Source organism: Arachis hypogaea, chromosome 10, assembly GCF_003086295.3.
Source record: "Arachis hypogaea cultivar Tifrunner chromosome 10, arahy.Tifrunner.gnm2.J5K5, whole genome shotgun sequence".
Taxonomy (NCBI): domain Eukaryota; kingdom Viridiplantae; phylum Streptophyta; class Magnoliopsida; order Fabales; family Fabaceae; genus Arachis; species Arachis hypogaea.
In genome coordinates, this window is record NC_092045.1 from 113,600,573 (window position 1) to 113,717,510 (window position 116,938).

The 116,938-nt window shown below is 32.8% G+C and overlaps 9 protein-coding genes across 15 annotated transcripts; 2 read left to right on the forward strand and 7 right to left on the reverse strand.

Moving 5' to 3' along the window:
• Positions 1-14,558: 14,558 nt before the first annotated feature.
• LOC112716778 (valine--tRNA ligase, mitochondrial 1) lies at positions 14,559-21,919 on the reverse strand. Of its 3 annotated transcripts, none has more exons than XM_025768774.2 (20): positions 21,600-21,919; positions 21,217-21,267; positions 20,887-21,059; positions 20,733-20,805; positions 20,317-20,382; positions 20,157-20,240; positions 19,853-19,930; positions 19,488-19,571; positions 19,125-19,204; positions 18,732-18,789; positions 18,356-18,658; positions 18,090-18,260; positions 17,657-17,856; positions 16,873-17,275; positions 16,542-16,793; positions 15,949-16,449; positions 15,608-15,699; positions 15,259-15,358; positions 15,009-15,151; positions 14,559-14,909 (listed from the first exon to the last, which is right to left on the reverse strand). In XM_025768774.2, exons 1-20 carry the CDS (start codon positions 21,672-21,674, stop codon positions 14,756-14,758), a joined length of 3,141 nt encoding a protein of 1,046 aa, XP_025624559.1. In that variant the 5' UTR covers positions 21,675-21,919; the 3' UTR covers positions 14,559-14,755. The 3 variants fall into 3 exon arrangements, with proteins under 3 accessions (XP_025624559.1, XP_025624558.1, XP_072061623.1); XM_025768773.2 differs by having other exon boundaries at positions 20,887-21,062; positions 21,600-21,908; XM_072205522.1 differs by having other exon boundaries at positions 20,887-21,085; positions 21,600-21,814.
• Positions 21,920-37,231: 15,312 nt separating this feature from the next.
• LOC112716780 (COBRA-like protein 1) lies at positions 37,232-39,382 on the reverse strand. The gene is made up of 5 exons (XM_072204332.1): positions 39,304-39,382; positions 39,130-39,209; positions 38,375-38,837; positions 37,800-38,201; positions 37,232-37,660 (listed from the first exon to the last, which is right to left on the reverse strand). The coding sequence occupies exons 1-5, from the start codon at positions 39,380-39,382 to the stop codon at positions 37,356-37,358; spliced, it is 1,329 nt and encodes a 442-aa protein (XP_072060433.1). The 3' UTR covers positions 37,232-37,355.
• Positions 39,383-40,268: 886 nt separating this feature from the next.
• LOC112716779 (small ribosomal subunit protein bS21c) lies at positions 40,269-41,507 on the reverse strand. The gene is made up of 2 exons (XM_025768775.3): positions 40,938-41,507; positions 40,269-40,595 (listed from the first exon to the last, which is right to left on the reverse strand). Exons 1-2 carry the CDS (start codon positions 41,369-41,371, stop codon positions 40,472-40,474), a joined length of 558 nt encoding a protein of 185 aa, XP_025624560.1. The 5' UTR covers positions 41,372-41,507; the 3' UTR covers positions 40,269-40,471.
• Positions 41,508-76,310: 34,803 nt separating this feature from the next.
• LOC112716781 (F-box/kelch-repeat protein At3g27150) lies at positions 76,311-78,418 on the forward strand. Its single transcript, XM_025768777.3, has 2 exons — positions 76,311-76,766; positions 77,021-78,418. The coding sequence occupies exon 2, from the start codon at positions 77,065-77,067 to the stop codon at positions 78,286-78,288; it is 1,224 nt and encodes a 407-aa protein (XP_025624562.1). The 5' UTR covers positions 76,311-76,766; positions 77,021-77,064; the 3' UTR covers positions 78,289-78,418.
• Positions 78,419-80,311: 1,893 nt separating this feature from the next.
• On the forward strand, positions 80,312-83,061 carry LOC112716782 (SWI/SNF complex component SNF12 homolog). 3 transcript variants are annotated; one of them, XM_025768780.2, is made up of 3 exons: positions 80,312-80,586; positions 80,766-82,380; positions 82,771-83,061. In XM_025768780.2, the coding sequence occupies exons 2-3, from the start codon at positions 80,819-80,821 to the stop codon at positions 82,841-82,843; spliced, it is 1,635 nt and encodes a 544-aa protein (XP_025624565.1). In that variant the 5' UTR covers positions 80,312-80,586; positions 80,766-80,818; the 3' UTR covers positions 82,844-83,061. The 3 variants fall into 3 exon arrangements, with proteins under 3 accessions (XP_025624565.1, XP_025624563.1, XP_025624564.1); XM_025768779.3 differs by having other exon boundaries at positions 80,318-80,586; positions 80,793-82,380; XM_025768778.3 differs by having other exon boundaries at positions 80,317-82,380.
• Positions 83,062-84,057: 996 nt separating this feature from the next.
• Positions 84,058-87,178, reverse strand: LOC112716784 (uncharacterized). 2 transcript variants are annotated; one of them, XR_011866958.1, is made up of 6 exons: positions 86,879-87,176; positions 85,917-86,052; positions 85,573-85,657; positions 85,417-85,464; positions 84,530-85,309; positions 84,058-84,448 (listed from the first exon to the last, which is right to left on the reverse strand). XR_011866958.1 is itself a non-coding variant. In XM_025768781.3 (6 exons), the coding sequence occupies exons 1-6, from the start codon at positions 87,018-87,020 to the stop codon at positions 84,310-84,312; spliced, it is 651 nt and encodes a 216-aa protein (XP_025624566.1). In that variant the 5' UTR covers positions 87,021-87,178; the 3' UTR covers positions 84,058-84,309. The 2 variants fall into 2 exon arrangements, 1 of the variants encoding a protein (XP_025624566.1); XM_025768781.3 differs by having other exon boundaries at positions 84,530-84,630; positions 86,879-87,178.
• A 1,070-nt stretch (positions 87,179-88,248) lies between these two features.
• LOC112716785 (uncharacterized) lies at positions 88,249-94,689 on the reverse strand. Of its 2 annotated transcripts, XM_025768783.3 has the most exons (11): positions 94,418-94,676; positions 93,763-94,016; positions 92,800-92,982; positions 92,384-92,566; positions 91,801-92,106; positions 91,457-91,707; positions 91,118-91,330; positions 90,940-91,032; positions 90,760-90,861; positions 90,319-90,675; positions 88,249-88,811 (listed from the first exon to the last, which is right to left on the reverse strand). In XM_025768783.3, exons 2-11 carry the CDS (start codon positions 93,860-93,862, stop codon positions 88,713-88,715), a joined length of 1,887 nt encoding a protein of 628 aa, XP_025624568.1. In that variant the 5' UTR covers positions 93,863-94,016; positions 94,418-94,676; the 3' UTR covers positions 88,249-88,712. The 2 variants fall into 2 exon arrangements, with proteins under 2 accessions (XP_025624568.1, XP_072061624.1); XM_072205523.1 differs by lacking the exon at positions 93,763-94,016 and having other exon boundaries at positions 94,418-94,689.
• A 3,970-nt stretch (positions 94,690-98,659) lies between these two features.
• On the reverse strand, positions 98,660-101,242 carry LOC112718372 (uncharacterized). The gene is made up of 3 exons (XM_072204037.1): positions 100,468-101,242; positions 100,265-100,352; positions 98,660-100,172 (listed from the first exon to the last, which is right to left on the reverse strand). The coding sequence occupies exon 3, from the start codon at positions 100,161-100,163 to the stop codon at positions 99,204-99,206; it is 960 nt and encodes a 319-aa protein (XP_072060138.1). The 5' UTR covers positions 100,164-100,172; positions 100,265-100,352; positions 100,468-101,242; the 3' UTR covers positions 98,660-99,203.
• A 1,473-nt stretch (positions 101,243-102,715) lies between these two features.
• On the reverse strand, positions 102,716-106,477 carry LOC112716787 (mitochondrial import receptor subunit TOM20). Its single transcript, XM_025768785.3, has 6 exons — positions 106,216-106,477; positions 105,956-106,034; positions 105,587-105,756; positions 105,443-105,490; positions 104,315-104,410; positions 102,716-103,085 (listed from the first exon to the last, which is right to left on the reverse strand). Exons 1-6 carry the CDS (start codon positions 106,312-106,314, stop codon positions 102,951-102,953), a joined length of 627 nt encoding a protein of 208 aa, XP_025624570.1. The 5' UTR covers positions 106,315-106,477; the 3' UTR covers positions 102,716-102,950.
• Positions 106,478-116,938: the final 10,461 nt, after the last annotated feature.

The window sequence follows — 116,938 nt, forward strand, 5'->3', positions numbered from 1 at the left end:
CTACATTTATCAAGATCGAATTTTAAATCTAAATACATATTACTCATCTTTTTTTATGGTCATTAAGAAAATTATCACTGATTTAGATTTTTTTTTCTTAACTGAAATCTTGGATATTTATCTGGTATGTGATTTTAGATCATCAGATGTTTATTTGAATGTTAATATGAATTAAAATAATTAAAAAAATCGTCCAATCTTGATTAATTAATAAATAGTTAATTTTTTTGTTAAATTCTTATTTGTAATTTTTTTTTTGTAAATATAAACGAAAAACATATATAATGGGAATGCCAACCTATTATGGCACTAATTAACTTGGAGTGAAAGGTTAACTTAAGAATTCTAAGCCGCTAATTAACTTGCACTTCTTTAAAATAAAAGATGAAAATTTATAATTCTTGCTGGATAAATTAAAGATTAATGTTCCCTAAATACATATGATGAAAAGACATACATATTTGGTTATTATATATCTAAGATTTTTTGCTTGTGTTTATCTAATTATGGACCTCCCACCCCCAAATAATGGCACATGGTGGGCATAAAATTTATGGTATAATTGAGGATAAAATTTAGGGAGTAGGGACCAAATGAAATTGTCACACAAAGTTAATTGAGACGTGAAATTGACACCTAAGTTTGAATAATATTCGTCTTAAACTCTTTCTTGAGTAAAATAAAATCAAATTATTAAACCTACTCCACACTTGATGGACTTACTTTGCCTTATTTTATAAGGTGTGTACTAATCATATAATAATATTATATTATCCACGTGACAATGATTGAGAGGAATAGATGACTTTGTAATTTCTATATATTTTATCACCGATGTAATTTATACATTAACTGTAGATTATTATAATATAGTAGATAATGTTATATTTATATCAAAATCAATCACAAAAAATAATTATTAATATAAAATATATATTAAAATATAAATATATATTAAAAATAAATTAAATTATATATATTTATATATAAATATATTAATGACTAATTTTAACGATTAATTTTAATAGACAAATAATATTGTTGAATATATTGCTAATGAAATATCAATTGGATTGGTCAAATGCGTTTTTTCCAAGTTGTAAGATTGTGTCCGAATTTGATGGCTATTGGGTTTTATTTATTTATTCACTAATGTCAGTTCCAGCTAAAAATCAGCTAAATTTTTATGTGTGAATTCAAAATTTTTATATAGATAATGTTTATGTTAGGTATTAGAATATATTTTTTTTTGTAAATTAGATGATTCTGAATCTATTTTTTAATTTATTATGTTTTAGGCATTTAAAAAAAGAAAGAGGATGAAGAGACGGAAACTAATTGAATTATTTTTCGTGATTCACGTTGCAATGATACTGAACGTATAATATCTCCTCCTAATTTAAATATGATAAAACATTTAATAACCAATATTTTAAATTATAAATAAATAAAATTAATTACTATATTTATAATTAACTAAGTTGTTCATTATTGGTTGATTTGAAGATGGTTTATATGCTTTTCTTTATTTATTATGATAATATCACAATATGAGATTAAAATAAATATTTGTTTGAGTGCATGATGACACCACTTGATCATATAAAACTCTTAAAGAATTTAAGACATTGCTTAGCAATTTGTATAAACTAGGAGCTTCACAAACACTGCCGTGTTCGTATCGCCACTTTTCTATAATTTTTTTCAAAGTTTAATTATTATATATTAATAATTAAAAATTACATTATACTTTGTTAAATGCTTAAAGTAATAGATAATATACTTGAGTGATGATTAGAATTAGATATAAAAATAGGATAAGAAAAGAAAAGACAAAAAAAAGAAAGCAACATAAAGGTATGAACTAAAAAGTGCATAGTAGGAGTATTAATATAGGAGAATTGATTGGAGAATTTTCACTGTTTTAATCCTATTTACTAATAAAATTCTAAATTTGACATTATACCAAAAAGGGAAGAAAGGATTGAATTACAAAGCTAGGTGGTTATAAAATTATGAAAATAAAGCAACTATCTGGAGGATATTTCACTATTTCTGGGAAATTTTTTGTCTTTTACGGCAACAAATGCTATCCGTTTTTTGAAACGAACAATTGTTACTTGAGCTAGCTAAGAGCTGCAAATATGGAAAAAAAAAATTGAACTGTGAATCATGTTATAAGAATTGAATTAGTTTAATTTAGAAATTAAACTTATATAGACTGATAGTTATATTGGTTTGAATTTAATCCACCACCAAACCTTCTCGCTCTCTTTATACTAATATCAAAAAGGCAAATTAGTTTTGTTTTTTTTTTTAACTCAAATCAATTCAACGAGCTATGAACTATGATCAAGTCTCTTATTACAAAAATGATAATTTTTTAGAAAAGAAACAAATAATACAAATCCATAAAAATTTTATATCAAATAAATTCTCATTTTTTTTCTCTAATTCCAATTAAGAGTATCTTTTTTTCTTGGAAAATTTAAACTGCTATCTTACCTTTAACTATAACATGGTTGAAAAGTAAAAACTGTATATACAAGAAATATATCTCACTAGGAAGAAGAAGAGGAAGTAGACAATGCTTTTAAGAAAACCTTTTGCATGCACATGACTAAATTTGAATCTTTGAGACTTGATTAAGCCAACAAATGAAATGATCACTCGACTAACTCAAATTGATTACCAACGTAAATAGTTGATCTTGGGAATAACCACATCTAATAATTCTTCTTTGTAGTGTATATATCTTTCTTCTCTATGTTACTTATTGAGTCTCTCTTGATTTTGGAAAAAACTATCATTTTTTATTCAGTTGATGAAGCTGTAGACTTTGGTGGATATTCAATGCAAGAAAGAGGAAGAAGACACAAGACTAGAAGAGTCATGTGTGGATTCGATTCCATATATATGCGAGGAAGTAAATGTATAGGGCATGCATTTCTTTCTTTTTTTTTTCATTATTTTGATTTAGTCAATATGATCATACTCGTAAATATTAAAAATTAATTATTGGTATAAAATATATATTAAAATAAAAAATACATATTAAAATTATATAACATAATATATATATATATATATATTAATAAATCTAATGGCTGATTTTTTATATATTTTTATTTCCTTCTTACTTTTTATTAATCAACATAATATTCTATAAATACAAAAAAAAACTCAATTAGGAAGCTAATTTTTCAATGAACATCAGTTATTTTTTTAATTTTAAATTCTAATTTTAAACCTTAAATTCTCAAAAAAATAATGTTAAAAAAGTAATTTTACAATAAAGTTAAAAAATTAACTTATTTAGTATTTTTCTTTTACAAAAATGATATAGTTGGAAACATGGGATGATTTTCTTGATAAAAAAGAGGGAAGAAATTAAAGGTGATGTGAGTAGAGGTGGTCCACTCCACTAGTAATTAATTTAAGTATTTTGCAATGCATGATGCTTCACAATTTGGCAACACCTATGTCCCGTCCTTCTTTTCCATTGGATCATACCAACTTCAATTCTTTTTTGTGTGTTTATGCTTCCTTCACAACTTACAAATGATCAAATTCTTCAATACTTTAAGCACATTTGTTTCTCCACAGTTGGTGATAGTTAAAAGAGCAATGCTAGGGGCCAGCAATTTTTGTGATTGTTAGCCATTAACTAGCCATCAATGATGATTTGATGGTGTGAGATTTCATCCAATAACTCACTTTTTCTGCTGGTTACATGCTGGCCAAAATTCAATAAAACTGCTGGCCCCCTAGACTTTTCCTAGTTAAAATTCCTTAGCTTGCAACAAATATTACTTCCCCAAAGGGGAATTTTATGCTTTAGTTTTGTGGTTAGCAATAGAGAAAATATTGCAAACTAATATTAATTGTGTACAATGTGTAAAATAGATTAAAAAAAATAATATTATATTTAAAAATTAGATTATTAATTAATTATTTAATTTTAAATTTTAAAATTTAAAAAATTAAGATTAGCATTTAAATCCATTCACATTACGTACGGTTATTTCTAATCTTACTATAACCTCCAATACACGTCCAAAATTCACCGTCATTTTTTCCGATCCTCACCTCGCATCCCTGAATTCCTCGTCGACCATACCAACGCCACCGCCGCATCCTCCAACCGATACCGTCCTCACCTCCGCCGGTCAGTCCGACGCGCCTCGCCTTTTGACGCTCAGCCTAACGTTGCTACCGTTGTTTTCGCATCTCTCTTCCGAACCGGCTTCGTTTTCTCCCATTCCTTCAAGCCTCTTCTCACTTCCTCTTCGGATTCAAGCATGATTAGCTTCTTTCATGATTTGAGTCATATGCTTCATAACAGTACCACTTTCGTCATACCTAATCCTTCAAAATTATGTTTTACCATAATAGTTGTTTCTTCTATTTATTCATCTTCTTCTTTTATTTTAATGGTGGTCAATTTAGGATGGTCATTTTAGTAGGTATGCGGATGGTTATTTTAATTTTTATGTAGATGATTATTTTGATTGGATTGTGTTTAGTTATAAATAATTAAAATATGTTAGATGTTCAATTCATTAATTCATTAGGTATGCAGATGATTATTTTTATCCTTAAGTAGATGGTTAATTTTTTTCTAAGGGTGAGTGGCGTGTGCCAAGCCAAGTAGCGACGGTAAAATGGGATGGTTATTGATGAAGGTGAGGTGGCTGTCGGTTAAAAAGTAGAGAGTATTGGAGTGAAATGCTTTAGTAAATTAAAATTTCATATGGTTATTTTTTTAAAATAATTAACAAAATTTTTTAAAAGTTTAAAATTTAAAATGGAGAGATTTAAAATTTAAAATTTGATGTAAAATAACCAAAGAAGAGTTTTTAAATTTATTATTTATTTCTATTAAGTTAAATAATTAATTCATTCTATACATTGTTAAGATTCTTTATTGACTCCCTTGTGGAATTCCAATAATAATATTGTAGCTACCAAAGAAATTAAAACTTGATCCTACGCACGTTCAAGATTTGGTTCGATTTAAAACACAATCTAATCTTGATACATATTTTACCGAGCTTAAATTTATCATTTTTATCTAATTTTATTTTTAAATTGATGCTGTTTTGTGGTTAAAATATATATATATATATATATATATATATATATATATATATATATATTAGGATTAAATTAATAATAAGATATTATATTTTATATTTTAATTAATATTTTTTATATTATATAATATTATTTTAATATTAAAATAAGTTATTTTAATATAAATATAATATAATATTTGTTAAATTTAATTTTAAAAAATAAAATTTTATTAATTTATATAAAATTTATAAATTTATATATATTAATTTTATATAGGATTAAGCCAGTTTAATTTGATGTATAGCGAGTTAATTTTAAGTCGACAATTTTAATCCAATAAGATATTAAAATTGAGTCTAAATATAATTAAATCCGATTGAACCCAACTCATATGTACAGTGGCCTTGTATATTCACTTGTATATATTTTATTTGTATGTAATTTACACTATATTTGTTTGAAAAGAAAATTGAAAGAAAGAAAAAGAAAGAAAGAAAAGAGGAAGAAAAATGATTATTTTTTATTGTTTGGTTATGAAGAGAAATTGGAGAGGAAAGAAAATGGATGAAAATAAATTTGTGGGACCTATCAATTTTTTTTCTCTCTAATATTAAAAAGAAAAGGAAAAAAACTTATTTTTTTTCACAATTTCTAATATTATCTCTTCACTTTTTTTAATATATTTTATAATACAATGATAAAGTTATCTTTTTATAACATTTCTTTTCTTCTTATTTTCTTTTCATCCAAACACATTTAAAAAAAAATAAAAATTCACTCAATTTCTTTCATTTTTTTTCTTTCTTTTCTATTTCTTTCTTTTCAACCAAACATAGCGTTAGTGATTACTTAGTAGCTTCTTATATATTTCATTTGTTTGTATGTAATATGTCACTTCAATTCTAACTCTTCATTGTAACATCGGTCTAAAATAATTTCTAATTTCTAATTTCTAATTTCTAATTTCAAACCTCTTTGATTAAAAAAAAGGAGAATTAATGAAAGGTTTGTAATTAAATAATTTTTATAAAGAGACAATGCATCAAACAATTAGCACAAGTCATAAGATGCTTATGGCGTCTTCATCTTTATTCTTTTGAACTTAGTAATATACGACACGTGATTGGTCCTGTTTCAATTATTATTATGCAAGTGAACCGATCCTTGTTATTTGTTTATCATTTATAGGTCATATCATACCACATTAATTAACTGTATATCATACCATATAATAATATGAATTATTCATTCATACATTTAGATATGAATTCGGCAAATATTGAGCCACCCCACCTGTTTGATTGAATTTCTTGTCACAGTATTGTCTTGACAGATAAGCATCAATCTCGTTGCCACTGCCCAAATGCCAAGTGGACGGTTCTGATGAAACAATCAGCAATGATCAACGGTCTAAAATCAAACGGCTTTTGGCTACCTCGGAAGGTCACACACCTTATCAACTTATATAAGAATACTTGTATTATTAATAGTTTCCACGAGCAAATCCAAAATCTTCATATATATTATAACAATATTTTCATATTTCATATTATATATGACTAACAAGGGACACCTTAAATTTGGTTTGGTTAATGTGTGGTGCACTTGTCATGCAATGGTGGTGGCAAGATCCAGAGACAACTCATCTTTAGTCCTTCTTCATTATCCGATCCATCAAGCCATTCCTTAACCACTAGGCGCCACATCTTTCATATTATTACTAATTCTATTATTGTCCCTTCTATATATCTTTTATTATTTAATTAATAAAATATAGGCACCAACTTTAATTTAATTAATTAATATTAATCAATTTTAGAGTTTAGATTTATCTGTTAAGATTTAAAATTAAAAGGATATAATTTGAGATTTAGAATTTAAAATAATTTTAAAAAATTAATTGATATTTTTTTTTCTTACGATATTTCTTAATTTAGTAAGAAATAATTCGTCATGAATTTAAAATTTATTTAAAAATTTGTTGCTAGTCAATATTTAGAGTTAACTGATATTGATTAAAAATAATTGATTATCTAATATTATTCTTTAATTAGTTTACTAATGATTATATACTATATACACATAAAAATTTTATACTAAAATAGTCACTGTATATACGAATAAATTCTCGTAATGGTCTCTGAGATTTATACGATTATCCAATGTAATCTTCGAGATCCCAATTTTACCATTATAATCTCTCAGATAGAGTCCTGAATACTATAGTAGTCCCTAGACATCTTTTCAGTGACAAGTCAGTTGTCGCAACATTGACGTGGTATCACTTTGCCACGCTGGAGCATCTTCTTCCTTCTGTCCTTTTCGCACCAAAACTCCACAGCAACAGCCTCCTACCTTGACCTTCTTTATGCTTCGACAACTCATACTTCAATTTCGACAATAGCAGCCACCTTTTGCTAACAACAAAACCAACATTGACATTGCTAATAATGAGAGCATCATCCACACCCTACGCCTCCTACTTCCGCTTTCTCCACCTAAAATGTTACCTTTTTAACCGTCGTAGTCGCAGAGTGACAACTCAAGTCTTCATTAGCATCTCCCTCACTGTTCTTCACCTCAACAACAACTTCAGCAGCAGAAATACTGGAATTGTCATTTTTGCCCTCTTCTTCTTCAGCTTTTCAAAACAAACCCTGGAACTCGTTATGGATCGCATGGTAGAGATGTCCTATCCGGAGTTCGGACGTCTCAGAGCCGTTGAAACTGTCGTAAATCCCAATGAACAACCAACCCTGCTCCTCCGACACCGCCATGTGTACCTTTTCCTCATTAGCCTTCCCCAGGGTTCATTGCACATTGCTCTTCTCTCCACCATGTCAATCGCTTCTACCGTAGTCAGCTTTTCTTCACAAGTCTGAACTTCCTTCCGCTCGAAAAAGTTCAACACTAGCACCACCCACGATCCCTTATTCTCCGACATGCTCCTCTGAAATGCTTTTCTGAATTTAGACACATCATTTTATATTTTTTTCTTCCCGTACACCCTTTCCAGCGACACCAAAAACGAGACTTCGGCAGTGGTAGAAGCGCCAAAACTAAGCAACTCGGAGAAGGAAAGATCAAATTGGGCCAATGTGGCAAAATGATGCCACGTCAGCGTTGTGATAGCTGAGTCATCGCTGGAAATATGTTCAAAGACTACTATGGTACTAAACTCTATTAAAAAGACTATAATAATAAAATTGAAATCTCGAAAATTGCATTAAAATAATCGTGTAAATCTAAAAAGTCACTATAGAGATTTATTCTTGTATATGTTGTATTAAAATATAAAATATATATTAAAAATAATTAAAATTTTAATATATATTTATATATAAATACATGATAACTAATCTAATAGTTAATTTTTAGGATATACATAATTTTTTATTAAGATTTAAAATTACAAGGATATGATTTAAAATTTAAAATTTAAAATAATTTAAAAAAAATTTACTAATATTTTTTTCGTTTCTCACAATATCTCTTAGTCTAACAAGATAAAAATTAATCCATCACGAATCTGAGATTTATTTAAGGATTTATTGCTGATCAATATTAAAAGTTGACTGATGTTGATTAAAAACTATTGATTACTTAATATTACTCTTTAATTAATTAACTAGTGATTATATACTACATATACATAAAAATTTTATACTAAATTAGTCATTTTATATACGAGTAATTTCTCATAGTGGTATCTGAGATTCACACAATTATCCAATGTAGTCTTTCAGATAAAGTTTCAAACACAATAGTGATTTTTGAATATCTTTCTAGTAATGAGTTCATTGTTGCAACGCTGATATGACATCACTTTGCCACACGAGAGCACCTCTTCTCACTATTCTTCTTCATCATCCTTCCCTTCTCACTATTCTCACTATTCTTCTCACTATTCTTAACTGCTACAGTCGCAGAATGAGAGATTGAGTCTTCATTTACATCTCCCTCAGTGTTCTTCACCTCAACAGCAACTTCAATAGTAAAAATACTGGAACTGTCTTTTCTACCCTCTCCTTTTTTAATTTCCCAAAACAGACCTTAAAGCTCATTGTGGACCGCAAGTAGATATGTCCCATTAGAAACTCCGGCACGTCAAGGCCGTTGAAACCGTTGTAAATTCCAATGAACAACCAACCCTGCTCCTCCGACACCACTACGTATACCCTATCCTCGCCAACCTTCCCCAGTGCTTATTGCACATTGCTCTCCTCTCCACCATGTCAATTGCCCCTACCATCGCTGGCTTTTCCTCACAAGCCTAAACTTCCTTCCTCCCGACGAAGTTTAGCACTAGCACCACCCATGATCATTTATTCTCTGGCATGCTCTTCTGAAACGTTTTTTTGAATCTGAACACACCATTCTTTTCTTCTTTCTCCTGTACATCCTTCCCAACAGCGCCAAAAACGGGACTTCGACGGTAGTAACAGCGCCAAAACTAAGCGACTCGGAGAAGGAGGAATCAAATTGGGTCCAGTGGGATAAAGTGATGCCATGTCAGTAATGTAATAGCTGATTCATTGCTAAAAATATGCTCAGGAACTACTATGGTCTCCTGAATTCTATCAAAAAGACTACAATAATAAAATTGGAATCTCAAGAATCACATTGAGATAGTCGCGTGAATCTTAAAAATTACTATAAAGATTTACTCTTGTATATAATGTATTAAAATATAAAATATATATTAAAAATAATTAAAATTTTAATATATATTTATATATAAATACATCACAATTAATATAATAGTTAATTTTTAGGATATACATAATAATTTTTTTTAACCAATCTCTCATCACTGCTTATAGTTCGTTTTTTTTTTCTTTAATTAAGGAAAGATGAATTAGAGTCTAACAGTAGTCATCAGAGTTAATTTGGGAGATTATTTTGGTATAATTGAAAATTGAGAGACTAATATGATACACAGACAGGCAGAATTTAAACGATTAATTCATTTGAGACTTTCGTAATTTTGGTGTCCTTTGTAATTGTTATTTGGTCCTTTTAAATTGAAAATACTTGCTTCAATTATTTTTTTAATAAAAATTTGGCGTGAGGATGATATGAGAGATTAAACATTCTGTCCCTCATTTTGCATATCATCAAATTACTTATATTATGTCAATCTTTCCGCTAATACAGTATGGACCAAATCAAATAATTTACTAACCAAGTGATTAATAGTCTCAATATTATTTTATATATTAAGAAAATATATATAACCAACAAATGATTTATTTACCAAGTCCTAATTAGTGAGTCTCTAATTATTATTTTGATTCTACTTGTGTCATGCGCAAAAAAGCTCCCAAACTTGTACATTTTATAAATAAAAAATGAGTCTTATTTAGGTATTTTACAAAAAAAATCATTTTTAAAATTCAATTTTGATATTCTGATAATTATCTTACATTTTTTTTGGATGATTATAAGACAGTGAATATAAAAAATAATTATTTTTACTGATGTGTCAATACTAATTAGATACATTTGTAAAATTTTATTTACACTTAATAGTGTATTAAAGTTAAATTTAAATATTATTAATTTAGAAAATTAATAAAAAATTATATTGGTATGGGATAAATTAAATTTATAAATAAATCAAATAATATTTAATGCATAAACATATGTGTTTAATTAATTATTATTTTGATCACTACAATGAAATTCATTAAAAGTTATATGAGTAATAAACTGATATATTAATGATCTTTTAATTTAATTTTATTTTGGAAATGAATAGCCATCCATCTCTAAATATATATACAGGTAAAGAGATATTGAAATTTTAATCTTTTATGTTAATAGAAAAAAAAAGAAACATAGTAATAACTAATAAAAACGAAACAAAAGGAAGGAAGACGCAAAACAATGCATTATTCAAAATACTACTATTTCGAGGCGCCACTAATAATTATTAATATTATGATGAGAAGGAACGAAGATTTGTAGTCCCCACTTCATCAATACATGAAATTTGTTTGAATATATAATATAAGTTTTTTGGTGGGACCTTACACCTTTCTCATGTTTCATGTGCCTATTATTTGTATGATTAGCTAAATGGAAAACCAATTATGTTCCTTTTATTCTAAATTGGTGCCTTTTTCCTTCAACATTGGAAAAAACTATTTCATGACTTTTTGTAACAATTAAGTGGATTTTCTTTCCTAAAACAGTTGTAGTTGATGAAAACCATCCAATAATTATTGATAATTATTCAATATTGTGTGTATATATGTGATAGTAGTGTTATAAGACTAGGAAGTTTTATAATTTTGAACCATCAGTTAATTACTATTAATATTTTTGTACACAAATAAAAAAAATCCAAATGCAACATAATATTAAAAACTAAATGTTGATCAAATATTGGTAAAAAAAATTTGTTAAAATTTTGTTCAACTTATAAAAATTAAGCTTGAGTTGGTCTATAATTTGACTCATGAATATTTAAACTTAATTAATTGTATAACTCAAATTTAACTCACTAAAAACTCTTAAGTTAATTCAAATAGCATAAACGTGATTCGTAAAAGTTCTAAGTTATATATAAAAAACCTTCAATCAAAAAATAATTATGTATATTTTCTTTGGTTACCAAATATTTTCAATATATAGAATATAAACTAAATTTACAAGATAGAACTAAACTTCTTTAAATTTAAGTTCAATTTATTTAATATATAAGCTTAAATCTAAACTTAATCTTATATCATATGCTTTCCTTATTGATGAGTTAACTAGTTGAGTTTAAATTCAGCTGGATTGGCTTTTAAGTTTCAACTCTACCTAATATATATATATACCTTTCATTTGATCTGAATTGAAGTTTTAGATATTTGACAAAACATGATAAAAATGAACAAATTTTAAATATTTTAAATATAAGACTTAATTAGTAATTACTATAATATGATTATGTAAAATAATTATTTTTAGTTAAATAATAAAAAATTAAAATATTATAAATACTTATTATTTTTTGAACATTTATTAATTATCTGGTATAAATTATTTTATCAAAATTACTTTATATACACTGAAAGTCAATTATTAGATCAGCTAATATATATTTATGTATATTATATATATATATATATATATATATATATATTAATTTATATATTTTTCTAACTAAATAATCAATCACCAGAAAATTAAATTTGTCATAATAGCATAATCAAATCTACTTTATATATATTCTCTTAAATAAAATATATCTTTTACTTCCTTTTTAGTCTCTTCTTTTTTATTCACGATTGTAATTTTCAAGGTCGATGAAAATGATAATTAATTTTTCATTAGCTTATAGTTTTCTTGATATAAAATTATAAATACAACCCACTATAACCACATGTATTTTTTTATTGGAAAAAGAACATCAAGAATAATAATTTATAATGTTACAATTTGAATGGTGTATATATACAAATTGAAAAGCAGGACGTGAATACTGTGACGATTGACGAGTGTGGTTGATGAATGTGTGGACCTCTAAAATCAGTGTCAATTTATGGAACTGTATTGCTGGCTTCTTAGGGTTCAATAAATTTATTTATTTATTTAGTTTTTAAATGTTTGGTATCAATAATTATTGAATTTGATTTGTCAAAAGCTAAAACTCAAAAGGGGAGTGGTATGAATATGATTGCTTTCGGTCACTCGCTACCAAGATTTACAATTTTTTATTTCTTCATTTTGTTCTTGTGTTTTGAGTGGTTCTCTCCCATTCATGATTAATTATTATTTTTTTATTCATGCTTCACACGATTCAATTAATATTTTTTTCTTAAAAGCTAACTAACTGAATTTTATGCAATGTATATATATTTTGATGATTAAATCTCTGTAGTAATTTTTCATAATCTTGGTTTTTATCAATTTAGTGACGTTTCATTTGACGCCCAATAAAATATGAAAAACGTTGTTTCATACTAGTTCGTCGTTTTGGCTTTCATCGAGTGCCAAACGAAAAACATTATTATTTAGAGAAAGTTTAGGGGTCAGTAGATTTTGTGATTTTTAGCCATTAATTAGCTATCAATGATATTTTTAATAGTGTGAAATTACATTTAATAGTATAAAATCATTCAATTTTTTTTAATAATTAAATGTTGACCAGAATTTAACAAAAATACTAGCCCTAACACTCCTCATTTATTTAATAGTAGTTCAAGATAGCAAAGGAATGCCAGCTCATTATTGCATTTGTTGAGTCAACTCCAGATAGGGGTCGAACGACTACTATGGTGTCCGGAATTTATTCTCAAAACTACAACTGTACAATTGAAATTTGATGAACAAAATTAGTAAAAATCGTAAATTTAAAAGATTACTATAGAAATTTTGGGATTTTTTTAAAATAAATAATTTAATTGTTTTAATTATCTATCGATAAATACGTTACAAATTATTTATTTTGATAATTAAAATAATTAAATTATTTATTTAAAAAACAATCCAGAAATTTTGTCTATCTTGTTCTTTACGCAATATTTGTTTTTGTGTAGTCAAAACTTGGAAGTTTTATTTTGGACAACATTGCTCGGCCCACATAGGGCCCAAATATACAACAGCTAAAGAAAAGAAACAAATTAAGCAAACCAGGAACAAATCTTTGTTTGGGCATAGATAGAATTATAAAACTCCGGGCTAAGTGTCCAATTCATCAACCTTTCTAATTGCCAACAAAATAATTAACAATCCCTCTGCATCTCAGCATCTATATCTTTATAATGACATCATTTTAATACCATCATTTTTTTAACAACTAATTTGCAGTTTTTCTCTTTTAATAAAAAAATAATTTAACTACATGCTAAACCAAAATCCACGCTTGATTGCTTTAACGCTTTGCTTCTGATCTACTTGTCTACTTAAATAAGTATCAAAAGTTTAAATTCCACCTTGTATATATAACAACTCATTAGCAAATAATAGATCATCGAATAAAATTCAGATCTAGCAAATTAGTCTTTGTTTTGCTGAATTAGAAAATAGGTTTAATTACTTTGTTGGTCCCTATAGTTTCGCAAAATTTTCAGTTTGGTCCCTATATTTTTTTTCTTTTTAATTGAATCCTTACACCAAAAATTTTTTTTAATTGAGTCTCTACACTTTTTTTCCTTTTTATTTAGGTCCCTATACCAATTCTTTTTTTTTAGTTGAATCCCTATAACATTAAGCCAATTACTACTAAGAAGGACTTAATTGAAAAAAAAAATAGTGAAAGGACCTAATTAAAAAAAAATAAAAACCTAATTAAAAATTTCACAAAACTATAAGAACCAACAAAGTAATTAAACCTAAAAAATACCATGGAAAAAACAAACTAATCTACCAACATTGAAACTGAAACTTGCAGTTTTTTCTAAATTGTAGGTTCTTGTTCTTGTAGTGTTCTTTATTTGTTTTGTTTCTTTTGTTGGATACCAGAGATAAAAAGGGTAGGAGGTGTATGAAAGCTAAGTTACAATCTCGTGTTCAATTGCTGATTTTGCTGGTAAGTTACAACACATGCACAAAATAACTGCTCAAAATTTCTTGCCAAAGGATTACCAAAACAAAAGAGAAGGTGTATAAATAACAGCCAAAAAGTTAGGCTATACTAATCAAATGAAACCGAAAAAAAATACTAATGATCAATCAAGATCCACTATTTTGAAGCTATAGTAAGTCCAGCCGTTTCCTCGAGCAGCAGCCGCTCCTTTAGCGAGTCGAGCTTCTCCTGGTTCTTAGCTCTGACTTGAGGCAAAACCTTCTCTTCATAACCTGGAGCACTCATAATCTTCTCTAGTTTTTCTATTTGCCTGTGTTTTCAATGTGTTAGAATTTGGAAGCAGTGAATTTGCATTTATAACTTGGCTATGCTAAAATAAGTTTTCAGCAGCAGTTAGGTATAAACTTACTTCTTAAGCTCCTCTATCTTCTTCATCTTTCCTTGCTCTGCTTCTGCAGAACTTGTCCCTTGAAGCTCTAAGTAAACAGAAAGGGTTTCGTTTACAACTGTATTCGCGTACCCAGAAGGAACAGCATCGTTTTCATTGATCACCTGTGAATCATACCATTGGTGTTAAAAGTGAAGAATATGTTGTTGATATGCGCTGTGATATCGAAAAAAAATTAAAATAAAACCATTTATAAACTTGTCCAACTTACGGTTAAAGAGGACAGATTTGCTAGCGTTACAATCTCCAGTTGACGGCTTGATATAATCTCCTCAACCGCCCGTGTTAAGCAAAGAACAAAAGCCGGTCGCCTAGAAACAAGCACCGGTTATGGAATCAGCAAAGTATGTTAAGATTGAAATGCAATCGCAATCTGGTCAGTAGAGAAGGCAGTCATGATATGACAGAATAAAAACAGAGGCCATAGCTTCGCCAGAACTTTTCATCGTCTTGTGGTTACTTTCAGAGGATCTCAAATCATCACTTGCGCAATTCACACAGTTCCTTTTTCTTTTCAATGACATATATTCACATAAAATAGAAAGCAGAAAAACCAATACCTATCGCGACTCTCTTTTGCAAGTGACCTGAGAGATTTAACAGTCGACTCGACAAGATCCATATCATTCTCCACTGTTTCATTATTCCAGCCCTGGGATGGAAAATACAATATTAAAGACATACTACAACAACTAAATCTTTTCAGTGGGCTCGGTTATTAATAAGAAATATAATTGTACAAAAGAAGTATCTATTGCTTAATAGCCAAAGATTTTTAATAAATCGGAATATCATTATCCTTTTCTTCTAGACGGAATAATTCTCGATTTATCAAACATAAAAAGACTAGATATTATCTGAAAGTAGACAAGGATGTAGTTTATCCTCCGAAAAAACTAACCTCTGTAGGTGATGGATAAGGACATATCATGATAGAATCTGCTCTTTTACATTCCTTGGGTGAAGGAAGCCGCTGCCACAATTCTTCCGTAACAAACGGCATAAATGGATGAAGCAATCGAAGGCCATTATCAAGACAGAACCACAAGGTATCCTGTGCATGGCGTCTTTCAGAAGCAAACTTGGGATCATTACCAGCAAAGTAAGGTTTAATCACTTCAATAAAGACATCACACAATTGATACTGCCACCAAGAATACACAGCAGTGGTAGCATGTGAGAACTCAAATGATTCTAGAGACTTTATTGTTTTAGTTATGATTTTGTTTAACACCGAGAGAATCCACTGGCAGCTAAATGGAAGAACATCTGGACCCAAATTTGCAGGAGGAATATAATCATCTCCAAGCTTGCTCATGGCAAATCGTATAGCATTCCACAATTTATTACACCATTGACGATACCCAACCACCCTTTGAATATCAAGGTTGATTTTATCAGACTGAAATGAAAGAAAATAACACAATTAATAATGAATTCAATGAATTGATGAGAAAAAGAAATGCCGTATAAACATTGGTAGAATATTGACACCTGAGCTGTGTATGAAACCAGTGCAAAACGGAGAGCATCTGCACCACATTCCTCAATGCCATTTGGAAAGTCCTTCTTCTGACCCTCTATCGCAACAGCTAGTTCTTTAGGGTCTAGGTTACCACCCTCTAACCTCTTATGTAGACCTTCCAGCGATATCCCATTTATCACTTCGATTGGATCAATAACATTTCCTAATGACTTGGACATTTTGCGCCCATGTGCATCACGAATCATGGGATGTAAATAAATCTGCAAAGAATGGAAATCACACATGCATAAACAAGAATTAAACCCTCCCTAAATGATCATCATAAGACAGCAAAGTCACCTGTCTAAAAGGCACATCACCGCCCAACTTCATTCCTAACATCACCATACGTGCAACCCAGAAGAATAAGATATCATGACCGGTTTCCAAAACAGAAGTTGGATAGAATGTCTTTAGGTCTTTTGTGTCATCAGGCCAGCCCAACACAGATAATGGGAACAGACCAGAAGAAAACCATGTATCAAGAACGTCGGGGTCGCGGATCAAATGGAACTTCTTTCCACTATACCTTTGGCTAGCCTCAGCTTGGGCCTCCTCCTCATTTCTTGCCACTACCCAATGATCATTGTAAACACCAAACTCCTTCAGTTGGTCATCTTCCAAAGTGACATACCATGCAGGTATTTGGTGACCCCACCACAACTGCCGTGAAATGCACCAATCGCGTATGTTTTCTAGCCATCTGTAAACTTGAAATCTTAGATTAAGACATTGTAATATAAAAACGTGCACAAAGGCAAAATAAAATCCAATTTTAAAAAACATGCCACCCAAATACTTAGTTGAGCTGAAAACCTAAAAGCAAAGCAGCTCAGTAAACTAAGATTGATTGTATTATTCAAGATTTTATCTGCCTCTATTTCAGTCTTGAGCTGTACCAAGCATAGCAAAACTCAATTCTTAACCTTTTTCCCTAATAAAAAGAGAATGATACTATTATTCTTTATATGATAAGATTAGCTTCCAGTGTAGTATAAAAGCATAAACTACAATTCAGAAAACTACGAAGAGTCAATTTTATAATAGATCATTATGAAAAAAGTGCAAAGAAATATATAAGCACCTCTTCCAATCAGCCAAATATTGTTTTGGAACAATTTCTAGCTTTATGTTTTCCTCATCCACAGCAGCATTAAGACCTTCCTTTGCCATATCTCCACAACTAACATACCACTGGGGCTTTATCATAGGCTCGATAACATCATTGCTTCTTGAACATACACCAAGGCGCATTTCATTGTTTTCAGAACCCCTATAAAGTCCCTATAAGGAAGGAGAGGAGAAATAAGCACCACCCAAACTTGATTCTTTCAACACATTCTCACCAAAGATTGAAACAAATACAAGTAATATGGCCACCCAGTCACCAAAAGATGCATTCATTAGTCAGATTGCACATAGATACTTGTGCAAATTCCGACAAGAGTAACAATAACTATTGATCTTATCCGAGGGACAAAAGATATCATATGCAACAATCAATTTTATAACAATACCTTCTTTTGTAATGCTTCTGCTATTGCTTCTCGAGCTTTAAATCGTGGCATGCCCAAAAATTCAGAGCCACCATTGGAATTTATTTTTCCATCATCAGTGAAAACATTAATGAATTCAAGGTTGTGACGTTTTCCCACCTCAAAATCATTTGGATCATGGGCAGGTGTGATCTGCAAGGACAAGGGAAGTAACATAATGCATACAAAATCACTTCAAAAAGAACTTCAACACACACAGAGCTTTTAATCATACATATAGAGAATACCTTGACGGCACCTGTACCAAATGCTGGATCAACAAGAATAGCATCACAAACTATAGGAAGTTTTCTTCCACTGAATGGATGAATAACACATTTTCCATGAAATTGGCTGTATCTTTGATCATCAGGATGTACGGCAATAGCAGTGTCACCAAGCATGGTTTCAATCCTAGTTGTGGCAACAATAATTTCACCTAGGTTCCCTTCCAAGGGGTATGCAAATTTGGTTAGAACTCCAAACTCTACTGGTTTGTCATACCCGGGGACCTTTAGCAGGGTCCTTTCTTTTACATCAATATAATCCACCTGCATGCAGAAAAGCAAATTACATTACACAGAATTCATTAGAGGAACAACAGAGAAGCAATGCATTGCATACCTCAATATCAGATATAGCAGTTCGTAATACACAATCCCAGTTCACCAAACGAAGGTCCCTACAACAGTGACCAAAACAGAGAAATTAGAATTGCATACTGTGCACTGGCAACAGAAAAAACTGAAATATAAACCATACTATAGAAATTGAGAACTTATAGAACACACAAAGTTTGATAAACAGAATTATCAGCTTTAGATTTCAAATTAATTCACAAAGATACATTAGATATGAATATATGATTTTACCATGGCGCATTTATTAAACTAAATAAACAATTCAGGTTTAAGTGAACATTTCAAGTTTTAAACAAGAATTAATAAAGTATCTATGATTCTTAAGAACTGAAAAAAAAAAAAAAAACTTAATAATTGTTGCCAACAACCATCACACCTATAAATAAGGCCTTGCTTGTAAAGCATCACAAATGCCTCTGTCACAGCTTTAGATCTTTGATCATCCATTGTGAAGCACTGGAAAGAGAAAGACACGAATATGTTGAAACAAATTACCATGTTATAAAAGTGAAATGGCATAAAACAAATGAACTTTTAGTGGACAGGCATGTGTTCAGCTATCTATGCTTCATTGCTAGGTTGGTTGGATGTTATAAAAATGCTTTTGGGTTGGCCATGCAAAAGAACAAAGATCGTACTTTCAGCTCAAGTATTTATTTTCTTTTGATTAACAACAAAAAAATGAAGGAAAAATGAGTCATTAACATTAGACTACACAACAAAGAAGTTAGATATTTACCTCACGTGTCCAATCTAGAGAGGCTCCTAATCGACGTAACTGTTGTAATATTGTGCCTCCATACTTGTCTTTCCACTCCCACACCTATTTTTGTCAACATTCACCAGTAGGTCTAAGCATCAAACTTGAAAAATAAGGCAGACAGGAGCAAAGCATCTTGCATCAGGGTCTAGAAAAGGACTGCACCCAAAAGGGTGTAACATAGGCAGTCTAACCAGATGCAAGCATCAGTAGTTAATTTCACAGCTTAAACCCATGACATTAAGGTCATAATGAGAAAATTGAAACTTTTCTCCAAGGCTCCCAAAATAGAAGGTATTGAAATATTCAAAACAAGGCATAAAATACTTCAATGGAAAACATACCTCAGAAACGAATTTCTCACGGCCCAGATCATGCCTAGTTAGTTTTCGTTCACGCATTATCTTTTTCTCCACAACCACCTGCAACATAGTAGTCAAATTTAAACATAATTCCAAATTATCTCACACATAAATTGATCAAAAATTGATCTAAACTACCATTAAAGACAATAAAAGTATGACACAACACAATTTGTAGCAATTTGTTTCTAGCCACAAATTTATAATAGAAGGCACAATACACAATACCCCCACAGAATGAGCAAAATAGAACCAATATATAAACTTAAATATTTAGAAAATGAACCTGTGTGGCAATCCCAGCATGGTCCATCCCAGGCACCCACAAAGCATTGTATCCAGACATCCTTCGCCAACGAATCATGGTGTCCTGCAAGCAATAAATCACATTGAGATTAATAGTTATCAACAGCTAAACTGAATAAGGGAATTTAATTATAAGATACCTCAATTGCAGCTGTTAGAGCATGACCAATGTGAAGAGCTCCAGTCACATTTGGTGGGGGTAAAACCTAAAAATAAAGCACAGTTAGGCACTCAATGGATATAAATAAACAATTGTTCCTTGCTCTAACTCATTTGAAATTTTTAGCTACCTTACATGTACCTCAAAAGCAATGCAAAGGGAAACAAAGACTAAAACTTCTCAAAATTAAACCAAGATCATAACAACATATATCTTTTCAAATTAAAAAATTCACCCATTTATCAATACCAATTTGAGAAAAATCACTTCCACCATACAGTGAAAGTACTACAGTCACACTACATAAATAACATGCGAGTTCTCACCACACAAATATTAAGTTACATCCGAATTGCCACCAGGAACAAGCATATATGAGTTCAGCAAAACACTCACAATAACAAAAGGTGGTTTGGAGCTGCTTGAGTCTGCCACAAAATACTTTGATTTCTCCCACCACTCATACCACCTAAATTTTATCAACACAAACAATGAGCATTTCATACAAGGAAACAGCAATAATGAACATAACAACAGGATTGGCACCCACGATTTCTCGACGGCAGTTGGACTGTACTGCTTTGCCATTTGACGAGACATACGTTTCTTGTCACCAGAAGTGGTCTCAGGATCAATGAAGTCTTCAGGATTCTCATCCTCCGCGCCACGTCTGGCAGCTTTCTTTTCACTCTTTTTTGGGGCATTGGATTGCTGAGCTTGTTGCTGCTGAAACCAACAAGGAGAAAAAGCTGAAAAATTCAAGCATAATTTGCAATGTCAAATGCTCAAACTGAGACAGAACACAAACAGGTTCACATTATATTAAACAAAATCAGGCATTGCTATTGCACAGCATGAGAAATCTGTGAATTGTAGTCACCTGAGCTTGCTTTTGGAGGAATTTCTCTTTCTTCAATTGCTTTTCTCTTGCCTGCCCACAAAATCCACAAAATCCACAAACTTGTCACATGAAAATTAAAAACAAAACAAAAAAAAAAAGTTGCCATTCAATAGTACTATTATTACGCTAGTCTAAAAGAATAGATTCAAATCAAAAGTTGAAAGCTTTTCAGCTAGTTTACAACACTATTTGAATTCCTCCCATAACTATCATAAAGGAATTCATTTCAGCAAAAAGGGTGTCGAAAACCCCATTAATGGAAATCCCATGGAAGTGTCAAAAACCCAGAAAGCTGAAAACTTGAATCAATAAATGAATGAGCAAGTAGGGATCTTAAAAGATTGCGATGAAGATGGAGAAACCTTCTCCTCCTTCTTCTTCTTCTTCTCTGGATCTTCGATTACTTGCTCCTTGTTGTTCTGCGAGGAATTGTCCATTGGAAGATGAGAGTGAGAGTTGCGGGAATTGAGTGTGCGAAGTGGAATCCAATGGCGGCCCTTTCCACGAGTCTATGGCAATGGAAAGGAAGGAGTCGCAATGTCAGATAGAGTGACTCAAGCAAGACAAACACTAACCTAGCCACCTAGGTGTTTTGTTCAAATTTAAAACTTCTAATTGAAAATAAGGGTAAGTTTAGAAATTACATTGTCCCAAAGACAAGATTTTTTTCTAGTAAGGTTCTGAAGTGTAATTACCGATTTATTGATTTATTAGACCAACTATTATAAGGTTTGAATTGATTCTTAGACATAAGACACAAAGAATGAAAGAATATCGATATAAAATTAATATTTTTATAAAAAAATTAGAAGAAATATATAATAATAAAAAATATAATTATAAAATTTGATAAAAATAATTAAAAAAATAAAAATAAATCATATCTTTTATTAATATTTCAATATTTTTTATAAAATATATTCATTCGTTATTTTTAAATACAATATTTTTGTCTGTATTTTATTTGCCAAATATAATTAAACACTATTAATTATTTATTTTAATAAATTATACACCATATATAGAGCATCCTAGTAAACACCTAAACACTTTATTTTTAAAAGGTATTCAATTTCAACCAAAGAGAACGCAATAAATTTTCTTATTTTACTGCTTCAACAAGAATAAAAATATTATCCAAACGTACAAATTTGTTATCAAATTAGTTGTTATATATTTAAATATACTTATTATTTAATTTATTTTTAATATATATTTTATATTTTAACAAATATTTTATATGTATAATTATTTTAATAAATAATTTTTTATCCACAACAAAAAATCAAGAATTGTCAATTGGTTTTGACTTTTGATTAATCAACCAACCATGAAAGTTTTATATTATGGTTTGAGTTCAAAAAGCCAATAATTAATTGGTAAAAAGTTAATTTTTTAAAGTGGAGAATTATACTTATTAGTGATATAATCTACATAATTTTCAAGGTTCCGAAAACCGGACCGGTTATCGAACTGCTTTAATCATTAATTTACTGATTTATTGATCCAACCAGTTCAACCGTAATTCAACTAGAAAAATCGTTTTAAAACAAAATAATAAATAAATTATAAATAGACATCCTAAAATATAACTCAACCCACTTTTTGTCTCATGACAACACTGCCATTCAGACAACAATATCTCTTTCATCTCTGTCCTAATGCAAAGAATTAAAAAAAATCAAAAAAATTGAATAAAACTTCTAATATTAATGGTGAATCCATCTCTTTAATATTACAAATAACAGGAATTCATCACATAAATACATTAATATTACAAAATATACTAATATACTTGACAAATAGGTAAGACATGATACAACAGTGTCTTTTGATCGATTTTAGAATACGTCAAGCAACATGTAGAGATGAATTAATAGCACAAAAATAGATAAGAAGACAACACTGAAGGTTCAAATAATCATTGAATACAATGCAAAGCTACTTATTCATTGAGATCTCACATTATACAAACAACTTTCATGACTTAAGTTTGCACATTTTCAACAAACGATTGTAACCAGTGTTATAGATATGAGGTTGGATGCATGATTATATAGTGTAGTGAGGTGAATTTTTGTCTCTGTTGTTAACACGAGACTATACAATGCTCCTCATGTGGATTTGTCTCCAAGATGAATTCACAAAATGTTTACTCTAGGAACCAAAGAGCATACATACTGGACTACGCAAGTAATGCTTAACTACTTTGAATAAATTTGCATGGCCTTGACCATCACCACGAGAAAATCCAGTTGTAAATTTGTCCCTGCCCCGAAACGAGTGGCATAAGATGCTAAGAGGCTGCAAGCACAGAGGAATTGAATGACCCTTTGAAACTTTAATAATTTTCATTATAACAATAATCTTAGCAAATTTCCTAACACATAAAACCCTTGAAACAAAGGAAATTTTGTCAGCCCAAAGCTTTGTACCGACATTATTAATTGTATTCCAATTCCTCCCTTAATAATTTGTAAAGAATTAAAAAACAAATAAATTTACTATTTATATTGAATTAGCTAGAGGTAGATGCATGTTTACCAAGTGATGCAGGATTGTTTATCATTCCACTGGTAATTGAATATGTGTCTCCAAAGGAGAACTTAAATTCAGGGAACTTTATGAGTTCAAATCTAGCAGCATATAATACAATTCATAGTTGAAGAGTTCAGCAATGAAAATGTACAAATATCCATTGAAAATGTACAAAATTTCAATAAACATTACTAAACAGAGGCAAGAAAGAACAACCATCATTCAGCAACAAACATTACAAAACAGCAACAAGTAATCACACTATTATTACCAAATTCGAAAAGAATGAAAACCAGATAAACCCAATCATAAATACCATTACTAAATTAAATAAAAAATCAACCAAAAATCACCTTGCAAATCCAATTAAAAACAACTTTTCACTTTGTACCCTAAACACCAATTAAATCACATGAACCAAAATTAATTTGAGGGAAAACGCCACAGTTCAATGCTTATGAGTTTACTGAGAAAAAAACGGCAACAGCAGCAAATCAAATCAGTTATCATTTATCACAAATTTCATATTCAAAATACAAATCAATAATCAAGTAATCAGAGACATTCAAAATCACAAATCACTAATTCAGACTTCAGAGACATTCGGATTCAATAATGCAAGTACAACAGAAATCAGTGCCACTAACCTTCCACTACAGCAGGACGTCAACGGCGAGACGATGGCGCAGCAGCTGGAAGCCTCGAACAGCGACTTCACCGGCGGAATGGATGACGTGCCGAGCTAGAAGAGAAGCTCTGGCCGTATGCCTTTGGGACAGGGGAAGGAGGAGGCCGCGAAGACGCCGACAACTACGGACGATGGCGGCGGTTCCAACGGGCCAGTTCAATCGTTTTTTAACAGTTCGAGTATCAGTGATTTTAGGGGAAAGATCGGACTGTTTTGCACGTCGAATGGGTAAGAATTGAGTCGAGTTAAGTCAAGCTAGACCAAGTTTAAGCTTAGCTTACGAAAATTAAGTTTAGCTCATCATTCGACTCACTAACAATCGAGTCTATTTCGTAACCTCAAACTTGACTTAACGAAAGCTTACGAGCTAAACATAATCTATAATTCTCTATTAATAAATTATAATTTATATATATTAAAAAATATTTAAAAAAGATAAATTTTATATATTGTTTATCTATCAATTATAAATTTTTTATTTATATCCTACATCAAAATTATATATAAAAAATGACTATAAAATTTTAAATAATTAAGAACACTAATATATATGTAAAATTATATATATTCAATTATTAATACGCATATCCTATATGTATTTAATCTATACTCTTAATATTATATATACAATCGAGCCAGCTCACGCCCTAATGAGTTGAGCTTATCCAAAATTAAGTTCGGCTCATTTAATTTATGAGCTCAATTTCAAGTTCAAACTCAGCTCATGTGTTCAGCTTTTATCGAGTTATTAATGAGTCGAGTTCAAGCTGACTTGACTCACTTCCGCCCTATATGCCGGTTTTCGGTTAAACCGAATTGACCGACCGATCCAGTCCAATTTTTATAACATTGATAATTTTTATACTATATAATTTTTTAAATTTACTTATTTAGTTTATTTATCGTTATTTATATGCTATCTTTAAAGTCCTTAAGATTTTTTTTTCTATTTATTTTATTATTGAACTCGATTTAAACTATATTGTAAATATTATTTTTTTAGTTATCCAATAATATAATCTTGTTATTATTGTAAAGGAGATATATTTATACATATTTTATTTATATTTTAAATGAAATAAGTGTAAATATAATTTTGCATATATATTGCAATTCAGATATATAAAAATAGAAGTGATAAATTGTGTGAGTAAATTATATGTTTACCTTTATCTGGTTTACATATACAAATGTAAATATAAATTTTAATTCATTGATTTGAAAAAATTCCAATATGTTCCTAATATTCAAATATTATATTTTTATGACAGTTTTAAATATAATAAGATTAATTTATCAACGTATTGCCATTTTTCGAATTTATTATTAAAACATATCTTTTTTAAAATTACTCACTAATATGTCACCTTTTTTAATTATGTTATTCATTTTATAAATTGAAGGTTGTGGTAGGCTTAGAGAAGGGGGGTTGAATCTATGCCTTCCTTTTAATTGTTGTTATTACCCTTTTGAAATACTTTTGCAATTTTGATTCTGTTTGAACTCAGCAGCGGAAATTTATGAGACAATTTATTTTTGTCTCATGAATATCAGAAAACAGAACTTAGCAGAGAAGAGAACAGCGAACACCAGCATGTATCCTGGTTCGGTTGCCTTGTGCTATGCAACCTACATCCAGTCTCCTCCACAATTATGGAGGAATTTCACTATAGTTAACAGAATTACATACACCAATTTCACACTCAATTTCTATCCTAACTTGACATTGGTTATGCTAACTCCTAACTATTCACTCTTAGTGCTAACCCAACTAAGAAAGGGATACCAAACAGGTACAATATACAAGACACTTAGCTAACCTAAAGAAATCAGAAAACAACTCTAGGCTTTTCTCTTAAGTGTATCTCTCAGCCTTTTTCAACTCTTGGCTTTTTCTCAAGTTTTCTCACAATGCCTTTTTCTCTCAAGAAATTACAGAAAGATAAGCTTAGAAAAGTATATCACAATCAGTAAAACATGAAGGAGATTGACTTCATCTACAGCCTCTTTGCTATGTGCAAAACCAGAATCGCAAACCTCAGATGCAGTTCTTCAGTGTTGGCCGAATGCTTCTTTGAAAGTAAGCATTATCCAAGTAGAGGAACTTCTTTACAGAACACTGTTCTCACACTCTGGTTTTCTCTCCTTACTTTCTGAATGAACAGACAGCTTCTTTTATCTCCTTGCATGTTGCTTGGTTCTTCTTCCAAGGTCAATACCTTGAGCCTTGAGCTTCACCAACCCACAAGCTCACTTTTTCTTCTCAAACATCAAAGTAGGATCTTTGCTTCTGACTTCTCCAACTTGACCGAAAGCCAGGAAGGAGTAACCGAAATTGTCTTCCAATGGTCAACCAAATCTGAACCATAGAGATGCAACTTGGTCCCCAAGAATCTCTTGTGACCGTGGATTTGTAGCCGTGAAGAACAGAGATCAACTTTCCTTTGTATCCCATTTTGGATAGAGCATAGAGTTGGGAAGAAGAGAAGAAGATCTTATGCATGTAAGAGGAAATGGGTTACCTTTAACCTAAGCTGGATTTGGTTTGGATTTTCTGATTAGACTCTTGTCTTTCAAGCTTAATCTCTCTCTTTCTTTCTTCTTCGGTGAGTAGCGTGTGGAAGAAGCTCTCTCTCTTTCTTCTGTGTTTCTCTGACCAAAGGAAAAAAGTGTACGTTGAGTTGGGAAAAGCAAGTGAGAGAGAATTGCTTGCTGAGTACAAATCGGGCTTGAGTATTGATATGGTTTGCTTGGCCCGTTTTGATTTTTCAGCTTTAATTCCTTTTGGGCTTTGTTTATTTCATTAACCCATTAGCCTTGCTTTATTTTCCATTCTATTTGGGCTGTAATTCAGATTTTGGCCTGCAGTATTTTTATAAATAATTAGTAATATGCAATTATGATTAATCAACACTAATTATTTATTTGTCCAAAAATAATGTTTGTCATCACTAATTAATTTAGTTAATTTCTTAACTCAACAATCTCCCCCTTGATGACAAACATGATTTAAGCAATAATCAAAAGGAAGTGAATTTGAGTAGGGTTTAGAAACTCCCTTTGATTTTTGTCATTTGCTTTTATGTTGCTCCCCCTTTCCTTTTCAAGATTAGCTCCCCCTGGATTTATGCTTTCCTCTTTGTTCCTGTTATGCATTGTACTTAAAGAAGGCACAATAAAGAGCTATGCACATTTATCTTGTATAGGAGATATCAAATGAGCTACATCACATAATCAGCCCAACATCAAGCTAATATCAGTAGCAAAAGGATTCAGCATGTGAAATCAAATTTTAGTGCAGCAATTAAAAATTCGAAATAAATTACTAGTAGCTGCATCAACACCAAAAAAAATACCATCATTCATTCTAGTGCTCTAGTGCGATTACTCCCCCTTTTGTCATCAAGGGTGGAAAATAAACAAGATCAACAAAAACATCAATACAAATCCTGCAAGAAAAGGTTAAATCACAATCCAAAGTTCTAACTAAACCAACAAAAGTGCAGCAGTATTTAGAGTTATTACAGTCATCCAAAATAAAAACAGTTCAACAGTTGCAAAATAAGTAGAATTTATGAGATAAAAAGAGAGCAGCAGCAGCAGTTTTCATGAGACAAAACTTAGGCATCAGAACCATCCCCCTCCGAAGCAGCTTCCTCTTCAGCATCAGTGGCAATGTCTTCATCATTTTGAAGGTTATCAATGAAGGTCATGAGCACAGCCACCCTATCCCTCGATTTCTTCAGAAAGTTCTCATGCTTGCTGGCTAGTTTCCTTTGTTCCTTGCTCATGGCAATCAAGTGATTTGATTGGGAGACAAACTCTTGAGCAACATCCTTAACCACATTTAGCAGAGCAGATTTCTTTCCAGTGGAGATGGATGTTCCCTCAGTGGAAGGATCAGGAGAATCTTCGGGAACAAAATCATCATCTTCATCATCTAGGACAACTCTTTCAGATCTAGTGGGTCCTTTGTTCTGTTTCACTGAACCACCTCCCTTTAGATATGAATGTCTATTTTCATATTTCTCATTGGTCAAGTCAACACCAAAATACTCAAAAATACAAGTTAGAAACATGCCATAAGGAAGAGATTTGTCCTTTTCACTTCTAACAGAATCAAACATGTATCTAACCATCAAATATGCAAATGAGATTTCAGTTTTGGTGAGAATGGCATATAAAACAAGAGTGTCAGTGTATGAAACCCTTTGATATGAACCACTTTGGGGAAGTATAATGTGGTTGACCATTCGGTGCAACTGAGCACGTTCATATCCTAGGGCTTTGTGTGTGGGTGTAATGTCATCTATTAAGGAGACATGTTCACAAATACTAGCCAGGACATCATTGTAAGAAACACCAACTCCATCATCCCACTTAACTGACGTGTAGGCACAAGGCCCAACATCAGTATACTTCAAAGCTTCACTGATGGTCTCATTGTTTAAAACGATATCTCGGCCCTTGACATACGAATGAGCAGTGCCTTCATGATAAGTCATGTTTGCATAAAACTCTTTGACCAACAAGGGATAAACAGGTTTTTTGATTTCAAAAAGGTGATTCCAGTCCAAAAAAATTAAGTTGTCAACAAAAGGAAAACCTTTTCTTTTCAAAGATGGCAAATCAGCGAGAAATGAAGAGCACAGGGTACGATACTGGATGACTCCCTCATAAAAATCATTATTCATGGCAGATTTGAATCTATAGGGGTTATAGTTTGAATGAGAGGTCAGAAAATGAGCTTTGTGATCAAAAGGTCCTATTTCTGGTTCTTTAACATCTTTGAGAGGGACTCGAGTGTTACCTCGTTGAGAGCGCATTGGAACCGACCTGGATTTTGGTTGTGTTGGTTCGGGAATGGGTTCCTCAGTCGCCTGACGTTTGCCTTTGGAGGAGCTAGGCTTTGCTGAACTCGGTTTTGAAGAGCTAGGCTTGGAAGGTGTGGCCTTTGGTGGTGGCGTCGGCTTGGCAGAGGTAGGAAACCTTGGAGTGTTTTTGGTCTGAGCCATGGGGTCACAGCGAGGAGGAGAGGTAGGAGGAGAAGGAGAAGGGGTAAAGGTCCGGTCTTGAGAGCGAGTGGAAGGCTTTGTGGGTAGCTTGTAAATCTTCTCACGAGGAGCCCTTTTTGCAATAACTTTCTTCCTCATTTGGTTAGATTCAATCTTTTGAGGGAAGAGAAATAGTGGTGTGAGAGGGAAGAAACCGAAGGGTTGAGGAGAAGTTATGGAGGGAAGAGAGGGAGTGTTGGTACCGTACCCAAAAAGTGGATTTCTAAAACCATGCAACTGCATCACCATTTGAAAAGACTTTAAAAGACATGACCTCATAAAAGAAAGATTTTATTGGATTTTGAATTTAAAACAGGAAATTAATTTTAAATTTTGAAAGACAACAAAAATTAAACTTAACCAAAAAAATTAAGTTGGATTAAAAACCATTTCAGGCCACACAAAAAAAACTTAAAAAAAAACTTAAACTCACAAGTCATAAACAAAATAAGCAAGCAAGAATGTAACATTCATATTGGGCCCAGATGTGGTTTGAATTAATGAAACACATAAGACTACCCAAATCTGAATTGAGATTGGCCCAGATTGATTTTTCACTTGTAATAAGTCCAAAACACGCTGACTTGAAGGAAACATTCATCATCTGCCCAGAATTGTCTCATACCTGTTTATGAGACAAAAAGCTCCGGCAAATACATCAGCACTTTTCAAACAAGGAATCATAACTCAAAATTCCTAAATAAGTCCTAAGCTTGCAAAATCTATCCTCAGCTAATGGTTTTGTAAAAATATCGGCTAATTGCTCCTCTGATTTAACAAATTGAATGTAAATATCCCCCTTTTGGACATGTTCTCTTATTGAGTGAAATTTCACTTCAATATGCTTAGTCCTAGAGTGCAAAACTGGATTTTTAGAAATATTAGTGGCACTCAAATTATCATACATCAGGGGTATATTTTCAGCCTTCAATTTGTAATCAGCAAGCTGTGTTTTTAACCATAAAAGCTGAGAACAACAAGAAGAAGCAGCTATATACTCAGCCTCTGCAGTGGATAAGGCCACTGTTGGTTGCTTCTTACTTGACCAAACATTTAATGACTTTTCAAGGAAGCAACATAAACCAGAAGTGCTCCTTCTATCAACTCTATCACCAGCAAAATCTGCATCACAATAACCAACTGCAGAAAAATCATCAATCTTAGGATACCAAAGACCAAAATTGGATGTGCCGTGAATATATCTAATGATCCTTTTAACTGCAGAAAGATGTGACTCTTTAGGTTTGGATTGGAACCTAGAACACAATCCAACACTTTGCACAATATCGGGTCTAGAGGAAGTTAAGTACATAAGAGAACCGATCATCCCTCTATACCTAGTCTCATCAATATCTTTCTCAGTTTCTCCCTTATCTAATTTAGAACTAGGATGCATGGGAGTTCCCATGGGTTTGGCATTTTCCATACCAAATTTCTTAACTAATTCCTTGGCATACTTTTCTTGATGAATGAAAATACCATTTTCAGTTTGTTTAATTTGCAGCCCAAGGAAAAAATTAAGTTCACCCATCATACTTATGTCGAATTCGCTTGTCATGAGTTTTCCAAATTCAGAACAAAGGGATTCATTGGCTGATCCAAAAATAATGTCATCAACATATATTTGGACTAGAATAAAAGAATCATTAGAGTTCTTGATGAATAGAGTTGTGTCTGTGGTGTCTCTTTGAAAACCATTTTTGAAAAGGAAAGAGCTAAGTCTCTCATACCAAGCTCTAGGAGCTTGTCTTAAACCATAGAGAGCTTTAGATAGTTTAAAAACATGATTAAAATGCTCTTTATTTTCAAAACCAGGGGGCTGCTCCACATACACTTCTCTATCTATCACTCCATTTAAGAATGCACATTTCACATCCATTTGGTATAATTTAAAACCACGATATGCAGCATAAGCTAAGAGAAGTCTTATGGCTTCCATTCGGGCAACAGGGGCAAATGATTCATCAAAGTCTATTCCTTCTTCTTGGTCATATCCTTGTGCCACTAGCCTTGCCTTGTTTCTTGCAATGCTACCATCTTCTCCTAACTTATTACGAAATATCCATTTGGTGCCTGTCACTTTCTTTCCACTTGGCCTTGGAACCAACGTCCACACTTGGTTCTTTTCAAACTCAAGAAGCTCATCCTCCATAGCCTTAATCCAAGAGGGGTCACTAAGGGCTTCCTTGACGTTTTGAGGCTCAGTTTGTGAAAGAAGGGCAATGTTTGAACCTTCATTTGCTTTTCTAGTGGAAGACCTAGTTTGCACTCCATGAGAGACGTCCCCAATGACAAATTCCTCAGGATAATTCTTCAAGAATCTCCATTCAAGAGGTCTGGTGGACTTGGAGGCAGATTCAGTCACCAAGGGATTGTGTGTGCTGTTGTCTGCAGAATTTCCTTCAGATTCATGAGACAAAATGGAATTGTCTCTTGAATTTTCAACAATTGCAGTTTCTGGTTCAACTTGTCCAAAATTTTCTTTTCCATGATTTTGAGCAGCTTCATCATCCTTTTGAGTTTGATTTCCTGCATCACAATCTTCCAAAATGCTTTGTACCAAGTTAGTATCACAAAATGTAACATGTATGGATTCTTCAATAATTCTAGCATCTTGATGATAAACCCTATATGCCTTACTAGTTGTGGAATATCCTACAAACAAACACTCATAAGTCTTTGGATCAAATTTTCCCAAGTTTTCTTTGTTATTTAAAACAAAACATTTGCATCCAAAGATGTGCAAGTAATCTAAGTTTGGTGGGTAGCCTTTCCAAAGTTCATAAGGAGTTTTCTTCAAAAATTTCCTTACGATTGTTCTATTTAAAATGTGGCAAGCTGTGTTAACCGCTTCAGCCCAAAGGAATTTTGGAGCATTATTCTCACAAAGAATAGCTCTTGTCATCTCTTGTATGCTTCTATTTCTTCTTTCCATAACACCATTTTGTTGTGGTGTTCTTGGACAAGAGAAGTTGTGAGATATTCCAAATTCCTCACAAAAGGATTCAAATAAATTATTTTCAAATTCAGTTCCATGATCACTTCTTATAGAAGAGATTTTCAAATCCTTTTCATTTTGAATTTTCTTGCAAAAAGGTTTAAAGACTGAAAAGGCTTCATTTTTGTGTGCAAGAAATAAAACCCAACCAAACCTATTGTAGTCATCCATAATTACTAAACCATAATGTTTACCACCTAGGCTTTGAGTTCTTGTTAGACCAAATAAATCAATGTGTAGCAACTCAAGTGGTCTTTTAGTAGAAATGTCTTCCTTTAGTTTAAAAGAACTTTTTGTTTGTTTTTCCATTTGGCAAGCATCACAAGTGATGTCTTTGTCAAACTTTATCAAAGGAAGACCTCTTACTAATTCTTTCTTTACAAGTTTGTTTATTTGAAACATACTTGCATGTCCCAATCTCTTGTGCCATAACCACTTTTCAGATTCTTTAGAGTGAAGACAAGCTACATTTTGATCCTTTAGTTCATCAAGAGTAAGTCCATACATATTATTGAAACGCTTGGCAACAAACATCACTTCATTTGTTTTTTTATTAACAACACAGCATTCAAGCTTTTTGAAAACAACTAAATATCCTAAATCACACAATTGACTTATACTCAAAAGATTGTGCTTTAAACCACATACTAAAAGCACATCATCAATGAAAGTAGATTGCTCATTACCTACTTTCCCAATAGCAATGATTTTACCTTTACCATCATCTCCAAAGGTCACAAAACCTCCATCATACTTATTTAGTTTGATGAAGTAGGTTGATTTTCCAGTCATGTGCCTTGAACATCCACTATCTATGTACCACATGTCCTTTTTGTTCTTGGATGCTAGGCAAATTTGCATGATGAGTTTCAAGTAGCCTTAGGTATCCAAATTAATTTGGATCCTTTGAAGTTAATCCATCTTGGTTGCCCAAGTGCAGTGAAATCACAAACAACATTGTAGACTTTGTTTCCTACAACTCTCTTTTCAATGAAGCATTGTGCATATGAGTGACCAGATTTCTTGCAATTTACACAATGATTTTTTTGTGTGTGTTGTTGAAATTGATATGAGTTATATTGCTTGAAATTATTAAAGTTTTGAAATTTTCTGGTTTTTGGAGGAGATGTATTTCTTTTGGCAAACTGATTTTTATTAGAGTTATTCCTCTTTGTGAAAGCATTTTCTCCAGAATTTCTTTGATCATTTTTACCTTTCGAAAATGAGGTTTCATTGTAAAAAAGTGGTTTCTTGAAAGCAACCTCATTTTTCGAAATGTAACCCAAACCTGGCCGGTTTGAACTCGGACCAGTTCTTGGTGAGGGCTCAGCTTCATTTGTGTATTCTTCATCAGATTTTTCACTTGTTGAATCATATCCGATACCTGATTTGTTTGGTATGGATTTGGTATTTGATGAAGAGGCCACAAATTTTATAGAGGAAGTGTTAGACACTACATCTTCCTTGGCTATGTAGCCTAAACCAGATTTTTCAAACAATGGCCTTTGACTTGCAAGTAATTTATCCAAGTTGCTAGACCCTTGAGCAAATTTTGCTAAGTCACCATTCAGCCTTTCGATCATTTTATTTAGTCTTTCATTTTCAGCAATTAACTCATGAGAATGATCCACAATGTGCTTTCCTTTTAATTTTTCAAGTTCAGATTTTAGAAATCTGTTTTCTTCAATAATATCCAAAGCACATTCAGTTTTCTTCACTTTTTCTTTTAAAAATTCATTTTCAGCTTTTAATATATCTCTTTCAGATCTACACTCATTATATTTGTCAAGCAATTTTGAGGTGTTTAAGGTCAAATCATCAATAACAGCATGCAAGTCCTCAATGGTCAAATCATAATAATTTACCTCATCAAGATTGTTGTTTCCAGCCATGAAGCAGTCTTTGTCATCTCCTTCAGATTCTTCTTCTTCATTTGAGTCATTCTCAAGATCCTCCCAAGCTGCCATGAGTACTCTCTTCCTTTCCTTCTTTCCTTTGTCCTCCTTTTTGAGCTTTGGACAGTTTAACTTGAAGTGTCCAGCCTCCTTGCAATGATGACACGTCACCTTGCTCAAGTCTATCTTGTGCTCCTTTGAACTTGAACCCTTGTATTTGCCCTTGCTCTTCATCATCCTTCTAAATCTCCTAGCAAAAAACAAAAGCTCGTCATCTGAAATACCATCACTAGACTTACTCTCTTTCGGTTCTATTTGTGACTTGAGGGCTATTTCCTTTTTCTTTGAGTCTGTGTTTGTGTGTGTGGCTTCATAGGCAAGGAGTTTTCCTCTCAGCTCATCATAGGTTATGGGACTTATATTGTTACTCTCGGTTAGGACAGTGGCAGTGTTTTCCCACTCTTTTGTGAGGCTTCTAAGGAGTTTTCTCACCAAGGTTTGTTCTGCATAGTTTGTACCCATAGCATCAAGGTTGTTGATTATGATTGAGAATCTCTCAAATGCTTCATCAATGCTTTCTCCATCCTTCATGCTAAACATCTCGTACTCTTTTCGCAGCATATCAATCCTTGTTTCTTTGACTTGTTTGGTGCCTTCATGTGTAACCTGGAGTTTTTCCCAGATTCTTTGGCTGTCTTGCATCTAGACACCTTCCGGTATTCTTCAAAGCTGATAGCACAGTGAAGAAGGTTGATTGCTTTAGCGTTCTACTCTATCTTCTTCTTGTTATCTTCATTCCATTCAGCTTCTTCTTTCGGAGTCACCACTCCATCAGCACTTGGTTTTGTTGGGATCTTGGGACCACTCACAACGATCTTCCATAGGTTGTAGTCAATGGATTGTATGAAGATTCTTATCATTTCTTCCCAGTAGGAGTAGTTCTTTCCGTTAAAGAAAGGTGGCCGGTTGTTTGACTGGCCTTCAGTGAGGGTGTAGGCAACTGTGGTTGTGCCCAGGTTGTTCGCCATTGGATCTTTACTCCAAGCGGTTAAGCTTGATTCTTGAGATCTTGGCTCTTGATACAAATTGAAGGTTGTGGTAGGCTTAGAGAAGGGGGGTTGAATCTATGCCTTCCTTTTAATTGCTGTTATTACCCTTTTGAAATACCTTTGCAATTTTGATTCTGTTTGAACTCAGCAGCGGAAATTTATGAGACAATTTATTTTTGTCCCATGAATATCAGAAAACAGAACTTAGCAGAGAAGAGAACAGCGAACACCAGCATGTATCCTGGTTCGGTTGCCTTATGCTATGCAACCTACATCCAGTCTCCTCCACAATTATGGAGGAATTTCACTATAGTTAACAGAATTACATACACCAATTTCACACTCAATTTCTATCCTAACTTGACATTGGTTATGCTAACTCCTAACTATTCACTCTTAGTGCTAACCCAACTAAGAAAGGGATACCAAACAGGTACAAGATACAAGACACTTAGCTAACCTAAAGAAATCAGAAAACAACTCTAGGCTTTTCTCTCAAGTGTATCTCTCAGCCTTTTTCAACTCTTGGCTTTTTCTCAAGCTTTCTCACAATGCCTTTTCTCTCAAGAAATTACAGAAAGATAAGCTTAGAAAAGTACATCACAATCAGTAAAACATGAAGGAGATTGACTTCATCTACAGCCTCTTTGCTATGTGCAAAACCAGATTCGCAAACCTCACATGCAGTTCTTCAGTGTTGGCCGAATGCTTCTTTGAAAGTAAGCATTATCCAAGTAGAGGAACTTCTTTATAGAACACTGTTCTCACACTCTGATTTTCTCTCCTTACTTTCTGAATGAACAGACAGCTTCTTTTATCTCCTTGCATGTTGCTTGGTTCTTCTTCTAAGGTCAATACCTTGAGCCTTGAGCTTCACCAACCCACAAGCTCACTTTTTCTTCTCAAACATCAAAGTAGGATCTTTGCTTCTGACTTCTCCAACTTGACCGAAAGCCAGGAAGGAGTAACCGAAATTGTCTTCCAATGGTCAACCAAATCTGAACCATAGAGATGCAACTTGGTCCCCAAGAATCTCTTGTGACCGTGGATTTGTAGCCGTGAAGAACAGAGATCAACTTTCCTTTGTATCCCATTTTGGATAGAGCATAGAGTTGGGAAGAAGAGAAGAAGATCTTATGCATGTAAGAGGAAATGGGTTACCTTTAACCTAAGCTGGATTTGGTTTGGATTTTCTGATTAGACTCTTGTCTTTCAAGCTTAATCTCTCTCTTTCTTTCTTCTTCGGTGAGTAGCGTGTGGAAGAAGCTCTCTCTCTTTCTTCTGTGTTTCTCTGACCAAAGGAAAAAAGTGTACATTGAGTTGGGGAAAGCAAGTAAGAGAGAATTGCTTGCTGAGTACAAATCGGGCTTGAGTATTGATATGATTTGCTTGGCCCGTTTTGATTTTTCAGCCTTAATTCCTTTTAGGCTTTGTTTATTTCATTAACCCATTAGCCTTGCTTTATTTTCCATTCTATTTGGGCTGTAATTCAAATTTTGGCCTGCAGTATTTTTATAAATAATTAGTAATATGCAATTATGATTAATCAACACTAATTATTTATTTGCCCAAAAATAATGTTTGTCATCACTAATTAATTTAGTTAATTTCTTAACTCAACATAAATTATTATACGAATTTCCATATTAAATTATTATTTTATTCATTTTCTAGTTTTTGACAATTAATTATAATTTTTACAATTAACAATTAAAATGATTTCACAAGAATTAATAATTTCAAAAAATAGTAGCACATTAGTAAAATACTCATATAATAACAATCAGGTTGCTTTTCCTATATTTCAACAAATCAACCATATAGCATTTTTTCAAATCAAATGAATCCTAAGATTGGGAAGATACATGCAAATGCTAGATAGGAGTGAAGTAATCACTACTGAAAATGAAAGGAAGCTTTGGTCCAGAAACAGAATAAAGAGATGATGAGTAAAATAATATTGGGAGGTCTCAAAGTGTTGGTATGATTTGGAAGCATAGGGAATGTGTCAGGTAAGGGCATTTCACAGTTCTCTCCATTGAAATAGACCCTCCTAGGAAAAGCCCATCCATTACTCAATGTAAAAGATTTTGGATCTTTCTCTAATAGTATCTCTGTTGACACAAAACCTTGTTGATCCTTATCCGAATGAACTAGTTCGGTGTTGTAATAATCAATCCCCCAAAACAGAGAAACTCCATCTGCATTCATGAATCACATATAACAGTTTTAAAGTTGCATACAGATGATAGTTGAGAATCGTTAAAAATAAAAAAGTATATTTGACTAAACTGCTTAATATTATCTTTACATAAAGATATCTACGTCACCGTATTTTACCTTGAAAGGCAAGGGGAAGTTTGGCAGTGTTGAAACTATAAGAAGTTGCATTCTGGGAGAAGGCAGGATGTTGGAGAAGCACATTCCAGTTAGAGTAGTTGCTCCTATAATTGTAGTTAGAAATGGTAAGCTTCACCCTCCAGTGAGTTACATAGTTGTTCTTAACATGCCAATGAACTCGAATTGGGCACATGTGCTTAGTGCATGCTATTATGTTCTCCTCTGATAAGGTATTACCCAACCTTATGCAAGACTTAGAAGCTTTGTCTGCTTCACTGCATCCACAGCTGCAATCAGGGCATGGTGTGATCATAGGGTTGTAAAATGTTGAGAGCGATACACAGCATATTGGTGACTTATTTGCCATAAAGTTGGAGTATGTACATGCTGACTTCCACGTTCCTTCAGTACAAAAATATAAATGTTACTACTATAATAATAATTTAGTATATGTTTATAAAATGTTAGACACATATTATGTTAATAATTTAGTCAAATATGTCAGATTATTTAACAGTTTCAGCGTAGCGCTGTGATAATTATTAATTTGCAAGAGAAAATGAGAATGTGATTACTGAGAGCAGGAACTTGTCTTTGTCCATTAAAAGAGGAGATGACAGTGGGATCAGTCTGAAGAAGAGGGGAACAAGTATAGCCAGGACCAGGGGCCAAGAGTGTGAGGTTATTAGGTGCTTGTCCTAGAGGGTATTGCCCTAAGTTGCGTACTTCAAGCTCAAACAAGGTGAATGAGCTCAAAGGATTGATGGCTCGAGCCGAGAGGATGCCGCCATTGCAGCAGTGTTCTGACCTGCTCTCTGGTGACACATCGGCCGGAAGATCAACTATGAGAGGATCTTTCTTGCAAGAATGTGGTAACTGAGATGTGTAAGAAGAACAGTTGCCTTGATCTGTTGCAACTGCACCATTTATTGACCATATAACTTCATCATTAGCCCATTGCCATCCAAGTTGCCAACCTGGTTTGTCTACATGCCGGTACTGGTAGTAGTTCTCAAGTGTCACCCTTGCCTGCAAAATCTATTATTATTATTCTCAGAGGAATGTTAGAAGACCAACAGAATTTATTATTTTTAGTCAGCAGTTAATTATCAATATTCAAAAGCGTAGGCTAAAAATATGTTGTTGGATTATTCGACATTGAAATATATATATTTTGGGATACATTTCAAGTTTTCCAAGAACCTAGGTGTTTCGGTGATTTTAGTCATTGACTTCAATCATAAAATATGTATAAAGTTGAGATCAATGACTAAAATCAATGAAATACCTGAATTTCTAGAACATTTTTAGAAGGTTAAGGTAAAGTGACCAAATATCCATCTTGTGTGCGTTGGTAAATGTCAAAAGTAACTGAAATGTTGCCATTTGGATCCAAAGGGTCGTAACAATCTGCAGAGACAGAGCGCAAGTAAATAAATAAGACAACCTTAAAATTACTTGCTCAAAGAGAAAAAGGGGACAAGCTAATTAGTTAAGTGCCTACCTGATAAAGTGCAGAGGACAACCAATATTAAAAATAGGATGAAGTTGAGTAGTACACAGGGAAGATGAAGATGAACCATTAGTACCATGAACATCTTTTTCCTTTTAACTTATAAGATCAGATTGAGTTCCATTCTCTAGAAATTAACTAACATTACTTCTCTTATTATTATATTACAGTAGCTTGGATAAAACAAGGAGTCATCATTGGAAATATCAGCTAATTAAATTAAATTCCATAAGTAGGTAGTCACTATAGATATTTGCCAAGTGACAAGTACATGCTACACTAAGACACTTGCTAGTTGCTACAAGTCAAGGGCACAGTTATTGCTTACTTATAACTTATAAACCGCTCAAGAGCCCGTATTATATATTGTTTTTACTAGTGACTTCTTTTCATGTGATTACCGGTCAAACATGATGTAACAATCCAAATTTTTAACCCTTTCTAATTTATAATGTAAGTTTTGATACTAAATTTAAAACAATCCTCCTAGAGAACCAACAAGAGGTATAGTAAACTGCAGCTAGTAAGCGATGTCCAATTCATTTGACAAAAAAAGAGCTTTGCTCCCTGAAGCTTGCCGGTCGCCACCACTTGCCTGAAGATCGCCACCTGAAGCTCTGTTGTGCTCTGCTCTGTTCAAGTTCTCGCTTTCTGGTTTGCTACATATAAATATATGTTTTGATTGTTTATGTGATTGTTAATAGCTTTTGAATGTTAATAAGCAAATGCAATCTATTAGGGTTATTGTTAATAGATCAAAAGCTAGGACTAAAGAGCCTGTTGATTATTGTTATGCGATTTGGTAATAGACTAATTGGTGTTTTGAGATGGAAAGTATGTCTTCAATTGAAGGAGATGTTGCTGGTAATGGCACGCTTCCAACTCAATGCCCTTTTGAGTTATTACAATATGATATAACTATAATATTTGTGCTTTTCTTTTGTTACTATATGATATTGGTGATTATTTTTTCTATTTTTGCCATAATAATTTCTATTCATATTAATACAACTATTTCTTATAGCATGTACCTCTATTCAAGACTTAAGACTATACATTCCTACAAGTATATATACACGTATACATAATTGCGATTTTTCACAAAGATTAGTAGGTCCGTCCCTGCTAATAGAATTTACAAAAAAGTGTGTAGTCCTCTTTAGAAGTGGTCAATATATGCATTGTCTTCAGGTAGATCCCAGTTATCATCGTCATCATCGTCTTTCTTTTTGGTTTCTTTGATAGCCTGCTTGTTTTCTGCTAATGATTTTAACTGTGGACGCCTGAAATTAAAATTAAAGATACAACTGTGAATCAAATTGTTACTTCCATTTGAAATAACATTTTCCTTAGTTTATTTATATATCTTTTTGGTTACTAAACATTTACCTTAGTTTATTATGTATATTAGAAGAATCCAAATATAGCACTCTTTTACAAATATAATGTGTGATCAACGGTTCAATCTGATCCATCTATCTAAGCAGAGCCTAAACCTAATCCTCCTCTAAGGAATTCGAATTCATATCAAATAGTTATCAGATTTTTCCAATTAAGCAAAAATCATGTTTCTACTAGAGGGAAAAAAAAGGATCTAAGCAAACACAAGAGAAAAAGGATCTAACCTTCTGCGGTTACGCTTAGCAGCCTCACGTGACTTGCGCTTCCGCTTGTCCTGTGTGTCTTCGTGGTACCTCCTCCTCCTGCACTCTTGGATGACGCCAGCCTTCATCACTTCTCTTCGGAACCGGTTCAGCAGCCTCTCCTCCGGCTCGTTCTCCTCCACCGCCACCTCCACGTTGTACGTTGATTTGAACCACATCGTGTTCGCCTGCGCCAGCGACGGGCACACCACCGACGACAGCGACGACGGAGACGATGAGCAAGAATAAGGTGGATCTTGATCGGAGTGATCCAGTGGCGTCACGTGGTGTAAGGGTTTGCGGATGGTGAGGTTTGGCGGTGGTGGTAGTGGTGGTAATGGTGGTGGTGGTGGTGGTTGTGATTTTGGCGGGAATAAGAAAGTGAGGAAGTTGGAGAAGGTGGATAGGGAAGCCATGATTGATGAGTAGGAAGTAGGAACGATGGAAGTTGGTAGAAGCGAGTATTCTCACTATTTTGTATTCCTATGTGCCCAAACTTGGGGATTTTCCCACAGCTTTTTCTTTTAAAAAAAAATTAATTAGAAATAGGGTGAATTCAATCCAACGTGGCTGAATTTCAACGAAGAGTGTAGAGTGTAGACTTTAGAGGTTTTTCACAAAAAAAAATCAATTAATTAATACTAGTTAATTTCTTATTATGAAATGATTTTTTAGTTTTTTTAAGAATTACGATTTAGTATTAGGATTTACAATTTAAAATATTTAAATTTAAAACACTGATCATATGATTGAAAAAGAAAAATATTAACTTCTTATTAAGATAGTTATTTTTTTTGGGGGTTAAATTTTAGGCTATTAAAGATTATTTTCTGGTTCTCTATAAATCCCATTTTTCCTTGTAAAAGATTACTTAATTAAATCTGCTCTGTGGAAAACTAGAAATTGTCTCTAAAAAATTAATCCCCAAAACAAGATAATTAGTTAATTACTACTTTCTCTTGGACCGGAAGATAATTACTCATAAAATCAATATCATATTGGTGTTGGGCTTTTTTAAATTTATGGGAAGCAATGGTGGTCAATATAAGCCCATTTCTTTTTTAATTTTTATCAAACGAAAAGGAGGCTAGGGTGGCAATGGGGCGGGTAGGAGCGGGTTTTTGCTCTATTCGATTCCGACCCGTCTTGTCGTACAACAATCCGCATAGAGTTTGTCCTGCTTTTATCCGCGAATAGTAAAACGTTGAACCCTAACCCGCCCCTGCGGGTACCCGCCCCGCCCGTACCGCTCCTATAATTATTAAAATCCAATAAATAAAATTAAATTTCAAAATTTATATAACCATCATCACATACATAACATAAATTAAAGTAAAAATTTAAATATGATATAACATTATTAATCATTTACTAATTATTTTATATATTATATATATTATATATTAAAATTATATATTATATATATAGCGGGACGGATAGGGGCGGGTATTACTTAAACCCGACCCCGCCCGTCCCTCCCAAGAATCCGTCCCGCTAAAAACCCACCCTAATGTAGGGCGGGTAATTACCCGTTCCGAATAGGTAGGGGAGGAGTGGGTACCCGCGAATTCAGGTGGTATTGCTATTCCTAGAAGAGGCCTAACTAGGCTATATAGCCATCGAACGGAAAACAGAAAGGGCTACTAAACAACGCTATCTAATAATTAATAGGTATTTTAGATTAACTATTTTGGATTGATCGAGTGGTCAGCTCACTCATTTATTTAAGTAAATATCGGATGTTTGAATTCTGCCTTGTGCTAATAAATTTATGAACTAAGTTAAACACTTAAACCTTATTTTTAGTTTTTAGTAAGTGTGCAACATTTATATATGTACTTACTTTTATAGTTATTGATTTAATTTACATTTTTATGGTTAAAATTGTTTATGCTAAAATATTTTATAGCTGAAAAAAGAAGTGATCCGTCACCTTATAACTCAGTCTTTATTATGCATTATGAGTTATAACTCGGTGTTAACTATCATTCATTCTTTTGTTTGTAACTGACACCTTCATTACCGACTTAATGACCATCATTTCTATCTTAATGACCAAACGGTCATAACATCAATTTTATGCTTATAAAAAGAACCTTCTATATCTAATCTCAAGAATACATTCTATATTCAATTATTCATAGAATTATTATAAACACAACATAACACATGATAACTTTCATTTCATGTCTTACATTCTATATTCATAGAATTATTATATACCTCTTAAACATTTACTGACTTGAGCGTCGGAGTGTCTTTTGCAGGTACCCACCCCCTTGTTCTCTCCTTGCCGACGTATAACTCATCCCGACGAGAAGTTTGAAGACATTCATCGACGGACGAGCTATACACCGGCTAAACTCAGCAAGAACAATTGGCGCCGTCTGTGGGGACGAGTAAAATCATTCCCACTCCCCTTAGGTTCATAAAACTTGATTTACATTTAAATTTTTGAACCAATCTCAACAATCTTATTTAAGATTTTAATACCTCTTATCAAATTTTAATCTATCGTAACTTTTTATAACGTATTTACTTTATACATTCAAATTGCTTCATTTTTACGTATCATAATATTCCACATCTCATAATCGATTAATGAACCAATCCGAGAATAAACTCGGCTTTCAATTAATCTGAAACGAACTCGGTTTTCAATCAATCCGAGCACAAATTCACTTATCAAATTTGCTTATTTTTTTTCAAAGTTCTCTATTTACACAAGTAAAATTATATATTTTATTCAACATACTTTTATATTTATACTTTGAGTAACTAATACTTACTGATTTATTAGTTATATTCAAACCTCACTATATGTTCTATACAATAATGACATATAACAACCATGTCAATTGCATTTTTATTTCTTATGTATTATATTCTTACTGCTTAATGATTTCATTTATACAATTAAATGACAGTAATGATGAGTTTAAATATTAAAATTGGATTCCATCAAAAATTAATTATATATCAATTGTATATAACTGTTACACTATTCATTTTATACTATTAAATTTTATGTTACTATTTGTTTAATGTAGAAAATTAAACAGACAATTTACTATTATTACACGAGAAATATCCCTCGTCATACTGTAACTGCTAGAAACATTATACTAAAAACATTATACTAAATGTATAATTCATCAATAACTGTTATCTTACTGCTTTATTATCAAATTAAAGCATGTCCTACAAAACAAAATTCAGATATTCACATTTGGCATGTATGACATTCATATATGTCGTCTTCTTCTCTATAATTATCAACTTTAAGGTATATTTTTTTTTACTTTGAACTATTTTACTTTTACAATATATATTACTCAATATATGTTACGACTTTATACCTATTCATTTTCTCAATTTATGTTATTCATATCAGACCTTTACTGTAAATTGTAAATATTCAATAAATAATTGCTTTGAGAGAGAAATTTATCAATAAGTTGTTGTGGGTCGGAAAAATTTCCAAGACAATTAACCATTATATCCTCGGATCATACAATCGATTCCGTCAATGGATATCTATCTCAGAACTTTTCAGTTCATATACAATCAAATGCTAAAATTGTTCTTAAGTGGAAAAGTATCCCCACACAACTATCTGGATTGAATGACTCTTATCACTCAATTATTTTTTTGAATAAGTGCCGACATAATAACCCGACTAAGTTTGGGGGCTCACCATATCATTATTCACTCATCTTTTAATCGAGTTATAACTCATTTTATTTTCTAAGCTTAGCCTGGATCATATGATCGGCAGACAAAGCTTGGGGGCTGTGATCCGTCACCTTATAACTCAGTCTTTATTATGCATTATGAGTTATAACTCGGTGTTAACTATCATTCATTCTTTTGTTTGTAACTGACACCTTCATTACCGACTTAATGACCATCATTTCTATCTTAATGACCAAACGGTCATAACATCAATTTTATGCTTATAAAAAGAACCTTCTATATCTAATCTCAAGAATACATTCTATATTCAATTATTCATAGAATTATTATAAACACAACATAACACATGATAACTTTCATTTCATGTCTTACATTCTATATTCATAGAATTATTATATACCTCTTAAACATTTACTGACTTGAGCGTTGGAGTGTCTTTTGCAGGTACCCACCCCCTTGTTCTCTCCTTGCCGACGTATAACTCATCCCGACGAGAAGCTTGAAAACATTCATCGACGGACGAGCTATACACCAGCTAAACTCAGCAAGAACAAGAAGTTTATTCGGTATATATTTATTATTTAATATTATTTTTTATTCTTATAAAATAGGACAATGTCAATATTAATATTTTGATAGAGAATTAAATGAACTATAATTGATAAATATAGATAATAAATATGTATAACAATACAATAATACTAGAGAGACAAAAAATGTCAAAATTTATTTTATTTTATATTTATTAATTATTGTAATAATTAATAAATATTAAATAAGATAAATTTTAACTAATTTTTTTATTATCAAATATTTTCGTAACAATAATACTTGAGCTTTACAAGTAAATTCAATTATTAATGAACTAATATTAAATTTAGTCTAACTCGACTCTATTCGTCTCACTTTTACTTCTAATGACATTGTCATTATCAAATTTGACCTATCACCTTTAAATACATTATTTGATCCGAGTTCTTTTCCTCATCTTTAACACCCACATAAAATTTTAGCTAAATTCAGAAGTAGTTTTGTATTAAAAACAAATTAAACAATACATATATTTATATATGTTAATTTATTTAATGATTAATTTTTTTGTGTACATATAAATTTTTTTAATATAAATATACCATTTTTCAATTAATTTTTATTTTTATTTTTCTTAATTTTTTTGAAATAAAAAGCTCAACACAACAAGGTGGAGCATCAACGTTTCAACAGAAAAGTACTAAACAGATAAGATAAACTAATTCCTAATTATCTTCGACAAAAACCATCAACAACCCAAAAGATCAAATATCACTCCATTCTTTGTAACAACTCCTGCAACACCTGATTCTTGATTCCTGAAAATTCTGTCATTTCTTTTCAGCCAAGTGTTCCAAATGATAACAAGGAAACCAAACTCACCAATATTCTATTAATTTGATTGCACGATTGACCCCCTAACCACGTAAACTTACGGTCATTCAACTCTATATCCACTTGTTCGATAATGCTGTTAACACACTAGCACATTTTCTTTCTTCCAACTGCAAACCTCGTTGAAGACACCCATGTAGCAAAAAGGAACCTGACATATTTCCGATAAAAAAGTCAACTCTTCCCACACAGCAAGCTTCTCTTCCCTTGTATGCGCACCATACACCAAGCAAACAACACAAATAAAAATTATTGTTTATTAATTTCCCTTCTATACACAACCATCTCTCTCCTTTGTAACAATTTCTCAACCTAAACATCATAATATCCCACATTATTAATAAAACTCTAGAAGCACCTTCCGATCCCACAAATTCCAAATTCACCGCATCATTATCCCAAAATTGCACTACATCAAACTTAGAAATCACTTCCTTCTTTGTCTCTATCAATCCTAATATATTCACCTTATTTTTACTCTTAAATTTTTACCATTTTTCACTTTCCAACACCTCCTAAATCCCTCATATTTCACAAACTAAAATCATTTAAAAACTTTATTACACACCTTATTTCGGTTTTTAGGGCAGCACCTTCTTGCTTTCTCTTTTTGTTTTACTTGCCTTCTTTTTTGTGCCAATACTCCATTCTGAGCTTGTAGAATAGCCATAATGTCCTCATCCTTGTCATATAAAACAGCTCCTAATTCGACAGCCAGATCTCAAGCAGCCTTATTTTCAGTCATATCTTTATCCCAACTTTCTCCGTATTCATCTTGATTAGTTTCACCGTCTGCATCCTGCTCTGGGTCCTTCAAATTTTCTAAGTTCTTTACAGCTCTTTCATCATCCAACCCAATTTTCTGCATCACTGTATTCTCATCCTCTAAATCTGAATCTTGCACTGCATCACCCCTCATCAGACATATGCCAACATGCTGCTTACCACTCTCGTCCAAACTAGCGTGGATCTCATTAACTACACTTGGTGGAATATTTTTCTCTGTTGTGGTGTTCGAACAACTCTCTGTACCTCCGCCAATCTCTTTTCCAGCTTAATTATGCTCGTCGGATGCATAAGGGGCTTCATGCTCCTCCCTGCCCTCCACGCCATCAAGTTCAGCACGGATATTATCACCTCCACCACTAGCAGCTGACTTCCACACTACTCCCAGATCTGCTTCGTCGGCGCTATTCACCGTGGCATCAACCCTGCGAACTCCATGACTAGCCACGCCCCTCTCGTCATTGTCACCCGCAGCAGCTAGTAAGGAGGCCCTTTTTAAACGCACAATGACGTACTCTCCGTCGCACCACACAACCACTTTGAAGCCACACCCCACTAACATATTGGGTCTTATATGCTTCAACTCAGCCCCAACTGAACTTTTGTTCAACACCAGATCAATCCCTTCTTTTCGTTTATCCCCGTATTCCCAAGTCTCTGTTCTTTCAGAGATTACTTCGTTGTTGTTTGAGATCTTATAGATTTCGCACTCACCATAACTGCCGGATACACCTAAGGATTATCCGATCGTATTTTCAAAAAACTCTCATGCCACTCATCCAAATCCTCAATAGCAAATACCTTTCTATCCTTGTCATGCTATGCCTCCCGTATCCCATGTGGCTGTCATTACCACCGCATTTCATCCCACCTCCAACGGTTCCCTCTGAATTTCAAGTTTTTCACTTCTATGGTGTTCCAAGACAACTCTCTTTTTCTCGTTCACCTCAATATTCTTTTCTTTGATTTTGTCTTGTTTTTCATCAAGAGACTCCTTGACATCTTCATCGTGCGTAGTGATTTTTTCCCGGACGTCAATCCTGCTCCTGTACTTAGTCTCACCCACAAAGATGTCTTTGCTCCTTAATCGCATTCCATTCATCTCTTTGATGGCCTTTAATGCACATCCTTTTGTACTATACCTGATAAAAGCAAACAGATGGATCCGACCATACTTCTCCTTACGTGCCAAATAGATGTCATTTATCCTTTCTGTCCACTTGAACATATGAAACAATTCATTTTTCGAAACATTGCCAGGTAAATTATCTACAAAAATTGTAAATGATTCATTCTCTAATCGGACGCTACCCAGTTCCAAATCCGTAGATCTTTTTCAATATGAGGCTGTCTAACTTTATCCCACCTTACATTAAACATAGATAAATTATAGAGTAACAAGAGTACTTACTCTCATACTTGTTTTGAAGCACCATTCTACCGGTCCTTTTCTCTGATTGTGTCACGGACGGGGTTGTAGACTCTACGATTAGAGTGGCGGAGCTTTTTCTACCACCTCTCAACGATGGAAACAGACCAAACAAAGATGCCCTCTTCTTCTTCGTCCAAGATTTCCAGAGTGAGGATAGACGGTTTGGACATATCAACTAAAGTGAACCTGTATATTTCTTTTTTTGTTTTAAATTTTTATTCTTCTACTATAAGTGAAAGAATGTATAAATGTGGAAGATTAAATGTAAATAGTTTTTCAATATTTGATTTAGTGAGTTTTATAATGTCTTTCAATATTTCAATATTGGTTTTGGAACTCATATTAAAAAAATGCATGATCTGATTCTATGAAAGAGTATATGAAGAATACACAAAAATAAAGAATATTATGTTATGAAAAAGTACATAAAGAGTAAAAAAAATAAAGAATATTATGTTATGTATTCTTTGATTGATGAATTAAAAAAAATAAAAATTAAATATATACAGAACATTGTCTATAAAAAATAAATAAAATAAATAAAATAAAATAATAAAAACTAAGATAAAAAAAATAATTTAATAAAAAATCTATTACTAAATTACATATTTTGGATGACTTGTTAAAATCAATTTGATTGCTAAGAGAAATTTCTTCCTTGTACATATTAATATAATTCCAAACATTGTCCAAAATAAGCACTAATTTATCTATCTTCTCCGACGCGGATGACAAAATTTCTGACTGGTCAGTTATCTCATCATCATCAAGCTTTCACCTATCTTTTGGCAATGGAGTTTTACCATTTAAACATGCTAAAAGCTTGGGAAACTGTGGCTCAATACACATTCTCAAAATTAAAACTCTTCCGCTTCTTATTTGATTAAGTGTGAGTTATTACTTACTAACAAAGTTTTTTCCAATTCTCCCATTCCACATATACCAACGAAGAAGACATTATCATCCCTTAGAAAATCTCGCATCTGTATGAAATGAAATTTCAAACAGAAAAATTAATAAAATTAAAATAGTACATAAAGAGTAAATAAACAATATATAAAAATAAAGATTATTGTGTTATATATTTTTTAATTAATGAATTATAAAAATAAAAATTAAATATATATAAAACATTGTCTATACAAATTTTTAACCCATATCATTGTTTAATCGATAATATTCTAATTGAAATATTAGTAAATTGTATATATTCGTATTATTGTACTCATATGACTAATTATATTTATTCGATTTAAAAAAAATAACAATTTATTAATTTTTAACTAACAAATAAATACATTTATATTACTTTTAAATTAAAATTTTTTAAATAAATGTACTCTTATTATTTTAATTTTTTTAATCTAAATAAACATATTCGTATTATTTTAAATTTTAATGTTTTAAATAATCATACTCTTATTATTTTAAATTTTTTTAAATTTAAATAAACATACTCATATTATTTTAAATAAGTATATTCTTTTAATTTAAAAATAATATGAATGTATTTAAATAAAAAAAATTAACCACTGTTATCTTTTAAAAAGCGAATAAATATAATTAATCATATGAGTACAACAATACGAATACATACAATTTTATAAATCATTAATTTAAATTATATCTATTTAAATTTTAAATCACAAACTAATACAAATTTTATAATTTAAAAATCTAATTATTTAAATTAAGTTGATTAAAATTTATAAAAATATACTAATATAATTCAAATCGTATTAAAACGTAAACAAGTTTGCTGAGTCCATAAACAAACTTTACGTAAATAAATAAGTTTAGCCAATGTGATAGGCGAATTTTGTGCAAACTTTATGAAAACACAGTAAAAAAAATTAAATCCTAAAGAATAACATGATTTTTTTAGAATTAATTTTTTTTATATTTTATAATAAAAATAAAAAATTTTATTAACATTGAGCTAGTCTAATATATTAGATAATTTTATTTTTTTAGTGTAATTCGAATTGCATCCCTTATAATTCGAATTAGTGTAATTCGAACCACTCTGGGTCAATCTGCATTATAATTCGAATCAGATAAATTTGAATTATGTACGAATTTTGGTTGCATATTTCGAATTGATTAACTTTAAATTACGGTTGATTTGTAATTCGAATTAGTTTGATTCAAATTATATAAAAACAAACTTCTAGTTGATCCATATTACATTTTTTACTTTAGTTAAATCATGTAATTTTTCCTCTCTTCTGTTTTAATAGTGTGATTTGCCATAAAATCTCAATAACGTAACATATTTTAAAGTGTGTTATGGTCAAAATAACTTCATTAATAGAGTTTTGACAACTATTCTTATTAGACACGTGATGTTTAAGGAAGTCATTCCGTAAATTTGAGTTTAAACTGCATATGTATATCAAATAATTTTATCTGTGGGATGACTAGAACTCGACTCATTAATAATTAAATAAATTGAACTAATAAATTTATGAACTAAGTCAAGCCTTATTTTTAATTTTTAATAAGTGTGCAACATTTATATATGTAATTATTTTTATAGTTATTGATTTAATTTACATTTTTATGGTTAAAATTGTTCATGCTAAAATATTTTATAGCTGAGAATAAAAGTTTACTCGGTATATATTTACTATTTAGTATTATTTTTTATTCTCATAGAATAGGACAATGTTAATATTAATATTTTGATAGAGAATTAAATTAACTATAATGAATAAATATAGATGATAAATATATATAACAATACAGTAACGCTTGAGAGAAAAAAATGTCAAAATTTATTTTATTTAATATTTATTAATTATTAATTATTATAATAATTAATAAATATTAAATAAGATAAATTTTAATTATTTTTTTTATTATCAAATATTTTCGTAACAATACTTGAGTTTTATAAATAAATTCAATTGTTAATGAACTAATATTAAACTTAGTCCTCGACTCTATTCGTCTCCCTTTTACTTCTAACGAACATTGTCATTCTTGAATTTGATTTACCATGTAATACCCTATCACACAAAACTTTATGTTTAAGCTGTAAAATAGAGATGGTGTGGTATTACAACCTCTAAAATAAAATATACATATATATAATAGCAGAAAGAGAACGATAAACTAGGAGTCTTGAAGAACAGGTGAAATAAAAGTCGCGAAATAAAAAGCGCAACCCTCAGAAAACGAGTTAACTTGCATACTAAGAAAGCTATAACTAACAAGCACAAGATAACAAAACCAGGAATAGAGGGCCAAAGATACAAAATAACAAAACTCTTAACTTAACCTGCGAAATCAAGACTGGCCGGAGGATATTTACATGTATATGTACATATCCAAAATCCAAGTTTACGTAAACAAAACCCTATCTCTCCATAGGCCTCTAAGAGGATCAAAAGAAACAAGTCATTCGGAGAGGAAGCTAAGTACATATATATATATATATACACACACACACACATAACTATACAACAGAAAGAAATCCAATAACCACTTCGCTTCAGAAGTCCAAACGCCTAACGAGGTGCCTCTCGACCTGCATCTGGAAAAAAACAATAACATAGTATGGGGTAAGAACCAGAGGTTCTTAGCATGGTAAAGGTGCCACGCATATAAGATATAAGGTCTTGGAAATGCCAGAGACAATCATAGAACGCCGACTCTCAGATTATAAAGCTTAAAGTATTAAACAAATGCCATAAAAGGTGGTCTTCTAAGAGTATCTAAATCTAGCTTAACTTAATCTTAACTCTAAGTCTTACCGCCTTTCCTCCTTACCCCCATCTCCGACAACATATCACAGAAAAAAAACAGATAAAGGCAAGCACAAGAAAGGTACAAGTACTGCAGATAACAGATATACAATTAGCATAGAAAATACATTTAGGCATACCCAGTTAATGTACAAACAAGTAATTCAAGTAATATGCACATGATGCATGCCTATTCTATGGCTGATGAGTCTCATCTGTCGGTTATTAAGCTAACCCGACAAATCCGGTTTGCTAAACCCTTGGATTGTCCCTCGTCGCGCATCCCCAAGAGTCTATACATAGCTTTTCGTCATATATAAATATCAATTGCTCAATGGGGGTACCATTCCCAGGGATTTATACGTGTTCGGTCACCCTTACGACATAGGATCAACAGAGTATCGAGTTTCGACCTAGTATGCGTGGTGGTAAGCCGCGGTACTTTATCCAGGGAATCTCGTATCTTAGATCACTTGATTGCTTAAGCCAAATATTATACATAACCATTTATAACATTTCATATTCAATTCATTACCTTTATAGCTTTACTTCACCTCCAAGTTATTTCTATTTTCTAACTTCATCTGGTTATCAGGCTCATTACTACTATTTATGACTAGAAGAATGAAAATAGAGGTTTAGAAGTTTGAAATAGGATTTAAAACTCAGAAAATCATATTTGCTGGAATATGGGCCACGTGAACGCCTGGCTCACCCGTACGTGTGGGAGTATAAAAAGGCAGTTTGCGTGCGCATCCCCTTATCATGTGTACGCGTATGTATGCACCTCATGTCACGCATACGCATGAGCCACACGTACGTGTAAATTCCATGCCACGCGTACGCGTGGGCGTACGTTTTTATAAAAATTTGGTGAAGTTAAAAAAAAGCTACAGAAATGCCAATTCCCGACCCAAACTTCCGACGTGTATAACTTAGTCATTTTAAACCATTTTTTATCTGTTTTTCAAACGGCATAAACTTCACGAACCCAATTTTCATTTAAAACAAGTTGAAAATAATTTGAGAATCCGGAAGCCAAGTTATAGCTTGCCGAAGTTCTGCCAAAACCAACTTTTCACAAACCCTTTTAAACCTCTATTTCATTGATTTACCATTCACACATCAACCATTCCACACCTGAAATCAGCCCTAATAGATACAATATCCCAGCAACATAACTTTTCACCATTTTATCATCCATCATAGATCAACAATACACAATTTCACGCCTCAACAATTTTATCATGCACTACTCAATATGTATATAATCATATAATCATCAACTCAATCACTTTTCACACTATTATCAATATAGCAACAATCACCATCACATAACCAACTCACATTATAAATATCAAGGATACTAAGCATTGTACATTTCCGTGCGTTCCAACTTATCTTATGGTCATCTAGCATATGTTTTCACAGAACATTAAATATTATATACACGAAACCTAAACCATACCTTGAGCGGTTTTCACGTAGTGATCAAGGTAACTCACCAAAACAAACACAGTCCCAGAAGTTCAATAAAACACTAGTGCTCAACCTCCACCAAGTTCCAACGTCCACAATTTCAAGCTCCAATTATTCATATACAACCTAATACATATTCATAACACATATACACCCAAATTTACATATCCATATATAAAATTCAATATTCATACACTAATTCAGTAAACTAATTAAAGTCAATAATCCTTACAATACTCACAAATCCAGAGAGTCAAGTTCAACGAATTTCGCAAGCTAATTCTAACCTAGAGAACCAAAATCAACAAATTCTTCAAGTTAGACACTCACAATTTTTTAAAATTAGGGGTAGAAGAACTGGAATGATAAAGTGACTTACCTAAGAAATTGTTCCGGTAGAATCATTGAGTTCAATGCGGTGGTCGCGTGGCCGCAAAACAGGCGGCGATTGGAGCTCAGAACGAGAAATTACGTGGGTTTTATTTTGGCGTTAGGTTGAATCTTCTTCTCCCCTTCCCTGGCTGTGTTCAGCGTTTATGCTGAATGGGAAGGAAGAAGATGAGCTTCAGCTCACTTAAGTGTTGGGCCGGTTGGGCTCACGGCCCGATTTAGGCCCGGCTCAACCGATTCAGCCCGTTCAATCCAATCTTAGATCGAATTCTTTTAAATTAATGTCAAAATTCTCGTTTTGATGAGTTCTAATCTAATTTAATATAATATTCACATTTTTAACTTTCTTTATTAAAATTTAATTTATTAACTAATTATTTACTAATTTAATGGGATTTACATACCACCTTTGAATACATCATTTGACCCGAGTTTTTTTCCTCATTTTTGAGGTCCTACATAAAATTTCAGCTAAAAAATCAGCAGTAATTTTGTATTAAAAATAAATTAAACAACACATATATTTATATACCAAAATATATTAGTGATTAATTTTTTGTGCCCATATAATATTTTTTAATATAAATATATCATTTTTCAATCAACTTGTATTTTTATTTTTTTAAACAAAGGAAAGAACATATCAACTAAAGTGAACATGTATATTTCTTTTTTTGTTTTTAATTTTTATTTTTTTACAGTAAGTGAATAAATGTGTAAATGTCGAAGACTAAATGTAAATAACTTTTTAATATTTCATTTGGTGAATTCTATAATGTTTTTTATTTTAGTATCTAAATTGTCTAATAATTTTCTTCCTAAAATAAAAAATTAAATATTTAAAATTTATTAAATAATATGAATTTATCTTTTTAAATAAATTAGACACTATTTTAGAGGCAGCAGAGCAATCACCATTTCATTTATACCGTGGTGGAGTGTGCAGTAAATATGAATGGTTGATCATGGCTGACAATTAACAAAGACAGAATGATAAATGACTTGTGTAAGTCTTTATTACTAAATCTTTCAACCAAAAAGGATAAAATTCACCAAAACTCAACGTAGGAAATTAAAGAATAGCAAAATTAAATATGAACAGTTTATGTACCATAAGAGTAAAAAATAAATATATATAGTAGTATGAACAGTATAGTTCCACTGAATTTTGGGAACAGACCAAATTCATTGGAAGCTCTTCTCAATACCTTCAAGGGACATAACAAATTAAGATAATATTAATTAAATAACAGGGTCATTATATATAGTAGTGGTGTTTAATTAAATTTTAGCAGCTGCTTTTAACTTGTATCTTCCTAGCTATAGTATATAGAGCATCATCAAGAAAGATATATAGGAATTTATGAAGCTAGCTAGTGTCCACTGATAAATAAATAAATAACTAAATTAGGTTGGTCTATTAGTTAATTTACTAGTCTACTTAATTAAGCGTCGGAGATTTAAATCACATCTTATGCATATAACAACTCATTGATCAATATCGAACTTTTAAATAAAGTTCAGTATCACAATAGGTTAGAGGATACCGTAAAAAATAAAAAATAAATAAATAATTAATAATTAAAGTCGCTTACAGTAAGCAAAATCAATCCACAATAAGCGACAAGTTTGGCTTACCAAATATGTAGCAGCAGAAAGTGAAATTAAAAGGTCTGAATCTTAATTAAAGAGGAATATACAATGACGTCATCTAAGATCTCGCTCCAATTATGTGTGTTATATACTTATTAGATACTTATATGCCTCTTCATTGGTGCAATTAACTGTTTAAAGACCTGAAAATCTTGGAAAAGATTTTAAATTGCGGTATATATGCAACATAAGTAGCTAACAGCCAACAGAGATGGTTTTGTTTTGATGCTTATATTAATACTTTATTCAAATCTCATTAACAAATTGCTGCCGCTTTATATTATTAGTGTGTTAAAGGTGCCAATTAATGTACAAATATATGTAATATTAACAAATATAAAGTTAGTTTATATAGTAAGTATGTCATATTTTAATTAAGAAGTCTTGATTCATGTATACAATGGGTGATTATTTTCATGACATTTTGATATAAAGATAATAATTAATAAAAATTGTTAGATAATTTTATTAATTAATCCGTTTAAGTAAGTACTAAAAATTTAAATTTTATATTATATTACAATAATTTATTGACTAATAATAAATTTTTAAATAAAATTCTGATTCACGATGAATAAAGCAGATTAAATCCAACTATTACGATGATTGAAGGGCCAACAATATTTTGAGCATGTGAATATACATAGCAAGCGCACTCCTTTTTGGAAAGTTCTTTTGGATGCATGCATGAGATTTTTGTTGCGTGTGAATCTGTACATCGTTTTAGTTAATTCTAATCTAAAAAGAAATTAAGAAGAAATTTTCACTAACTCTATTTCTCAGTAATTAACCTATAATATAGGGAATGGTGTATAAGCATCTTTGTTCATAAAAAAAAAAACTTTGTAGAAATAGTACTTTTTTATAATGAATTAAATTAACAATAATATTAAGGTCTATTAAAAAAGGGTGTCCTTAAATGTGACTTAAAAACCTAAATATCCTAATATTAGTTGTTACTCAACATTGCTAATAATGCATCTAAGAAAAAGCAAACCGTATAGCGTTTTTTGAAAATTAACTATTATTGAAGGTTAAAAAAAGGAAAAAAATAAAATATTAAAAATATTAAATTTTAAATTTGAATCATCAATATAAAATAAAAAATATTATATGTATATTAAAATTAACTATTAAAAATAGTTATTAATTTATATATAAATATATGTTATTTAATTTATTTTTAATATGTATTATATTCTAATATATATTTTATATTAGTGACTGATTTTGATAGTTGATTTTAACATACACCTAATAAAATTGATATAAATATAATAAATAAAAAGTTAAGACGTGTTTAATTAACAAAAGAGTGAACTACCAATTCGATTTCTGTCCATTTTTTCAAATGACATCGCGACTACTCAAGATAAAAACAATCCACCTCGGTCCATATCCTCTATTTCTGTGACAAAACGTGATTTCTATGAGTATTTTTCCGTCAATTCCAAATGAAAAACCTGACGTGTCACATTAACCTTGTGTGTTGGTACATATATCTTACTGTTGATGTAAATGTTTGTTGTATAAGTGGACAATGTAAAATAATCAGGGACTTAGTTGTTCTGATCCACGCCCGTAAAAAATATTGTCGTTTCAATAGTCAAAATGTTAAGCATCTTAAAATTTAATGATTGGGATTCGAATTGTCTTATTTATATTTGTTTATGCATATGACTAGAATCAGCCATATGAGAAAAACAATGTTGTTGCATCTGTCATAAATTCTTTGATAATTTAATATAAAAACTGAATTCATCTGCATATTTGTTATTGATTATAATCTTTATGTGTTGGGCAAAACAAAAATAAAGAAAAGTAAGAAGAAGTCACCTAAGACTTTTCTAAAGAAAATTTTTTTGGAGACTCAAGATTAGGGATATGAGAATTCTTCAGAGGCTCAATATCAGAAATAAGATACTGCATAACATAATATTAAGATAAATTTACATAATTTGCCTCAAATTAAATGTCCTAAAAACATTTGCAATAACAATTTTTACAACAAAAAAGCAATAACTAAGGCTGAAAAACTAAAGCATCTATGGCTGCTCTTTATAATTTTATAATTTTTAGCGTGCAATTCTAAATTTTGCACTTAGACCCTTCATTTTCCTATCAAACAACTTAGTTGTAAATCCAAATTAATCTTCATTTTACTTCCAACTTTCAAAACCAAAGGACATTGTACCTTTAACATCAAATGATGCAATGTAATTATCAAGCAATGCAAATTATTTACAGTGTGATCCTTAATTTTGTACAACACAGACAATGATTAAAAATATCAAAAAGAGAAAAATTAAACAAACTTAACAAAAATTCAAATTATTTTAAAGTTTGGATAACCATAAAATAGTCTATTAGGTGTTAACTCTATTGAAAACAAGAAGAATTGTATTTTTTGTTGGGCCAATCGTGGAAAGCTTTCGACAACCAAAAAAATTTTGGGGAGGAATCAAATAAGAGAACATAAGATGAGAAGACACCACATCCAACTCAAAACCTTAAGGTGTTAAGTTAATGGGTCTCTCATCTTATAAACTCCTCACTATTCCTTGCTTTCTTTGATGTGGGACTAACTTCAACACTCTTCACACTTGCAACACTAACAATCTCCTCCTCAAGTGTGAGCCTCCACATCAAGCATAAACTCCTCTCTAGCTCCTCCACCACCATGAGTATTCGTCCAACACACTGCGGAATACGCTGCCCGGACCACCTTTGCCGAGAAGACTTTCGATGCTTCACCTTGAATACCCCTTAAAACCACCAGACTGATAATCATCGGCTCTGATACCACTTGTTGGGCCAACCGTGGAGAGCTCTCGACAACTGGAGAGATTTCGGGAAGGAATCAAGTGAGAGAACATAAGATGAGAAGACACCACATCCAACTCAAAACATTAAGGTGTCAAGTTAATGGGTCTCTCATCTTATAAACTCCTCACTCTTCCTTGCTTTCTTTGATGTGGGACTAACTTCAACACTCCTCACACTTGCTACATTGCTTTGCTGGAAAACAAAGCAGGGTTTCTTTTAAGAGCAATCCACCTTCAAGGAAGTCGGAGATACTTGACTTGGTGCATTCTGATGTATGTGGGCCGATGAAGACAAGAACACTTGGAGGGTCTATCTATTTTGTAACCTTTATTGATGACCATTCTAGGAAATTATGGGTTTACACTTTGAATACCAAAAATCAAGTTTTGAATGTGTTCAAGCAATTTCAAGCTTTTGCTGAAAGAGAAACTGGGAAGAAGTTGAAATGCATTCATACTGACAATGGTGGTGAGTATTTAGGTCCATTTGATACTTATTGTAAAGAGCATTGTATAAGACATTAGAAGACTCCTCAGTTGAATGGCTTGGTTGAAAGGATGAATAGAACATTGGTTGAAAGAGTTAGGTGCTTATTGTCACAGTCTGGATTGGCAAAATCCTTTTGGGGTGAAGCTTTGAGCACTGTTGTTCATGTCTTGAACCGGACACCATGTGTTTCCTTGCAATTTGAAGTGCCAGAGAAGGTATGGTCAGGTAATGATGTTTCTTATGATCATTTAGGAGTCTTAGGATGTAAAGCTTTTGTTCATATTTCCAAAGATGAGAGATCTAAACTTGATGTAAAGACTAGGCAGTGTATTTTTATTGGCTATGGCATGGATAAGTTTGGTTACAGATTTTATGATCCTGTTAGCAAGAAGGTGATTTGAAATAGAGATGTTGTCTTTGTTAAAGACCAAACATTGAAGGATGTTGATCATGCGGAGAAGCCAATGGTTCAGCCTAGTGATGATTTTTCTGACTTGGATATTACTCCCTCTATGCCTATGGTAGAAGATGGTAGAGTTGAAGCTCAAAATAATGAGCATGATACAAGTGCAGGTGAAGATGGAACAGTTGATCCGATACTTGATGAAGTTGGTGATGATGATCAAGATGAAGAACCAGCTTTGGAAATTCCTGCAAATGCACTCAAAATGTCTACAAGAAAGAGGAAGCCTTCATCAAGGTATTATCCACATGAGTTTGTTTTGTTGACTGATGGGGGAGAACCTGAATGCTTTGGAGAGGCTATTAAAGATGAAAGCAAAGCTCAATGGCTTGAAGCTATGCAAGAAGAAATGAAGTCCTTCCTTGAGAATGATACCTATGAGTTGGTGAAGCTACCGAAGGGTATGCGAGTTTTGTAGAACAAATGGGTATTCAGAATCAAGAATGAAGAACATAATTCTAAGCCTCGGTATAAGGCTAGATTGGTTGTTAGAGGTTTTAGCCAGAGAAAAGGTGTTGATTATGAGGAGACATTTTCTCCTGTTGTGAGGATGTCATCCATTCGTGCTGTGCTTGGATCAGCAGCGTCTCTTGATTTGGAGATTGAGCAAATGGATGTGAAGACAACTTTTTTTCATGGTAATTTAGATAACGAGATCTACATGGAGCAACCGGAGGGTTTTGTTGTTAAAGGAAAGGAAGATTTTGTGTGCAAGTTTAAGAAGAGTCTTTATGGGTTGAAGCAAGCTCCAAGACAATGGTACAAGAAGTTTGAATTTGTTAAGGGGGAACATGGTTACCGTAAGACAATTTCAGATCATTGTGTATTTGTGCAAAAATTTTATGATGATGATTTTATCATTCTTTTGCTTTATGTGGATGATATTTTGATTGTGGGTAAGAATGCTTTGAGGATTAATGAGTTGAAGAAACAGTCGAGCAAGTTCTTTGCTACAAGGACTTGGGTCCTGCCAAACAGATTTTGGTCATGACTATTACTCGTTATAGAGATTCCAAGAAGCTTTATTTGCCACAGGAGAAGTACATAAAGAAGGTGCTTCAAAGGTTTGGCATGAATGATGCCAAATGTGTTGATAGTTCTTTTGCTCCTCATTTTAAGTTGAGCACCAATCAGTGTCCTACCATTGATGAGGAGAAACAAGCAATGAATGAAATTCCTTATGCCTCAGCTGTTGGAAACTTGATGTATGCTATGGTGTGTACTAGACCAGACATTGCTCATGTGGTTGGTACTATGAGTTGTTTTCTCTCTAATCTTGGTAAAGAACATTGGAATGCTGTTAAATGGATTATGAGATATCTCAAAGGTACAACTAACTTGAGTTTGAGTTTTGGTGGTGAGAAACCTTTGCTAGTTGACTTTACTGATGCAGACATGGCAGGAGATATTGATTCTCGAAAGTCTACTTCAGATTTTTTGGTCAAGTTTGCAGGGGGAGCTATTTCATGGTAGTCAAGGCTATAGAAGTGTGTTGCACTTTCTACCACAGAAGCAGAGTTTATTGCAGCAACTGAAGCATGTAAAGAGTTGTTGTGGATGAAGAAGTTTTTTTGCAGCACTTGGTTTCAAGCAAGACCGTTATGTGATAGCCAAAGTGCTATTCATCTTGCCAAGAATTCTACGTTTCATGCAAGATCTAAACATATTGATGTTACGTATCACTGGATACGAGATGTGTTAGATTCCAAGTTGTTAGAACTTGAAAAAGTTCACACTGATGACAATGGTGCTGATATGATGACAAAAGCATTGTCAAGAGAAAAGTTTGAAACATGTTGTTTGATCGCCGGAATGGCGAGGGCCTCCACCTAGTCGAGAAGGGGGAGATTTGTTGGGTTTTTCTCTCCTTTATGAGGCCCAAGCCCAACATTTTGAGGGTGTCTCTTTGCACCCATTGTGTCACAACCTTAATTAGATTTTAGGGGTGATTGAGAGGTAGAGAGAATAGCCACCAAAGAGAGAAAGAAAGGAGAAAACAGAATTTCTATTTTTGCCCAAAATAGTAATTTCAAATGGCAGTTTCTTAGTTGTTCACCGTTGGATCAGTTTAAAATTTAAACTGTGTGTTCCTCTCATCTTGTTCTTCATTCTGGTCAGTGGAGATGTTGATTGGAGGTTTGCAGTAGGAGAAATTGGCTTCGCAAGAGAGAAATTAGGTTTCCCATTTTTACACAGAGAAACAATTTTTTAACGGCAGTTTCTCATTATTTCACCGTTGGATCGACGTGAAATTTGGACTGTAGATTTTTCACATCTTGTTCTTTATTCTGAACGGTGGAGGATTTAATTGGAGGTCCGCAGAGGGAGAAATTGGCTTCGATAGAAGCTTTGTTTTTTGGGTATATTTCATCTTCTTACTTCTCATATATGAGCTTTGGTGCTTTGATGTTTTGGCCGGTTATATGCACGTTTTTGTGCTTTGTTTGAGACTCTCTTGTATCTCATTTGATTATAGTGGAGTTATTTCATTGGTCTGGATGACCCGTGGTTTTTACCTCTCACATTGAGGGGGTTTTCCACGTTAAAATCTCGGTGTGTTCTTATTATTGTTTTACTTGCTATATTTGTTTGTTATAGTTGTTGCCATATTGTGTTGTGAGTGCTTTTATATTGTTCTTGTGTTGAAGAAGAGGTTCAAGGATTGTTACTTCTTGGCTCCTTACTAGACTCGTGGAAAATTCTCAGAATGTCATTGTCCATTTTTTTTTTACATAATAGCACTGCAAAATATTGAACCTCTTCTTCTTGTTGTTCCTTGTTCCAACACTAACAGCAGAACTGACAGTTGTACTCTTGCCTTCATCATTGTCTACATCTCTTCCAAACCCATGAAAATGGCGTCGAACTAAGCTTTTTGTTGCTGTTGCTGCTCATGACGACTTAGGGCTCAACCAATTAGACTCAATGGAAGAGATGAACACCAAAAACGTATGAAATATCGCGTTTCATTGAAATGGCGACGTTTTTTTTTTTTTTTGCGAAAGTGATGAATCGGGATAACTAAGTCCCTGATTATTTCATATTGTTTACGTATGCAACAAACATCTACGTCAGTAATAAGATGTACTAGCACACAGGGTTAATGTGACACATTAGTATTTTTCGTTCGAAATTGATAAATTATTTTTATCTTAAAAGCCACATTCTCATTCGAAAAAATAGACAAAAATTGAATTAGTAGTCTATTCTAATAAAAAATATAATATTTTTTATTTCATAATAAACGTTTAATAAGGATGGAGTTTTTTCCAAAGGAATAACATGTTTAGTTTTGTTAATAAAGAAAGATGCTAATTAACCATAAAGACTGCGTTGGGATAAAACCATGGGAATTGATCAAAGGTAAACTAAATTATGGCCCGTTGTTTGCATGTCAAAAATAAAGTATTGTTATTACTTATTAGCTCTCTCACCTCTTCAGATTGCTCAAAGCCTAATTTTAACTTGGAATGTGAGATTTAAATGTATAGTAATAAAATAATAGTAAAAATAGTAGCTAAATAGTTTAAAATTTAAAATAACGCACAACCACGTTCTACCAATAAACGGAAACTCTTTTTTCCGTTGATCTTACTCTTCTCTTCTTTTTTATTATCTTTCATATTCTTCTTTTTCTCCATCTTCTTTATTTTCTATCCTCCTCCTTTTTTTTTCTTTCTTTACTCCGCCTTATCGAATCTTTTAACACGCGAAAATTCACATGCACACATAATTATTGATTTATTTCTTTAAAATATTGTATGTATAATCCAGTGCTTAGATATTGAGTATTGCCACTGTAATATTTAGATGGGTAATATATTATTTAGAGCACGTGTAATATTTTTTCTGGAATATATATATGAAACAAAAGTAGTAGTTTAGAATATTGTAAATTAAATTTTAGTGTTTGTGTGATCGAGCGATAAAGCCTTAATCTTCTAGAACATGTGTAAGTAACATACTATATGAAAAAAAAGGAATGGAAAGAGAGAAGAAAATAGAAAATAATATGAAAAACAAAAGAAGAGGATCAAACATTTTTTTAAGTAATTGCCATAATATGTGTACGTTTGTAGCACATTAAATTTTGAGAGATATTCTTTATATCTAAACAATTTTAACATCTAGTCACCAAAAAAAAAAACAATTTTAACATCTAAGTTTTATCCAAGTGATTTTAAATCACGTACTTTTCTTGTTTTCTTCGTCCCTCACGTTTCTTCTCTTCCCACCCACGTTTTTTCTTTTTCTTCTCATGCTTGTTTACGCACGAAACGTCTTCTTCTTCTTCGCCTTCCTCCTCTTTCTCCTTCTTCTTTTTCACGTGTTTTCTCTTTATCGTCATTCTTTTGTTGTTGTTGCTACTGTATTTTTTTTTCCTCCTTCTCTATCTAGTGAAGAAGCAGTAGAAGGTGATGAAGAAGGGTTTTGAATTGTGCAGAACCAAAATAAACCGAAATGACCAACACCACTAAATCGAATACCAATCACGTGCTGAATAAAACGTGATAAACATTCAATCAGCAAGAAAAATATTTCTGCATGCACAAGGGCTCAGCTCAACTGAACACACATAACAATCAGGTGAACCGAAATGACCAACACCACTGAACCGAACACCAATCATGTGCTGAATAAAACGTGATAAACATTCAATCAACAGGAAAAATATTTCTACATACACAATGACTCAACTGAACACACTAACAATCAAGTGAATCAAAATGAGCAACTCTACTGAACCAAGCAATATTCATGTGCCGAAAAAAACGTCATAAACATTAAATCATCAAGAATAGCATTTTTTCATGCAAAAGAAGTCAACTGAACACATAACAATCAGGTGAACCGAAATGACCAACACCACTGAACCGAACATCAATCATGTGCTGAATAAAGCGTGATAAACATTCAATCAATCTGAACACATTAACAATAAAGTGAATCAAATTTTATAACTCCACTTAACCAAGCAAAATGTTGGTGTTGTTGGTGATGACTACAACGAAAGAAGAAGAAGAAGAAGAAGAAGAAGAAGAAGCAAAAGAAGAATATGCGTGCGCGAAGAAAAAGCAGAAGAAGCAGAAGAATAATCCATGTGTGCGAATTTAAAAGAAGAAAGAGGAGGAAGAAGAGAAAAAGGAGAAAACGAAAAACGAGAAGACAAAAATGAAGAGTTACACTATAAAACACGCGTGTAGTCACAAATTTCAAATTTTAAAACGCAGAAAACTACTATAATTATTTTAACAGGGGTTTAAAATTGTCACAAACAATAAAAAAAACTCACAAAACGAGTGAAACTTTTGTTGTGGAATTTTTTTTTCAGTTTGCTTTTGTAAGTAATTGGAAGGATAATTCATAATTTTGTCTTGCGAAAATAATATTTGAAATATATTAAAACAAAATAATATTTTGTTTCGATTGTTTGTATGTGTTGATCATACTTGATTGTATCATTTTGTTATTTTAATCTCCTCCTCACACAGTGTCACCTGTTTAGCCCGCAAATTAACTTGTTTAATCCATCTATTTTTATGAGTTAATCAGACTCAATTTTTTTAATCTAAAATTTAAATCGATTTAATTTTAAAAATAAAATATATTTATTTAAATAAATAAATAAACTAACTTAATAAATTTAACTCATTTTAACAATTCTACTCGTATGGAATAAAAACAAAAAATACTTTAATTTATTTATAAATTAAAGCATAGTGGGTTCAATTCTTCTTTGTCACTAGTAATTGGCTGTCAACTTTAATCATCTGAATTACATGATCATTTACCAATATCTTGGTATTGAAAATCACTTTTTATATGATCTTTTTGAATCCTGATCAAGATTCTGTAATCGAGGTAATAACAGTAGTAACACATACACCTATACATACATTAGAGTTCAGGTTTTATCTCATCTTAATTTAACCTTTATTATAATAACTTGGTAAAAAGTAAATCATATTTATTTATTTATTTGGTCTTTTTTACACGAGACAACCAAGGTGTGGAAGAATATATGTTACATTCAATGCATATAGCCATATATGAAGAAGATACGAGGTTATTAGTTTTTTTTTTTTTCCCTTAAAGTAACAGACATTAAACTAGATAAAAGTATTGATGTCACTTTTGTGAGCTCCAATTGTAACGCGAGACATAAATTAATCCTTATTAGCTCAAATTTTGAAGCATGCCATGACGAATTTTAGTGTCCCAAAGTTAATTATATAGGTTATATATTAGTACTACTGTTCCAAAACGAATTAATATTGTTTATTTCATTCATTGAAATCAAGTGTGTTTGAACTTTGAAATCGTAAAACCAATTGGAAGAAACGTTAGGGGGTTATATATATATATATATATATATATATATCAAATATCAGGGTTTATTGAATTAACATAAGGCTATGTTTTGCAAAGTCTACATGCTATATATAAAATTAATTTAGGTCCATCAGATTTAGCTTATCAATGTTAGTTTTATGTGGAACACTTTGGTACCAGTTAAGTCGTATTTTTAGATATAATTGTTTACATTTTATCAATTATATTATATCATAAGATAAAATATTAATTAAATTAGTCTCTTAAATGGGCTAGTCCGTTTAAGTCCGCTTTATTTGCGGGCTAGAATTTTCTATTCTGAACCGTTTATGGTCAGTCCAATGGGTTAAACATGCCATTCCGTTTATCATTTAATTTTATTTTTTAAAAAATATTTTGACAAAAAATACTATTTTTAGATTAAAAAAAATCTTTAAAAATATTTTTTTTAGTTGATGGGTTAGATTTTAGGGTCGGGATGGGAGAAATATCGACTAAAAGTACTTTTTTTTTAAATGTAAAAGAAAAATAAACGGGCCATCCATTTAGCCTGCGAACTAGCCTGTTTAATCCGTTATTTTTTGCAGGTTAATCGGGTTTTGCACGTTTAACCCGAAATTTAAACGGACTTAATTTTAGAGGCAAAATCTACCTATTTAAAGTTTTAGAGATACAAAATTAACCCATATATATGCATCAATATATTGAGACAATCAAAATATAAAAAAATTAATAGCCGCAACCGTAATAAAATCATATCATGTGAATAAATAGTAGTATTTTGGTAATAAGTTTTAAAAATATTAGCATACGGGTTAAAATACCAAGAAAAATAGAATGAGTGGAGAATGGAGAGAAATCTTAATTTTGAAAAAAAAAATTTATGTATAATGATATGGTGTATCATATGAATGGGGATGGGGACAAAATTTTTCTGAGGCAGATGTGGAGATTCAAACGGAGATCTCCGAACTTTATAAATTTTTTAATAATTTATTTTTTGTATATATTTTTTAGTTATTTTACACACACACATACACATACACACACACATATATATATAGAAACCCAAAACTCCTAATTCTCGTTTGCATAATTCTTCTTCAATTCAGAAATTTCTAACGTTGTCCATACTCCATCCAACCTCTTTGCAGCCACTCTCTCACCACTCTCCCTTCTCACCACATCGTCACACCTCACCGTACCATGATCCTCACCGCATCGTGCTCTCTATTTGCGGCGTTACTTTTCGTAACTTTGTTGTCGTGTCCATTCTCTTATCTGTTGTCGCGTCTCCCACCTTATCCACTTCTCTATCCTCTGGTTTGCCGTTGCGTCCCCCCATTGCGTCATTTCGAAAGAAGTCACCATCTTTGTTGTTTAGACTTTTTGTATAAAATCTTGTTATTTTTGTATAGAATGAATACTTATACCTCTATTCATATGGAAATTAATAATTAGTTAGAACTATCAGATAGATGGAGAATGGGGTCTCCGCGAAAAATGGGGCCCTGTGGAAACGGGGACGGGAAGTAAATATGGGGACGGGGATGGGGAGCAGAGAGGCATCCCCCGCCCCCGCCCTGCCCCATTGACATCCCTACATATGATGTATTTTGGTTGTTATCAAATTAATCATATATAATAATAGATTTTAGGGTTAAGTATGATTTTGGTCCCCAACGTAGGGGCTGAAAATTTATTTCGTCCCTCGCCTTTTTTTCGCTCCAAAATGGTCCCCAAAATTTCAGTTTGTTTTAAAATCGTCCTTTTTACCAATTATATTTTTTTATTACCAAATTACCCTTTATTAAAAAAATTATAAAATAAAATAAATATAAATAAATAAATAAATAAAGAAAAAAAAAGAAAGAAAGGGGATACAGAAGCGGGGTGGGAGGGGGCCGAGAAAGGTGTGGGGGAGGGGGGAGGGTAGAAGGTGGAGGGTGGAGAGAAGAGGGACGCAATGCCGCCGCACCGCCGCCCGGTGACCCCACCGCTGCACCGCCGACCCTTCTTCTTCTTCTTCTTCTTCTTCCCGCCGCCCGCCGACCCCACCGCCGACCTCACCGCTACTTATTCTTCTTCTTCTTCTTCTTCTTCTTCTTCTTCTTCTTCTTCTTCCCCACCGCCGCACCGCCGCCCGCTGTCCGCCTCTTCTTCTTCTTCTTCTTCTTCTTCTTCCCGCCGACACTACCGCCGAGCCGTTGTCCGCCGCCCGCCGCTTCTTCTTCTTCTTGCTGATTCTGGGTTCTTGATGATGATGATAATTTTCTGATTCTGAGTAATATTGTTGTTTGATTTTTCTGGATTTTCTGAATTCTGGGTTTTGATGAGGATGACGATGATGATGTTGATTTTCTGATGTTGATTTTTCTGGATTTTCTAATGTTTTGGTGTGATGGATGCTGGTGATGGAGTGGCAGTGGATGGGGGGGTGGTGGTGGTGGTTGTTCTGATTCTGAGTTCTGATGATGATGGTGGTGGTGGTGGTGGTGGTTGTTGTTGTTCTGATTCTGAGTTCTGATAATGGTGGTGGTGGTGGTGGTGGTGGTGGTGGGTGGTGGGTGGTGGTGGTTGTGGTGGTGCTGGTGCTTTGCATAATTTTGGGGAAGAAGGGATAGGGGCATTTTGATCCGAAGGACGGTTTTAAAATAAACTGAAACTTTTGGGACCATTTTAGAGCAAAAAAAAGGCGAGGGACGAAAAAAATTTTCAGCCCCTACATTAGGGACCAAAATCATACTTAACCCTAGATTTTAATTTAGTTGCCATGAGAAAATATTATATATATAATATATTTTGGTTGTCAAATTTATTATATTTCTATTATATATTACTATTTTCATAACTAAAATATGTTATATGTCATTTTTTTATTATAATTAAAATTAAATTTTTTTCTCTAAAATTAAAGAATTTTATTCTCCTTCCTACTAATTTTATAACTAAAATGTACCACATGTCACTTTCTTATTGTAATTAAAATTAAATATTTTCCTCTAAAATTAAAATTTTTTTTCCTCTTTTCTACTAATTTTACAACTAAAATGTACCATATGTCATTCTCTCATTACAATTAAAATCAAATATTTTTCTCTAAAATTAAAGAATTTTTCCATTCTTCCTCTCCCTTTATCTATCCCAGTATCCCTCTCATTTCTTCAATTACTCTATCTCTTTTATATATCATTATCAATGACTAATTACAAATTTGACAATCAAAATATACAACATGATATTCTTTAATTGTATTAAAATTAAAATTGAAATATTGAATTTAAAATATAGCTATATTATATTATATTATATATTACTATCTAATTTAATAACAAAATGTGTTATATGACACTTTTATTAAACTTGAAAGAAAATATTTCTCTCCAAAATCAATAAACTCCATTCCTAAATTCTCCCATCTACCTCTCTCCCTTTTTTCTATTTCTTTATACCCTTCTCACTCTATATATAATTTATTATATATTTATATTTTATTATCTAATTTAATAACTAAACGTGTCATATGATATTTTCTTATTAAAATTGAGAAAAAATATTTTTCTTCAAAATTAATAAATTTTCTTCTTAAATTTTCTCATCTATCTGTCTCTCTTTTACTATTTCTCTCTATCCTTCTCATTCTATATATAATTTATATTTTATATTTTATATTGGTAATTTGAAAAATCAACATATATGTCATCCGATTTTTTTTATTAAAATTAAAATATATTTTTTTAAATTAACAAACTCACTCTCTCAGTCTTCATCTTTATCTTTCTCTCTCTTTTCTCTCATTTTCTATTTTTTCTATCTTTTTGTTTTACAAAAATAAAATTAACAAAATAATATAATTAAAATAAAAAATTATTATTATATACATATTTTTTAGTTTTCTTATTTAGTTTTAAATTTTTACTACTTATTTTTTTAATCTATATTTTTATTTCTCTTCTTTCAAATATTTATTAAATATAATTTGGAGAGAATACTAATGTTATGATTAAAAGTTAAAATCAATATTCAATTATTTTAAAAAAATTAATTTTGAGTTAATTTTATAACTATCAATATAATTATTTTTTGCTAATATCTAATTATATTTTTATATACATAGAGAAAAAAATATTATTTTTAAATAGAAAGCATAAAAATTAATTATTTATATTTGTACAACAAACTTAACACCTAATCAAAAGTAAGTTAAATCATTTTAAATTTTAGATAACGAATATTAAAATTAATTATTAGTAATAAATTAAACTCTTTCAAATGAAAATAATAACTAAAAATTTTATTATTTAATTTTTTATCTACGGAGACTCTGGTCTTTTTAGCTGACGGAAACTTTTATTCTCTATGATCTTTTTGTAAAAGTAATTTGATTTTAGAAATATTTTGTCCCATAATCCATAATGTCAGGATGAAATCGACATAATTTTAAAAAATTTATATATTCCTGTAATATAATTATGGATAAAAATACTAGTCAATAATTAATAATTAGTAATAATATATAAGAGAAATTGAGTAATATAGGAAAAAAAGAGATAAAAAAAAGAGGAGAGATCTCATTAATTTAAAAAAAAAATTTCAATTCAATTACACAGAAAAAATGTTATGTGACATAACAATTTAGTTATAAAATTAGTGATATAATAATATATAATAAATTTATATTAGAATTGATAGATAAAATAAAATCAATCTTACCTTAAAGAGATAATATCAGTATCACCTTAATAAAAATTAATAAAACTTTATTATTTGTATAATTATTTTGATAAATAATATAAAATTTTAATTAAACTATGATTAAAATTAGAATGTCAAATCTAATTTTTAATTTTAAATTATTATTTATGATATAAGATTCATAAATATTAATGTGTCATGTTATAAAATCTAAATAAAATTATAAACTTAAAACTAATCTTAGAAATATTCTAAATTAAAAATAACGCAATTTAATTCATTAAACCAATGAGCCATAAGCCTTAATCTTCTAGAAGGCAACGAGCGAAATTAAAAGAAGACAACTCTCAATTTCTCATATATAATGTAAGAAATCCTAGGTGATCAATATTTTTTCTTCCCCATATTTTCGTTTTATTTTAAAACCAACGTAACACTATTCTTTTTTATATACTAAAAGTGTTAGTCTTTTAACATTTTTATATATTTTTTTGTTATTTACGATATTTTTTTACTCGATAAATTAAAAAAGTAATTTATTATTGATCAAAATTTTATTTTAAAATTTATTATTAGTCAATAAATTACTATATATATATAAAATAAAATTTAAATTTTTAATATTTATTTAAACAAATAATTAATAAATTAACTATTACACTAACTCAAATAAGTTAACATGATATATGATAAAATCTCTTCATTTTATCTTTGGCTGAACTGTAGCTACTTATCATCAAATGCTATTCAATTAGTAAATTCAACAACCTCTCTTATTTTGACACGAATGTCTAATAACTACTTACCTATGATTAATTTTTTCCATATTGAGAAGAATAAAAAATAAAACCTAAATAAGAAAGAATTTCCATTATATTCTGGGTATTAGAGGATATAACAATGTTATTAGAGGAGGATAAATAATAAATCCGCCACATCATTAGTGGAATGATAGATGACCCTAGAGTTTAAATAAATTGATTAGGGAACAGATCAGTCATCACCCTAGAGATTAAATATTGAAAGGCAGATCCACTAAAAATTGCATCTTCTTTATTTATTATTTTCTTAATTAACAATTCCTCTATGTTATTGTCATTACTGAAGTTCACCATATTTGGTCAAAGTATAATATTCCTAATTAAATGTAGCATTACATTGGTATATTGCTGCAAATTTTAATTAAACTCTTCACATACACATGTAGAAAGTGGCCAACTTTTTGCATGGGAAGAATGACAAGTACATTTTGGAAAGAAGGCAAAACTAAAATCATTTCATATCATGTTCTATTTTTATTCGAGTAAATGGTTAGATTAATTTTTAAAAAATTATATAATTTTTAATTTAATTTAAAAAATATTTTTTAATCAAATTTATTTCTTAAAATTTTTAAGTTAATCAAATTCTTTTACGAGTGACATTAATAAAAACTGATTTGGCACGTTAAATTACAGGTCAGCATTAAAACAACGTCGTTCTGGTTCCTATTTCAATTAGTGAGATTGAGAACTCTTTCTCTCTTACTTTCATTCAAGTTCTTATTTTTTTCAAAAGACTCTCTCTCACTTCTTTTAATTTTGGACGTCATTGAGGAGAATACAAAGAAGCTTTTATTATTGTCGCCGATTGAAATATCCGACGCAGCGTGTTCGCAAGTTTACCATTGAGGAGTGGGCTTCGGTGCAGTGATTGAAGACGTGACCGACACCCATTTTTGTTGTTGTTTGAGGTTATTTTTTTCTGGTTACTAAACTTGTTCTTAGGATTGTGTCATTGATAAAATCTGTTTCTTGTTAGTTGTATGTTAGCGTCTTTTATTGGAACTGAAAATTGTTTGTGGGATTAAAATTTTACTCCTTATTGATTCATGAAAGTTAATCAAGGGCTGAATATTAAAGGAGTATCGGTTTTTCTGTTCATTGGTTATATTTAGTGTTTGTTTTGTTGTTTGGTTTTGATTTTTGTATTTTTTTATAGAATTAATTTTGTAGAAGAACTTTTTTTTATTTTTTCTGTTACTGAACTTCTGTTTAGAATTGTGCCATTATTAAATTCTATTTTTTGTTAGCGTCTTTTTGCTAGAATTAAAAATTATTTTGGGATTAGGATTTCGTTCTAGTTGATTAAACATTTTCAGTACTTTAAAGTTGATCATTTTCATTCCAGCAACCTCTATTTTCATCATCCATCATAAGGGTTTTCTTAAAATTGTGCTGTATGAATTGTTGTAGCTACACTCCATAAGAAGGGGATATATATGTAATATTTTAGGATTAGAGTATAGCTTGTCACTTAAAAAACTTATTTGAACAAATTTTATAAAGATATTGTGTTGTTTGCCAAATGTCAATTAGAATGTAGAGAGAATATACTGATATATAACTTAACGTGTTACATCAATTTTCGTTAATACCATTAATGTAAAAAGTGATGACATGACTAACGCGACTAAAATTAAATCTTTAAAATATGAATTCGATTGATAAAATATTTCAAGAATTAAATTGAAAATTAATTGATATTTCAAGAATTAATTTAATTATTGTTTAATAAAAAATATTATTCGTACATTAAAATTAGTTACTAAAATTAGTTATTAATATATTTAAATATAAATATATATGTAATTTAATTTATTTTTAATATATATTTATATTTTAATAATTAATTTTATATTAATAATTAATTTTAGTAGCTCATTTTGATATAAATATTTAATATTATACCTCATTTCAATAAAGAGAAACATCTCTGGCTATGATGTAGGCGAATTTATTTGTATGTATACATAATAAGCAGAATGCTATGGTTTTGAGATTTAGAAAATAAGAGGTCTCAATAATAATTAATTAACTAGCTTTAAGCTTGTGGATGCCACGACAGATGGATCTTTATCTTGACAAAAGCAGTGAAACTTATTGCACGATATGCATTAACAAACATTTGATTCTCTTACATATTTTATTCATTTCTAAATCATACCATTCATTTTATTACCGATGATCTTTAATTAGATAAAGGAAACTGTTTTCTAATAATAATAATAATAATAATAATAATAATAATAATAATAATAATAATAATAATAATAATAATAAAAGTGGAACATTTTTTCCCTTTTTCATTTTACAATTAGTATAAAATTCTAGTGCTGAGTGGATATTAACCTTTTCTCATTATGAAAAAAAAAATAGTGAATAATTAAAAAAAAAATCACATAATCAAATTCAGAAATGCCAATACCACTCTCCAAATTCTAGCTATTAATAAATAAGTCTAACACTAATTACAAATTGCAAAGGAAATAACCCAATATATACAGTCAAGTCTATAACAACCAACGTCAAATTAGAACTGAATACCATTCATGGCTAAGCTATTATCTTTTATATAACAGCTAATAAAACTAAACATCCACTATCATGATACCACTCCTTTAAAAAAATTTAAATTGATAAAAAAAATTAATAATTATATATTTAACATTAAGATTTTTTTTAAATTTATGTAAAAATTTTTTATAGACTTTTTTTATTTTATTAATTTTATACTAAAATTCTTTCTTTTGAGATCATCAAAAATTAAATTTTAGATTTTTAGACTGTGTTTAGAAGAGAGATTAAGACTAAAAGATAGAAAATAATTTACAATTCTGTATTATATTAAATGTAAAGTATACAAGACTAAGTTATGCCTTAATTTTTAATTTGGTTCAAAATAAATATGAACATGAAATAAGAATATTTACTAAAGTATTCTTATATTAGTTATTAAAAAAAATATTATTGTTAGAATTTTTCAGTTTTTATTTTCAAAAATTTTAATTCCTGTGTTTTTATTTTTTAAAGGTATTGAAAAAAATAAAACAATTTTAGTTCATACAATATTAAATCCCAGTTCTTAATTCTAATTTAAGTTTCTAAAAACAAATACTATTTTAAGTAATTAAAACTCATTATTTCATTTTTTTGTGAAAATTAGTTTAAACTAATAGAAAAGACACATAAATAAAAAGGATTTTGATTAACAAATCACATTCTTATTGGGTTCTACACTAAACTACTATTTACACCCAGCTATCAAAATAAGAAAAAAAAAAGTGATATGAAGATTAACAATATTTAAAAAGCAGAATAAAAAAGTTGAAGAAATTCTTTTAAAATTATCTTTAAAGGAAAACTTCAAATAATAATATAAAAAATATTATATACAAATCAAGAATCAACTATTAAATTAATTATATATTTATATAAAAATATATATTATTTAACTCATTTTAATATATATTTTATATTTTAATATAGAGAAAAGGATAAATTGATCTCTTATTTTTTGGTCTACGGACATTTAAGTTCTTGAGAATTTAAAAATACATTTAAGTCTCTTACGTCTTCAAAATCTGAACATATTGATCCCTGAGTCTAATTTGTTCAGTTTTAAAAATTCTTTCACGTGTGCATTCGTATCAACCAGGTTAGTACAACGAAAATTATGTTTGATTTTTTTGTTGAGTCCGACAAACCCAAGTGAACATGAAAGATCAATATATCTAAATTTTAAAAAGGTCAAAACATAAATATATTTTCAAAATTTTGATGAGTTAAATATCTGCAGATCAAAAAATCAATGACTTATTTTTTTTTAATATATATATTATACAAATAACTAATTTTTTGTGTGTGTATAACAGCATGTTGATAATAATAGTAGGATCGAACTATATTTAAAAAGTATAGTTTTTTTCATGTTTTTATAGCATGAATAATTGTAATAAAAATCTATTTCGACATTACTAGCTAGAATAGAAATAATATAATTAAAATATTATTTGGATTTACCAATATAATAATGTTTGTTAAAAAAAATTTATGCTATTATATATTAATGTAATATTAAAATATATTTCGTATTAATTTTAATTTGTATCTATTTGATATTAAATTAATTTCGACATTATATTCAAACTATATATTATTAATTTTTAAATAGACATTTTTACGGTACATCTAATAATATCTAAAATGAATTCAAACAATGTTAAAGAAAATAAAAGGGTAAATTACAAAGATCTCCCCTCAACTATAGGTATTTGAATATTGTAGAAGATGTTCCCTTTTAGTTTTTTCTTTTTTTTAATTCACAATTTTTTTAGATCGTTTACAACAACTCGACCAAAAAAAAAAAGAAAACAACAAAATAACTTTAGAAAATAATTAGGCATCCTTTTATATATATATATATATATATATATATATTTTACATGATCATTAGTATTTAGTTTAATTAATCTGTTAATTTTTATAGTTTTATCAAATTTATAATTAACTTTTTATATTTTTTAATTAATTTTTTATATTATTTTTAATTTCATAATTAAATTATTTCTAACATAAAAAATATTAAAATTAATTAAATATTTTTTTACAAATTAAAATATTCATAATTAAAAATTTAATTAAAATTTTTATCACATATATTTTAAAAAAAATATTTTATTATTTTTAACATTTTAACATAAAAATTACTTAATTATAAAATTAAAAATAATATAAAAATTTAATTAAAAAAATATAAAAATCTAATTAAAAATTTAATAAAATTATAAAAACAAACAAATTAGTTACTCACTTAACATTTAATGCATAGTATTTTTATTTTATTTTATTTTATTTTTCCCTTTTGATTCTCATGTTTGGAGTGATGAAGCTACCTAGGAAGCTCTCATTAGTGTCTCCCTCTTTACTAAAAAGCCCTTGGTGTTTTTTTTTTAAATAAAAAAATGGAAATATGCATGTTGGTAGTGGCCATGATGGTGATGCAGGTGCTAATTAAAATATTGATTCTCTCACTATATTTTAAATTTTAATCTTCAAACACATGTCAAAGTGTACTAACTTCAATTCACCATATATATGGAAGGTGTCTCTCTCTATCTTGGATCTCCTCTCTTCTCAGATTATTAATGGCTTCTTATTCTCTCTTTTTTTCTCCATCTTTCTCACTAGGATAATACTTCCTCCTCCAACGTCTCTTTTATAAGTTTTAATTACACAAGAACATGTTTCTGTAACGCTTTTCTTCCATTTAATCCTTTCTTTGACTCGGTCTTTTTTTTTCTTTTTTTTTTTTAAAAAAAATTATCACTATATATGTGTGCCTTGTCTTGTTTGGTTCTGCAAATCTGAATGAATATGCATAAACCCTTGTAATGTTCATAGCTCCACCCTTTTTTTTTTTCACATTCTGAGTTCTGCAAATCTGAATGAATATGCATATGCCTAAACTTTTTGATAACCCAAAAAACAAAAAATATTTGTGCGTTAATCTCTGATGTGGTTCAACCCATCATCTGATGAAAGCTTCCTAATTTTTCTTGCTTGGGATTTTCCTAGGTAAGCATCTTTTTTTATTTATTTATTTTTTTGTAACATAAATTTAGAGATCACTATTCTAAAATCTTAAATATCCATTAAGAAAAATATATTCATATCTATTATATCTCATTTCTGAAACTAACAAAACATTCTTTGTTTCTTGAAAGTGACATCACTTCACTTCAGTTACATCAATTCGTTACTTCTCCTTCTTAAATTTTAATCTTGTATTTATATATAATTGACCTGTTTTTTCTTTTTGTTTTTTTCAGTTTCAGATAGTTGTCAAAAATTCAGAAAGAAAAAGAAATTGGTTATGTCGAACAGGAAAGCGTTTCCTGCGTGGAGCTTTATTGGCGACATTTGCTTGTGTCGCCATAATCCGTCATCAGAAAAGATGAGGATTCTTGAATTGTCACACTCTAGTGGTAACGGTTCTACTTCTTCCTCAGAAGATAAACTTCAGGATGCAGATTATTTTGACTATAAGATTCCATGTCTAAGCGATGAGCTTGAGACCTTGATTCTTGCAAGATTACCGATAACAGAACACTGGAAGTTCTGTTGTCTGAACAAGCAGTTCCTCTCATTCCTAAAAACCGGTGAAGTCTTCAGAATCCGGCGAGAGATAGGGTTGAAGGAACCGGTTGTTTTCATCGCGAGCGATGAAAGCAACTGGTGGTCCTTCAACTCCAGTTTTACCTCCTTCAAGAAGATTCCAGTGATTCCATCAGACTACAGTTTTGATTTTGGCGACAAGGAGTCCTTCGCCGCCGGGACTAATCTGTTCGTCTCCGGTAAGGAGATCGACGGCACGGTTGTTTGGGGATTTGAATTGGCAACGAACAAATGGTTCAAGGCGCCTAAAATGATTAATCCGAGGTGCCTTTTCGCCTCGGCGACGAAAGGAATCTTTGCTTATATTGCAGGTGGTTTGGAGACCACAACTTGCCAGGAAGTTCTCAGCTCTGCTGAGAAATACAACTCCGAGAGCCGGTCCTGGGAGCGGCTCCCGGAGATGAAACAAAAGAGAAAGTTTTGTTCCGGTTGTTACATGGACAACCGGTTTTATGTTCTTGGAGGGCGGGATGAGTATGATAACGATCTTGTTTCCGGGGAATTTTTCGATCAGGGGAAAAATACCTGGATCTTGATTCCCGGAATGCTTAAAGACATTCCTCTTCCGAGTTCCCGGTCGCCGCCATTGGTGGCGGTTGCGAACAACGAGCTTTACACGCTGGACGCTTCGTCGAATGAACTGAAGGTCTATGTGAAAGGAAGTAATTCGTGGAAAACATTGGGGCCGGTGCCGGTGAGAGCTGATACTCGAGGAGGATGGGGTGTGGCGTTTAAGTCTCTGGGGAATGAGCTCCTTGTTATTGGTGGTGCTACTGCTTCTTCTTCTTCTTCGGGTTGCGCTTTCACTATTTACACTTGCTGCCCTGATCCAAGAATTGAGAAATTGAAGTGGACGAGAATTGTATGTGGCAGCACAAATCTGAATCCTTTTATTCGCAATTGTGCTGTGATGTTAGCTTGAAAGGTTGAATTTGGTTAAAGATTCTGATGCTCTTTGATCATTGTTTCTAGGGAAACTAATGTAAGGAAGTATAATAATTGCTTTAAAAGCCAAGGAATCAGATAATAAGATTCAACCTTCTAATTCTAAACCTACCTGCCTTTTATTTTATTTTTCATAGTTTCATGTATTCACCAATTTGTTCACGTATGGCATGGCGTACTAATTCACAATTCATTTGGGTTTGATATGCCTCTGGAATTCTCATGTGTCATATATTTGATAAGGTAGCATGTTGTTAGGTACCTGAACCTGTTTCAGGGCTAAGAGAATTGTGTAAATATGGTTGTACTGCCTAGTAACCTCTAGTGTGACTGTGTGACCATTTTTTGAAGAGTGTTCATGCATTCACTAGGACATCAATTCGAACAATCAAGCTATCATATAAGGTGGATACTACAATGAAGATGGCATAATTGTCTTCATATGAGTATATTTCTTTTTGACCTTTGGATGATGGATTGTATGGTTAGATTTTGATATTTATAAATGTGTTGTTTTTGTTTAAAGTGTGGCTAAATAAATAAACCACACTTTTAACTAAAGCATCTTCATGAGAAGATATTTTTGCCATCTTCATTGTAGTATCCACCATCATATAATGCATAATGTTTTAAAAAGCAAATTGGAGGTAGAACTAACGAAATTTGAATAGGAGTCTAAAATGAATTTAAGTTGCTAAGGCTGTGTTTGTTTATAGAGGTAGGGACACAAAGATACAAAATTGTGTTTGATAGAAAATATATGGAAAGAGATAATGTGTTCAGAGATATTAAATTAATGTATCTATTTTGATAGGAAAGACACGGAAATACTAACAAGGGACATAACTTATTTTTCATTTTTTTTTTATTATTCTTATTAATTTTTTATAATTATATTTTTATTATTATATTTTTCATCTCAAATTTTTTGAATGAAAAAAATAAGAATAAATTAAATTTTCATAATTTATTCTAGTTTATTATCAAACAGAATACAAGAATACAAAATTTTGTGTCTCTGCCCGTCAGTATCTTATCTTATCCCATTCTCAGTATTTTGTTCTATCCTGTTTTCATAAACAAACGCAGCCTAAAGGATGATGGAATAAGAGTTAAATTAGGCAACAATTTATTAAAGAAATGATTGCCATTTCTTTTCTCACAATATTTTTTTTTCTCATAATATTTTTCATCCAAATAATTAAAAAAATTAATCTGTGGTGAATATAAACTCTATTAAAAATAAGTCGGATGAATAAATTGACTACTTAATCCATTTAAATTTATTGAATAATTTGTATTTATTGCAGCTAAATAAGGTAGAGACTTTTTATCAAATAATTTAAATAATATTGATAAAAAATCATTAAAAATGTGGTTAAAAGATTTTCTTATTTGAAAAACACAATTTATTATGATTTTTTTTCTTTCATATTTCTATTTTAAAAACGGTATCCAACACAATATTAATACTTGAATGCAATTTATTCTATGATAATAAGAATTTAATTGATATTTTAGTAGTAGAAATATTATACAGTTATTTAATTATATCTATTATTTCAGGTTATCATTATACTGTCAATATAAGAAATAATTATTTTTCGTCGTATTTGTTTACATGGACCGGACAATGAGACAGAGATAATATACAAAATTATGTTTAACAGATAAAACATAAATAAAAATATTGTATCTATAGATATTGAATTAGTATATTTTATGTTTATTTTAATAAAATAAAAAATACAATTTATTTTTTATTTTTTTATTAATTTTATTAATTTTTTATAATTATATTTTTTTTATTATATATATTTTTTAAATTTTTAAATAAATAAAAAATAATTTTTTATAATTTATTCTAATTTATTATCAAATAAAATATAAAAATATAAAATTTTATAATTTTATTTTTTTAATCTTATTTTTAGTATTTTATTTTCAGAAATAAAGCCGTCTTTAACGTAATATTACTTAATTGGTTACGGATAAAACTGTGGTGTATCAAAATTAAATTTGAATAATAAATTCAAAACTTGTAATAAGCAGAATAGCTAACGACATCGTTTTAGAGGAAGCGTTAATCACTGACTGAGCTTTGACCTCGGAATTTGGCGATTCTCGCAACCCAAACCTCCATATTCACCTTCCTTCTTCCTTCTCTCCCTCCACGGTTACGTCTCTCTGATGGTCCTTCTGTTTTCTTCCGTCTACTACCCACTGCATCAACACTAGTCTCCTTTTCACTGGATCCTCCTAATCTCAGATCGAGGTAAACCCTAAACCCTACTCTATTCCTTAAATAATCTCATTTTGGAACCCAAATCCACCACTTATGTGCTAATTCATGACTTTTACACTTTTAATTCGGTCTGTATACACGCCCACCTTGTTCCCATTTAAGATCAACTGTTGAATTTTGGATTTTTTTTTCTTTTGGTTTTGGTTTAGGTCTTTTTCTTAGCGCTTTTTCTGTAGACTGGTTGACTAGGTTTTAGATAGTGATGTCGAACAACAACAATAATAATCCTTCTAAGGGTATTGGGGCTCCGTCGTCGTCGGCTTCCTTCGGAAATTCGGCAATGCCCTCCCCCGGAAACCCTGGTTTCTCACAATCCCAAGCACAAGCACAGCTTGCTGCTGGTTTTCAAGGGCAGTTCCCAATGTCCCAAGCACACGCCATTGCTCAAGCTCAGTCCAAAGCAGCTCAAGCTCATGCTGCCCAAGCAGCTGTTCATGCTCAATTCCAGGCTCACTTGCAGGCTCAGAGTTTGGCTTTAAATCAAGGCCAGTCTGTTGGTTTGGGGAATTTGGGGGTGTCATCGCCGTCAGTGTCTACACCTGGCAATATGAGTGGTAAAAGGATCCCATTGAAACCCCCTATTCGCCCTGTAGGGTATTCTCCTCCAAACACATTCTCGCCTCTAAGACCGATGGAACTAACGCCTGCTGCTCGAAGGAAGAAACAGAAGGTCCCTGAGAAGCAACTTCAGGATAAAGTAGCTGCTATATTGCCAGAGTCTGCACTGTATACTCAGCTTCTTGAGTTTGAGTCTCGGGTTGATGCTGCGCTTGCTAGGAAGAAGGTTGACATCCAGGAAGCGCTTAAAAATCCACCTTGTATTCAGAAGACTCTTCGCATATATGTCTTCAACACTTTTAATAATCAAATTCGCACAATTCCTAATAAGCCAAATGCCGAGCCACCTACTTGGACGTTGAAGATAGTTGGGAGGATATTGGAAGATGGCGTAGACCCTGATCAGCCTGGGGTAGTGCAGAAGTCGTCTCCGTTGTATCCAAAGTTCTCAGCTTTCTTCAAGAGAGTAACGATTTCTTTGGATCAGAGACTGTATCCCGATAACCACATTATTCAGTGGGAGAATTCTCGATCTTCTGCTCCTCAGGAAGGTTTTGAAGTAAAGAGGAAAGGGGACAAGGAATTTACGGCAACAATACGGTTGGAAATGAATTATGTCCCCGAGAAATTTAAGCTTTCACCAGCATTGACTGAGGTTCTTGGTATTGAGGTTGATACTCGTCCTAGAATTATTGCTGCAATATGGCATTATGTAAAGGCCAGGAAGTTGCAAAATCCAAGTGACCCTTCTTTCTTTCACTGCGATCAGCCTCTGCAGAAAGTATTTGGTGAAGATAAGATGAAATTTACTATGGTTTCACAGAAAATATCACACCATTTGTTTCCTCCACAGCCTGTACTTTTAGAACATAAGATCAAGCTCTCAGGAAATTGTCCAACTGGAACTGCTTGTTATGATGTAACTGTTGATGTTCCATTTCCTATTCAGAGAGAGTTGTCTGTACTATTGGCCAATGTGGAGAAGAACAAAGAGATTGAGCTATGTGATGAATCGATATGTGGGATCATTAGAAAAATCCACGAGCACCGTAGGAGACGAGCATTCTTTCTTGGTTTCAGTCAATCTCCTGTAGATTTTATTAATGCCATGATCGAGTCTCAAAGCAGGGATCTGAAACTTGCAGCTGGAGAACCCAGTCGCAACACTGAAAAAGAGCGTCGATCAGATTTCTACAACCAACCATGGTAATCTTTCTGATCTATCTCTTGTCTAGTGTTTTGGTATCTGCCAATTTAATTTGTTTACTTTATCTATCTGCATTTCTCTTCTATGATGTTAGACATGGTAATGATTGACCTAAAGATATTACTTTAGAATGATGTATAGTCTATTAATCAATAATTTCAAAAATTGTCAAGTGAATGATGTGTGACAAAACTATGACTATTATTTAGTTGTACTTATCTAGCCATTGGGATGTTTCATTTCACTTCATTTTCAAATGGCTAGAATGCATAAGGTGCTTTTCCTTCTGTTCATAAGCAAGTTATCAATCTTCATGACATTTTCCTTCCGCAATGTGAATTCAAAAAGTTCAACGTGATATTTTACATGCTGTTTGACAACTTGGACAGGGTCGAAGATGCTGTTATTAGGTATTTGAATCGCAAACCGGCATCAGGGAGTGACGCACCAGGAAGCACATGATGCCAGCAGTATCAGGTTTAATTAATCATTCTTCCATTTTGGCGACACATGTGAAGATGTATTTTGGGAATTTTCGAAGTAGCTAGCTTTCCATGCAGCTGGAACCAATGCTGCACCTTTTGTAATGCAATATATGTTGTATGAGTCAGTCTGAGAACAAATAGTTGCAGTGATGCTAATTGTCCTATCATGAAAAAAATGGTATCGTTCCCGATTCACTGTTTGCAGTTCAGTTTGGTGGAATGTTATTTTTCTAAAAGCACCAATATGATGAAACGGCCACACTTTGAAAAGGGGGTGTGGCCTGAAGAACCATAACTATTTGTTGCTTGGTTCTTGACACGAAAGGCAAATTCGAATTTGTGTTTGGTATAACTTGAGCTTGGATCCTAGAATTTAGATCATCTCGTTGGCAGGCTTAACTTGATTTAAGCTCAGGTTACCAAAATTCCATATGGTTCAAATTGGATGAAGTTTTTCTAAATTAAAGAAGTGGGTAAAGTGAAAAAGTAAAAAGTTCAATCATTTTTAAATCAAGTTAGTAAAGTTTGATAAAAATTATAAATTCAATGAATTTTTTACTTTATTCATTTGTTGTTCACTTTGCATAGTTTTGTTCTGTTTACCTCAAAAGAGCTGAAACGTTTAGGTACAAATTGTTACATCATCTATTTGTGGCTAGATTGAACCCTTCTCTCTGCAATAATACAAATAATTTAAAAGTCCCAAACAAATTTCATGGAAATAATAATATTAATAATAATCGGGTCCACCACTAAATATCTATTAATTCTTATATGATAATCTTTAAGTCGACTTAAAATCCAAAAAGTCTAATATAATATAACCTTGGGTTCTTTTCCAACATGTCTGCTATGGGATATAATTTTTCCAACATCATCACTAGTAAAAAAGCAGAGCAAGGATTCGCTTGAGAGTTGAGCCCGAGTGTAAGCTAGATCTCAGGTTGTTCTTACATACGATAATTACATGAGTTACATTACGTACATATTTAAAGAACTGCAGCAGCCCATGCTTCAACAAATAAGTAATGCAAGTTTTACGTCACAAAAAGCAATTTAAATAACGAGAACTGATCATTTATCATTTGTTTTACGCCCAGTTTGATCTATTATCATCCAATCTAACTTTCATGTCACAGCAATACTGATACTTGGTTGAATATTGCACTTTTACAAGATAAGAAACATACGTAAAAAACACTAAAATCTTGATTAATGAACTACCAAACTATTGATTTGTCAGGCGTTTTTATTCAAAAAATTGCCACACTAGATCATTTTCTCAGGTGCTGAGATCACCACAAACCAGTGATGCTGGGAAGTTCAATATTTAAAAAGAAAAAAAAAACACAAAAAGAGGACAAATTTTACTAGTTTTGAACCTAATCTTACTCCACCAAAGCAATACCAATGTAACAAAGACTAGTGCCAGGAAGGGGCATATTACTGGAGAACTTGGATCAAAATGCGATTGTTTATACAGTACGTCCCATTCTTCGTTAAGAATGCGTTCATTGCTTGAGTCCTCGACGGGAACCGTACTGTGGCCATTCTATTGAGTTCTGAGGATTCAGGTGTAAGTCTGAAAATGCAGGAGCCCTATTATCTCGGGAGAATAATTACATTTAACATAAAATGAATTTATAAAGTAGATGACATTAACCTTGTAAAGATATTGACGGAGGAATGATCGAATTCACAACCAGACAGTATGCGTTCTATATCCACAAACTGCGCATTCCTTGGAATTCCTTGAATTAGAATCTATCAAATTTAAGAAACACTTAAATAAGAATGGTGGTTCAAGAGAAGTCTACATAAAACAGAAAGCAGATAATTAATTCTGAAGACAATTTCACCACCATAAAAAAGATCCACTTAAAATTTCACCTATGAAAAGCAAAAATTAGGCTTAAATATATTTTTAATCCCTATAAGGTCATAAGGACAGATTATTTTTGGTTTACTCCCTTTAAAATTACTCTTCCTCATTTTTTCAGTATGTTTTCGTTCTTAATCACTAATCAGCAGAATGATACCTGTAAGAATCAAAAGGAGATTCTTAAAATATTTATAAGCTCAAAGAAAAAAAATTACCTTTAAGTACTGAATGCTATTCTATAACATTTACAGGGGGCCAAATTACAGAATGGCAACGAATTAAAAACATAATATTAAGGGGAAAAGAAAAGAAGTAAAAAATGAAGGATAAGAACTAAATTAAATTAATCTAATTATGAACTTTGCTATATCGGACTCACACCTTCGCTATATTAGCAAATACGAATACAATCATGTGCTGTAAAGCGGGAAAAAACAGTGGGAAAGCAAATGATATATTTTAACAACAATGCAGTTACGTGCATGATCATTAGTAAGATGTGATGATTCAAGCAGCTTCGGCTTGGTCATGAATCTTGACAGTTCCATGTTGTATGAAGGGCTGTTTATTTGTATTGATAACATACGAGAACCCATCATCAAAACATAACTACTTTCTAATATTTCTGGAAACCAGATAAGCAAAGACAAAAACACAATTATACTTACAGTTTTTCCATTATAAGGAGTTACAATATCCCATTCTTCACGATTGACCTGATGCCGACGAAAAGAACAAAAAGTAAATCAACATTTTTCCAAGCATAGCCAAATATATAATAATCATTTTCCCCCCTTGCCAAGGCTACACGCAGAGCAGCATACCCTTTCCAATTTGTACAAGCGACCCTTCCTATTAATCATCCTTACAGCTTCATCCATGGCATTATGAGAAGGGAATTGCACCATCCTGGTGATAACAAAAAATTCAATCTGAAAGTAATAAAATACTCATGAAATGTAACGGGAAAACATTGGAATGGACCTTTGCCTTTCCCTTCTATTCATCCGAAATCAATTTAATCACTTTGATGGACAATAATTGCATCCAAACATAACACGATTTCACATAATTTTAGCCCACTGTTTATCCAAACATGTCTATGGCAAAAATGCTAAATCTTTAACAATTCCCATAAATCAAGACTTAAGAAGATGGAATACATTACATTGCACGTGGAATAAAGCTCCGGGTGTATTCCATTTTAACATCCTCCAAAGTCAAATTTAAACCTTCGAGGAAGTTAATGACATCTGTTTTCAGTGTATTTTTATGAATGCCAAGCATCCTACCATATGCCAACCCTAAGAAGAACAAGTGAAAGGAGCACAGAAATCATCTAAGAATCAATAACAGGTATTCATAAGGCACATTGCAAGCACTTATAGGATTAACTGATAAAGCATGTCAACGAACATCAATGGAAATTACCACCTATCAAATTTGTGTACAACTACATGCTTTTATGATTCTCAAACGGTCAAACCTATAAACTCTTGGAATGTATGTTTTAGCAATTTACATGCTCAAATGCATGAGGGTAAACATACAAGTTCCTATCAATTCCCATTTTTCCTATTTGAGGGTAAATATTAAAAAAAAGTAAATGTCCTTTTCAACACTGACCATTTATCCAAAGGAAATGGTCCTCCACAATTCAAAAATCCCTACTCAGTCGCCAACCGTTCAATTCATTGGTCTAAGCACACATCGACAGGCCACCATTTACCATTTGGACCAATTACTTGAATAATTGGGGCTGATTAGGAATTCTCAAATTGTGAAGGGTCGTTTTGTTCTTCGGACAAATGCTCAGCACCGGAAAGGGTATTTACTCTATCAAAAACAAGGAACCTCCTAATACTAATACTAATACAAATACAAACTATAACTTCTACTATTGCAGCTGGTGTACGGTTTTCAAACAATATTATCATATTTCTGGGAATCAATCTTGGGGAAACTTAAAAACCTAGGGCACAATTCTCAGTAATGTGAAAGGATTTTGGCAAACCACACGCCCCCTAACGAAATACATAACCCTAGAATTATATGAGAAATGAATGATACTAACCAACAGAAATTGAACACAATTGAAATGCCATGAAGGAATTGAATAAAACGGTTTACCTGTATTCGCATTTTCTAGGAATGGATTTGTTGGATTGTGTGGTGGCGGCAAAGTTCCAGTAGAGAAGCACCTGAGCTGCTGCTGACTGAAGATTGGAAGGGCATGACCTCTCTTCAGAGCAGCTCTAACAACGCCATTCATCTTCAATGGAAGTAAGACGTTCGAATCCAAACAAGTCAAAGGAAAATGTAGGGCTCTCTACAAGTGAAGTGAAGTGAGGGGAATTGAGTTGCTGCTAAAGCTTCCTTTTCAAGAATGGGCTTGATGAGTTTCCTCAATGGCCCATGATTTATACACACAAAAAATCTTAGTTGAAGGATCATGTATTTGTAATATTAATTTACTCAACTAATAAAATATATTCGCAGTAAAATTTTGCTATATGTAAAAATTTATGTACTATATATAAATATTTATGTGTTATATGCAACAATTTTTATACTATATTGATAAGTTTATATTATGTGTACAAAATTTTTGCATTTTGCTATATTAATAAATTTTTGTCCAACATAAATTTCCGTCTAAAAATAGGGGTGAGTACGGGTCGATTTGGTTCGAGTTCATGGTAAAATTGAAACCGAATCGATCAAAATGTAATTGGTTCGATTTGATTCGAATTTGTGTTTTTTTTTTATATATACCCGAACCAGACCAAACCGATTAAGAATGGATTGGTTCAGTTCGGGTAATTAGGTACCCGATCACTTTAAAATTTATAAAAAAAAAAAAACCAAATTTTTATCTTAAAAATTCAAAGTACAATAAACATGTAACATCAATAGAAATAATCCAAACATATTAAATACCAAATACATTAAAAATAAACTCATTAAAATCCAAACATATTAATAGTGAATAATCTTTATCTAATAGAAAAGTCATATATATATTTTTTTATTTTTTTATTTAATTAATAGATGATCGAGTTCGCATTCGGGTTAGACCCAATTCGGACGGGTAACTAGGTACCCGCTACCGATAGTCACCCCTATACAGAAGCACAAAAAAAAAGAAATGATAACGTGCGTGCGTGTTTTTTTTTTCAGCTGAACTTATGCCAACTTAGTTTAACTTAATTATAAAAATGCTTGTACATATAATATCACCGATAAGTATAATTATCGTAGGAGCTTTTGCGTAATTAGCTGATTTATTACAGCTTTTTTTGCATGTGAGGATAAAAATACGTAAAATCGAAAACTAAAAGAATAGCACTCATCTTATATTCATTAATTCATATATCAAACAAAACTATTTTACAAGTTACAACCACAACAAAATCTAAATTCATACAAAAGAATATGAAAGTGTTGCGCATAAGTTAGAGTACAGTGTTACCAAAAGACTAAACAAGAAAAACAATCAATGCATCCAATCTAACCAAGTATTGTGAATCAAAAGCATGGAAACATCAAAGACAGATCACAAGTCTGTAAAGTTATGAATCATACAACCATATTGCTTGTGAGTACTAAACTATATAAACGTAGGTATATGTAATACACACTTTTTAACATAGGTATATACAATTTGTAAATAGTGACACCTCTAAGGACCAACCTTTATCATGAAGGCCAAATGGAGCATACGCAGTCCATTCACAACAAAAGCAGAGGAGGAAATAAAATATATTAACATAGCATGGAGGAGTTTCCTTACCATCCTAGACGAATAATTCAAGTGACTATTATAGCTAATTTGGTTTACAAGTTGAACATGTATCTTATAAATTGCAACTTTAAATTCATAACGGTAAAATAAAACCCAAGTACATGAACAAAACATGTACTAAACGTCTACTTAGTGTGTTGTAAACCGATTCTTGAGATATTAAAGTGCTTCATTATTAGAATTGCTCCCTTCTGATGACGATGTTGCCGATCTCCTTGCATCCAAACGTGGAGTAGACTCGCTCCCAACATCATCAGGCTGAAAAAAAGATTAACAGATACATCATTTGAAAGAATAATTGGAAACGGAATAAAGCAATAAATAACTAATGTGTTCATGATAGATTACATGAATTTAAATTTTTATTTATTTACAACATTGTCTCTTCATGCAGTTAACTAGCTTTGTGGTTTACCTGTTTGACACCGGTCCCCCTCTCCCTTACTAACTTTGATAAATAGAAATAAAATACCAAAAACATTATCCATTTATGAAATAATGCTGAAGCATAGGGAAACTTGTTAACAGTGATTATATACGTCAAAATAAGCGAAAATCAGTCATGATGTAAAAGCACATCCCTATTAGGAAGTTTAGAGTTTCAAAGAAATTAACTAATGAGAAGTTTAAAAGAGAGAAAAAGACGTGTGCTTTCCTGGTATGTCTAGGAAGGATTCAAAAACAATAGGAACTAACAAAAAGGATTATTCATATAATATCTGCAATAAGTGACAAGGAATTTGCTTCCTACTCCACAGATTTTTGTTAAACAATGGTCACAATTTCCAAGTATGTCATTAACTATTTCAATTAGTTGCTAACTAAAAAGAAAACCTAAGTAGGGATTTCCACCAGCATAAGGAACATCAAGATGCCTGTGATCAAAATGTGAATTAGTAAGAATGATGCACACTTAGTAAAGCAGTAAAGCTAAATCTTGGTCTCAACCTCCACTAATATTAATAGCCAAATACCAAATGAGTAAGTTACACTCAAATTTAAAACAAATATGAACAACACAGAATCCACCACTTCATGAAGGAAAGCAATATTGAATAATATCCAGACGCTTGGGACCAGTTTCAAGAGATATTGTGCTTTTGTTCTCCCTTCTAATCAAACCACTTTAGACTGGAGAGTCTTTTTTTTTTTTTTTGCTAGTTGCAAAGGCAATTATTACTCAATCGTTAAAAGTATACACAATTGTTAAGGAAAATCTTACAATAAAGGAAGGGTTGGACCTGAAATCAACTATGACTAATTTGGGATTGATTGTTAATAATTGATTGGAGCTTGAGGGATGATTTATATAAAGTATGCATGTAATAAAATTATATTGGCTATTCTGTAGTATAAATTGAAGAGTTGAAATTCTTCATGGTTGATAGGTGGATTCAGTTCAACAGAATCTGATCCTTTAAGGACTGAGGATTGCTTAGCTTTCTGCCCATCTGACAATTCTAGTGATCCTGAGGGGAGTTCTTTTTTTTCCAGGAAGTCCTCAATCAAGTCTACCTATGGATCTGGTCTTAAACTATTAATACAAAACTATACTTCTACATATGGTAGTGTAACAGAAGCCTGAACTGCTTAAACGATTTGACAACCCTGAACAAGCACCTACACCGTATTACAACTTACAAGGCCAAAGCAACCATGCTATGTGGAGATAACCAAGGAAATCTTAACCAAGAAATGCAATCAAACTATTACCACTCAAACAATCTAATTCATGGAGTCATAGTTAGTATTGAGAATCTTGTACCTCTATTTCAGAAGAAAAATAGCCCGCCAATTCTTCAGGAATCTTTCCTTCTTTTGATATTATGTATGCCTTGATTACGTTTGTTAAACCTTGAACCTTTATCTCCAATTGAGTCATCCGATGCCGTAAATTTGTGTAAGTTGGGGAAGAAGATCCAGCAACATCAGATGAAGGCACGACAATGCCAGTAAGTCGACTCCTCCTAACATTCCTGAATGTATTAGTAGGAGCTGCTCCCATGCCCATACATCGTACTCTACCAGAGTGCTCAGGCCCCAATACTTTACCAACAGCATCATCAGGTGACACTTGAGATTCATGAATATTTGATTGCTTCATATTCAATTTAATTTGTTCCTATAATCATGGAATGTTCAAAATAAGTGAATATAAAACTGTAGGATTTAAATGTTAAGATGTAAGAAGACATCATCTGCTTACCACTACAGCTCTTGCCTCATCATTCACAAATGATCCATTCTTTCTCTTGTGAGTTTCAATGTACATCCTTGCTCGACTAGGAGCTTCTCCAGTTTCTAGCAACTAAGCAGGAAACAATGTAAATAAATCAAATTAGAAATTTAACTTTCGTAAAACCACAAATTATGATAGCGTAGCTACCAATTCATGCCTTCGTCTTGAGTTAGGTTTAGCTCCACAAGTATGTGGAATAATTTGCTTGCTTCGATTTTCTTTATTTTTTCTGCAAAGCTTCTATAAACAAAATATTAGTATACTTGATAATAATCCAATATTCAGTTGCAACAATAATCAACTCATGAAAATACTTGACTTTTACCATTGTTGAAGGTTTTAGACGGTAATCAACAAAAGCAGCCCACTGATCTCTTTGAATGCCCACTGGCACATTTTCAACAATTTCATCTCTACTCTGGGCTGGGTCATAAAACTCATTCCATATCCTTTGTCTACTTGTTGCCCATTTCTTCGCTATACTTTGATTGCAATATCTATAAGCAATGCTTTCAGAAGTCCTAAAATAAAATCGAGGCTTTTGACAAAAAGAAAAATACAAAAACAAAAGGTTGTTCTATTATCAATTTATGTAGTCCAATAATAACATACATAAAATATACATAAAACACACACACACACACACTATATATATCACCTTTACCTTAATGAGTGTATCAAAGCACTTATCCTTATATGTCTTAGGCATGCCTGTTTTTCCCAACCACTTTTCAAAACTAATTGGAAAGAGATTACAGTTTGCTGCCAATATTCCACAGTATCCAGCAAGTAAACCTTGTGCTTCACCATATGCTGAACCCTGATCATCAAACTCTACAATAATCCGCTCCCCTCTAGGCAGATTGCTAACTTCCTTAACCTTGATCTTGATTTTCTTATGAACGTTTTCAGAGTCTTAAGAGAAAAACAAGAAATATTCTACTCAACCAAAATGAGGGACAAACAAATTGGGTCGAAAAGTTAATAATAAATGCAAATAATATATACCTATTATCTCTACGTTCCAACCTACTGTAGACTCACGACCAACAGAGCGTCCACGTGCAACCTTTGAATCAGTAGGTTGATCTAACGCATGTTGTGGGTCTTCATTAGCTGGAAAACAGTTTATAGGAGTCTGAACAGGTGATAAGGGGACCTGATCTGGTGCTATGGGAGTTGGAACTGATGGTAAGGGAGCCTGATCTGGTCTCAAAGAATGGGATGGAGCTTTCGCCGTAGGAGGAGGACCATCACTTTGCTGTTGAGTAGCTAACCTCAATGAACTTCGCAAACGTTTAACCTGGGCCATGGCTACATATTAACATGAAAGCAATAAAATAAAGATTAGATATTATATAAATCATATGTCAAAACATACAGATAAGATACATAAATCAAACAACCTTAGTTTTAATTATGTGAAACTATTACCACCAAATAAAGCACCATCTTAATTATTTTTTACTCAGATACATGTACTCACCATAAGCGCCAAAGAATTGATGTAATTGCTCTTGGTATGAATAAAGATACGATACACTAATGTAGATTTTTTACATATATATGTAATTTGAATCAGAAGGCAGACCTGATGCTTGTTGCAAGGCTTCATTAGCTGGCGAGGAATTTGTAGGAGCCTGAACTGGTGGCATCGGAACCTGATCTGGTCTCAAATAACGGGTTGGAACTTTTGTTGTGGAAGAAGGAACACCACCATGCTGTTGAGATGCTAACTTCAACGAACTTCGCAAACGTTTTCTCTTTGCCATGACTGCATATTAACATAAAAGCAATAATGATTAAAAATTATCTAATTACATGTCTAAAACATACAGATAAGATGTATAAATGAAACAACCTTGGTTTTAACTACGTGAAACTATTACCAGTTTACAACCAACTAAAGCACCATGTCAGCTTTTATATTCAGACAGATGTGCATCTACTTTAAGTACACTAAGTAGATTTTGTACATATATATGTAATTTGAATCAGAAGGCAGACCTGTTGCTTGTTGCGTGGCTTCATTAGCTGGCAAGGAGTTTGTAGGAGCCTGAACTGGTGGCAATGGAACCTGATCTGGTCTCAAATAACGGGTTGGAGCTTTTGTTGTGGAAGCAAGAACATCACCATGCTGTTGAGATGCTAACCTCAATGAACTTCGCAAACGTTTTCTCTTTGCCATAACTGCATATTAACATGAAACCAATAATGATTAGAAATTATCTAATCGCATGTCTAAACATACAGATAAGATGTATAAATGAAACAATCTTGGTTTTAACTATGTGAAACTATTACCAGTTTACAACTAACTAAAGCACCATGTTAATTTTTATACTCAGACATATGTGCATCTACTGGTAAGTTAATAGCTGCATTACCTCATCTGCATCATAATTCAAATTGCTTTCTAGCTACTTGCATGCACTCATTATAAAGGCCAAAATACTTAACTTCTTGCTCTTGATGTGAGTTCAGATACAATACATTAATGTCGATTTTGTACACACATATGTAACACAATTGTACAATAGAAACATACAACAATAATTTCAAATTATTATTACCAAGATGCCTAAATAGGGAATGGATATTATTACTCCTATTTTGATAATGTTTTATAAATTCATACAAACAAACAATGCCAAAAAATCATGTGATCATGAGTGGAGTGGCATTACAAAAAATAAGAGTGACAATATCATTTCCCGCCTAAATTTATTGTAAATGTTTTGTACAATTTCAATATCAGAAATATAATTCATTTTCCTCGTATTGCTTTCAAGTTGGTATCAGAATTTTGATCTGGGAGCCTATTACCTTCCCCCCCTACATCTCATTCAAAGTTTCAAACATCCATTTCTAATCTTTCTGTTTTCAAAAATCACTATACTTTTCCCTCTCTCACACCACCACTATTGCCATTGCCAACCCCCATGCCAGACTCCAACCAACCAACCTTACCATTGGTGTCGCCCTTCCCGCCCTTCCGAGATTGAACAACCGCCGGAAGTGCAGCTGCAATTAACACTATACACGCCCAGAAACAATGCTGCTTCTGCATCACATGACCCACTGCTCTGACTGCCGTTTCACCCACGACCAGCAAAGACTCATTCTGTACAACCCTTAGTATCCATGACAAAAACCAAAAAGAACTTCCCGCTCTTTCTACCCATGGCAACAACAGGAGAAAGACGATCTTTGGAATCCATGCTCTGATACCGAATTTATGAAATCGGCAGAGACAAAAAAGAGTAGAGTGAGAATTTGAAGAGAATGATTTGTATAACTTGAGGAAGATACTCCTCGGTACTGAGCTTATATCCAATGACTAAATATTTACACTCAAATACAATCACTATTAACGAAAACAATCTGCTGAGATTCAGAGAGTGTTTGGCATTTTAAGGATTCGAAGATTCGGAAAAATGAAAACAACGATGTGCTAATGGATCACTAACTTGTATTGAGCTAAACCAAGGGGAACCTTGTGCTAAATGTCATTTACATTTTCTGCAATTATTCTTACTCAAACTACAGATAAACCCACACCATCAGAGACAGGTTTCTAGCTAAGAATTGGAAGGAATAACCAAAGTAAACTAAGATCGCTTACCGCGAAACGAAAATCAAAGCAAGAACTGAATGAAGCTTGTGGATGGAAAACTGAGAGTATTGATTGATAGCGTCGTTGTTGAGAAATTCAATCGCCACCTCAGAAAACACCGTCGAAGACGAAGAGTATGGTTCTGCAGAAAGCTGAAGGGTTTCAAAAAAGCGAAAAACTGCTATTTTACTTCCAGATTGACTCCTACTCCCGGCTTTTCTTTTTTCTTTTCCCCCCAACTTTTTATCGTTAAATCATTTACAATTTCAGCTAATTTCAAATTCATACACATTTTATTAATAAAAATGTGAATTAGTATCTTTATTAATTTCATTATTTACGTTAATATAGTTAACCTAAATTTTTCGGAAACAAATTCCCAACATATTTCATTTTTAAAAAATGATTTTTAAAAAAAAATGCAACTCCAACAAATTCACTTTTCAAAAATAAAATAAAAAATGTCACTTTAATGGTGTTTGTTTGCCGACACAAAACGCGCAGACAAAAATATAAAAACACAAAATTATATTTAGCAGATGAAATATAAATATAAACATTATATATAAAAATATTAAATTAATATATTTTATATCATAAAAATACTAACAGATGATACATTATTTTTTATTTATTATTTTTATTAATTTTTTTATAATTATATATTTTATCATTCTATTTTTTTCTAAAATTTTTGTATGAAAAAAAATAATAACAAATTAAACTTTTAAAATTTATTATTTTAATATTTAATTTATCAATAAATGTAATACAAAAACATTATACACTCTTACTCAATATAAAGCCTACGTCATAGACAACTTAGGGTCCATTTGATAAACTTTAAAAGTAATTTTTTTGAACTTTTGCTTATGAAAAGTAATAGTATTAATATTTGGTATAATTTTTAAAACCAAATTGTAGCTTTCTAAGAAGCTATTTAAGAACTTATAGAGAAATTAAAAAATATGACTTCTCTCATAATACTACTATTTTTTATCACATTTCTATAAAATAAATACTTTTAAAACTAAAAATCCAAACACAAAATAACGTATTTATATGTTACTTTTAATATAGACATTTATTTTTGTGCAAAAAACCGTTATAAGCCAATGCCATGTAGAATTAATGTATATAAGCCAAACCGAAAATGATTTCAGTAATGCGCCAGATCAAATTTTAATATAATTTGAACCAATGTGGTTCGAACTGCATGTGGTAGTAATTCGAACCGGCTCAGTTCGAATTACAAGTTGGTTGTTGTTAATAAATCGAACCAAGTTAGTTCGAACCATGAATGCACGTAATTCGAACCTATGTGGTTCGAATTATAGAGAGAGCAGCCGGCCTAAGTAATTCGAACCAGGCTGGTTCGAATTAGACAAACCATAATTCGGACCAGACCGGTTCGAATTAGTGGGAGAGAGAGCTCTATATAACCGGTCTAAACGTGAGTTGGTCTCATTAGAGTGAGTAAGATGGCTAGTGAGGAGAGTTTTGTTATTTTGGTTCACCACAGAGGATCCATTAAGAGGAAAACTCGTTCCGGAGTGAAGTTCACAGATAAAGATCCTCTCTGTGTTGTTGTTACTCCTAGGACGAGCTACGATGACCTTGTTAGATCTGTAGTGATGAAGCTCGGTCTGGAAGATTCGAAGCGGGTTAAGAAGTTTTTCTATCGCATTCCAATCACGGTGCTCCAGGATACCGTGAAGTATGATTGTTTCACGATTAGTAGTGATGAGGACTTGCAAGTAATGTTTCTTTGTCGGCGCCAGTTTCCGGAGGTCAAGACCCCAGAGTTGTTGGCAAAGCTGGTTGATGTGGTATCCAGCTCAGGGGGTTCGAACCGGAATACCACCACTTTAGCCACGCCAGCCGGTTCTAGTTCCCGGCCTGCCGTTGCTTCTTCCTCTGCCCTTGTTTACCAGCCAGTGGTCCAAGCTGTCGCCTCCCCGTCTTTTGCTGTTGATCTCAATGGCAGCGTAGGTGACGACGTAGGTTCAAGGGAAAATTTGCCGGACGATTTACTCGGCGTTGCACCGCTTGGCGTTGGAGACGGAGTGTTGGGTGATGCAGATGAGGATGATGTCGAGCCGGATATGATTGACGATGACAGCGGCGATGATATTGGAGCGAGTGAGCCTGCATTTGCGGTAGGTGGTTCTAGCACTAGCACACAGCAGTATCCACCACATTTTTCCTCCTTGGACTTGGATGCCATGAGGCAGGAGGGGGTTTCTGGGCACTCTGTTGGATTCGGAGCTAGAGATGCGGAAGGGACTGCTGGTCTAACAGAGTTCCAGGTTGGTCAGCAATTTCAGGATAAAGATGAGGCCCTTTTAAGTGTGAAGACTTACAGCATCCGGCGAGGGGTACAATATAAGGTAGTGGACTCTGATTATCGCAGGTATGTGGGTAAGTCTTCAGAGTTTGGGAATAGGTGCACATGGTTGATTCGATTGAGTCTCCGGCAGCGTAAGGGCATTTGGGAGGTCAAACGGTACAATGGACCTCACACCTGTCTTGCCACCTCCATCTCTAGTGACCACAGGAGTTTGGATTATCATGTGATATCGGCGTTCATTATGCCAATGGTTAAGGGTGATGCATCTGTCAGCATAAAGGTGCTCCTGAACGCCACGGCAGCACACTTTGGGTTTAGGCCGACTTACAGGAGGGTCTGGATGGCAAAGCAGAAGGCTATTGCCCTCATCTACGGTGACTGGGATGAGTCATACAACGAGCTACCTAGGTGGGTGTTAGGTGTCCAGCTGACGATGCCTGGTACTGTTGCAGTCCTAAGGACGAGCCCCGTTCGAGTTGGAGGACAGGTGGAGGAGTCTCAAGCGTATTTTCACACCGTGCATCGAGGCATTCCGTCATTGCAAGCCGCTAGTCAGCATTGACGGCACACATCTGTATGGCAAGTATGGGGGAAAGTTGCTCATCGCGATTGCACAGGACGGGAACTCCAACATTCTACCTGTTGCATTCGCACTAGTAGAGGGTGAGAATGCAGAGTCCTGGACTTTATTTCTCTCGCACCTTCGACAGTACGTGACACCACAGTCGGGTCTGCTGGTTATATCGGACAGGTATAACGGCATCAAGGCCGCGCTTGAGGCTCCTGATGGAGGTTGGTTACCTCCATCAGCGTACCGTGCATTCTGCATTCGACACGTAGCGGCTAATTTTGCCCTTACCTTCAAGGGCAAAGACGCACGGAGGCTTCTAGTTAATGCGGCGTATGCGAAGACCGAGGTTGAATTTGATTACCGGTTTGATATTATGCGGTCTGAAGACCCGGCGATGTGCGAGTGGGTGAACCGGATTGATTATTCCTTGTGGACTCAGCATCGTGATGAGGGGCGGAGATTCGGTCACATGACGACGAATATCTCCGAGTGTGTGAACTCAATCCTCAAGGGTGTCAGAAATCTCCCTGCAGCCTCACTGGTGAAGGCAACATATGGTAGGCTTGTGGAACTCTTTGTTCGCAAGGGGAGAGAGGCTGAGGCCCAGATGGGAACCGGACAACAATTCAGTCAGCATTTGGTGAAGTCTATTGAGGCCAACTTGAAGACGGCCAGGTACTTCACGGTGACTTTGTATGACCGGGATAACTCCGAGTTCACTGTAGTAGAGACCACTCCGACTGGTTCTTTCTCGTTGGGTACTTACAGAGTATCACTTGCCTCTCGGACATGTGAATGCGGGTACTTCCAGGCGCTTCATTTCCCGTGTCAGCATGCACTTGCATGCTGTGCCTACTCACGGGTTACCTAGACATCTTACGTTCACAGCGTCTATCAGATTAGTTCGGTATTCAGTGTGTATCAGATGGGATTCACACCTCCAATCCCGGAGGGCTTCTGGCCACCTTACGACGAGCCAACGGTGATTCCGGACCCTGACAAGAGGCGTGCGAGAGAGGGTCGTCCTAGATCCACTAGGATACGGACGAACATGGATGAGGCAGATCCGAACCGGACAAAGAGGTGCGACCTCTGTCGCCAACCCGGACACACACGACGTAGTTGCCCACAGGTTGGAGGATCGTCTCACACAGGGGACCATTAGTTGGCATCTTGTTAGTGTTAGTAGTTACTATATTTAAGTTTTCCTGTTAGATGTTATGTTTGAGCTCTTATGTAATTGGTTGATCTTTCTACATTATACTGTGATTGTTACATCTAGTAATCAATATGTTGTGTTTCACTTTGAGTATTGCTACAAGTCCCATAATTGCAAAATTTAATAAGTAAATGTAAACATTAAACTGTTACATGATTCAATGATTATAAATAGTCACTGTCCCACTAAATAAACAGCAGGTTTCAAAGTACATTACGATGACCAAATAACATAGGAAAACAACTCTAAAATAACAACAAAAGTACATATGGCTATCATACATGATTGAACCCTAAGGAACAAAATACATGAAAAATGAATCATCTAAACAGATGCGAGCCAGTACCACAACGACGGGCTACCCGTGCCCTCTGACCTCTGCGGATAAACGGCTCCTCATCCTCGATGTCATCCGCATCCTCATGTGGGGCAGGCTGTGCAGGTGGCGTAACATGGAGGGGTGCCGCAGACGGCCCAGCCACAGACTCTGATGCAGCGGTGTAGGCGGATGGTGGGGTACCTCCCAGACCAAAGTGGTCAGCAGCGGATGAGGTAGGAGGCTCGTTCAGATCAACATCTAACGGTGCATGCGTGCCTGAGGTCTGGCCATGCCTGCCGGGAGTGACGTCCTCCTGCATGATGGCGGTAATCTCCTCTAGAAAGTGTGGACCCCCGAAGTCCGCATCAAGCGTATCTGACCCAAGGAAGTCTGACCACTGTGATCCCGGAATAACCTAAGGGGTACCCCCTGCTCAGGCTGGTCATCGGTTGGTACACCAACGAAGTAATGTCCAAGAGGTCCCGATCCAAGTCCAGCGACACCGGTGTCAGCCCCGTCACCCATCCCTGACCCATACCACTCACCTCCATGACCGCCATGGTGTGTACTAGCACCAGCAACTGCAATAGCCCCTGCACCATCCCTGCCAACGGGCCCATGCTGATCGTCGTCGTCGTCGTCACGGTCAGGACCAGGGTGGTCCGCAGCAGCACGCCCCCTCGCCCTACCTCCCTGGCCTCGTAGTCCGCTTCTAACGGGACCGGCGTCGTCATCATCATCCATAGCATGATCTGGCCACCTCCACTCACGCTGGCTCCGCCGTGTCCCCACACTAGCTCTCCTCTCAACCTGCCGCCTGTCCGACACGTTCTCAGGACGATCCATGTCAGGAACTCGCCCAGGACCCCGCTGTGAGGCCGCAGCTGGAATCGGAACGGCTCTCAGATCCCCCAGGTGCATCTCCGGAGACAAGAACCTCTTCCCATGCTGACACCACCACTCCAGGAACTCATGCGATGGTCCGGGGTCGGCAACAACATCGAACCTCAGCACACTGTCCGCACGAGAGTCCCAATGGAGATGCCACTTCTGCAAATGGTACGGGAACCATCGATCGCCGCCTCTCCCGTCCTTCGACATCAGAAAGTCGATGTTCAGGGCGGGATGCGGACGGGGCTGCACCCCTCCGAACTGCGGAAGAACCCGATCTATCTGATGCCACTCTATGACGGCAAAGTAGATCAGCGCGGTCACAGAGCGCCACAACGCCATATGCCGAGGCTCCAAAACCTCTAGATGCACAACCTGAAGTACGTCGGGGCTACTGTACGGCATTCATATAAACTACACAAAGAACTCTCCATCGTCAGGGCAACTATTGGACCCAACTCGAAAAGTTTGATTAAATAAAGAAACTTATTAAGCAGCATACTCACCTCCCTGTCCTGTAACCGGTCTATCCTGAGCCTCCACATCTGCACTCTAGGACCCTTCTCGCTCCCGGAAGGGTTGTAACCTGACCACCTGCACCATACACGTGTTACATCTACTGAAATATGTGTTTAGAGTATGTGATACACTTTTAATGAACACGGAGTTATGTATGTTAAATTGAAATAGAGAAGGCGTAGTAGAGTACCTCGAGGCCAATGGCCAGCTGAACGTCTCATACCCTACAAGCCTAAACCGAGGAAAGCGCCAAAAGATCCAAGACTGAAGTAGCTTAGGTGGGCCCGCTAACTTGACGACATGTCTGTTCGCCACTCGGCACATGCACCGGTACAACCATGCCAGTGCTGCAGAAGCCTAGCTGTAGGTACCCATCTCCTCCAGCCTAGCTACGTACGAAAGCCATCTGATGTGAATGCGGTTCCCGGACTTGTCCGTAAACAGCTGCATGCCCAACAACATCATGATGTACGCACGGGCATATCGGCGCACAGTCTCCTCATCGGCTCCCTTAGGGCACTCACCAAAAGTCTCTTGAAACCAGCTGCAGTTCACTGCGTACTTCTGAACCTGGCTAGGAGGAGGTATCACTCCGAGCAACTCCTGGAACCACACCCAGGCTGGACGGCCACCCTGGATGTATATCTGGAACTCTGATAGGCACCCGCTCACGTAACGCCCGTCCACTGACAAACCCAGCTGGTATGCCACGTCCTGGAGTGTGATCGTGCACTCTCCGAACGGCATGTGAAACGTGTGCGTTTCCGGACGCCATCGCTCGACGAATGCACTGACAAGGGCCTCGTCTAACCGGAACTATCTGTCGTTCAGCCTTGTAAGATGGTATAGACCGACCATCTGCAAGTACGGAACGTATCTGTTATCGAGTCGCATGCCCTGCTGCCGCCGCATGCTCCTGATGTATCGCTGAGGCTGTGCATGAAATCAACCGCATTGTTAGAACCAGCTTAATAACCAACGACAAACATAACCAACACGATAAATCATCAACCAAACAATATACTAAATTAAAACGCATAAAAATGCATGAACAAAAGCCATATGCAAAACAAACCCATAGAAAGCACAACTAAACCGCTAACATAAAACAACGTAAATAGAAACACTAACATAAAACGGCTAACGAAAAACCATTAACATAAAACAGCTAGCATAAAACAACTACCACAAACCACTAACATAAAACAGCTAACATAAACCACTTACATGAAACAACTAACATAACCAATAACATAAACCACTAACATAAACCACTAACGTAAACCACCAACGTAAACCACCAACGTAAACCACTAACATAAACCACTAAAATAAACCACTAACATAAACCACTAACGTAGACCACCGACATAAACCACTAACATAAACCACTAACATAAACCACCTAGATAAACCACCAACTAATCCACCACCTAACCCGCATGCAAAACCACTAAGTCACATATACCACTAGGTCGAACTTATTTCCGTACTAACCTCGTTGTTGATGACCCCGGCTATATGAGCAACTCCGTCCAAGCGATATAACCGTGCCGGATCGTCCCCCATTAGCAGAGTATACCGTTCAGGTCTTCGTCGGAGAGGATCTGTGTCGTTTTCTCTGAGATTTGGTGGGGTAGGGGAAAGGAAGAATGGTTCGAATGAGGCTGCTTCGAACTCCTTAAATAGCCGAATCACTACTAATTCGAACCAGGTTGGTTCGAATTATTAAGGAGCCACACCAAGGGAAGTTCGAAGCAGGTTGGTTCGACTTACTCACGTTGCACTCTTCGCCATAATTCGAACTAGGCTAGTTCGAATTATGTTGGATTAGAGTTTGAACCTCCTTGGTTCGAATTACTTGCATCATTCTCTCACCTTAATTCGAATGGGGCTGGTTCGATTTACTAAGGAATACAATTCGAACCATGCTGGTTCGAATTACATAAAAATAGGTCTTAGCTCATTGCCGAAACGAATTTCACTTTGACTTATTTAGGTAAATTCCAACTTCCCTTGGCTTATTAGGGTTTTTTGCCCTTTATTTTTTCAAAAATAACTTAACTAAACTGTTTTTCCAATCAGGACTTTAACCCATGGTAAAACTCCCATTTATGATATAGCAGATTTCATAAGTCGATAAATTATTGCTTTATCTTTTTAGCCCAGCATTTTCCTCATGATGATAATCCAAATTTGACCCAAGAGGGGAGGAAATCCAGTATCGACAATGATAACATGTTTTCACCTCTACTTCCATAACGTGAGTAGTGAGTTGTTATATAATAATTGTTAGTTTTGTTCTTGATGTGTCGAATTAATTTCACAGCGACAAAAATGTTATGCCATCTAAAAAATAAGATAAAGTTAAAATTAAAATTGCTATAACACGAAGGTTTTGCAACAGCTCTCCTTAAAAATGAGGGTTTTGCAAGAACTTGGTAGAAATATGGATTTGGAATTACTATAGAACGATCTGAGCCTGACATATTTAGCTAGCTAATCAACTCTAGCAGACTCATAAAAATTCATATGATGGAATATGGAAACGGTTATACAGATTAAAAAAAAAAAACATTGCTACTGTCAAAAATTAAATAATAGGCCATGATCCAATTCTAATGGGAATCTCCGATAAATAACGCATCAGATCTCACTCAAATCACTACACCCTCATCGTGGAGGCGGTGGTGGGGGAGGAGGCAAGTTCGACTTCGCAAACCCCACCCATGCAACAATGCCAACAGCCAGAATAATCCATCCAAATATGTCATACTTCAGATCACTGCTCTTCTTTTTCTTCTGAGTCTAAAATAAAATAAACAAATTAGGCGACAAATGAGTAACAATCATATATGAAGGAGAGTTTAAAAACAGATTAGCATACTTTCTTGAATTCACGTACCACACGAATTAAGACATCATGCAGGTTTTAAGAAATAAGCAAATTCTAAGGTCCAGGCAGAAAACAGATTTGGATTTAGAAGAAAGTCAAGAGCTGAGTTAATAGAAGATTAGTTACTTATTTATATAAATAATGGAAAATGTAAATAGTTAGTCCCAAGCTTGGACAAAAAGAGGAGGATCATGTTAAGTAGTCAAAAACAAATGTAAAGGTTGTTACATTTTTGTGACATTGATCGGAGATAGTCATTTTAATAAATGAATAATAAAATTAATAAATAAACATATATTTCCCTTTCAGGTTGCACATTCACAAGGTCATTAATCCAATCTATCTCAAACCCACAGGCCACAAATACGCTAATGAGGGAACCACAATCCATATAAAATCAAGATAAATTTGGTGGAGTCATGTATAGAACCCATGAACTCGGTTGTTATGGACCCAAAGGAAGTGAACGAGACTAGGAAGGGAAAATCAGTTTTAGTTGAAGAGAGGAGACAAGATTGACAGAGAATTCGTTCAAAATTTTGGATGGAACAGGACCATTAGGGGAGTGATAGCCTCTCAAATGATACTCGTATCTTCCTGTCGCATTTTCTTATATTCAATAAGACACGCACAGAGGTAATTCAGCTCCTTTGCTTCTACCTCCATTCCTTCTCTAATTCTCTACCATATCTTCACTAGCTTACTTATTTCAACTATATATTCTGCTGCTACTGTTCTGTCCTACTCATACTGCTACCAGTTCTCACATCATTCTATACACTTAAGACACGGTTCCTCTTCTTCCAATAAGAAATGAATTTATCATATGATGAAATCAAGACTTGGGAAACACCAATTTTCAAGAAAGAGGGGCAATAAAGGCCAAACAGTAGCTCCCTTAACAGCCCACAAAAAAGGCTACACATACATCCTTACCATCAGAGAATAATTTCATATACAAAAGAACATTTGAATTTAAGTTATTAAATCTCAGTTTCAAAAATATGAAAACAAAAAAGGGGGGAAATTCCATTTAACACATTACAATATATGTGTGCAATAAGTCAAGAAATCATAGATTTGCATTGAGTACCAAATGCTAATACAGAATATCAGCCCATGGAAACTTCTAATCATTTACCTTAGTACCAGCAGAAGTAGAAGCTCCAGTTGATCCAGTTGACTGCTGCTGAGCAAAGCCACCATGCTTATGGATTTCTACATGCAGCTCAGGAGCCTTGAAAAAAGATGTTAGTTATTGAAGTGATCCAGTAATCAGCCAACCAGAGAATTTTACATGAGCATGTTATTAATGAAAAGGATAAACACACATCACCAAGAAAGATAACATACAAATAAAAAAAAATAATTAACCTCCAAAAGCACGGAAAGCTGGGAGAAATCCAACAAGGAGCACCTCAAACAATAACTCAATTACTTTGTGAACCAGATGAAGAGACCCAATCCTCGACCCAAAACATGTATTAAAAAGAAAGCATTGCAGTATTCTACCAGTATACATATTCTCAATCGACCACTGTGTCCTATATGATTTAAATTGAATATGTTGAGGACCTAAGATTCATGAGTCAGGCATGTCTTTACAGAGGTATCGATAATCCAAAAGTCAACACACAGTCTCATACTATCATGGATAACTGCAGATTTCAGGATCATTTTACAAGATTCAACAGCAACTTGGTTTGTTTGAAAGTTAGGCAAACAAACCACAGCACTCAATATATGAGTATTCGCTCTCCAGGATTATAGATGCACCATTGATGTAATATGATGCATTCAGATATTATAAATGGATGGAAAAAAAATTATTGAAAATAACAAAACTGAGATGCAAGAGAAAAAAAATCAAATCTTCAAACACACTCTTTATAGCTAATCTATGGTGGAATTGAAGGCGCAGAAATGAGTTCATCTTTCAAGAGAAGCCAATGGATATGTTTAGCACTATGCTACGTTTTCAAACTTGCTGCGAAATCCAGGCTTCATCGGTCAGGAAGGGTATGACAACTTTCTCAGTGACTTATCGTAGAAGATGGTTGGGTTAAAGTCAATGTTGATGGGAGTCTAAACAAAGAAGCCAAGACTGGGGGTTGTGGTATCTTGACCCAGTACCATGTGGGCATCTGTAAAGGGTCTTTTTCTTCAAACACAGGAGAACTGGATAACTATTATTGAACTTCGTGACACTTCCAACAAGTAAAGCAGATAAAATAGAAACATAAACAAAATATTATAATGCGGTGAATACCTTGGCAGCCACTTCCAATGATTTGTGGTATAGTTCATTGCTAGGATCCTATATAGACAATGGAAAACCTTCATTATTCAAATCATTTTCATAAGCACATTACTCCCCAATCACATAGTAAAGTTAACCGAACAAAGAACGGACCTCATCAACAGCTTGCTGGAAGTACTCAGCTGCCTTATCGAAATAAACTTTCGCTTCATCACGGTCAGGAATTAAGAATGCTTGAGAGGTGTGAGCATTTCCCAGGCACCAGAGAGTATCATGCTTCTTTGGATTAACCACAAGAGCCTCCTCCAACTTCGAAATAGCATCTGCATCCAAGCGAGACATCCATAATCAAAGTTCAATACAAAGGTCCAAACCACATTCTTATCATTTACAAATTCAATTGGAAAAAAAAAATCTAGTTGTAGCAAAGTAACATGAGTTAGACGGATATACTTTGATTCGATCATGTAATCGCGAAAAAAAAAATCATTTATTCGTCAAAAAAATGAGCAAAGAATTCACCTTCGGTCATCTTCTTAGTTTCGGGAAAGGTCTGAAATTGTGACAACTCTAACAAAGCTCCGCCCCATCTTGTCAAGTTCTACACATATTATCAGATGATAAACACACTAAAGGAGACAATTTTTTTTTCATATAACTTACGGTCCTTAATTATCAGAAGAATTGCAACCACGTCTAAATAAACACATAAAAGACATTTCAAAGTTTTAATTAACAGAAAAATATTGAAAATTAAGAAGACGAAGAAGAGAACAACTGACGTCGGCATCGAGAGGGTTCTTGGCGTATTCAGCTTCGGCGGTTTTACGGGCATGCTCGAAGAACAAAAGGCGATCGAACTCGTTCTGCTGCAAATCCATGGCGCCTCTCTCTCTGTCTCGCACTTGTGTTTTGTACTTGCTTAGTTAGGGTTTTGGGTTTTTCAGTGACTTATGTGCGTGTATGTGGTGAAGTCACAACCAAGTAAGGGAAAGATTCCTGTTGCTCTCGTCTGTTTTTGTTTATTTATTATTTTTCAAGAGAGAGAAAAGTAGAAAAAAAATAGAGATCATCCAAATTTATTTTTTTTAATTATTAATTAATTATTAATATTTAAAAAATAATAAACTAAGTAAATAACTTAAAATTTAAAAAATAACCACATAAATAAAATAACTTAAAACTAAAAAAAATAACAATTTAAATAAAATAATTTAAATAAATAACTTAAATTTAAAAATAACAACTTCTTTTAAATTTAATTTTTTATTGTTTATTTTGTTTTAAAATGACGTTTTGTTTCCGTTTTTAAATTTAAGCTCTTATTATTTTGTTTTCAACTTTGTTTCTTACTACTACTTGCTTTTTATTGTTTTGTTATTATTTTTAAATTATTGATTTTATTATTCAGCAACCGTTCTAATTTTGAAATAATTTATAAATAATTTTGTTTAAATTAATTCAATAATATTCAGATTTAAATATCTAACTACCTTGCTAATAAACTCGAAAACTAAATCCTTATTGATATCTAACAACCTAATCCAATAATTTATATATTAATTTTTTTAAATTAGTTCAATAATATTAAGATTTAAATATGTAACTACCCTGCTGATAAACTCAAAAACTAAATCCTTATTATTATCTAACAATCTAACTAAATAATCTATTAATTTATAAATAAAATTACAAAAATTTCTAATAACGATATTTAGACAAATAATCTCGAAACTCAACATATGAGCACCACGTCAGTAAAAAATCTTCCCATTTGTATTCGGTTCCTTTTTTGGTTTCCCACGGTATCCCCCAACCCAGCAGGTCAAGGACTAATCCGTCGCGGTCTGAGCTCTGGTTAAAGACTAATCCGTCGCGGTCTGAGCTCCATTTAAGGGTTTGTCGCTGGCCAATGAGTTGCTACATGTACAAGGCGAGATTCGAACCCACGACACTTGCTTAAGCGGATTAATGAGCTAACTACTAGACCAACCCAACTTGGTTTAGCATAAGAGCTTCCTATTTGTATTGTTATAAAGATTGTTATAAACATAAAGACTATAAAGACAACATTGAAAAACATAATTAAGTATAGAGAAATGTCAAATTACTTTTTTTTCTTAATAGTATAAATAAGCTCAATTTTATTAAAATTGATAATTTTATTTAATTTAATATAATCTTTTGTAGTTAGCATATTTGCTTATAAATTATATAAATTTTTAAAAAATATTCTTAAACACATTTGCTTACTTAAAAATTTAAAAGAATTATATTTTAAATTTTAAACATAGTACTTTAATTAAAAAATAGAATTAGATTTTTTTAAATAAGTACACATTAAAAATTAATAACTAACTTAATTGTATCAACAATAATTTATATGAGAAATTTTAAATTTTATGACATTAAATACTAAAATTAAAAATTAACAAAATATCAATGATGTAAATCGAATCGAAAAATAAAACCACAAATAATAATCAAATAACTTCAATTTATATTAAAAAAATTCTAATTTTAAACCTAAAAATAGAAAAGAACAAAAAAAAATAACAACTCAAGAAAAAATAATGTTTTCACCAAAACAAGCATATGTTTGACATTATTCTATTAAATAGACTCTAAAAAGGGATTACAATATATTTGCATCCAAATTTTTAATTTCATTTTCAATCTTGATCTTCTTGCAAGTTGAGGTATCTCCTTTCACTCCCGAATCTTCCGACTCTGAGGATAGTCGCTTGGTTGGTACGGTATAATAGTATGTTTCAACAGTTTGGATTCACCATTATCCGCAATCTCATTAGAGAATTCAAGCAATAAAATTTGTGAGTTTGTTAAGAAAAAGATATAAAAACCAAAATTATCAATGAAATGAATAAATTTATTAACGAATTATACGTTTTCTAAAACAATAAACTTACCAACTAGATAGGTGTCATCGAACCCAGGAGCATTGAGAGTATCAAAATTCACAAAAGTTAAATCTGGAATCCTTGACGATTCTGGGAATATGTGCACATCGGTACGTCAGTGTAAATTAACCGCATATTCATGATGTGTAGTATTAAAGTTACCCATATTGAGTCCAACACGAAAATATCTTATATGATAGATAAGATCTTTCTTCTTTTAGCGAATTTACGAATCGAGACGCAAGAGCCTTCTTAATTGAGACGTGTATTTTTTCTTCTTAGAATTGATAAACAAAAATCAAAGAACAATTAAATAGAGATAAACAAACACATTTAAAATATGAATAATATAAATTTAATATTATTTAAAAATTGGTAGGAAACTCACGTCTTCATCGAATCAAACCATCTCAATTGAGTATGACAATGGAAAATTTTCGTAGCATGGTAGTGTCCATAACCTTATCACTCGTATAAGTACACACAAATTTTCAACTGTAGGATTAATCTCAACAAATTTTTTGAACATGAACTGCCATTAAAAAAAGATAGAAAAATTTTAAATAATTAATTGTATTGAGCAATGAGTTGTTGTATGATGTATCTCTAATCCATACTTTTATAGTGAACTCATAATTAAAGTTTTCTGAATCTTATTGACTTTGATTTCAATAACTAACTATTTAAAACGTTTTTGAAATTTAGTTTTCACGAAAAAAACGATTTAAACCAATTAAGTTAGCTTTTAACTCTTCAAAAAATTATAATCACAATTTAAAAGAATGAAGTTAGTTTCTAACAAATTGACATATTAACCGTTTTAAAATATAAACTATTTAAAACACTTTGACGTGTGAACAAAATTAAAATACAACTACTTAAAACACTGATTTTTAATTTGAATGATGAAAACTTTAAAAATATGAAATTAGTTTCTAATTTTTGAAAAAATTATAACCACAATTTTTTTGTATACTATAATTTAAAATTTTTAAAAAAATAATCTAAGTAAATAATTTATAAATAAATTTTTTAAATTAGTTCAATAATATTAAAAACTACATATTAACAACTTAAGAAAATGTATTTAATTTAAAATAAAAAAATAACAACCTAAGCAAAATAACCTAAACAAATAATTTAAAATTAAAAACAAAATTTAAAAATTTTTTTATGATTAAATTTGCAGATAAAATAAATATAAACTTATTATTAGTAATTTTTTTTAAAAAGTAATATTGTCAATAGAATGGATTTCATAAATAAAATGTAACTACAATTTAAAATTTAAAAAACAACAATATAAACAAATAATTTTTAATTTATAAATAATTTTTTTAAAATAGTTCAATAATATTAAAAACTAAATACCTAACAACCTAACGAAGTGTTTTTTAAAATTTAAAACGTAACAACCTAACCAAATAATCTATAATTTATTAATTTATAAATAAAATTTTAAAAATTTCTAGTGGTGACACCTAAACAAATAAATTCTTAAATTCAATGTATGAGCGCCAATAAAAACTCCCCATTTATATTACTATAATATTTTAAAATATTATTATTGATATGTTAATATTAAAAATATAAAAAATAAACATACTTTAAAACAATACTTTACGTTGTTTGATCTTTATAAAATTAAAATAAATAATTAATTATTAATTTTTAAATTGTAACTATTTCTTCAATAAAAAATAATTTATAGTTTTATACATTTTTTTTCCAAATTTTATGAATTTATTAACTTTTAAATTTTAAAATATAAAATATATATGTATATAGTTTGGTACAATTTTTTGTTGTTATTTTTTAAGTTGTAATTAGTTTTTTAAATATAAACACTTACACATATTAGATGAATAAAACGAAATCTAGAAATTTTAATATTTACTTCAATGTAAATTTATTTATTTAGATTTGTTTTTTAAGATTTTATTCTATAAATTTAAATTTACTAGTTGTTCCGAGGCTTACCTAGAACCGGACGGTGGTTGGGCTTGTTTGTGAGGCCTAAGCGTTGGAGGAGTGTGGTCTTCGACTTGATTTACGTCTGTGAGCCGCCTCCGAGTTGTGTATGTGAAAGAATGGGGGTGGTACCTGCAAAGACACTCCGATGCCTAAGTCAGCATGGAGTTAAACAGGTTTAGAATGTCTTCGAGTAGTGCCACCTTTTTAGGTGGATGACCGTCCCTTTATCTAGGGATTGTTGGGATATGGCTTCTAGAAGTGGGTTGAGAGATTTTAGGGGCAGCTACTTATTTGAATAAGTGTTATCTGCCAGCTATCTCTTGGGCCCGACTTCTTTGGAAAGAAGTCTGTGTTGAGTCCGACCTCTTCTGAAGAGGTCGGTGAATAACAAAGGCCAATCTTTGGATTGGGCCTTTTGGTGTATTTGGATCTGGGCCTTAGTGTTGGGGCAGGGTATGAACAGTGCCCCTACTCGAGTTCAATCTCTTTTTCTTAAGAGTTGGATTCGAGTATTTGAACTCGGGCTTGTAGGCTCTGTATGATTGGTTTTAACACATCTTACTTAACCAAAGAATATTTCTTGTTCTAGTTTCGTACAACTCGTTCAATTCGAGCTATTTTTAGGACTTCACAACTTGTTTCAAGTACAAATTGTTTATTTTGAGTCCTTTTAAAGTATCAGATCATCTTTATAACCATCAGACTTTGTTGCTTTATCCATTGTGCCCCTACTCGAGGTTGAGTTTTATGAAGTCGGACTCGAGCAATCAAGCAGAAAGAATTTTTGAATGAAGCCTTTTTTTGTTGAACTCATTCATTCTGAGTTTTTTATAAATGACTTGTTTTTTATACAAGTCACTTTTTTGAAGCACAACCCATTATATATCAAGTTGTTTTGCGCGATTTGTTTTAATACAAATTGCGTAGATCATATGGTTATTTTTTACTCGATTTTGTTCAACTCATGAGTTTGAGTTGTTTTTAAATCATCAAGCCGTATTATAACCATTGGACACCAATTTGTACTTCGTCGCTTTATCCGAGCGACCGTTGAAAAGGTCAGCTTGTGATTTTTGCGCTTTGTCGAGCATAAATTGGTGCCTTAGGTGAAGGGATTATATGCTTATTCCCTCCCCTTTCTAGTTTTTACAAGGTTGTCATCCTTGTGTATGATACAACTTGTTTTACCCAAGTTATTTTTTAGGATAGTTTTTACGTTTCAATTTTGTTCAAAAACGTTTACAATCCTTTCTTTCCTTTTTAACTCGTTTCTATACGAGTTATTTGGTCGAAGGATTTTTGTTTTGATTTTGCTTTAGTGATTTTGATACAAATCACTTTTTAATACTTTGCTTTAATGATTTGTTTTTATACAAATAACTTTTAAAGCTTTGGTTTTAGGTTGATACGACTTGACACAAGTTCGTTGAAAATATGGTTGACCTCTAGTCCTTTAACAAAGGACTTCGATAACTTTCACATTACTTGATATTGGTCCCTTTAGGTGGGTTTTACCAACTTTCTTTGTTTGCTGTATTGCTAAAATTATTTCAAAGGGATTTGAGCCTTTGTTTGAACTTTTTTCTCAAGATTTTACTGTGTTTTATCCTTCGTCTTTAGGTTTTTGTTAGGCTTGCCTTTATAACCTAGGTCAACTCATCTGTTGTTGAGCCGTGAGGTTTTGGCATGAGCCTTTACTGGGAACCTTAGACTTTTAGGATTTAGAGGAGGGATTTTCCATTACTTAGTTCGGACGATCAATTTGACTTATCATTGAATCGTTTTCTTAACTTAGGTTATTTTTGCGATACATTTTGCTATGCTCGGGGACTTTTCCGACTTACTAGTCATTTGCCATCTTATTGCCGAGTTCTTATGATCGTCTTTTATAACCTCTTTACACCGACTTGTACCTCGTCGCTTTATCTTGCCAACCTTGTAGGTCGGGCAGCAGATTTTCGCGGTTTTTCGAGCTTAAGTCGGTGCGTGTCGTAGAAATACTAATGGAAATTTCTCTTCAAATTGCAAGCATGTCATGACCTTGAGAGCTCAACTCCATTCAAGTTGGACATTTTGTAGTAACCCCTTTCATAAGACTTCAATAATATTGTAGGGTGCTGTCCTTTTTGTTGTCAGCTTTCCTTCGCCCGAACTCAGTAGCCTGATATTATTTCTTATCAAGATAAGGTTTTTGCAGCGAATCTCATAGCCATCCTTTGTCAAGCTCTTTTCTTATTCGAGTTTGCTCTCGAATTTCTAGAAGGAGGTCAAGCTTTTTTTTTTTGAACTTGAATGTTACCAACTTCCTTGTAGAATTTCTCGAAGCCTCTTTTCTTATTTGAGTTTGCTTTCAGATTTTTGGAAGGAGGTCGAGTTCTTCTTTCATGCTCTAGCATCATTGTAGAATGTTGTCTTTGGTTTTTGATAATTTTGGACTTGGCTCTCATAATAAGCCAGTGCCCCTACTCGAGGTCGAGCTTCATAAAGTCGGACTCGAGTATTCAATCATGCCATTCTTTACTATTTGTTGCTATATGACTTTTACAAGTTATTTTGGACTCTCTTTTTGGGAGGTCGGATAACTTGTTTTATATTTATTGTGTCAACCTAGTAAGGTCGGATCCTTATCTCTTGGCTTGAGGAGGCATTCTTATAAATCGTCATCCTTTTTCAATTTGTTTTAAACAAATTGTTGTGAGGTCGGGTTTACATCCTCTTCGTGTTGATGTTTGATTATGGTCACGCTGTCCTTAAGTTATATGTGCAATTCGTTTTAGGATTGCCCCTTGCCAGCTTGATTTAGTACAAGTGGCTTAGTGAGGTTGGACCACGATTTGCATTTATAACTTCTTACACCACTTTGGATCTCGTCACTTCAAGTCAGAAAAAGTGTGCATTAGGGAGTAAGGTGTGCTTTCTAGATGTAGTATCCCTTTTGTTGTAGACATGGCATAATCTAGGTAGATTGTTTTCGAGTAAGTCGAGTATGTTGTAGTAGTTATTTTTCAAGTCTTAAGTGACTTTGTTGGGATCTTTTCATTTTGGTGTTGGCTTTTCTTCGTCCGATTTTGGCCCGATGTCCTTTTGAATCAAGACGAGGTTGTCAGTTGAGAAATTTCTTCGTATGACCTTCTCATGGCCATTTATGCTTGGGATCTGGTTCTCGAAGTCGTACCTCAAGAAAGAGGTCGGACTTTTCTTTGTAAGATCTAAGCCTATCCGACCTTGTTGTAAAGTCGGACCTTTAAAAGAGGTCGGACTTTTCTTTGTGAGCTCTAAAAGAGGTCGGATTTTCCTTTATAAATTCTGAGATTTCAACCTCATTGTAGTCTGACCTCTAAAAGAGGTCGGATTTTCTTCGTAAGCTCTTAAAGGAAGTCGGATTTTTATTTGTAGACTTGAATCCCCATAAGAGGTCAGATTTTCTTTATAAGCTTGGATCCTTAGAAGAGGTCGGATTTTTCTTTTTAAGCTTGGAAAGAGGTCAGACTTTCTTTCTAAACTTGGAGGTTTTCGACCTCATTGTAGACTCTGATCTTTAAAACAAGTCGGAATTTCTTTCTGGTAATCTTCGAGATTTTCGACCTCATTGCAGAGTTGATCATGAAAGAGGTCGGATTTTTCACAAACTCCAAAAAGAGGTCGGATTTTTCCCTTGTCGGCTCTAAAGAGGTCAGATTCTTCTGAGCAAATGAGATTTTAGACCTCATTTGTAGAGTCTAACCTTTAAAAGAGGTTAGACTTTCTTCGTAGGATCTAAAAGAAGTCAGATTTTTCTTTATTAGTCTGGAGATTTTTTGACCTTATTGTAGAGTCTGACCTTTAAAGAGGTCGGACTTTTCCTTCATGAACTTTGCAAGAGGTCGGATTTACTTTGTGAGCTCCAAGCTTATCCGACCTTGTTGTAAACTCTGACCTTGAAAAGAGGTCGGACTTTTCTTCATGAACTCTATAAGAGGTCGGACTTTTCTTTATGAGCTCTATAAGAGGTCGGACTTTTCTTTATGAGCTCTCTAAAAGAAGTCGGATTTTCTTTATGAGCTCCCAGCTTATCCAACCTTGTTGTAAAGTCTGACCTTTAAAAGAGGTCAGGCATTTTTTTATGGGCTTTCTAAAAGAGGTTGAATTTTGTACAACTTTCTCCAACCTGGTGGACTTCTTTGAAGTTGCTGAGATAGTTATGTGGATCAGTAGATCCGTCATAGGGATCCATTTTGGGATGTTGAAAATTTTTTAGGACCTTTGTACGCATGACCTCTTTAGAGAAAAGATCATCTCCTCCAATGAAGACTGGGCCTTTGTCAATCCGACTTTCTTTTTCCGTTGGATTGGATTCCAGTTTTCTTCCTGGAAGACATCCATCTTTATTGGTGTGCAAATGACATCAAATTCTACCATAGGATTATTTCCTTCCATATTCATTGGCAGTGATGTAATTTGTGAGCAACCAACGAAAGATGTGCCATGTGAATTTTTCGTGTTATTCACTGCTCTGTAGTAATTGATATGTGAATCCAATAAAGAAAAAACTGGATTCATCACTTCATTGTCGGATTGGGTTGCATTCAAATGGACTGATGCTGCATTTTTTGGCATAAGTTGAAAAGAAAGGTTTCATTGTTTTTATCAACAATGTTTTCCCTTCTTTCTTCAATTGTGTATTTGGAACATGCAACTGCTCCATTCCATGAGTGGGTATCATGGATTTTTCCGAGATTGTAAGTCGGCACAGATGTCATTGTCCATCCTATTTTACGAAGAGATTGGGATTAGTCACGTTCCCTTTTCTCCCCCTCTTTTTTTTTATACGTAACTTCTTTTGCCAATTGAATTTTATTAATTAAAAATTCTTTTATTCAATTGACTTTTGAGTTCGTTTTTTTTCACGTAACTTCTTTTGCCAATTGAATTTTCTGAATTGAAAATTCTTTTATTCAATTGGCTTTTGAGTTCGTCTTTTTTTTTTACGTAACTTCTTTTGCCAATTGAATTTTCTTAATTGAAAATTCTTTTATTCAATTGACTTTTGAGTTCGGTTTTTTTTTTCACGTAACTTCTTTTGCCAATTGAATTTTCTGAATTGAAAATTCTTTTATTCAATTGGCTTTTGAGTTCGTTTTGGTTTGCTTTCTACAATGGCCTTGGGACGGTGCTTTCTTCTCTTTTGTTTGATTTAATCCAATTTAACTGTAAAAGTAGAATCATCATCCCTATTTGATATCCTCTCTCCATTGAGAGAAGTTTTTATGGGATTTCTGTTATCCATAGAAACTGTATTCCAGCTTCTTTTTAACATGCTTGCATCTTATTCATGTCGAGAGGTTGTCCAACCATCTTGTTGATCATCCGCCATTATCAAGGATTGAGCTCCAGGTCCCCGGCAACGGCGCCAATGTTCCGGGGCTTACCTAGAACCGGACGGTGGTTGGGCTTGTTTGTGAGGCCCAAGCGCTGGAGGAGTGTGGTCTCCGACTTGATTTACGTCTGGGAGCCGCCTCCAAGTTGTGTATGTGAAAGAATGGGGGTGGTACCTGCAAAGACACTCCGATGCCTAAGTCAGCATGGGGTTAAACAAGTTTAGAATGTCTTGGAACTTAGAGATACCTGAGGAGTAGTGCCACCTTTTTAGGTGGATAACCGTCCCTTTATCTAGGGATTGTTGGGATATGGCTTCTAGAAGTGGGTTGAGAGATTTTAGGAGCAGTTACTTATTTGAATAAGTGTTATCTGCCAGCTATCTCTTGGGCCCGACTTCTTTGGAAAGAAGTCTGTGTTGAGTCCGACCTCTTCTGAAGAGGTCGGTGAATAACGAAGGCCAATCTTTGGATTGGGCCTTTTGGTGTATTTGGATCTGGGTCTTAGTGTTGGGTCAGGGTATGAACACTAGTGTTAAATCCGTGCGATGCACGGACTTACATTTTAATTTGACATTTTAAATTTATTTATTTTAGTATTTTCTATTTAGATTGTTATTTTAACTTTTTTTATTATAAATATTTTTGTATCATTAAACTTTTTTTTGCTCAAAGGATTTTAATTTGTTGAGGAAAAAATTATTTTCGGTGAATAATATTTTTCTATCTTTTTATTTAAAATGTTATTATTGGTATGTTAGTATTAAAAATATAAAAGATCAAGCATATTTAAAAAAATATATTATGAGATCAAATAATTTTATAATTGTGGGTATTTGTCTACACCAAAAGCTGTGTAGAGAACTTTGGCTTATGATATTTATCGGAGATAACCTTCAGTGATGAGATTAATCTTTTATTTACCTGGAAAGTAAAATATCATCTTTAAAGACGATAACAATCTTGAAAAAATCATGGATCAAAAGAACGGAAAATGTATGATGTTCTTAGCATGGATGGAGGCCAACAAAGAATTTGAAGCATATCAAACTTTAACGTATGCTGAGTTTCCAAATCAATTTGTTTATGATAAGAAAGAAAGGGAATGATATCCATGCAAGAGAGAGTATTCTATCGAGAGGTTAAACTATGTTTCAGCAGGTATATGTGATGATATATACTATATGAGAATTTTGTTAATTATGCAAAAAGGTTGCACAGCATATGAGTCTATTAGGACAGTTAATCAGATTACATGT

What these genes read in the sequence shown, in the direction of transcription:
- LOC112718372 (XM_072204037.1), bottom strand. Translation starts at nt 100,163, where the DNA reads ATGCCGTACAGTAGCCCCGACGTACTTCAGGTTGTGCATCTAGAGGTT.
- LOC112716779 (XM_025768775.3), bottom strand. Translation starts at nt 41,371, where the DNA reads ATGGCTTCCCTATCCACCTTCTCCAACTTCCTCACTTTCTTATTCCCG. An exon ending in GCTAAGCGTAACCGCAGAAG is followed by an intron (nt 40,596 to 40,937) that starts GTTAGATCCTTT and finishes TTTTAATTTCAG; the next exon opens with GCGTCCACAGTTAAAATCAT.
- LOC112716781 (XM_025768777.3), top strand. Translation starts at nt 77,065, where the DNA reads ATGTCGAACAGGAAAGCGTTTCCTGCGTGGAGCTTTATTGGCGACATT.
- LOC112716784 (XM_025768781.3), bottom strand. Translation starts at nt 87,020, where the DNA reads ATGAATGGCGTTGTTAGAGCTGCTCTGAAGAGAGGTCATGCCCTTCCA. An exon ending in CCTAGAAAATGCGAATACAG is followed by an intron (nt 86,053 to 86,878) that starts GTAAACCGTTTT and finishes TGTTCTTCTTAG; the next exon opens with GGTTGGCATATGGTAGGATG. An exon ending in CTCCTTATAATGGAAAAACT is followed by an intron (nt 84,631 to 85,416) that starts GTAAGTATAATT and finishes TAAATTTGATAG; the next exon opens with ATTCTAATTCAAGGAATTCC.
- LOC112716785 (XM_025768783.3), bottom strand. Translation starts at nt 93,862, where the DNA reads ATGCAGAAGCAGCATTGTTTCTGGGCGTGTATAGTGTTAATTGCAGCT. An exon ending in AGCCTTGCAACAAGCATCAG is followed by an intron (nt 92,107 to 92,383) that starts GTCTGCCTTCTG and finishes GTTAATATGTAG; the next exon opens with CCATGGCCCAGGTTAAACGT. An exon ending in ATTTTTCTTCTGAAATAGAG is followed by an intron (nt 88,812 to 90,318) that starts GTACAAGATTCT and finishes TCTTTTTTTCAG; the next exon opens with CCTGATGATGTTGGGAGCGA.
- LOC112716780 (XM_072204332.1), bottom strand. Translation starts at nt 39,382, where the DNA reads ATGGTTCATCTTCATCTTCCCTGTGTACTACTCAACTTCATCCTATTT. An exon ending in TGTCCTCTGCACTTTATCAG is followed by an intron (nt 39,210 to 39,303) that starts GTAGGCACTTAA and finishes CTGTCTCTGCAG; the next exon opens with ATTGTTACGACCCTTTGGAT. An exon ending in GCACACAAGATGGATATTTG is followed by an intron (nt 38,838 to 39,129) that starts GTCACTTTACCT and finishes TAATAATAATAG; the next exon opens with ATTTTGCAGGCAAGGGTGAC.
- LOC112716778 (XM_025768773.2), bottom strand. Translation starts at nt 21,674, where the DNA reads ATGGACAATTCCTCGCAGAACAACAAGGAGCAAGTAATCGAAGATCCA. An exon ending in GTGAGAAATTCGTTTCTGAG is followed by an intron (nt 19,572 to 19,852) that starts GTATGTTTTCCA and finishes TGACAAAAATAG; the next exon opens with GTGTGGGAGTGGAAAGACAA. An exon ending in AAGATAGAGGAGCTTAAGAA is followed by an intron (nt 14,910 to 15,008) that starts GTAAGTTTATAC and finishes TTGAAAACACAG; the next exon opens with GCAAATAGAAAAACTAGAGA.
- LOC112716787 (XM_025768785.3), bottom strand. Translation starts at nt 106,314, where the DNA reads ATGGATTTGCAGCAGAACGAGTTCGATCGCCTTTTGTTCTTCGAGCAT. An exon ending in AGAACCCTCTCGATGCCGAC is followed by an intron (nt 106,035 to 106,215) that starts GTCAGTTGTTCT and finishes TAATATGTGTAG; the next exon opens with AACTTGACAAGATGGGGCGG. An exon ending in CTACTTCTGCTGGTACTAAG is followed by an intron (nt 103,086 to 104,314) that starts GTAAATGATTAG and finishes ATTTTATTTTAG; the next exon opens with ACTCAGAAGAAAAAGAAGAG.
- LOC112716782 (XM_025768780.2), top strand. Translation starts at nt 80,819, where the DNA reads ATGTCGAACAACAACAATAATAATCCTTCTAAGGGTATTGGGGCTCCG. An exon ending in GATTTCTACAACCAACCATG is followed by an intron (nt 82,381 to 82,770) that starts GTAATCTTTCTG and finishes CAACTTGGACAG; the next exon opens with GGTCGAAGATGCTGTTATTA.